The sequence below is a fragment of the Cryptomeria japonica genome, chromosome 10, assembly GCF_030272615.1.
Source record: "Cryptomeria japonica chromosome 10, Sugi_1.0, whole genome shotgun sequence".
NCBI lineage: Eukaryota > Viridiplantae > Streptophyta > Pinopsida > Cupressales > Cupressaceae > Cryptomeria > Cryptomeria japonica.
The window spans coordinates 55732619-55876797 of record NC_081414.1 but is presented as its reverse complement, the minus strand read 5'-3'; positions in this window follow the sequence as shown (position 1 = coordinate 55876797).

Sequence of the window (144179 nt, the reverse complement as noted above, 5' to 3'; positions counted from 1 at the left end):
GCCATCTATGGAAAAGGATTCCTACTACTTTGTCAGGAAATGCAAGAAATGTCAAGTTCACGGTGACCTGATACATGCACCAGCCCAAGAACTGCAACCAATCACAACACCATGGCCTTTTTGTCAATGGGGCCTTGACCTTGTGGGTAAGATTCATCCATCTTCATCCAACGGCCATAAATTCATTATCACCGCCACTGAATATTTCACAAAGTGGATCGAAGCTGTTCCACTTACCCAAGTCACCGGCAAGCAGATCGCCTCATTCATCCTCAATTACATCATCTGCCGGTATGGTGTACCCATGTCCATTGTCACAGATAACGGTCTTCCTTTCAAAAATCAGGATGTTCGTGAGCTTTGTGAGAAATTTCATATCCAACACCGCTTTTCCACTCCCTATTACCCACAAGGCAATGGTCAGGCCGAAGCATCCAATAAAAACATATTGAGAATCCTAAAGAAGACAGTCAATGATGCCGGCCGTGATTGGCATGTTCAATTGAATCCAGCGCTATGGGCATATCGAACTAGCATTCGGACCCCTACAGGTGCAACTCCTTATTCATTGGTCTATGGTGCCGAAGCTATCTTACCTATTGAGGTCGAGATACCATCCTTATGAGTTTCATTGCACAATCTCATCGATGATGAAGCATACAGAGTATCCCGTCTTCAAGACTTAGAGTTACTAGATGAGAAGCGACAAGCTGCATACAATCACCTCAAAGCCTATCAGCAGCGCATGAGTAGAAGTTACAATCACTGAGTTAGATCTCATACATTTGAGGTAGGTGATCTTGTTCTTCGAGAAAATCCTCGCAACCAAACAAACAGAGAACATCAAGGCAAGTTTGAATCAAACTGGTTGGGCCCATATGTTGTCACTGCTGTATTCGGGTCCGGGGCATATCAGTTGGCTACATCAGACGGAGAACCGCTTGCAGATCCAATCAATAGCATGCACCTCAAACGGTTTTATACCTAAGGTATACAGAGCATCAGGCTCCCCTACATATCAGAAAATATCAAAAACATTCAGAAAATGTCCTAAAGAAAATACAAAAACATTCAAAAAAAGTAAAGAAAAATCATGCATCCAAACGGTGAACAACCACTTCGGTGGCACCTTGGGTAAGTGCGATGGTGAAAACCTGGCAAACAGGCGCCACTCGTAAAGGCTATGGCTCCATTGTCTTTCAAACTTGTTGCGATCACATCTACTTCATACATACATCCATCCATCCGAAAAACCATGACTTGTTATTTGATCTGCAATTAAGAAAGTACTCCATGCGTCTAGCATCCCACCCTTTTCATAGTCAGGTCTAAAAACTGGGGGCAATACCCTTAACCCTAGTGATGGAAGTGGATTCTACATTGTCTTATGTGTCATTACGCTCTTCATTCAGGCAATCATCTCAAAATACCAAAAACATTCAAAAATGTCTCGCAAAATACAAAAACATTCAAAAATGTCTCGCAAAATCCAAAAACATTCAAAAATGACTCACAAAATCCAAAAACATTCAAAAACTATTACACAAAATCCAAAAACATCGAAAAACCATCGAAAATCACCCAAAAAACATGACAACACCTTGTACATATTCATCCGATCAGCTACAAAATACTCACACAAATGACCACTTATCACTCAACCAACACAATCAACATCAACAATCCAAATTGTCTTAAACAAGGATGCATCCTTCCTTATCAAAACAAAGACAAGATGACATTTTCTTTGACAAGAAAATTATGTTAAGCTATCAAATACTTGGTTGATTCGTGAGTAATTCATTTGTTTATCTGTATCGGGATCTTTCAGCATTGTTTTGTATCGTTTGCACATTATTTCCGATGAAGTACTGGGGCATGTACTAATGGTGTCTACGTGGGAAGTTCACCAAGCTACATGATCTTATGCAAAATGCAGTCATAGATCATTACGGCTTGCTGACTACAGCGTATACCTCGACCATATGAGCATGAACCATTACCAAGGATCCATATTCTTTATTCTTTATGTATATATTGTTTGTTTGCAGGTACAATTCTCTTTCTTTGGTTCCTCCTACCTCATCCAAACTGGATAAAGGTTTTATCTCTTATTACGGTATGCACTTGTCTCAGGATATGATCAGCCTAAGATCAAGGAGGACGTTCCAAGTCATGCATGAAAGGAGATAATCCTTATCTGTTTCGCAAGCAATACTCAGGTCAACTTGATCCATTATATCAAGTTGCTTGTATTAACTTGCTATATAAAAATCCATGTAAGAAATACTCTGGTCATCTTGAATCTTTATGTCAAGTTGCTTGTATTTTCTTACAACATTTTAAAGCTCAATGATGAAAAATAAAGCACCATGGATCGTCATTCCATCTCATTTGTGTATACTGCATTTCGTTGCATTCCAACCATCCATACATTCATAATAGCTGCATATCATGCATACATAGTCATAATAATGCATACTCTATTTTCCTCTTCTTCCATAGGAATGAGTCATAAGTCCTCCATATCTTCTATCTAACATCAAATCCCCCCTCACCCTCCCTATCTTGATCATCAACATCATCCTAATCCCTTCATCGTTTCCCATCCTCACTTATCCACAAAATTAAGCCAGTTACTTTGTCTACACAGATACATCGACTCCCACACACCTAGACTATCAACAGATACTCTGATCACGTATCTTCGGGTCTCAACAGGTAATCGATTATGGTAATCCTAGACTACATCAGGCATTTATCATAATGACCTAGTCTCAACGGGGCTGCTATGATTCACCACAATCATCCATCACACGCACACACTATCAATTGATCAACCAATCAAACACAATCCAATGGACAATTACATCAATTGTCTACGTCTCAACAAGTATTTTGCTTCATATACCTTGACTTCATCGGGCAATTACATCAATTGTCTAAGTCACCATCAGGTCACTTTGATTCACTTACTCGGACTTTATCATGTCCAAGCGACCAACTGACATCAACTGTCACGCTTTGACTTGACCGGGGCAATTCAACCGATTGCACCAGATTGTCCAACCAATTTTGATCAATTGTATAGCATCAATCAAAACCCCACACTACATCTGCTATGTATCTCTTGCATGACCTCAGGGTACTCGCTGGCTTGTTGTTTCTTCATATTCACTCCATTTTCTCCCATTCTTTCATCATTAGTTCTAATTTCTTCTATTCTACCTCCCCTCCACTTTTCATTCTTTTTCGAGAGATCACCCGATTTTTAAAAAAACAAAAAAAAACATTCAGCCCATCTCTCAAGGGGGAATACCACCCATTAAATTTACATTTTATGGGGCATTTCTTCACACCTATTTTTCTTTCTTTGAAACGACGCGATAAACCGCACCGTCTCAAAGAGGGGCAAATGTAGTCACATAAATCTGTCCACTTAATTAAATGAATACTTAGTATTTATTTGATTGTTTAACCATCAATTAATAATTAATTAAATTAATATTTAATTAATTCATCTTAACCCTATTCTCCTATTAATTAAATAAATTATTCAATTTATTTGATTTAATTCACTTAACCAAATTCAAACCATTAATTAAATAAATAAATCATATTTATTTAATTAAATCTTCTCTCACATTTAAATAAATTAATATTTATTTAAAACCCCCAAAATCCCACCTCTCACATTTAAATAAATAAATCATTTATTTAAAATCACCTTTATCCTCCACCCACTTGCATTTTCCTACAAATACAAGTTGCACAATTATTTTAAATAAATAATTTATTTAAATCACCTTTATCCTCCACCCACTTGTATTTTCCTACAAAAGCAAGTTGCACAACTATTTTAAATAAATTATTTATTTAAAATCCTATTTATCCTCACCCACTTGAAACCTTTAATGGTTTCCCTTAAAGTATTCAAACTTGATGGCTATAAAGTCTTCAAACTTGATGGCTTCCTTCTATAGTCTTCTTAAGACTTTAATGGTTTTCCTTAAAGTCTTCAAGCCTTTAATGGTTCCCCTCAAAGTCTTCAAGCATTTTAATGCTTTATCTTCCTTTTTCTCATTTAAATAAATTAATATTTATTTGAATATTTATCCAAATACAACTTGCACACATTTATTGAAATAAATGAATTTTTATTTTAATAAAATCCTATTTTCCCTCACCCACCAAATCCACTTGCAAAATCTAATCCCCTTATAGATTCTTCTAACCCCTTCCTAATTAACTTAATCCATCCCCTAATTATTGTCACATTCCTAAGCAAAATAGAGTCACTTCTCAAAGCCTCAAAGTCTTGGATAACCTTTGAAATCTTCCAACCTTCAACCACTAAATGGCTCAAAGTCTTTGATAACCATTGAAAGCTTTCAACCTTCAACCACTTAATCCCCAAAGTCTCCAATAACCATTAATGGTTAATTCAACCCTCCCACATGGTTAAAACATTTGTTTTGACTCAACCTCTACCCAACCCAAAGGTCTCATCAGGCCATTAATGCTTTGACCATGATTATCTCTTAAACATTTGCACAAAGGTTTATCCTTGCATTAACTCCTAATCCAGTGGGTAATCTTAATTTAGACTTGACCCTTACCTTCTAGATAACCATGAGGTCTTCTCAGGCCTTTAATGCCTCCAACCTCTTCTCTCAACCCAATCCTATGTTGACACTTGTCACCATTTTATTGGTGCCAATTGTGCACATGGATCCCCAACTTTCAAACTTGGCCCTTGATTAAACCATTCAATCTTAACCCTTCATTTCCCCATTTCTTCTATAAATAGAACCCTTCTCCTCAAGCAAAAGAGAGAAGCATTTTAGAGTATTGTTGTTATACTGGCATTAGCATAGAGCTTTTTCATAGCATCACTATCTACTCTTGCATAGTATTTGCTTATCATATTCAACCATCTTGAATCTCCATATGGCATCCATGGCTAGTGCTAAAAGCTGAGAGCTACACTCATTTGGGACTTGGAGAGGAGAGAAACAAGGGAGAAGCATCAAAAGGCATCATGGAAGCATCTTAGGGAGGCTCTTCTCCTTTCTTTTATTTTGTTAAACTTCTTTCATGCTTTTTGAAATCTCTCTTGATATGTTTGGAATGGTTTTTAGTTCTTTGTTTTGTTTTTATGGTTGAAACTAACTTATTAACATTGAACTTTGTTGTTGCCTTGTCCCCATTTCCATGACATCAGTTACTACTTATCAAATTGCCATTATTTTTTATATTCAAAGTCATACTCTATATTCTAGTTGGTTAGCACTACCGAATAATGCAGTTGGTATACATAGAGAAGTCAGTATGCACAGTCTAGCCGGTTATAGAAGAAAGTAGTTACAGAACACAGTATACACTGAGCTGTCTACCGAGTATCTTTTTATGGCTACCAAGTAGTAAAGATGATACACCGAGTTGATATTCACTGAGTGAAATGTGTTACCAGATACATTGAACCTGGACATGCATATGAAAACATGTTACAAGATCACGGCACATCTAACCGTTATTACATTGGAAATTGCTCCAGAAGATTGTGTATGATTACAAGGACAATCTAACCAATGAAATATTTTGTTTAGTTATTCATTTGAGGAATCTTGTTTGTAAGATCGAAGCAATGAATTGGATCATCATTTTAAGAGATCTATTTATACAACATAAGTTAAGTGCATGTATGCATGAAGGAAGACTGTTACAGAGACACAGAGGTCACCGAGAAGGTTTTCAGAGAACAGTCAAAGAATAGAGTAAACATAAGGGTTTACCGAGTTACTATATGTGTTACTGAGGTATGCTATAAGCAAGGTAATCTTATTCTGAGCACATAGAATCTGCTATAACATTTCAGATGTAAAGTTGTAGATATTTGTAATGATTTTATTGTAATGTTGTGAAGATTGAAAGAGAAACCTTTAATAGGGTAAAAGACTCTAATCAAGTCTATAAATTGTAAAGCCTCTAACCATGTGCAGCATTCAGAATAAATGTTGTAAAATCCTTTAGCAAGGTAGATCTAATAGATCTTGTTACTCCTAACAAGGTAAGCTATAGGAAATAGCTAAATGTAGCTCTAACCAAGCATTCTTTATTATTGCAGTAATGAAGTTGTGGGTGCCATCTCCACCACAGTTTTTCTCTCTAACCAAGAGTTTCTATGTAACCAAAATATATGTGTTATGTAGTGAATCATGTATGATTGTTATCTATTTGTTTTAACTTTATTTTATGTAACTGCACTATTCTATTTATGCATAACAGTAAGGTTATTATTCAAGAAAAGTTTTGGAGTACTGATTCACCCCTCCCCTCTTAGTACATTAGCTTTACATATTGGGCCTAACACTCAATTCATTTATAGCAGTAACTTTCATTTTGTATGCTGGTGGAAATGCTCTTAAAACTTTAGAAACAATATCATCTTCACTTAAGGTTCCTCCACAACATGTTGGCATATGCACACTCGAATGAGACATTGTATGTGATTGAAGGTTTTGTCATTGATGGCAGCCTTACAATCCTATGGCACCGACAAAGGCATTATATCGTCATCAACAAATCAGACTCTACACTAGCACTCAGGACACCGACACTGGCACAGAAGAAAGGAAGTATACCGGCACAAAGGCCAACAGGATTTTGTTATACTATATTTTGTTTATTATTGTTAAAGTTTGTAAGCCGACTCAGAAAATTGTAAAATGACTGTTATATATAAAAGAGATCATTGTAGACATTTCGTGGAAAAAGTGTAGAAGCAGATAGGAAAATATTAGGCAGACCTATTGTGCGAAACATAGGTCAAGAGGTATATGTAAAGAATAGAGAAGGAACTGGTACTGAATCTGGCATAGAAGATGCTATTTTAAAGTAGTACAAGATATTGGATTTGTATAATCCTTATTGTAAGTTAGTGAGACTTCCCATTGAGCAGTGAGCTCTAGGCAATTGGCCTTCATGCATGTGCAGGCCCCTATTGTAGGTAATATTCTCTTACTGGCCAGTGAGTGAATATTGTGGGTCACAAATCCCACCGATCTTTTTCCCACACCAGGTTTCCTCGTTAAAATCCTATGTTATGGTGTGCTTTTCATGTGGATATTCTTGATTCTGTTTATTACATTATTTCTTGCATACCGATACACTGTTATATTATGTTCTGCATGTTTTAAGTTAAGAAATTCTAATTACCGGTCAGATACTGATTCACCCCCCCCCCTCTTAGTATCTATGGGATCCCTAACAATTGGTATCAGAGCCTGGTCCTCTATTTTCAAAAGCCTAATAGCTTGAGGAAGATCTTGACACAGGTAAAGATGGAAAATCTGATGAAGCAACTAGAAGGATCTCTTACAGACTATGATGCAAAAAAGTTGAAAAATATCAAATTAGAAGATGATTTAAGAGCAGCTCAGGACATCATTCAGGCACTTCAAGAAAATTTTACTGTTGCAAGAAATAAGAGAACAGAACTTTGTGAAAAATTGTAAAATGAGAATGATGAAAAGGAATCACTTAATGATATGATAAACAAGTTGAAACAAGAGATCATGACAACAAAAAATGAAATGTAGGATATGACTATGAGATTTTGCAAAGAGATTGAGGATAGGAAAAAGAATGAAGATGAATTGACCAGAAGACTAAGTAATGCAGCAAATGAGAATACAAGACTTAGCTATGAAAATGACATGTTGAAGACAGATCTGATGCATACTCAGAATGACTCAAATGAACTGATGAGACTAAAAGAAGTCTTTGCAAGAGAACTAGAAACTCCAAATCAACACAAAGAAAAATTCAAGAAAAGCTCAGAGGAACTTGGGACCTTGCTAAAAAATAAAAAACCTAAAGGTGACACTTCTAAAATTGGCTTTGAAGTTGGTGAAAGCTCTGGTACTACAAATACTCAGGATCATAGCAAACTAGTAAGACAACCTAATGCTTATAAATTCAATGGTAAATGTTTTAACTGTAATAAGTATGGTCATATAGCAAATGAATGTAGATCTAGAAATTATTAGAATATCAACACACCCACTGGTCAATGTTCTAAATGCAACAAAGTTGGTCACAACTCTGAAAACTACAGAATGAATGTGAGATGTTATGTTTGTGGAAGATTTGGACATTTATCCAATCAATGCAGAACACAAACCAGCATAGGTTATGAGAAATCTATTCAGAAGAATAATGTAACTTGTTATGCATGTAACAAGATTGGGCATATTGCTAAATTCTGTAGAAGTAAAGGAACACTGATAGACAACAAAATTTCTAGCTTGAAAGTTAAAGAAAAAGTTGAAGAGGTTAAGTAAGAATTCTTAAAACAATGGATTAGAAAAGCTGATCTAAATATTGGGAATACTCCTTCACCGGTAGAACAAACCACTGCTTCACTGGCAGAATAGAGTGATGCTTCACCGGAAGGATAGAGTAGTGCTCCATGGATAGGAAGTTCTTCATCTAATTGAAGAAAATTTCCTTGAGGGTTTGGCAATCTATTGATACATATGCTGTTATTCCCTCGGTTAGAGATAAGAAGTTAAGAAATTCTAATTACTAGTCAGATACTGATTCACCCCCCCCCTCTCGGTATCTGTGGGATCCCTAATAATAACCCCAAGCCTATCAAAGTCTATCAGAAAGATAGAGACAAGGGGAAAGGAAAAGTTGGTGGACCACCTAGTATCAAGGTTAGACACAACTTACCCCCACCTCCTCTGATTACTCCACCAGTAACAACTACTGAAGATCAACTGGCAGCTGAGAGTATGGATGTAGAGGATAATAATCCTAATCCTGAAATCCTATATACTGTGAATAATGATACTCAGAAGATCAACATAGTAGCAGACAAAGATACAACAGAAAAGACAGATATGGCTAGTGAGCGTCTGGTGACTGAGGAAACTGATAAACCGGCAGAAGATAAAGAGCTAAAGGTAGAGATTAAGAAATAGAATGAGGAAATGGAACATACAGAGAAACAAACAAAGCTAAAAGCTCTAGAACAACAACAATCAGAATAAGTACATAAGGAAACAGTGCCACCGACAACTAATGAAGTAGGAAAACCATTGCTTAAAGAAATGCAGACACAAACAAACCTACCAGAGGTCAATACAAGCTTGGTTACTTCCACCGGTACTTAGATTTTTGACTCATCATCAAGCTTCAAATAAACCAATGTGACTAAGGTACTACTTGATTCTATCAAGAAAATAACCGACTGCAGCTCACAGGCATACAAAGCAATTGATGATACCATACCAATTTTGAAGGTAATTGCTCCTAACTGTAATATAGATAACAAAGATTATTTAGGATAATTGGATACACTGTGCAAATATATATTTGAAAACATTGAGAAAATAAAAGAAGAGTTAGTAAAGGATAAAGTAGAAGTTGAAAAATAGAAATTCTTTGATGAGCAAATAAAGAAGTGTAATAGAGATTTTGACACACTTCTACCGAAATTATGTAATTTGTTGAAAGAATACAAAAATCTGTATAAAGATACCTATAAAATAAACTTTTTGATAGTAGATATTGACAAGAAAATGAGCAAGGTACAGGATGAGATCAATAAACTTGCAGATAGTTTTGTCAAACTCACCTGATACACTATCAGTTTTTGAGGAAAAGATAACAAATTTTGAGGAAGAACTACTCAAATTAGAAAGAGAGAAAGAAAGAATAATAAGTAAGGCAAAACATTTGAGATCTAAACTAAGTCCAAGATTGGACTATCTAGCATCTCTGTAGAAGGAAATTTTTGAGGCTCTAATATAGGGCAGCAAAACACTGGCAGAGCATTTGCAGCATCTCATCGGTATAGTGAAGAGAACAAAAACAACAATAAAGGATAACAAGAAGTTTATGGATAGTATAAACTTGATTTTGGGAGATCTTTTTCAAATTATAACTACCCAGCTATAAGGTTGAAACCACAAACTCTACTGACATCTTGACAACCTTTGTCATTGATGCCATAGGGGGAGTAGTGGGATGAGAAAATTCAAATCATAGGATAGGAATCATATGCTCAAGGGGAGCTCTCACATTTTTGGTAACTCACATTTTTGGACTACACATTTTTGGATACTTTTTGAAATTTCTCGTGAGTGTTGCCATCAATGCCAAAGGGGGAGATTGTTGGCATATGCACACTCCAATGAGACATTGTATGTGATTGAAGGTTTTGTCATTGATGGCAACCTTGCAATCCTATGGCACTGACAAAGGCATTATACTGGCATCAGCAGATCACACTCTACATTAGCACTCAGGACACCGATGCCGACACAAAAGAAAGGAAGTATATCAGCATAGAGGCCGACATGATTTTGTTATATTATTATTTGTTTATTATTGTAAAAATTTGTAAGCCGAATTGGCAAATTGTAAAATGACTCTTATATATAAAAGAGATCATTGTAGACATTTTGTGGAAAAAGTGTAGAAGCAGATAGGAAAATATTATGCAGACCTATTATGCGAAATATAGGTCAAGAGGTATATGTAAAGAATAGAGCAGGAACCATTACTGAATCTGGCATAGAAGATGCTATTGTAAAGCAACACAAGATATTGGATTTGTATAATCCTTATTGTAAGTCAGTGAGACTTCCCATTGAGTAGTGAGCTCTAGGCAATTGGCCTTCCTACATGTGCAGGCCCTTATTGTAAGTAATATTCTCTTATTGGCCAGTGAGTGAATATTGTGGGTCACATATCCCACCGAGGTTTTTCCCACACCAGGTTTCCTCATTAAAATCTTGTGTTATGGTGTGCTTTTCATGTGGATATTCTTGATTCTATTTATTGCATTATTTCTTGCATACCGGTACACTGTTATATTATGTTCTGCATGTTTTAAGTTAAGAAATTCTAATTACTGGTCAGATACTGATTCACCCCCCCTCTCAGTATCTATGGGATCCCTAACACAACATTGTATGCCCAAAACAATTTCATTAACTCTTTCCGTAAAAGCAGAAATCCTTTCATCTTCTTCCATTTTTAGATTTTCATACCTGACCCAGAAGCATTCCAGTTTCTCAATTTTGACTGTGGTATCACCTTCATTCAATGTTTCCAACTTGTCCCAAGTAGCTTTAGCAGTAGATCTATCTTATAATCCCATGATTTTTTGATCTGACAATGCACTCAAAAGTGTTTCTCTTGCTTTGCAATCATTTTACTCATCTTTAGCTCAAGTTGGTGGAATAGGTTGACCTAGAGTAGGAACAACATAGCCATTCTTTGTAATATCCCATATGTCCTTCCCAATGCAATTCCAATGTGTTTCCATCTTGATATTCCATATGCCATAGTTGGTTCCATCAAGCTTCAGATCATCCTTCCTGAAATAGTTAGAAGACATTGGATCTCCTCAAGTTGTTAAACTTCTGCAAAAAGAGGACTAAGCTTTGATACCAATTGTTAGGTCCCAGAGGCAACTAAGAGGGGGGGGGGTGAATCAGTTGTCTAATAAATACAATCCAAAATTAACTTAACCAAACTTAATGCTTATTGCTAGTAAACCAAACTTTAATACTGGTAGACAGTTTAATAGATAATTGTAATACTGATAAAGTTTAATGCATGAAACATAAAGACAATAACACCCACAACACTTAACACACATATTTGTATGTGGAAAACCTATAAGGGGAAAGACCATGGTAGGAAACCTTACCCACAATCAGATGATACTACTGTAGATAGTATGTGTGTACAATATGGAGTCTGCACATACAAAAAGGCCAACTTCTTAGAGATCAGTTCTCAATCACAAAATGGGAGTCACACTGACTACAATTAGATGGTTAAATCCAATGATAATGTACTGCTCAAAATAGCATCTTCATATGCTGGATTCAGTACCGGTTAAGCTCTGATTTTCCTTCTTCAAACCTTCCTGGAAACTTGAATGATGTCTGCATGTATAGCTCTACTTATATTCACATAAACCTTATTACAATCCTTTTTCCTTCTTCCACATAATCTCATAAATGAGATCTTACATTTATACCAAAACCTAAGACCATATGTGTAGATCAGCTCACTAAAAGATATTACAATAAAATCAATTACAAATGAATCAATATACGATGCATGGTGTCGGCTCAATGCATTTACAATAATAATAAATCAACTACATGACATGTCATGCTGATCTAGAATAGATATGATTGTCGGTCCATAACCTAGACCTATTTGCCGGTAACAACAAATATGCAAACCCGATTAGACAAATAAATAAATCACCAAAACCAAGTGTCCAAACAATGTCTTCGACATAACCAAGTAATCTCCAAGTCATTCCAAGTGCCGGTGAACAATATAATCTGTCGATGAACCAGATACTAGTGACTATGCATAAGTCACTAAACATGTCGGTGAACATAACCAAAGATTTGCAAGTGCTGATAAGTGTTGACAAGTGTTGACATCAATGACAAAACCATATCAACATAACCAAAATACCAACAAAATTACCCACTGGTCAATGTTCCAAATGCAATAAAAATGGTCATAACTCAAACAATTATAGAATGGATGTGAAATGCTATGTTTGTGGTAGATTTGGACATTTATCTAATTAATGCAGAACTCAATCCAGTCAAGGTTATGGAAAGGCTATTCAGAGAAACAATGTAACTTGTTATGCATGTAACAAGATTTGGCATATTGTAAAATTTTGTAAAAGTAACACTGTATTGGCAAACAATAAAGCATCCAATAAAAAAGGCAAAGAGAAGGTGACTGAAAACAAGCAAGAATTTTCTAAACAATGGATTAGGAAGAGAGATAAGAGGAATGATGAATCTGTCTCTGTATCGGCACAACAGGGTAATTCTGCACAGGTAGGAGATTCTTCATCTAACTAAGGAATAATCCTTAGGGGTAAGGGAACAAATTGAAAATCATGCATTTACCCTCTGTTGGTGGTAAGAAGTTATATTTCTTCTTTATCAGTGGATATGTGGAGTTTTCACTTCACCGATTAGCATTTATTGTAGTTGTAAGTTAATTTTTGGTTATAAAGGTTTAGTAACTTCTCATTTCAATTCACCAAGCATCCAAGCAATCAAACAGAGCAAAATTGAGCAAAGGCATTCTAAAGGAGAAGCAACAAAGGTCTTTTAGAGAATTCAAGGATTTCTCAGTTAAAAGTTATTTATCTTTCACAATGGCACCTTCATCTTTTGTTCCCAAATTCATAGCAAACCCTACCATTGTGGAGAACATAAAATGACCTAGACCCATTTTCAAGATCATTCCTAAGATAGCAAAACTGAATGACCTTATTGGTGCATTTTCTAGAATCTTGAAGGGAGTCGCATTTGTTGAAGACCCTAGGGCATACATACATTGTTACATAGAAATTTTAGGGTCCTAAGATTTGATGAACATGTACATGAATATAATCGCTAACAAGAATGGGGTAATGAAACCGAAACACAAGGTACTTGAGGATTTAAATTTCATTGATATCCTCCATATGCCATAATTCTTAGATGAAGTCATCTGCTATGTCCTTAGCAGGGTTCACGATGAATTTATGTGGTTGGACTCTACATTTTAGATTACCAAGGAATCTATTAGGGTTTTTACTGGTTTACCCTCCACCAGTTGTAGACCTGACAAGAAGAAGAAAATCCCTAACAAAGAGGTTATGAGTGTTAGGACCCAGAGGCAACTGAGAGGGGGGGGTGTGAATCAGTTGACTAATTTCAACCTAAATATAACTTAACCAAAAAAATGATACTACTGCAGATAGTATGTGTGTACAAATGGGGTTTGCACATGCAGAAAGGCCAATTGCTTAGAGCTCACAACTCAATCACAAAATGGGAGTCACACTAAGTACAATTGGATGGTTAAATCCAATGATAATGTACTACTCAAAATAACATCTTCATATGTTGGATTCAGTATCGGTTAAGCTCTGATTTGCCTTCTTCAAAACCTCCTTGAATCTTTAATGATGTATGTATGTATAGCTCTTCTTATATTAACATATACCTTATTATATTCCTCTTCCACACTCACACTAATCTCACAAATAAGATCTTACATATATACCAAAACCTAAGACCAAATGTGTAGGTCGGCTCACTAAGATATTACAATAAGATCAATTACAAATGAATCAATATGTGATGCATAATGTTGGCTCAATGCATTCACAATAATAACCAATCAATAAAACATCTCCATAATGTGTCATGCTGATCTGGAATAGATAATGCTTGTCGGTCCATAACCTAGACCTATTTGTCAGTAACAGCAAAAATACAAACTTGCTTGTACCAATAATCAAATCATCAAAACCAAGTGTCCAAACAATGTCTTTAACATAACCAAGTAATCTCCAGATGATAACAGATCATCCTCAGCGTCGGTGAACAATATAACCTGTCGGTGTATCAGATACCCGTGACTGTGCATAAGTCTCTCAACATGCTGGTCAACATAACCAAGAATCTCCAAGTGTTGATAAGTGTTGAGAAGTGTTGACATCAATGACCAAACCAATGCAACACATCCATAATACCAACAATCTCCCCCTTTGGCATTGATGGCAACACAAGATGGAAAAACCATCTAAGTGCCAAAGCAAAAATGCCAAAAACCAAAAACCAACAATCTCCAAAAGAGATCATTAACCAAAAATCAAAATATAGATATAGAGAGTAACAATCTCTCCCCCAGTGAATAATATCTCCTAAAAAGATAATGTGTTTTTCCATAGATATCTCTGCCCCTTTGAGATGAAATGCCAAAACAATACAAAAACCAAATACAGTCAGTTCATAGAACTTATTACAAATACCAATTGCTATAACCAAATTTATTAAATCTACTCCCCCTGAGAATTAGCTCTCCTTCATCAAAGCCAAAAAAAGGTTTCTCTATTGATTATGTCAATCTAATGCCATTCTCCAACTGTCTAAGTATCTACCAGTGAGGGTATAACTCCAAGCTTCTCTCTTAGATATTCAAAAGTTTCCTTAGGAAAAGGTTTAGTAAAGATATCTGCAATTTTCTCTTTAGTATTCACATAAACCAATTTCACTTCTTTTGCTTCAATATTCTCTTTCAAAAAATTGAATTTGATAGAAACATGTTTAGTTTTACAGTGAAATACCGGATCAATTGCTGCCTTATTATCAGAATAAATGATTATAGGTTCTTTGCATTTTACCTTTATGTCTTTCAACATTTTCTTAATCCATAATACATGTGTACAATTAGTTGTTGTTGCAACATATTCTGATTCTGCTGTTGATAAAGATGTGCAACTCCATTTCTTGCTCAACTAAGAAATTAATCTGCTACCAAGAAAGAATACTCTACTGGTGGTACTCTTTCTATCATCTACATATCCTGCCCAATTTGCATCTATGTATGTGCATAAATCAAAATTTTCATCTATAGGATACCATAAACCAAGATTTGTTGTGCCTTTTAGGTATCGGAAAATACCTTTTACTATTGATTCATGATTTTATTTAGGATTACTCTAAAATCTTGAAACAATACATACTGCATTCATAATATCAGGTCTTGTTTGTGTCAAATACAGTAAACCTCCTATCATAGACTTGTATCTTGTTGGATTAACAAGTGTTGATTCATCCTTCAATGATAGTTTATCAGTTGTAGTCATAGGTGTACTTACTAGTTTAGAGTTTTCAATGCCAAATTTCTTAACTAATTCCTTAAAGTACTTTGATTGATTTATGAATATACCTTTATCAGTCTATGAAATATGTAATCCTAAAAAGAATTTTATCTCCCCAATCATAGACATTTCAAATTCTTCCTGCATCTTGTTAGAAAAGTCTTTACATAATCCATCTTCTCCTCCAAAAATAATGTCATCAACAAAAATTTCTATAACTAAGATGTCATCATTAGTCACTTTGTAATATAAGTTGTTGTCAGCATTACCTTTGGTGTAACCAAGCTTCAAAATATATTTGTCCAATCTAGCATACCAAGCTTTAGGAGCTTGCTTCAATCCATATAAAGCTTCCTTAAACTGCTAACCATATCTTTGTCATCTATCAAAGAAAATCCATCAAGTTGTTCAATATAAACTTCCTCTTCAAGATCACCATTTTAGAAATGCACATTTAACATCCATTCGATATACTTTATAGTTCTTGTGTTCTTCAAAAGCTAAGAATAATCTGACTACCTCAACTCTAGCTATCGGTGCAAAGGTTTCATTATAATCAATTCCATCTTTCTATGAATATCCCTTACACAGTAATCTTTCTTTGTTTCTGATTACCTTACCATCTTCATTGAGTTTATTTCTGAATACCATTTAGTTCCAATTACATTTTTTTTTTAGGTTGGGGAACCAATATCCATGTGTTATTCTTTTCAGTTTGTTCTAATTCATCTTCCATAGCTTTAATCCAATTTTTATCTTCACATGCCTCGTTAATAGTTTCTAGTTCAATTTGAGAAATTAAACATACCTCTTCATTTGCTAGTCTTCCTCTTGTCATATTTCCTTGCTACTTATTCCCAAATATCTGACTTTTAGAGTGATTCAATCTTACATACCTGAGCGTATTCACTTGTTGTTGTTCTTCACTCACTGTGGAATCCTTATATGATACCAGTGTGACTGGATCAACATTTTATACTACTGTACTTATTGTAGGTTCATTTGTGATTATCTCAACTACCAGTTTAGAATCCATAGACCTTCTAAACTGTTCATCAATCTTCACATTTGCACTTTCAATGATTTTTTGCAATCTCTTATTAAAACATCTATATGCCTTGCTCTTAGATGAATAACCAAGAAATATTCCTTCATCACTTCTAGGATCAAATTTACCAATATATTTATCTCTCCTAATATAATATTTGCTTCCAAATATTCTAAAATATTTAAGAGTAGGAGTATTACAAAACCATAGTTCATGAGGGGCCTTACCAGTTTTACCTTTTATGTGAACTCTGTTGAATGTATAAACAGTTGTATTGACTGCTTTTCTCCAATACACATGAGGTAGGTTTGCTTCTGATATCATGCTTCTAGCTGCATCGAGAATAGTTATATTCTTCCTTTCCACAACTCAATTTTACTGGGGTGTCTGAGGTGTTGATAATTGTCTTTTGATTCCATTCACTTCACAGAATGTATTAAAGTCCTTAGATGTGAATTCACCTCCTTGATCTAATCTCAAACATTTAATTTTCTTACCGATTTCATTCTCTACCATCACTTTGAATAGTTTGAATTTCCCAAAAGCTTCTAATTTCTCCCTAAGAAAAGTAACCCAACACATTCTAGAATAATCATCAATGATTAGCATAAAATATCTATCTCCTTGTAACTTCTAGTTCTTGCTAGACCACATAAATCTATATGAATTAAGTCAAGAACATTATTGGATTTTTCTGGAATACTCTTAAAAGTTTCTCTAACTTGCTTTCCAAATTGACATTCCTTACATACCGGATTCTGAGGTTTAACAATATTAGGTAAATCCCTTACTGCCTTAGTTGTACTGATTTTCACAATGCAAGCAAATTTACATGACAAAGTCTCTTATTGCATTACCAACTTTCATCAATATGTGCAATCAAGCATGTCTTCTCATTGTTATTCAAATGAAAGATATTACATCTAGTCTGATTACCAGTTGCAATTTCCAAACCAGTTTTATTCATGATTTTGCATTTACCATTCTTAAATTGTAATTGAAATCCTTTTTCAACTAATTGACCAACACTCAAAAGATTATGCTTCTAACCTTCAACATAATAAACATTATTAGTGTTGTGCTTACCATCAAAAGATATAGTACCTTTTCCTCTGATCAAACAAGCTTTGTCATCTCCAAAATCATACTAGACATCCATTGTATTCCTAAAAGGGTAAGAATTTACTCTTGTCACCAATCATATGATGTGAACATCCAGAATAAATGATCCATTCATCCTTTTCTTCAATTTTCACTGCCAGGGCCTTTTCTATCGGTTGACCAGTGGGTGTCAGTTGATCTTCTGTGATTGCAACAAAATCCCATCCATTATCTGTAGGTTCTTCATCAGAATCATTAGTAACTCCTTCATCAGCATAGTAACATGATTTGTCTCTATTCTTCTTAAATTTGTATCTCTGATATTCAGGGTTAGGCTTATATATTCTTTTAGCTTCCTCTTTCAATCTTACATCTCTATCAAGACACCTAGATGCCATATGACCAATTTTATTGTAGTTAAAACATTTAAATGGTGCTTTATCTTCATACTTACTTCCAACTGGACCTTTAGGCATTTTCCTTGCAAATAGTGCTTCAAGTTCTTCCAATTCTTCATTCTCCCTTCTAATTTTGTCAAGTTCTCTAGCATAGAGTGCTTTCCAATCAGATTTCTCAGATGATAATGATGATGCTGCAGATGATGACGATGCCTTAAAATATAAATCTATCGTAATTGTAGCAACATGACCAAATTCCTCAAGTTCAAAAGCTGAAAGTTTTCCAACCAAAGTGTCTCTAGATACTAAAACATTAGGCATTGTTATCAATTCATTAATAGCAGTTACTTTCATTTTATATGCCAGTGGCAATGTTCTTAAAAATTTAGAAATAATTTCATCTTCACTTAAGGATCCTCCACAATATTGTATACCTAAAACAATTTCATTTACTCTTTCCATAAAAGCAGAAATCCTTTCATATTCTTCCATTTTCATATTTTCATACCTGACCCAGAAGCATTCCAATTTTGCAATTTTGACTATGGTATCACCTTCATTCAATGTCTCCAATTTGTCCCAAATAGCTTTAGTAGTAGATCGATCTGATAATCTCATGATTTGCTGATCTAACAATGCGCTCAAAAGTGCTTCTCTTGCTTTGCAATCATTATCTTGATCTTTAGACAACGTTGGTGGATTAGGTTGACTTTATGTAGGACCAACATAGACATTCTTTGTAACATCCCATATGTCTTTTGTTAGGCCCAATATGGAAAGCTAATGTACTAAGAGGGGAGGGGTGAATCAGTACTTCAAAACTTTTCTTCAACAATAACTTTACTATTATGCATAAACCGAATAGTAAAAAAACATAATATAAAGCTAGAACAAATAGATAACAATCATACATGATTCACTCCATAACACGTGTATTTTGGTTACGCAGAAACTCTTGGTTAGAGAGAAAAACTGCGGTGGGGATGGCACCCACAACTTAACTACTGCAATAACAAAGAGTGCTTGGTTAGAGCTAAATGTTTAGCTACTTTTGATAGCTTACCCTGTTAGGAGTATCAAGATCTATTAGATCTACCTTCCTAAAGGATTTTACAACACTTAAACTAATTGTTGCACCTGGTTAGAGGCTTTACAATTTATAGACTTGATTAGAGTCTTTTACCTTGTTAAAGGTTTCTCTTACAACTTCAAAATATTACAATAAAATTATTACAAATATCTGCAACTTTACATCTAGAATGTTATATCAGATTCTATGTGCTCAGAATAAGATTACCTTGCTTATAGCATACCTCAGTAATCCATATAGTAACTCAGTAAACCCTTCTGTTTGCTCTATACTTTGACATCTCTCTGAAAACCTTCTTGGTGACCTTTGTGTCTTTGTAACAGTCTTCTTGCACTCATCCACACACCTCTTTAACTCTTAACTCATGCTATATAAATAGATCTCTTATGACAGTGATCCTTTCATTACTTTGATCTTACAAACATGATTTATTGAATGAATAACCATGCCAATTATTTCATTGGTTAGATGACCTCAAAATCATACACAATCTTTAAGTGCAATTTCCAATGTGATAATGGTTAGATGTGCCTTGATCTTGTAACACGTTTTCATATGTATGTCCAGGTTCAATGAATTTGGTAACATGTTTCACTCAGTGTATATCAACTCGGTGTGTCATCTTTGTTGCTTGGTAGATATGTAAAGATACTCGGTAGACAACTCGGTGTATACTACGTTTTGAGACTGCTTTCTTCTGTAATCGACTAGACTGTGCATACCGACTGAATATCCCAGTAATAGATAACCGACTAAAGTATATAGTATAAATTTGACATAAAACTAATGGCAACTTCATAAGTAGTAACAATCTCCCATTTTGACATTAGTTGAGATGTTTGAGAAAAACTACTTTCAAAGTTATAACTCAAAAATCTATATACTTGCAAAATTTCACTATACTGACAGTATATACAATAGTTAATAATATAATATATCAGATATACTTCCCTTATCAATATATTGTATAAAACTCTGATTTTGCATGCTCGGTGATCTGCTCTGTGTGCTTTGCTTATAGTTCTGTACATTGCATGGTTTACTGCTCTTGGGTACTCTGCTTACTCTGCTTGGTATACTTCCCCTGTATACTATACTCCAAATACTATACCATTCTCTCAATACTGTATCACTCTGTATTACTCCCCCCAGACTGTATCATATTACTCCCCCTTTTTGACAAACATCAAAAACTTAATTACCATTTAGGGGTGGTAACTAATCAAAAATGGATTTGTACTTGGTCTGGGCAGTGGTGAGAGCAAAAGAGAGTGCATCCTTTACACTATCCATTAAAGAATTTTGCACTTGAATATCAGCCAATAATGATATTAAGCCATCTAGAGTGCTTCCCTCTTGAGTAGTAGATAAGTATGTGGCTCGGTTGATCTGTTCTTGGATGGATGAAAGATGAGTAAGGAATAATGTCTGAAGGGTCATTATGTCCATCCCGATCTTGTGTTCTTCATTTCTTAAGTCCAATTGTTGAGCCATGAGCTGTTGTAACCTTGTATAAAAATTTTGAACTGAATTTGGCTCTGTGGTCAACTTGCTTGAGAGATGGGTGATCTCTTTCTCAATTGCCTCTATTTTATTCTTAATGTCTTTAATGAATAGAGAAAATGTGCAGAGTTTCTGAAATAATAAAGAATGTGCTTGAGTTGAGGGGTCAACTCAGGAATAAATTTGACAGGTTTAACTTTGCCAATAGCTATATCTTTTTGGACCTCTTCTATCATTTTTGCAGTGAGCTCTTTGTCTTTCAGCTTGCTCAAATACTCCGATGCATCTACTCCAGATGTCTCTATCTTTGTTAGGCGTTCATCCAGTTGAATGTGGATGGTTGCATTAGTTGATACTATAGCTTCAGGTAGCATATCTATTAGGAGTGCTTTTACCTTCTGAAGTACTTTATTTTTCTTTTGAATGGCCATTTGCTTCTCTTGTTCATCCTTTGCTTTGCACAGTTCACCAAAATCAATGAGTGCTTGCCCTTTCAATTTTGATATGTCTACATTGGGCAACACTATTGGTTTTGACAAATCAACTTTAAAACCATTCTTTTTCATCTTCTTTTCTTTACCTTTCACTGATGGAACTAAGACAAGGGCTTGTGAGGCTTGATGACCCTCAATAGGTTGCTCGGTAGAGGTAGCACTTTGATCGGTTTCTTTAGCCTCTGTAGAGTCCTTTGGTGTCTCGGTACTTGGTGTTTCAGTTGCAACAGTCTCAGTGTTAGAAGGTGCTTGAGATGTCTGCTCTTGAGTAGTACCTTCTCCTGCTGTAGACTTGTGACCATTAGTCCCTTGATTTGTATCCTGAGGAGTTTTGATTGAGACAGGTTGCTTGACTGATGGATAAGGCTGAACTTGTTCCAAGACTGATTCACTAGATACAAGTTTTGCATATGCAGTGTCATCTATCATTTCCTATTTGGGTGCCTCTGAATCCATGACATCTTCAACTATTTGAATGGCATCAGTAGGGTCTTGTTTGGTAGCATCAGGACCTTGCTTGGTGACATCAAGATCATGCTCGGTGACATCAATGATTTCAACTATAGCTTGCTCACTAGCATCCTTGATTTTGATGATTTCCTACCACTTTGCTTTATTCTCCTTTTCAACTTCAATATATAGCCCATTCATCAGTTTTAAGGCTCTCTATTTGACAAGAAACTTTGAGTTGTAGGTTGTCATATGGTCCTTTATTTCTGTGATTGACATGTCAGGAAATAAATGAACCAGACTTCTCTCTCTAATTTGTTTCTCTGAGTCCATTGCATACTTCCACCTATTATCAATATGCAGATATAGGTCATTTGGAAGTGACTTAGCTAGTTCCAATGGAGCTAATCAGAACTTTAGAAGTGTGCAGATGATAGCTTCTTCAATTTGTCTCTTTTCATCATTGTTCCTGGTTTCATACTTGACATATCTAAACCCTCCAAATCCACCATATTCTTTTAGATTAGCATAGAAGTTTTCAACACTATGTATATTTACCTTCTTGCTCTTGACAATCTAGAATTTGCTTACATCCTCTGATTCAGTATCACTAGACTCTTTTGCCAAAATGAGTCTCTGAGTATATTTCTTGTATGTCTTTGTTACCTTGGGAGTAGTAACACTTTTTGTTTTCTTACTCGGTGAGGTTGTAGATGCTCTTGTGTTAGGTTGCTTTACTGGAGGTTGAGTCGGTGAGGCCTTTGATGTGTCTTGTTTCTTTCTCTTCAATACTTTTCCCTTAGGCAATTCAGTGCTCAGTGTTATAGCTACCTCTTGGCCTTCAAATTCCTCTTCGGTAATGGAAATGGTTCCTTTGATAGGTATAGAGGAAGTGTCTTCTCCGAATTTCTCTGACAATGCCTTTATCTTTTTTTTTGCCTTTCTTGTAGCTTTGGGTACTACAATGTTCATCTTTACCTTTTCCTTTACTTCCTCATAGGTACCATAGCTCATCTCGGTAGCATGTCTAGGCAATGTAAGAAATGCATCAATTTTCTATTTTGTGATGTCAAAATCAATCTCGTAACCCATTGGTGACAAAGATTGAGTCCTTGGTTCCACAACATTCACATAATAGTAATTAGTGTCAACTTCAAAACATATAACATTTTTGTATTTCTCTACTAGCTGGAGTGGAATCCTATATCTGTTATGCATTTTCTCTTGAAATTTACTGAAGTAATCATCCATAATATCATTGAAATTGTCTCCTAACTTCTTAATGAAGTCATTAATCTGATGGGTGATTGGTCAGTGTAACTCCCAAACAACTTTACCGACTGATGGAAAGAATTTTTCAAAATAGAAAAACATGCATACCAGTACTGATCCAAACTTTAGAGTATTAGCCGAGATTTTCTTCTTCGGCTTCTGATGGTGTTTAGATTTTCAAATAGGTTCTTCAGCAACACCTCACATAGATCAATTTTCATTCCCTTTTTTACAATTTTGTAGGCCAGGTCTACTGCTGCACAGGGAACACTATTTTCCCTTGCCAATTGGAAGAAACAGTAACCCATTACTCTAATGGAAAATTTTAATTCTTCATCTGTGACATTGTTTAGTTTCAATCCTCTGCAATCAGATTCTACTCTGGTTAAACTAATCAATTCCTTCTATGATATCATCTTCTAGGCTCGGGCATGATCGTAGATAGGGTAACCGGTAATCAGATGAATGATTTCCCTAGTAATCTTAAATGGTTGCTCTTCTAGCCACATGAAATCATCGTGAACTTTTATCAGAACAAACTTGACCCACTAGGGTTTGAACACATGGGGATAGGTTAGGGCTTCAGTTAATCCTTTGATCTTGATGTGTTCACACTTGATGTTCAATTTACCATCAGTACACAACTCATCATAAGTGTCTTTGATTTCAACATGACCGAGTTCTTCAACACGACATTTGGTGAAGAATCTCACATCCTCAACTAGTAACACTCTGTCCGGGATGAGTGAAAAGGCGGTTTTGTCATCTGGTTCAGAAGCGACTTTGGGAGTCAAAGAGTATTTTATTGAGGGCTTTTCTACATTCTTGACAACTATGGGATCTTGGATCTTGGGCGCCATTGAAGATTTCAGATAAAAACTAGCAAAGAGTCCATAGGGTTTCAGGATTTCAAATGATAGACACTTTATACTTAGCAGATAATGGCAAGAAGATAAGATCGGTAAACCAGCTTAGCGATGTATTGAGATTGATGTAAATACCTTGAATTTGCTTTGTAGGAGGTTTGATCGCCTTAGATTTGCTTGCTTTGATTTCTCAAAAACTTGGTAAGCGAAAATGACTGTGAAAATGCTTTGAAGTACACAAAATACCTTATCAGGCTCCATGCGGGTTAGGTCATAAACATTAAATGCACTTGGTTCCTCTTTAACCAATTTACTCACCTTTTTCCATTTTGACCGAGTAACCAAACTTCCTTCATTCCCCGACTAGATAGGTTTCCTATATAGTGCTTCAAAAGACTTTGATATAATTTCAAACCTACTAATACATCTTAATTATGCAGATTTTGAATTAAGTACATAAATAGAATAGGAACTGTTAAGATTTTAAACTTCAGAGAATGCAGTCCCTTCATACCTTTACCGATTAATTTAGATTAGGTGCAGCTAACTCGGTAGGTAAGGTGCTTTCTTCATTTGACAAAATTTCCTTCCTTTTCCAAATCATCTTTAATTTTTCTTTTATTTCTTTAGTGTCTTTTCTAGGTTGATGTCTGCAATCTCCAGCTAAGTGTCCAACTTTATGACAATGAAAACATGCCATACTAAGATTTCTCCATGATCTTTGGTTGTACATCCCAAACCTTATAAAACAGTTGGCACTTATATGTCCATATCTTCCACAACATTCACACCATATCCTTGTATTGTAATCCCATGGTACTGCAGAATACTATCAGTAAGGATCTGTGTGAGTTGGGTAACCTCTAGCATTTGCTCGGTGTGCATACCACATATAGTTCTTTTCCTTAAGCCAGCACTTCTCAGTACTATGTCCACATCTATTGCAATTTTTAGAAAAACCTTTGAATTTTTCCTTCTCATAATTGTTAATAGACTTTGTCCTACATTGATTAGATGTTTGACCATATTTATTGCAACTATAACAATAACCATTGGACTTAGTGACATTCGGTTGCTTACCTTTTTTGATTTGGCATATGTTGGCAGTGTGACCTTGATTTCCATAGTAGTTGCAAATAGGCTTCTTGCTTTGGATGTTATTCTTGTTCCTAGCTTGCTTTGATGATTCTCCTCTCTCGGTAGTATGAATTCCTTTCCCAGTAGAGTCTTTTCTTTTGTATCTGAGTCTTGCATCTTTGTTGGGTCATCTTGTATTCAGTTGTTCATCTAACATTTTTGATGCTTCATAACTCTTCTTCAGTGTTTCTCTGGATTTCTTCTCTATTTCAAGTTCATCAGTTAACCTTGATACTTCAAGTTTCAATGCTTGATTCTCATCATTCTTTAGAATTGCTTCATGATGTGCATAACCTAGTTGATCTGATAGGTTTTGTTGAATTCCAGTTAACTATGTGATTTCATCATTCTTATCAGATACTAAGACTTCAAGTTGTTGTTTCTCTCTTTGTAGATCTCTTGCTTTATCCTCAGCTGTCCTCAATGCATCAAGATTTTCAGTCATCTATGTGCTGAAATGTTCATGTTCTCTTTTCATTGCTTTCAGTTGATCAGCTAGTGCTTTGTTCTTTTCTTTCAATACTCCAATCATTTCTTTAGTTTCTTCAGATATACTGTTCTTAGATGATGTCTCAATTTGTTCCACTAACTCTTGAGAGTCCTGCAAATCATCAGATAATCTTCTTCTCACTTTCAGAGTTTTTTGCATTTTCCTTTGCATGTCTACAATCACTTGATTAGCATGATCTAGCTCTTCTTGTAGATACACAATCCTCTGAGATTGTTTATAGCCTTCCATTGATAAGATCTTTCTCTTTAGGTAGTTAAACCCTTTTCCAAGATTCAAGCTCTGATACCAATTGTTATGCCCAATATGGAAAGCTAATATATAGAGAGGGGAGGAGTGAATCAGTACTTCAAAACTTTTCTTCAACATTAACTTTACTATTATGCATAAACCGAATAGTACAAAAACATAATATAAACCTAGAACAAATAGATTAAAATCATACATGATTCACTCCATAACAAATATATTTTGGTTATGCAGAAACTCTTGGTTAGAGAGAAAAACTGCGGTGGGGATGACACCCACAACTTCATTGCTGCAATAATAAAGAGTGCTCGGTTAGAGCTACATGTTTAGCTATTTCTGATAGTGTACCCTATTAGGAGTATCAAGATCTATTAGATCTACCCTGCTAAAGGATTTTACAACACTTAAACTAAATGTTGCACCTGGTTAGAGGTTTTACAATTTATAGACTTGATTAGAGTCTTTTACCCTGTTAAAGGTTTCTCTTACAACTTTAAAATATTACAATAAAATTATTACAAATATCTGCAACTTTACATCTAGAATGTCATAGCAGATTCTATGTGCTCAGAATAAGATTACCTTGCTTATAGAATACCTCGGTAACCCATATAGTAACTCGGTAAACCCTTTTGTTTACTCTATTCTTTGACTATTCTTTGAAAACCTTCTCGGTGACCTCTGTGTCTTTGTAACAGTCTTCTTACACTCATGCACACACCTCTTTAACTCTTAACTCATGTTGTATAAATACATCTCTTATGACGGTGATCCTTTCATTGCTTCAATCTTACAAACATGATTTATTGAATGAATAACCATGCAAATTATTTCATTGGTTAGATGACCTCAAAATCATACACAATCTTTAAGTGCAATTTCCAATGTGATAATAGTTAGATGTGCCTTGATCTTGTAACACATTTTCATATGCATGTCCAGGTTCAATGAATCTGGTAACACGTTTCACTTGGTGTATATCAACTCGGTGTCTCATCTTTGTTGCTCGGTAGACATGTAAAGATACTCGATAGATAGCTCAGTGTATACTACGTTTTGAGATTGCTTTCTTCTATAACCGACTACACTGTGCATACTGACTAAATTTTTCAATAATAAATAACTGAATAGAGTATATAGTATAACTTTGACATAAAACTAATGGCAACTTGATAAGTAGTAACATCTTTTCCAATGCAATTCAGATGAGTCTTCATTTTGATCTTCCATATACAATAGTTAGTTCCATCAAGCTTCAGACTGTCCTTCCTGAAATAGTTAGTTGCCATAGATTCTCCTCAAGCTGTTAAACTTAGTGCATAATACCGGTAAACCAAAATTAATGTCGGTAGATAGTTTTACAATTAATAATAGTACCGATAAAGTTTAATGCATGAAACAAAAAGACAAATAACATAGACAACACATAACATACTTATTTGTACGTGGAAACCCTGTAAGGGGAAAAACCATAGAGGGAAACCTTACCCATAATCAGATGATACTACTGCAGATAGTATGTGTGTACAAATGGGGTCTGCACATATAGAAAGGCCAACTGCCTAGAGCTCATTGCTCAATCACAAAATGGGAGTCACACTGACTACAATTGGATGGTTAAATCCAATGATAATGTACTACTCAAAATAAGATCTTCATATGTTGGATTCAGTACTGGTTAAGCTCTGATTTGCCTTCTTCAAAACCTCCTTGAATCTTGAATGATGTCTGCATGTATAGCTCTTCTTATATTCGCATATACCTTGTTATATTCCTCTTTCACACTCACACTAATATCACAAATGAGATCTTACATATATACCAAAACCTAAGATCAAATGTGTAGGTTGGGTCACTAAGATATTACAATAATATCAATTACAAATGAATCAATATGTGATGCATAATGTTGGCTCAATGCATTCACAATAATAATCAATCAATAAAACATCTCCATAATGTGTCATTCTGATCTGGAATAGATAATGCTTGCTGGTCCATAACCTAGACCTATTTGCTGGTAACAACAAATATGCAAACATGATTTTACCAATAATCAAATCATCAAAACCAAGTGTCCAAAAAATGTCTTCGACATAACCAAGAAATCTCCAGATTATAACAGATCATCCTTAGTGTCAGTGAATAATATAACCTACTGGTGAAGCAGATACCGATGACTATGGATAAGTCACTGTACATGCTGGTGAACATAACCAAGAATCTCCAAGTGTTGATAAGTGTTGACAAGTGTTGACATCAATTTCAAAACCAATGCAACACATCCATAATACCAACAATGAGCTTAACTGGAGCTACATTTGATAACCGGTCACTTAGGGTCAATTATATAAAGGATAAAAATGTTAAATTTGCTAGCATGGTCATTGGCTATAAAGTTGGTCATACTAATAGGTTGAATTTTGTATCTATTTCATGCATTCATAGTGCTCATGAGATGATATTAAATAATGCTAAAATTGATATTTACGAATGGTTAAAGGATGAGTTGTTAGAGAATTTGCACAAAATCAAAGGTGATAGGAAAGGAACTTTCAAATTTGGAAGTCTCATAGTGTGTTTAATGCTTTACTTTTCAAAAGAGATCCCCAGTATAGGACACAAGGATTTTGCCTATGATACTTCAACTGGAAAATAGATAAAGGAGGCAATTACCAGTATGAGATCTAATGGTGATAAGTTGGTGAAAGACTATTTCAATAATTTCCAAGATAAAATGAGACAAAGGGAAAATATTCCACAAAGCATTATGGATAAATATGATAAACAGATATGCTTTGTACTAAAAAGAGATGAAATATGGATGGAGGCAGTTAGACCCAGAACTATCTGGATTACTGAAATGGGATATGAGATGGATTCTCACATCTTAGATTTATATGCTAAAATACTCCTAAATTCTCCACTAGAACCAACAAAGGAGATATTTGGTAATGCTGAAACCTTTGAAAGTGGTGTTCCTATGATGAAGTAGAGGAAGAAAAGAGATAAATTTATGACAAATGCTTCTAGATTAGTAAAGGATGTTATAGAAGGTTTGATGAATCTTGGTGGTATTGTTGCTAGTGTGAATGTAAGTCAACCAGAGCAGAAACTAGTAGCTCACAATTCCCCTATGGCTACTTCATCTGATTCTAACAGTGTCAAGGCAGCTGAATTCAAGAGAGTGGACAGGAAGAAAAGAAAACCCTCACCGGCACTTGCTCCATCTCCCAAGAAGTCAAGGACATAGAGAAAGAAATAATAGGTTGTAGGAGAGCCCAATGGCTTGAAGAAGAAAGTGACTCCAAAGAAGAAACCTAAACCTAAGCCACGAGATACTCTTACACCGGAAGAGTTGATCAATGAAATCACAAAAGATGATAACCTTACTAATGTAAATAAATTCTATCATTCTTTCAAGGATTCGGATAAGGATACTATAGAAGAAAGTATTATTTAATATCTTGATATCTATAAGAAAGTTCTTATTGAAGTTGTAGATGATATACCAAATGATTTATACTTAAGGTTAGAAGCTAATAGAATGTCTGTAATGGAGTTAGACAAGAAATTAAAGGTAGAAGCTCTACTTGTTGTGCATCCTATTAATTCCAAGAAGGAAATTGATGATTTAATATCAAAGGAAAATAGAACTATTTTTGTGAGTGGTCACTGGGAAGTTAGTCTTATGGCCGGCAAAGCTAAGGAAATTGTAGATGAGACATCGGATAAATGGGATATATTTTTTGTTGAGAGAGAGAAAAAAGAAGAGAAGGATAGACAAAAAATGGAAAAGTCATTTACCAAAGTATATCAGAAAGATAAAGGTAAAGGGAAAATTGGAAGTGTACTTGATATCACTATCAAGGATAACCTTCCTCCATCAGCACAGAGCATCCCATCAATAACTACAGAGGCACTAATGCAAACAGATAGTTAGCCTAAAGAAGAGAAGGCAAAGGAAATGAAAAAAGATGACACTAATCCAGAGTCTAATATTCTTTTTACTATGAAAGTGGACATTTGGGACTTTAATATTGTATTGGATAAGGAAACTACAGAGCTAAATAAAGTTGAAACTACAAATATTGAGATCTCTAAGTCACCGGTCAACACTATTGACTGTCAGCAGAATATTGAGATACCAGTTGAAGTTAAGAAATCTGATTCCATCCTTGATGATAATTAGCTTAGCACTTAAATACCAGCAGAAGCACAAGCAGAAGTAGTAGCAGAAAAGGGACAAGAACAGAGTGTAACTGAACCAATAATCAGAAAGGTAGATAGTAACAATGAAAACCAAGTTGAAAAATAGAGTGAGCATAAGGAAGGAACAATGAATAAAGAAGAGGTTAAAAATGGAAACAAGATAATGGAAGTAGTTAAGGAATCTGGAGATGAGAAGAAACCACCTATAGAGCCTCACACTCCACCTAGCACTTCCACCATGGATTACAGACCTACTAATGTGACAAATGTACTTTTAGATTCCATAAAGAAGATGACTGAATGCAACGCCTTAGCATTTAAGGCCATTGATGATACTTTACCTATTTTAAAATTGATTGCACTAGATTGTAAGATAGATCATATTTTTGGATCTTTAGGTAAATTGGACACATTGTCCAAATTCATTGCTTCAAATATTATAACTATAAATAAAATTAATGAAGAGACTGTTAAGGAAACGATGAATAAGGAGAAAGGTGAATTCTTTGATAAGACTATTAAGGACTATACAGAGCATATTGATTCTTTATTACCGATACTTAATTCCACTATTTTGGAATATAAAGAATTGTATAAGGAAGCATGCAAGTATCACCATCTAATAAAGGATATTGATGAGGAGATAAGGAAAACACAAAAGGAGATTGACGATATATGTTGTGCACAAACTTTTGGGTAGAAACGGGACAACAAATTTTTTTTTTTGAACACATAAACTCATAACATATCCTACTTCATAATGAATTCAATAGAGTTTTGGCTTGACTAGGATGTAAATAATTGTTTTTTCTAAGGTTGGATTAATTAACTAAATCAAGTAAGCGACATTAATTAATGGAGATTAACTATTCTCAAGAGGGTTGTCGCATTTTAATTAGTTAGATTAATTTTCTTAAAATAAGTTGCCGTTAAATAAAGTCACGGAATATTTAAATACCTAAATTGCCTTGAAATCATTTCCGACCAAACAAAGATAATGTAATCTTAAATTTTAAATTAGTTGATTGAATGCACACCAATTTCACTATTTAAATCTTACCGTTAAAGGCTCAAATTTCACAATGTCATTAGTCAAATAAATCCAATTTTATGCTATAGTAAATTTTAATATTTCCCTAACCCTTTTATTTTGATGATATAATTCATCTGGCCAACATTGGTCTCAAGGGCTTATAATTCATAAAAATAATTATCAATTTCCCTTTATAATATTTTTTTTTCCAATTTAAAATATAACTTAACGTCCACAATTAATCAAAGATATCAAATAACTATATAATTTCCCTAATTAATTAAATTAAATTGATTAAGTGAATAATGTATCCCACTAACATTAATCTCCATTTTAAACCCTTTAAAATAACTATATTAAAATTTAATTCTCTTAATAAAAAAAGAAATGTAACAATTCAACTATTAAATAACCCTAAATTTTAGCTATAATTTGAAGGCTTAATTCAAATTTACACTCCCCAAATCCACCTACGAACCCTAAATTTTAAAAATAAACCATTTTTAATAAGGACTAAAAATGCTCTTATTATTATTATGCTAACCCTAACCCGAAATTGGGTTAGGGTTGCATTTCCCCGTTTCTTTTTTTTAATTTAAAAACCCTTTCCTCTTTTCTTTGCTTTTTCTATTTTCTCATACCCTAACCCGAAAAGGGTTAGGGTTTATTATATTGTTTTTTTTTTCTTATTTTCGTGGTGTGTGTGTTTGACTGTGCAGGTACGGGGTCAGGCACAATGGCCATTTGAGGGGAGGAGCGGTGAGTTTGAAGAAGGGGGGAGGGGGAAGAGCGACGGTGTTCATGTGGGAACCCATCGGGGGAGCCCATGGTGGCGGCCCTGATACCGCCCACTGTGGACACCCATAGTGGTGGTACTGATGCCGCCCACTATGGTTGCCCATAGTGGCAGAATCAACTCTACCCATTGTGGGTTTCCACAGTGACGGTGTAGCCCGCGACACCTCCCGTAAGGATGGTGCGGGTAGGGTTTCGGCACCCCCCCACAAAACATTAATATTTTTCTTTTATTTAAATTTTTTTAAAAATATATTAATATATATATATATACACATAGTTTGCTCAAATGGGGTTTGTTTTAAAATGTGTGTCTGCATTTATATTTAAGTTTATATATTTAAAATATATATATATATATATATATTTATATTTATATATATATATTTATATATATATATTTATATATCAGACTCGGAAGGGTTAAAGATTCCTTTTTTTTGTTTACAACATTGTATTTTCTGTTACCAGTTATACTAACAACAATCTAATAATCAATAAATAATGTTTTATTTTTATTTCTCTTGCTTATAGATTAATATTCTGCAATGAACAAACATAAATAGAAAATTGATAGAAGTAAAAAAATAACAGAATTAATTATGTCTGCAGGGCATTTTCAACTTCATTTAGATACCTATAGTAAGGGTAAACTTCATGGTTCTGCTTTAGTTTCTTGTTTATTTTATTTTATTCTGTGTAAGCTAAAATGACCACAACAATAACATTTTATATTGTAGGAAAATACTTAGAATACATTTCATTTCTCCTTTTTTTTTTAAACATATACCAAAGACTTTATTAATAGGTTTAGCTACAACAATACATATTCTTCCTTTGATAGTCATACTCATAACAAGCTACAGATTATAAATCAGCTTTATCTCTTTTTTTTTGTTCAAATAAATATAAAAGGATAGTAAGCAAGCAACAAGTAAATGGTGCAGCAAATACCTAGATACACATTGCATTTCTTTTCTATATTTCTTTACTAAAATTTCAGGGATGCAAAATGACAAACTTCATTTTAAGACAGAATTAAACAAAATTAACAACAGACTAATAGATTACAGAACTTAGATACTTTTGTCATATGATATTTCAAATGCTATAGTCAACTTTTACAAATGGGGAAAAATAACCCAACTGGTCTCTCATTCCAATAATGAGGACTTATATACAATAATACATCTCTCCACACATAAAATAAAACAACATGCAACTCCTTATTTACATTTCTACAACAAAACATAGAATTATATTTTCCTTTTCTGCAACTGAAATAAAATCTACAACCAAACAAATCTGCAACTCCTAGATTCCTTTCTAAGCAACCTACATACAAAATTATAAGGTTGTGACCATGGGGTGCTCACCTCCCAGCCTAGGCTTACTAGAAGCCACCCTCAAGCTTGGAGAACCAAGACATAGATGGGGTTACCATCAAGCAACACAACAAGCAAAGGGGAAAAACAACACAAAAAACACATCCCTTCCCAAGCTGAAACTTCATCACAAAATGTGATGTCTTACTAGGGTGGAAGTGGACCAAGTACCCTAGGGGAGATCTGCTACATAGAAACTCACAGCCAACTCATGGCATCCAAGAAATCATATTCCACTCATTCTTAACCACTACATCCTTATGACCCCCAAAATAGAAAACATGCCATATTTGCTCCCCTTATGACCCCCAAGTGAAATAACACACAAAAAAAAATGCAGCAAGGGTCACATGGACAGACCCTTGAGATCACTCTCATAATGAGAGCCTCTCACCCTAAGGCTGTCAAACTCCTTCCACCCCTAAGACCAATCTACCCTCCCAAGGAAAAGATGGTCTTGGACACTTCCCAAAGCACAACAATGCATAAAACATAAATAAGCAACAAATCACATAAGTTTTCACAAGTACAACACAAATAAAAGTACAACATTTTCCATTCAAGCATTCTAGAACATATTCACATTTACATAAGAAGGAAAAGATAACACAAACATTGAACCACCAAGGGAAATCTAGGGAAAAGCTTGATGAAGAGCAGCCCAATCCTCAATCTTTTCTGCAACACTTAGCCAAATTTTCTATCCCCCAAAAACTGGTTTTCCTCCAAAAAAATTTCTCCAAAAATCTCCAAGGATGGAGAGTGGGTGATTAGCTCGCTAAGCTTCCATCCCTAGCCTAAGAAGCCCTCACTCACTCCTTCCAACCTCTTGGATCGAGTGAGGGATCCCCCATTGGTTGGTCTTCCCTAGGTCTTACACACTCCCTAACCAAGCCACCTAGAGAAGGGAAATGAAATGGGGAAGAGGGATTACACCTATCAAGAAAGTTATCCTACCAAGGATGGCACTCCTATAGATGGAATTCGTCCATCTTGGGAAAACCACTTTTTTGGGTGGTTAAACAAGCCCTAAGGGAAAGACACATGGCCAATTTTGGCCTTCGCCCATAGGTACCCCATGAGGCCTAATAAAAATGCTCTAAAATTGACTCTAGGAGTTGATTTGACCCTTAGAAAGTCCACCTAAAGTTAACCTATGGGTCAACTCTGAGTTGACCTTCCTTGTGGCTCACTAACCTAGATTTCTTGGTTCCTTCAAGGATAATTAGGAGATATAACAATTAACAAAAAAATAAAACTCTCCAAAAAGGTGACATGACAAATTGCCAACACAACATACAACATAGGTGTCAAGTGACACTACAAAATAATTCCACATCATAAATACACACATGGAAATTGTCCCTTAAATGATTTAAACAATTCAATAAATACAATTTACACTCATGTATCATTTTACATTTATGAATAAAATACAATACATATGGGGTGTTGCCTCTCCAAATAGACAACCCCTAGTTTTACAAACGCACTTAGGCCTAGGCTTGATTCTCCATAATATTTCCATGGTCACATGGATAATTTCCTGCGCATCTCAATTTAAACATTAGTACTTCCCAATAGCCTCATATAATATAAAACACATAATTACAATACAATATAATCATTCTGCATAGAATTGACATTATACAATACGATTGTCACATATCAAAGCAATTCACATAAGCAATTCATCATAATCCTCATAATTTGATCCATTTACAAGATATGCAAACATATTTCTAGCATTATAAACAAATCCTGCAATTCAGATAATAGCATACATCATCTCAATGTTACCCTATTCTAGTATCATATAAAATTCTATAACCACAAGGCATAGAAATGAAGCATCAATATATATCAATATTACCAAATTCGTGGGACCATATAAAGTTCTATATCTAGAATGTGTCAAAATAAGCATCCATAATAGTTCCAATATGAATATAACTAAAGAGATAGGATGGGTCAGTGTAGGGCCTCACACCCTCCCCCTCTAGGCATGAACATCCTCCTAGAGTTCAAAAAAAAGATGAGGGTACTGTAATCTCATACATGCTGCATCCTCCCATGAAGCTGTAACCTCATCATAGCAATCCCACTAGACCCTAACCTGGTCCAGCTCTTGACCTCAAAGGGCCAATGTCCGGCAAGCCAAAATGTGAATGGGCTCCAAAGCTAGCTGCATGTCCGACTCCACCTACAAGGAATCCCAATCTAAAATATGAGACTTATCATAGATATACTTCCTCAAAAACTAATACATGAAACACATCATGGATGCGTGAAAGGCTAGGTGGCAAAGCTAGGCGATAAGCAACTGGTCCTATCCTCTCAAGGATATCAAAAGGTTCAACAAAGCGAGGTGCAAGCTTAGAACCCTTTCCATAATAGATTGGACTCTTATGCGGTCGCACTCTTAGGAAAACGCTGTCCCCTACCATGTAACTCTGGTCTATCCTCTTTGCATTTGTATATTTCTTCTACCTATCCTGTGCCTCTCTAAGGTGTTGTCTAATCAAAATTACCTGCTGCTCCATATCACAAACCATCTCAAGGCCTATGGCCACTATATCCTCAATACGGTCTCAACTCAAAGGTGTCTTGCATGGTCTATCATACAATGCCTGAAAAGGTGGCATCCCCAAGGAAGTGTGATGCCCGTTATTATAGTCAAATTCTACTAAATGAAGGTACTCCTCCCACCGGGTCTGATGATCCATGACGTACATGTGGAGCATATCCTCTAACACTTGGTTAACCTGCTCTGTCTATCCATCCATTTCTGGATGATAGGCTATGCTGAAATTGAGCTTGGTGCCCAAAGCCACCTATAATGCCTTCCAAAAGGAAGAAGTGAAGAGGGAATCCCTATCAAAAATAATCTTGCTTGGAACACCATGAAGCCTGACAATGTCTTGCAAGAACACTTGTGCCACTGCTAGAGTTGTGAAGGTAGTCCGAACTGGTGAGAAGTGGGCCACTTTGATCAACTTGTCAATTGTCACCAAGATAGCATCATGGTGACAAGATGACATGGGAAGACCAATGATGAAGTCCATGGATATAGTATCCCACTTCCACTCTGGTATAACATGGGACTTGAGTAACCCACCTAGATGGCAGTGCTCCATCTTGACTCTCTGACACTCAAGGCATCGGGCTACTAACTCGGTGATAAGCTGCCGCATTCCTGGCCAATGATATAACTGCCTCAAGTCAACATGCATCTTCTTAACCCCAGGATGCACTACATAAGGAGCTCTATGAGCCTCCATGATAATGAAATCTTGCAATCCCCCAAGAGAGGGTACATAGATACACCCTCTATGGCATAATAAACCATCAAACTCTAAAGAGTAATCCACAAACTTCCCCTCCAGGGCCTCCTGAGATCGGATCCTTTGACAAACCTCTAGATACCATCCATCCTCTGGCAATCACTACAAAATATGGTCTCTCAAATCTATGCTCATAGATATGGTGTAAACCTCATGTAGTCTCCTCCTTAGGGCATCTGCGACTACATTATCCTTCCCTTTAATGTACTGGACATCAAAATCATACTCACAAAGGAACTCCATCCATCTCCTCTGATGTGCATTAAGGTTAGGCTAGGTGAAGATGTACTACAAACTCTGATGGTCTGATTGAAGCTTGAAGTGATGACCTAAAAGGAAGTGTCTCCACCTCACAAGTGCATGTACAACTACTGCAAGCTCTAGGTCGTGCGTAGGGTAGTTGAGCTCATGAGTCTTAAGTTTCCTAGACTCGTATGCTATAAATCTACCCTCCTGGATAAGAACTGCTCCCAATCCATCTAAGGAAGCATCTGTGCATACCATGAAGTCAGCCGTGGGGTCTGGCACAATAAGAATAGGTGCACTAGTAAGTGCCCTTTTCAAATCCTAAAAAGCCCTCTCACACTTCTTTTTCCACTCAAATTTCTTCCCTTTTCGCTAGAGGGATGTGATAGGGTGCAACTCTTGAAAATCCCTCAACAAAGCATCTATAGTATCCTACTAAACCCATGAATCTCCTGACCTCTATCACACTGGTAGGCGTTGGCCAATCCATAATAGCTCTAATCTTTGATGGGTCAACTGAGATCCTGTCACCGGATATAACATGCCCTAGGTACTTGACATCTAATATAAAGAAAGCACACTTCGACAAACTACCAAACAACTAGTTGTCCCTCAAACACTGCAAAAACTGCCTCAAATGCTCCTCATACTCCTCATTCTAGGAATAAATCAATATGTCATTGAGGAACACAATCATAAATTGGTTGAGGAAGGTGCGGCATACCCCATTCATGAGACTCATGAATACAGCTGGAGCATTTGTAAGACCGAATGGGACCACAGTGAACTCATAGTGGCCATATCTAGTGCACAACCTAGTCTTGTGGATATCACTTTCCACAATCCTCAACTGATGATATCCTAACTTCAGATATATTTTGGAAAACACTTTAGCACCCTGAAGTTGATCAAACAAGTCATCGATCCTGCGCAAGGGATAGCAGTTCTTGATGGTTACTTTATTCAGTTGCCTGTAATCCATGCATAACTGAAGGGACCCATCCTTCTTCTTCATGAAGATGACTGGTGCGCCCCAAGGGGAGATGCTAGGATGAATGTGACCCTTCTCTAAGAGTTCCTCTAGCCGCATCTTGAGCTCATTAAGCTTATGAGTGGTCATCCTATAAGGTGCTCTTGAAACTGGCTCATCTCCCGGTACCAAATCTATGTGGAAGTTAATCTCTTTGCTAGGTGGCATACTAGGTAGCTCAGTTGGAAACACATATGTAAATGCCTCAAGGATGGGATGATCATCTATGGAAGGCTCATTCTCATTTTCTTCCTTTCTGTCACTGATAGTGATAGCAAACAATTGGCATCCCTTCCACATGCTCCACTTAAGCTATATAGCAGATATCATACGAAGAGACATGGGTCTTTGAATCCTAGTGATTACTATGGGAGCACCATGATCATCCTCACACGGTCTTTTTCAAGTGACAATCCATCTTGGCTCTTTGGGCATAAAGCCAATCCATGCCAAGTACGATGTCGTAAGATCTAAGTGGCATAACTCTAAGGTCTACTAAGGTAGTGGTATTACCAATCTGGAGTGGACATCCCCTAACCTCTGAATCCACTAGCACTCTAGCCCCTGAAGCTAACTCCACTTCCTAGTTGACACCTTGCTTAACTGCCACTAGCCCACAATGCTCCACAGCCAATGGAGATATAAAGGAGTTAGTCTCTCCTGAGATAAATAATATAGAAATACCGCTACCTCTGATCTTACCTGTAGCCTTGATTATTGTGGCTTGGTGCTCTACCTGATAGTTGTCAACCACTACGAAGACTCTATGGGACTTGCCCATATCCCCAACTGTAGGCTCTGATGTTGCCATCCTCTAATTTCCTATCATCTGACCTTGCAAACACTCTCTCGCCATGTGCCCCATGGCTCCACACGTGAAGCAAGCACCATGTGTCTGGAAATGTGTGCCCTGAGGCCTAGAGAAAGGATGCGTACCTGTTCAACTAGAACCACTGTATCCACCCCTGGAGGGCTGTTGAGTCCATGCCGGGGGTGTGTATGTACCCTGTGCTCTTTGGTCATGCCTAGGACCCTGTGACTACCACTTCTTGGGCCTGGAACCCTGCTGTCATTGAGGGGGTCTCTATCTCTGACTCTACTATGACTGCTATAGAGGAGGGGGTTTATAGGACCCTGAAACATTTCTATGGTTGCCTTTCCAATGGGGTTTCTGAAACCCGAAGACTAGGGTGCTAGGTTTCGGTTCTGGAACCAATCCCTCATGTCCTGTGGCCTGATCTGGATCTCCTCAGCTATCAGGGCCTTCTCCACGGCAACCCAAAGGCTTCGTGGAGTGGCCATCCTCACCGATCTTGCTATCCTGACATTAAGTCCCCTGATAAATCAGTTCACGAGTAGCTTCTTATCCTTTAGGTAATCTACATAAGGTAGGAGCTCAATAAACTTGCTCTTGTACTAGGTCACTGAGAGACCCTTCTGCTGGAGGTCGTGGAACTCATCGATCCTATGCTGCCTAAAGTGCTCTAATAGGTACCTCTCTCTGAACCTTTTTATGAAGATTTCCCATGTGAGGGTGTCTGCAGTGAGTCCACACTTGAATTCCTCCTATTTCCACCATGTGGAGGCCGTCGATCTCAGAAAGTGGACTACAATTGGTGCCTTTAGATTGCTTTCATAAGATTGCAATGTTAAGCACCGATCCAAGCTCAAAAGCCATGCCTCAGCCTATACCCTATCAGTATATCCCCCAAAAGATGGTGGCTGGAGGTGCAAAACCTCTCTAATCATATCTCCTGGTTCCCAATGTGCTCTCTCAAAGTACACAGGTGCTGCTACTGGAGGGGGTCTGGGTAGGTGAACGGACTCAAGCTCATGCTCTACCTCACCCTCTACTGGATTAGGAGGTGGACTCCTACTCCGTTCCCTATCTACTGACCTATGGCTCCCTGAGTTTTGATTATCTGCATGACGGTCAACTACTGGAAGCCTATCCTACACTATCCCAATCAAGTTTTGAAGTGCTAGCAAGATGTCTCGGTTAGGGTCAACTGGTGGTTTGGGAGGGGCTTCCAGGTTCCCTTTTAGAACCGGTTCCTCCCTATCAACATCCTCGTGTGCCATACATGTATGCTTAGGACCCCTTCCGCGCTTGCGAGCTTGTCGTGTAGTCGGAGGCATCCTAATGAGAGAATTAAAAAAAAATAGAATAAATAAATAAATAGTTTTTGGGGAAAATTTAATTAATTTAGATAATTGAAGTGAAACATAATGGAGAAAGGTTCCTAGTATTGGATGTTAGGTCCCGGACACAACTGAGAGGGGGCGGGTGAATTAGTTGTCTAATAAATTCAAACCAAAAACCAATTAACCAACTTGATGCTTAATACCAGTAAACTAGTTAAGTATGCCGATAGACAGTGTTAACAGTAAATTGTTATACTGGTAAAGATTAATGCATAAAACATAAACATAAAGTCATCCACAACACATGACACCAATATTTGTACGTGGAAACCCTGCAAGGGGAAAAACCACGGTGGGAAACCTTACCCACAATCAGATGATACTACTGCAGTTAGTAAGTGTACATAAATGAGGTTTGCACATGTAGAAAGGCCAACAACCTAGAGCTCACTGATCAATCACAAAATGGGAGTCACATTGACTATAGTTGGATGGTTAAATCCAATAAGAATGTACTACACAAAATAGCATCTTCATATGCTGGATTTAGTACCGGTGTAATGCTAATATGCTTATACAAAAACCTGGCTTCACCTTCAAATGATGTCTTCATGTATACCTCTACTTAATCTCGCATATACCTTCACTCAATTCTTTTTCGCATTCCACAATTGATCTTACAAATAAGATCTTACATTTATACCATACCCTAAGACCAATTTTCGTAGGTTGGCTCTACAAGATATTACAATAAAAACATTGTACATACAATATAATATTTGATGCAATTAACCGATTAAACATTTCGACTTAATGAATTTACATCAATAATAAATCATCTCCATAGCGTGCCATGCTGATCTAGAAAAGATAAACCTACCGGTGTAACCCTAGATAACCCTGGACCTATTTGTCGGTAAAAACAAATATGAAAATATGAATATACCAATGATAAATACTTCAAAACAAAGTGTCTACATGATGTCTTCAATATTACCAAGTGTCTTCCATATCATTCCAAATACTGATGAACATTATATCCTGTCGGTGAACCATATACCAGTAACTATGCAATAGTTACTTGCTTGTTGGTGAATGTTGCTGGATCTCCAAAGTGCTTGTTTTCAGTAGGTGTTGACATCAATGACAAAACCATACCAAAACACCAACAATCTCCCCCTTTGGCATTGATGGCAACACAAGATGGAAAAACCATCAAAGTGTCAAAATAGAAATGCCAAATACCAAAAACCAACAATCTTAATTTCTCCCCCTGGGAGCAACATGAGTTTATCCAAAGATTTATTTTCAATACCAATCTCTCCTCAAAAAGATAATGTGTTTTTCCATAGATATCTCTCCCCCTTTGACATCAAATGCCAAAGTTACAAAAATACCAACATTGGAAACTTGGCTCTAATACCAAAATGTCGTGCCCAAACTTTTGGGCAGAAACGGGACAACAGTTTTTTTTTTTTTGAACACATAAACTCATAACATACCCTACTTCATAATGAATTCAATAGAGTTTTGTCTTGACTAGGATATAAATAAAATTGTTTTCTAAGGTTGGATTAATTAACTAAATCAAGTAAGCGACATTAATTAATGGAGATTAACTATTCTCAAGAGGGTTGTCGCATTTAATTAGTTAGATTAATTTTCTTAAAATAAGCTGTCGTTAAAAAAAGTCGCGGAATATTTAAATACCTAAATCGCCTTGAAATCATTTTCGACCAAAAAAAGATAATGCAATCTTAAATTAGTTGATTGAATGCACGCCAATTTTACTATTTAAATCTAACCGTTAAAGGCTCAAATTTCACAATGTCATTAGTCAAATAAATCCAATTTTATGCTATAGTAAATTTTAATATTTCCCTAACCCTTTTATTTTGATGATATAATTCATCTGCCCAACGTTGGTCTCAAGGGCTTATAATTCATAAAAATAATTATCAATTTCCCTTTATAATTTTTTTTTTTTTCCAATTTAAAATATAACTTAACGTTAACAATTAATCAAAGATATAATATAACTATATAATTTCCCTAATTAATTAAATTAAATTGATTAAGTGAATAATGTATCCCACTAACATTAATCTCCATTTTAAACCCTTTAAAATAACTATATTAAGATTTAATTCTCTTAATAAAAAAAGAAATGTAACAATTCAACTATTAAATAACCCTAAATATTAGCTATAATTTGAAGGCTTAATTCAAATTCCCCCCCCCCAAATTCACCTGTGAACCCTAAATTTTTAAAATAAACCATTTTTAATAAGGACTAAAAATGATCTTATTATTATTATGCTAACCCTAACCCGGAATTGGGTTAGGGTTGCATTTCCCCCTTTTTTTTAAAAATTTAAAAACCCTTTCCTCTTTTCTTTGCTTTTTCTATTTTCTCATACCCTAACCCGAAAAGGGTTAGGGTTTATTATATTGTTGTTTTTTTTGTTTTCGTGTTCTGTGTGTTTGACTATACAGGTACGGGGTTAGGCACACTGGCCATGGGAGGGGAAGAGCGGCAAGTTTGAAGAAGGGGGGAGGGGGAAGAGCGACGGTGTTCATGGGGGAACCCACTGGGGGAGCCCACGGTGGCAGCCCCGATGCCACCCACTATGGACACCCATAGTGGTGGTGCCAACGCCGCCCACTGTGGTTGCCTACAGTGGTGGAATTGACTCCGCCCATTGTGGGTTTCCATAGTGGCAGCACCAATGGCACCCACTATGGTTTCCCACAGTGACAGAATCAGCTCCGCCCACTGTGGGTTTCCACAGTGGCGGTGTAGCCCGCGACATCTCTCGTAAGGATGGCGGGGGTAGGGTTTTGGCACCCCCCCACAAAACATTAATATTTTTCTTTTATTTAAATTTTTTTTGAAATATATTAATATATATATACACATAGTTTGCTCAAATGGGGTTTGTTTTAAAATGTGTGTTTGCATTTATATTTAAGTTTATATATTTAAAACTATATCTATATATATATATATTTATGTATCAGACTAAGAAGGGTTAAAGGCTCCTTTTTTTTGTTTACAACATTGTATTTTCTCTTAGCAGTTATACTAACAGCAATCAAATAATCAATAAATAATGTTTTATTTTTATTTCTCTTGCTTATAGATTAATATTCTGCAATGAACAAACAAAAATAGAAAATTGGCAGAAGTAAAAAAATAACATAATTAATTATGTTTGCAGGGCGTTTAAAACTTCATTTAGATACCTATAGTAAGGGTAAACTTCATGGTTCTGCTTTAGTTTCTGGTTTATTTTATTATATTCTGTGTAAGCTAAAATGACGACAACAACAACATTTTATATTGCAAGAAAATACTTAGAATACATTTCATTTCTCCTTTTTTTTTTAAAACATATAGCAAAGACTTTATTAACAGGTTTAGCTACAGCAATACATATTCTTCCTTTGACAGTCATACTCACAACAAGGTATAGATTATAAATCAGCTTCATCTCTTTTTTTTTGTTCTAAATAAATATAAAAAGACAGCAAGCAAGCAACATGTAAATTGTGCAGGAAATACCTAGATACACATTGCATTTCTTTTCTATATTTCTTTACTAAAATTTCAGGGATGCAAAATGACAAACTTCATTTTAAGACAGAATTAAACAAAATTAACAGCAGACTAATAGATTACAGAACTTAGATACTTTTGTCATATGATATTTCAAATGCTATAGTCAACTTTTACAAATGGGGAAAAATAACCCAACTGGTCTCTCATTCCAATAATGAGGACTTATATACAATAATACATCTCTCCACACATAAAATAAAACAACATGCAACTCCTTATTTACATTTCTGCAACAAAACATAGAATTATATTTTCCTTTTCTGCAACTGAAATAAAATCTACAACCAAACAAATCTGCAACTCCTAGATTCCTTTCTAAGCAACCTGCATACAAAATTATAAGGTTGTGACCATGGGGTGCTCACCTCCCAGCCTAGGCTTACTAGAAGCCACCCTCAAGCTTGGAGAACCAAGACATAGATGGGGTTACCATCAAGCAACACAACAAGCAAAGGCGAAAAACAACACAAAAAACACATCCCTTCCCAAGTTGAAACTTCATCACATAATTGTTACTACTTATCAGATTGCCATTAGTTTTATGTCAAAGTTATACTATATACTCTAGTCGGTATGTATAGTTTAGTCAGTTACAGAAGAAAGCAGTCACAAAACACAATATACACTGAGCTGTCTACCGAGGTGTGTGCATGAGTGTAAGAAGACTGTTATAGAGACACATAGGTCACCGAGAAGGTTTTCAGAGAACACTCAAAGAATAGAGTAAACAGAAGGGTTTACCAAGTTACTATATGGGTTGCCGAGGTATGCTATAAGAAAGGTAATCTATTGCAAGAACATAGAATCTGCTATAACATTCCAGATGTAAAGTTGCAGATATTTGTAATGATTTTATTGCAATATTTTGAAGTTGTAAGAGAATCCTTTAATAGGGTAAAAGACTCTAATCAAGTGTATAAATTGTAAAGCCCCTAACCAGGTGCAACATTTAGATGAAGTGTTGTAAAATCCTTTAGAAAGGTATATCTAATAGATCTTGTTACTCCTAACAGGGTAAGCTATCAGAAATAGCTAAACATGTATCTCTAATCAAGCACTCTTTATTATTGCAGTAGTGAAGTTGTGGGTGCCATCCCCGCTGTAGTTTTTCTCTCTAACCAAGAGTTTTTGTGTAATCAAAATATATGTGTTATGGAGTGAATCATGTATGATTGCTTTCTATTTGTTTTAGTTTTATATTATGTTACTATAGTATTCGGTTTATGTATAACAATAAAGATATTGTTGAAGAAATGTTTTGAAGTACTGATTCACCCCTCCCCTCTCAGTACATTAGCTTTCCATATTGTGCCTAACAATTCGTATCAAAGCTTAAATCTTGGAAAAGGGTTTAACTACCTAAAGAGAAACATCTTATCAATGAAAGGCTATAAACAATCTCAAAGGATTGTGTATTTGCAAGAAGAGCTAGATCATGCTAATCAAGTGATTGCAGACATGCAAAGGCAAATGCAAAAATCTTTGAAAGTGAGAAGAAGATTATTTGATGATTTGTAGGACTCTCAAGAGTTAGTGGAACAAATTGAGACATCATCTGAGAATAGTACATCTGAAGAGACTGAAGAAATGACTAGAGTATTGAAAGAAAAGAATAAAGCACTGGCTGATCAACTGAAAGCAATGAAAAGAGAACATGAACATTTCAACACACAGATGACTGAAAATCTAGATGCATTGAGAATGGGTGAGGATAAAGTAAGAGATCTAGAAAGACAGAAACAACACCTTGAAGTCTTAGTATTTGATAAGAAAGATGAAATCACAAGGTTAACTGGAATTCAACAAAACCTATCAGATCAACTAGGTTATGCACATCATGAAGCAATTCTGAAGAATGATGAGAATCAAGCATTGAAACCTGAAGTATCAAGGTTGACCGATGAACTTGAAATAGAGAAGAAATCCAAAGAAACACTGAAGAAGAGCTATGAAGAATCAAAGATGTTGGATGAGCAACTGAATACAAGAAGACCCAACAAAGATGCAGGACTCAGTTACAAAGGAAAAGACTCTACTGAGAAAGGAATTCATACTACCGAGAGAGGAGAATCATCAAAGCAAGCTGGAAACAAGAATAACATCAAAAGAAAGAAGCCTATTTGCAACTACTGTGGAAATCAAGGTCACACTACTAACATATGCCAAATCAGAAAAGGTAAGCAACCAAATGCCACTGAGTCCAATGGTTATTGTTACAATTGTAATAAATATGGTCACACATCTAATCAATGTAGGACAAAGTTTGTTAACAATTATTAGAAGACAAAATTCAAAGGGTTTTGTGAAAACTGCAATAGATATGGACATACTACCGAGAAGTGCTGGTTTAAGCAAAAGAACTATATGTGGTATGCACACCGAGCAAATGCTAGAGGTTACTGAACTCACATAGATCCTTACCGACATTATTCTATAGTACCATGGGATTACAATAAAAGGATATGGTTTGAATGTTGTGGAAGATATGGACATATAGGTGCTAATAGTTTTATAAGGTTTGGGATGTACAACCGAAGATCATGGAGAAATCCTGGTATGGCATGTTTTCATTGTTACAAAGCTGGAGATTGCAGAGATCAACCTAGAAAAGACACTAAAGAAATAAAATAAAAATTAAAGATGATTTGGAAAAAGAAGGAAATTGTGTCAAATGAAGAAAGCACCTTACCTACCGAGTTAGGTGCACCTGTTCCAAATTAATTGGTAAAGGTATGAAGGGACTGCATTCTCTGAAGGTTAAAATCTTAACAGTTCCTATTCTATTATGTACTTAATTCAAAATCTGCATAGTTAAGATGTAATAGTAAGTTTGAAATTCTATCAAAGTCTTTTGAAGCACTTTATAGGAAACTTGTCAAGTTGGTGAATACAGGAAGCCTGTCAAGTCAGTAAATGAAGGAAGTTTGGTTACTTAGTTAAAAAGAAAAGGAGACTAAATCAGTTAAAGAAAAACCGAGTGCATTTGATGTTTTTGACCTAATCCGCACGGAGCCTGATAAGGTATTTTCTGCACTTAAAAGCATTTTTCAGTCATTTACACTTACCAAGTTTTCAAGAAAGCAGAGCAAGCGATTCAAAGGCGATCAAAACCTCTGACAAAGAAAATTCAAGGTATTTAAATCAAATCTCAACACATTGTTAAGCTGGTTTACTGAGTGTATCTAGTTGCCATTATCTGTTAAGTATAAAGCGTCTATCGTTTGAAATCCTGAAACCCTAGGGACTCTTTGTTAGTTTTTATCTAAAATCTTCAATGGCACCCAAGATCCAAGATCCCATAGTTGTCAACAATGTAGAGAAGCCCTTATTGAAATACTCTTTGACTCCCAAAGTTGCTTCTGAACTGGATGACAAAACCACCTTTTCACTCATCCCAGACAAAGTGTTGTTAATCGAAGATGTGAGATTCTTCACCAAATGTTGTGTTGAAGAACTCGGTCATGTGGAAATCAGAGACACCTATGATGAGCTATGTACTGATGGTATATTGAACAGCAAGTATGAGCACATCAAAGTCAAGGGATTAACTGAAACCCTAACCTATCCCATGTATTCAAACCCCAGTGGGTCAAGTTTGTTCTGAGCAGAGTTCACAATGATTTCATGTGGCTAAAAGAGCAACCCTTTAAGATTACCAAGGAAATTATTCATCTGATTACCAGTTACCCTATCTATGATCATGCCCGAGCCTAGAAGATGATATCATAGAAGGAATTGATTAGTTTAATCGGAGTAGAATCTGATTGTAGAGGATTAAAACTGAATAATGTCATAGATGAAGAACTAAAATTCTCCATTAGAGTAATGGGCTACTGTTTCTTCCAATCGGCAAGGGAAAATAGTGTTCCCTATGCAGCAGTAGACTTAGCTTACAAAATTGTGAAAAAGGGAATGAAAATTGACCTATGCGAAGTATTGTTGAAGAACCTATTTGAAAATTTGAACACCATCAGGAAGCCGAAGAAGAACAACTCGGCTAATACTCTAAAGTTTGGATCACTATTGGTATGCATGTTTTTCTACTTTGAAAAATTATTTCCATCAGTCGGTAAAGTTGTTTGGGAGATACACTGACCTATCACCCATCAGATTAATGACTTCATTTAGAAGTTGGGTGATAATTTCAATGATATCATGGATGATTACTTTAGTAAATTTCAAGAGAAAATGCATAACAGATATAGGATACCACCCCAGCTAGTAGAGAAATACAAAAATGATATATGTTTTGAAGTTGACACTGATTATTGTTATGTGAATGTTGTGGAACCGAGGACTCAATCTTTGTCACCAATGGGTTATGAGATTGATTTTGACATCACAAAACAACAAATTGATGCATTTCTTACATTGCCCAGACATGCTACCAGGTTGAGGTATGGTACCTATGAGGAAGTAAAGGAAAAGGTAAATATGAATATTGTAGTACCCAAAGCTACAAGAAAGGCAACAAAGATGATTAATGCATTGTCAAAAAAATTCGGAGAAGACTCTTCCTCTATACCTGTCAAAGGCACCATTGCCATTACCAAAGAGGAATCTGAAGCCCAAGAGGCAGGTATAACACTGAGCACTGAATTGCCTAAGGGCAAAGTGTTAAAGAGAAAGAAAAAGGACACATCAAAAGTCTCACCGACTCCACCTCCAGTAAAGCGACTTAACACTAGAGCATCTGCAGATTCACCGAGTAAGAAGACAAAGAGTGTTACTGTTCCCAAGGTAACAAAGACATACAAGAAATCTACTCGAAGACTCATTTTGGCAAAAGAGTCTAGTGATACCAAATCAGAAGATGTAAGCAAATTCCAGATTATCAAGAGCAAGAAGGTAAATATACATAGTGTTGAAAACTTCTGTGCTAATCTGAAAGAATATGGTGGATTTGGAGGATTTAGATATGTCAAGTATGAAACCAGGAATAATGATGAAAAGAGACAAATTGAAGAAGCTATCATCTACACACTTCTAAAGTTTTGGCTAGCTCCATTAGATCTAGCTAAGTCACTTCCAAATGAATTGTATCTGCATATTGATAATAGGTGGAAGTATGCAATGGACTCAAAGAAAGAAGTCTAGTCCATCTCTTTCCTGATATGTCAGTAGCTGAAATAAAGTAACATCTGACAACCTACAATTTAAAGTTTCTTGTCAAACAAAGATCCTTAAAACTGATGAATGGGCTATATATTGAAGTAGAAAATGAGACAAAAACAAAGTGGTGGGAAATATTTGAAATCAAGGATGTCGGTGAGCAAGCTACAGTTGAATTTGTTGATGTCACTAAGAACGATCCTGATGTCACTGAGCAAGGTCTTGATGGTACTGAACAAGACCCTACTGACACCATTCAAATAGATGTAGATGTCATGGATACAGAGGCACCAGAACAAGAAATGATAGAAGGCACTACATATGCAAAACTTGTATCTAGTGAATCTATTTTGGAACAAGTTCAGCCTTATCCACCGGTCAAGCAATCTGTCTCAACCGAAACTCCTCAGGATACAGATCAAGGCACTGAAGGTCACAAGTATGCAACAAGAGAAGGTACTACTCAAGAATAGGCATCTCAAGCACCTTCTGGCATTGAAAATGTTGCAACTGAGACACCAAGTACCAAGACACTGAAGGACTCTATAGAGGCTAAAGGAACCGATCAAAGTGTTGCCTCTACCAAGCAACCTACCGAGGGTCATCAAGCCTCACAAGCCATTGTCTTAGTTCCATCAGTGAAAGGTAAAGAAAAGAAAGTGAAGAAGCATAGTTTTAAACTTTATTTGTCAAAACCCATAGTGTTTCCCAATGTAGACATAGCAAAATTAAAGGGGCAAGCACTCATTGATTTCAGTGAATTGTGCAAAGCAAAGGCCGAACAAGAGAAGCAAATGGCCATTCAAAAGAAAAATAAAGTACTTCAAAAGGTAAAAGCACTTTTAATAGATATGCTACCTAAAGCTATAGTATCAATAGATGTAGCCATCCACATTCAACTGGATGAACTCCTAACAAAGATAGAGACATCTAGAGTAGATGCATCAGAGTATTTGAGCAAGATGAAAGACAAAGAGCTCATTGCCAAGATGATAGAAGGGGTACAAAAAGCTATAGCTATTGGCAAAGTTAAACTTGTCAAATTTATTGCTGAGTTGACTCCGCAACTCAAGCACATTCATTATTTATTTCTGAAACTCTGCACATTTTCATTATTCATTAAAGACATTAAGAATAAAACAGAGGCAATTGAGAAAGAGATCACCGATCTCTCAAATAAGTTGACCACCGAGCCAAATTCAGTTCAGAATTTTTATACAAAGCTTCAACATCTCATGGCTCAACAATTGGACTTAAGAAATGGCAAACACAAGATCCGGTTGGACATAATGACCCTTCAGACATTATTCCTTCCTCATCTTTCATTAATCCAAGAACAGATCAACCGAGCCACATACTTATCTACTTCTCAAGAGGGAAGCACTCTAGATGGATTAATATCACTATTGGCTGATATTCAAGCACATAATTATTTAATGGATAGTGTAAAGGATGCACTCTCTGTCGCTCTCACTGACATTCTAACCAAGTACAAATCCATTTTTGATCAGTTACCACCCCCGAATGGAAATTAAGTTTTTGATGTTTGTCAAAAAGGGGGAGTGATACTATATTTGTGGAGTAATATGTTACAATACTAGGGGAGTGATACAATATTAATACAATTTTGGGAGAATGGTATAGTTTTTAGAGTATAGTATATATGGGGAGTATACTGAGTACAGTAAGTAGAGTATCCAAGAGAAGTGAACAGAGCAGTATACAAAATAGTAAGCAAAGCACAAGAACAGATCACCAAGCATGCAAAAATCAGAGTTATGTACAGTATATTGATAAGGGGAGTATATCTGATATATTATTTTATTGACTATTGTATATATTGTTAGCATAGCCAGCTTTTGCAAGTATATAGATTATTGAGTTATAACTTTGAAAGTAGTTTTTGTCAAACATCTCAACTAATGTCAAAAGGGGATATTGTTATTACTTATCAGATTGCCATTAATTTTATGTCAAAGTTATACTATATACTCTAGTCGGTTATCTATTATCGAAATATTCAGTCGGTATGTACAGTCTAGTCAGTTACAAAATAAAGCAGTCACTGAACTTAGTATACATCGAGCTGTCTACCGAGTAGCAAAGATGACACACAGAGTTGATTTACACCAAGTGAAACGTGTTACCAGATTCATTGAACCTCGACATGCATATGAAAATGTGTTACAAGATCAAGACACATATAACCATTATCACATTGGAAATCGCACTTAAAGATTGTGTATGATTTTGAGGTTATCTAACCAATGAAATATTTTGCATGGTTATTCAATCAATAAATCATGTTTGTAAGATCGAAGCAATGAATTGGATCATGGTCATAAGAGATCTATTTGTACAACATGAGTTTAAAGAGTTAAAGGTGTGTGCATGAGTGTAAGAAGACTGTTATAGAGACATAGAGGTCACCAAGAAGGTTTCAGAGAATAGTCGAATAACAGAGTAAATAGAAGGGTTTACCGAGTTACTATATGGGTTACCAAGGTATGTTATAAGCAAGGTAATCTATTTTGAGCACATAGAATCTGCTATAACATTCCAGATGTAAAGTTGCAAATATTTTTAATGATTTTATTGTAATATTTTGAAGTTGTAAGAGAAACCTTTAACAAGGTAAAAGACTCTAATCAAGTCTATAAATTGTAAAGCCTCTAACCAGGTGCAACATTTAGATGAAGTGTTGTAAAATCCTTTAGCAAGGTAGATCTAACAGATCTTGTTACTCCTAATAGGGTAAGCTATCAAAAATAGCTAAACATGTAGCTCTAATCGAGAACTCTTTATTATTGCAGTAGTGAAGTTGTGGGTGCCATCCCCACCGCAATTTTTCTCTCTAACCAAGAGTTTCTGCATAATCAAAATATATGTGTTATGGAGTGAATCATTTATGATTGCTACCTATTTGTTTTAGTTTTATATTATGTTACTGCACTATTTGGTTTATGCATAGCAGTAAAGATATTGTTGAAGAAATGTTTTGAAGTATTGATTCACCACTCCCCTTTCAGTACATTAGCTTTCCATATTGGGCCTAACAAAAATGTGATGTCTTACTAGGGTGCAAGTGCACCAAGTACCCTAGGGGAGAGCTGCTACATAGAAACTCACAGCCAACTCATGCATCCAAGAAATCATGTTCCACTCATTCTTAACCCCTACATCCTTATGACTCCAAAAATGGCAAAACATGCCATATTTTCTCCCCTTATGACCCCCAAGTGAAATAACACAAAAAAAAATGCAGCAAGGGTCACATGGACAGACCCTTGAGATCACTCTCATAATGAGAGCCTCTCACCCTAAGGCTATCAAACTCCTTCCACCCCTAAGACCAATCTACCCTCCCAAGGAAAAGATGGTCTTGGACACTCCCCAAAGCACAACAATGCATAAAACAGAAATAAGCAAGAAATCACATAAGTTCTCACAAGTACAACACAAATAAAAATACAACATTTTCCATTCAAGCATTCTAGAACATATTCACATTTACATAAGAAGGAAAAGATAATACCAACCTTGAATTGCCAAGGGAAATCTAGGGAAAAGCTTGATGAAGAGCAACCCAATCCTCAATATTTTCTGCAACACTTAGCCAAATTATCTATCCACCCAAAACTAGTTTTCCTCCAAAAAATTTCTCCAAAAATCTACAAGGATGGAGAGTGGGTGATTAGCTCACTAAGCTTCCATCCCTAACCTAAGAAGGCCTCTCTCACTCCTTCCAACCTCTTGGATAGAGTGAGGGATCCCCCATTGGTTGGTCTTCCCTAGGTCTTACACACTCCCTAACCAAGCCACCTAGAGAAGGGAAATGAAATGGGGAAGAGGGATTACACCTATCAAGAAGGTTATCCTACCAAGGACGACATTCCTATAGATGGAATTCGTCCATCTTAGGAAAACCACTTTTTTGGGTGGTTAAAAAAGCCCTAAGGGAAAGACACATGGCCAATTTTGGCCTTCACCCATAGGTACCCCATGAGGCCTAATAAAAATGCTCTAAAATTGACTCTAGGAGTTGATTTGACACTTAGAAAGTCCACCTAAAGTTAACCTACGGGTCAACTCTAAGTTGACCCTCCTTGTGGCTCACTAATCTAGATTTCTTGGTTCCTTCAAGGATAATTAGGAGATATAACAATTAACAGAAAAATAAAACTCTCTAAAAAGGTGACATTACAAATTGCCAACACAACATACAACATAGGTGGCAAGTGATGCTACAAAATAATTCCACATCATAAATACACACATGGAAATTGTCCCTGAAATGATTTAAACAATTCAATAAACACTATTTACACTCATGCAACATTTTACATTTATGAATAAAATACAATACATACGGGGTGTTGCCTCTCCAAATAAACAACCCCTGGTTTTATGAACGCAGATAGGCCTAGGCTTGATTCTCGATAATATTTCCATGATCACATGGATAATTTCCTATGCATCTCAATTTAAACATTAGTACTTCCCAATAGCCTCATATAATATAAAACACATAATTAGAAAACAATACAATCATTCTGCACAGAATTGACATTATACAATACGATTGTCACATATCAAAGCAATTCACATAAGCAATTCATCATAATCCTCATAATTTGATCCATTTACAAGATATGCAAACATATTTCTAGCATTATAAACAAATCCTGCAATTCTGATAATAACATACGTCATCTCAATGTTACCCTATTCTAGGATCATATAAAATTCTATAACCACAAGGCATAGAAATGAAGCATCAATATATATCAATATTACTAAAGTCGTGGGACCATATAAAGTTCTATATCCATAATAGTTCCAATATGAAAATAATTGAAGAGATAGGATGGGTCAGGGTAGGGCCTCACAATATAGCAGATCACATGATAGGTTCTTCAGAACTTACTTTAGTTTTGGATCAAGAAATGGCAGTTTTTGAAGAAAAGATTGAAAAATTAGAAAAGGAAAAAGAAAGGATAAGAATGAAGGCCCAAGAGCTAAAAAATAAACTTGGTCCTAGATTGGACAACCTTCTAACAAAATGGATTGAGTAGTCTAAAGAAACCTTTCAAGGAGAAAGATCACCAGAGAAACAGATGCACTATTTGAATGGGATGATCAGACAGACTGAAATCATTATTTCTGACAACACTAAATTTATGCAAAGTCTTAATCTAATTTTAGCCGATATCTTTTGGATTGTACATAACCGGTTACAGGCTTTGAGGTATAATTTTGAATTCTTTGATTCTTTTTGACATCCTTTTTCATTGATGTCAAAGGGAGAGTAGTGTGGGATAAAAATGCAAAGAAGGGATCATTTTCTAAGGGGGAGCACTCTTATTCTTGGATCTGTTTTGGACTTCATTTTTGGATATCAACCTTTGGATTTTTCTCATGAGTGTTGCCATAAATGCCAAAGGGGGAGATTGTTGGCATTATAAACTCAAATGAGAATAGTTGATGTCGTCATTGATGGCAACCAACTAGTAACATGGTTCATAGGTTACGTCGGCAATAGATATCATCTACTGGCACCGATAAGCATTACAAGTCTATTCTCATCGGCATCCAACCGACACTGTCAGAAGAGATTACTAACACTCCTAGCCGACATGGAAATTATATTGTTTTTTATTGTAATATTATTTGTATATCGGACATGATGTATTGTAAAGACTCATACATGTATGAGATCTTGTAGGTCATTTTGATATGTAATTAGGTAATGAATTCAAGCAGTATATTAGAGCAAATAGTTGTATATGCATTATGATTTAATTATTTTATGAGAAAATAAGAGCAGAGAAGAGCGAAGCAAGATTTATGGAAGAGGTATCTAACAGAGCTTAAATTGGTACTGAATCCAGCATTGCAGATGCTATTTTGAGCAGTACATTGTCATTGGATTTAACCATCCAATTGTAGTAAGTGGGACTTCATTTTTGTTGTTGAGAAGTGAGCTCTAGGTTGTTGGCCTTCCTGCATGTGCATGCCCCTATTATATAAGTAATATTTATTCATATTGGCCAGTGAGTAAATATTGTGGGTCACAAATCCCACCAAGGTTTTTCCCCTACCGGGTTTCCTCGCCAAAAATATTTGTGTTATGGTGTGCATTGATGGTTATACTTTTATTTCTCTTTACTGCATTATTATTTGCTTATTGGTATATTAATTTGGGTTATAAAGTTGCAAACAATTTTAAATCTTTTGCTTCCCAGTTAGAAACTGATTCACCCCACCCTCTTAGTGTCTTTGGGACTAATCAAGTATCTAACAAATGCCTTACTCTAACCAAGTTGTGCCTACATGCTTGAAATTAATCTGCAAAATGAAACATGTGTAAGAAGATAATGTTGCCATATGATGAAGTGGTGACAATGTATGTTGTCATTGATGTCAATAAAGTGCTCAAGCAGGTACACCGGTATGAAGATTGGAAGTGGTTTTGGTCAACCAGGATGGACTGGACCGGTGTCGGGGTTAATTAAGCGTGACTACTGGTTGGTAGTCCCTATTCAGCTCTAGGGTTTCCGGTGTGGCTTGTGAGGTGCAACCAATGATTTTTTGAGTTCTTGAAGGATAAAGATCAGGATTCCATGTCATTTGTGTGCGCATGAAGGATTTCCTTGAGGGTTTTGCATGCGGAGATCGAATGCAATGAATGCCTACCTCGGGAATGCACAATTTTTTGAGCGATGTATGAAGAGAACGTGATGGGTTACCATTTTCAAGATGTAGTGAAGATCAGACAATGCAGAGTGACTTGTGATCTATTTAGATCATTTCATTCTATGTAATGTGTTTGGACAGTCAGATTTGGACTGCTTGAAATTGTAAACCTAAAATACTTAGGGTTTAGGGTTTATGTTACCGACCTAATTTTTGTCTATAAGGTCAATGAGTTTTGATATTGTTAGTGTTGGCAAATATTGTGTTTGTGTCTACATGTTGAGATACTTGCCAAACTAGAGTGTGGAATCTGTAGAGTGTGATTGCAAAGGAGAGGAGCTGAAAAGGATCTACCTTAGCAAGTAGTGTTGTTATCAGATCAAGCTTTACCTGTTGACTTCTAACCATTTCAACAAAACAAAAATCCCTTGACCGGGTACCTTTAATAGGATTTTTGCAAATCCTCTAACTAGGTGACTCAAGTTCATTGAGTTTTTTAAATCCTCTAGTGAGGTAACCTTTAACAGGTTTTATAGCCATCCCTTAACCAGGTGATCCCTAATAGGATCGGTTCCTAACAGAACATTATTGTAAAGTCTTTAACCGGACTAGGCTCCTAATAGAGTGGACTTCAAAAGAGTTCAAAACAAGCTTGTGAGTATTCATCCCCACCGTGGTTTTTCCCATTTGGGTTTCCACATGAAAAATCTTTATGTTATGGGTTGTGAGTTTTTCATGTGATGATTTTGTGTTTTTGATTAATATAGATATGCATGTAGTGTTAAACGGTTGTGGTATTGATGATACAACTCATGCATGATTGTATTGGTGAATTAGTCATCAAGACTTGAGGTCTATTGAATGAGGTCTTAAGTTCTTTTGTTTAACCAGTTTAGCTATCCAAAGTATTTGTGCTTAACCGGTATGGCTATGGTTAAGTTCAATGGTGAAGACAATCGGTCAACTAGGTTTTAATAAGTTAAAGTGTTCAAGAGTGTTTGTGTGTAATGATTCACCCCCCCCCCCCTCTCAGTAATGGTTAGAACCTTAGTTGCTCATTATTATTCATCAATTGGTATCAGAGTGACTCCAGGCCCTCGGTGATATAATCTTTACCACTTGAGGCAAAAGATCCTGCTTTAATGATGAAGAGGAAAGGTCCTAAGTTCAATAAGGATAACTTCAAAATATGGAAGGAAAAAATGAAGATTTATATCAAGAGTTTGGGTACTCAACACTAGAGCTATGTTGAGAATGCCTATGTAATCCCCACTGGCACTCTAATGGGTGATTAGAAAAGAAAGATTCAAGAAAATGGGCAAGTCGTGGAAGCCCTTATTAGCAGCCTATCTGATATTAAGTTCATTGATGTACATAATAAGGACACTCCTAAGGATATATGGGACACACTGAAAACCATTTATGGCGGTGATGAGCATGTCAAGTAGGCCAAGGAAGAAAGTCTTAGAGGAAAATTTGAAACATGAGGATGGTTGAAGGTGAGACCATTCAACAATATGGAATAAGGATCATGAATATGGTTGGAGATATCAAGAGCACTAGTTGAATAATTGATGATGCCATCATTATTAGTAAAGTTCTGAGATCATTGTTACCAATCTATGCAATCAGGGTTGTTGCTATTCAGGAGTTAAGGTCTATGGAAAAGACAAAGGTGTCTCTAGACTCTATCATTGCAAAGTTGACTGCATATGAATTGAATAGCTATGATGGTAGTGTTCAAAAGATAGAGACAACCTTTAGAGTGTCTATTTCCTCTGTACAAACTAGAAAAGGAAAAGAAGTTAGCACCAGTTATGAATATAGGCCAAATAGAGACATGGATGATGAGGAGACTCTTCTTGCCAAGAGACTTCCAAAAGGCACCAAAAAATACAGAGATAAGCTTCCTCTAAAATGTTTTTCTTGCAATAAGATAGGACATATAGCTATTAACTATCCTAACAATGAAAATAAGGATAAACCAAAAAGGTTTAGAAAGTATAAAGGAGGAGGTAGGAGAAATTATCTTGTTGTAGTAGATGAAGGTGTTACCGATGAAGAATCTAAGGATAAAGAGAATGAGGACATAGTGTTTGTAGTTGTAAAGGAAGACATGTCTGATCAGAAAGCCCTTGTCCCTCACATTTACAACTCTAATGAGTGTATCATTGATAGCAGGTGTTCTCACCACATGACTAGTGACTAGAGAAATTTTGTGTCTCTGGAAGAATATGATGGAGGTGTTGTCAGGTTTGGCAATGATGCACCTTGCATGGTGAAAGGAAAAGGATCTATCTCACTGAATGGAAAAAGCAGTGTGGATGATGTCTACTGGGTGGAAGGCCTTGAGCACAACCTTTTGAGTGTTGCTTAGCTGAATGACAAAGGACTCATTCTGGAGTTCAAAGGTGGACTCTACAGAATAATTGGAAAGAGTGATAAACTTATTGCTACCGGTAAGAAGACCAGAGGAAACCTGTTTCAGCTGAATGCCAAGATTAGTCAGTGCCTGATGGCAAATTCTGATGATAGTTGGATATGGCATAGGAGACTTTGTCATATGAAATTTGATAATATTGTAAAGGCAAGTAAGATCAAGGCAGTAAGAGGATTAGCTTTGCTAAACAAATCGGAGAATACTTTATGCAGAGAATGCCAACTTGGGAAGATGTCTTCCTCAACATTCAAAGGTAACTCTTTTTCAGTAGAGAACTTACTTGATCTTGTGCACACCAATCTGTGTGGTCTGACGAAAACAAGGAGTATTCAGGGAGATTGGTATTTCATGATTCTTACCGATGACTAATCAGGAATGACATGGGTCACATTCTTGAAAGACAAGTCTAAGGCATTTGGAAAGTTCAAAGCCTTTAGAGAATTGGTTGAGAAGGAGAGTGGCATAAGAATAAAATGTCTTAGAACCGATCAAGGAGGTGAATTCACTTCTAATGATTTCAACAAGTACTATGAAGAGAACCAAATCAAGAGGCAGGTGTTTGCCCCAAGGACACCATAGCAAAACGACATAGTAGAGAGGAAAAAAAGGACTATAGTGGAAGCAGCCAGAACTATGTTGATCCAAGGAAAGGTAGCTCACACTTTTTGGAGAGAAGTGGTGAGCACTGTAGTCTATACTATGAACCGGGTACTCATCAAGAAAGGTAAAGACAAAACCCCTTATGAGTACTAGAATGAGAGAACTCCTAATGTGAGTTATTTTAAAGTGTTTGGTAGTAAGTGCTATATCAGGAAAGGTGAGCATCTGAGAAAGTTTGATGCTAAATTTGATGAAGGAATATTTATGGGATATTCCACTAAAAGTAAAGCTCTCAAATGCTACAACAATAGGACTTAGAAAATTGTTGAGAGTATCAATGTCAGGGTTGATGAATCCCCTGAGGACCCTGAGGAAACCTAAAGCAAGCAAGTGGAAGATCAACCAGGTGTAGCCTTCTGGGAATCGGTTAAGAAGGAAACAAGTTGTAAACACCAGAAAGACCTCAGTGTTCCTATACTAGTAGAAGTTTCAATAGGTGAAGAAGAAGATGAAGTGGAAGAAGAAGAGGAAAAGAAAGAAGAACCAGCTAGGGTCATTCCCAGGTATGTGAAACTACATCATGATCCGAAGTAGATTGTGGGAGATAAAGATGTAGGGATACTCACATGGAGAAAGGTGAAAGAAAAGTCTTGCATGATTTCTGAATTTGAGCCTAAAACCACTAGAGAGGCACTTACCGATGAAGACTAGATAAAGGCAAGGGAAGAGGAGCTGGACCAGATAGAAAAGTAGATAACATGGTCCTTGGTACCCAAACCGAAACATAAGAATGTAATAGGTACCAAATGGGTCTTCAAGAATAAGATGAATGAAGAAGGCACAGTGGTAAGGAACAAGGCAAGACCTGTATGCAAAGGATATGCATAGGAAGAGGGAGAAGAATATGGAGAAACCTTTTCTCTAGTGGCTAGACTGGAAGGTGTCTGAATGCTACTTGTATTTGCATAATTCAAGGTATTTAAGGTATACTAGATGGATGTAAAATCTGCCTTCTTGAATGGAATCCTGGAAGAAGAATTGTATATTGAGAAACTAGATGGGTTTTCTTTGTCAAAAGATAGTAACCTAGTGTGTAGATTACACAAGGCTCTATATGGATTGAAATAGGCACCAAGGGCATGGTATGAACGGTTACACTCTCATCTTGTGAAAATAGGATTTTAGAGAACAAGTGAGGACGACAACATATACCTGAAATATGAAGGTGACCATACACTGATCTGTGAAGTATTTGTAGATGACATAATCTTCAAAGAAGATGATGAAATGAAGAGAGAGTTTGAGACCTCTCTCATTGGAGAGATAAATTTCTTCATTGGTCTACAGATTTAGTAGATGAAAGAAGCAATCTTCATTACCCAGTCCAAGTATATCAAAGAGGTATTGAAGACATTTGGCATGGAGGAAAGAAAACTAGTTGTAACACTAATGGTGACTGACTACAAACTGACTGAGGATGACTCAACGTTGGTGAATGAAAAGGAGTAGTGGTCAATGATCGGTAAGATGCACTATGTGGTGCACAACATACTGGATATTGCTCATGTAGTGAGCATAGTAGCTCATTTTTAGAAGAGTCCAAGAGAACCCCACTTAGTACTGGTAAAGAGGATTCTTACATACCTGAAAGGGATAGTTGACTATGGATTGTGGTATCCATACAATGGTGACTTTAATCTCAAAGTGTTTACTGATGCAGACTGGGTAGGTAATGTGGACGACCGAAAGAACACAACCGATGGAGTGTTCTTCCTTGGTGGAAGACTAGACTCTTGGAAAAGAAAGAAGCAGAGCTATATTTCCCAGTCTACAGCTGAAGAAGAATATGTGGCACCATTTATGAACTGTACTCAGGCATTTTGGATGAAGCATGTATGGAATGGCTTCAAAGTGCCTATATCTGAATCGATGAGTATTTTCTGTGATAATACTAGTGCAATCAATATTTCCAAAAATTTGGTATTGCATGATAGGACAAAGAACATTGAGCTCAAGTATTACTTCTTGAGAGAAAAGGTTCAGAATAAAGAGGTTGCATTAGAACATGTTTCTAGTAAGGAGCAACTAGCAGACATATTCACTAAGACCTTACCGAAGACTACATTTACCTATTTGAGAGGTGAATTAGGGGTTCTGCCCCTTTCTGAAGTAAACTAAAGTTTTGTGTTCCACATCAGTCATGTACTACCATCTCAGATCTTGCAGGATTGATGTGTTGAAGGATGCTACACCACAGGGGGAGCAGCATAGTGGAGCTCGAAATCTTGTGCCTCCACTTTGGTATTGTTGTCAAAGGGGGAGAAGATATCTGATGAAGGGGATATATTGTTTGGGGAGAAGATATTGAGAATGTACACACTGACCAGTCCAGATGGTGGTGAAAGTGATCATTTGACATTGAATGAGTATATCTTACCGAGCAATGCTACACTAAGTATTTCCATCAATGCCAAAGGGAGAGATTGTTGGCATTTGATGAAGTGATGACAATGTATGTTGTCATTGATGTCAATAAAGTTCTCAAGTAGGTACACCGGTATGAAGATTGAAGTGGTTTTGGTCAATTGGGATGGTGTGGACTAGTGTCAGGGTTCACTAAGCATAACTACCAGTTGGTATTTCCTGTTTAGCTGTAGGGCTTTCGGTGTGGCTTGTGCAGTGCAACTGATGGTGTTTTGGGTTCTTTAAGGATAAGGATCAAGATGTGATGTCATCTATTTGCATGTAAAATATTTCCTTGAGGATTTTGTGCATGGAGATCAAATGCAATGAATGCCTACCTCAAGAATGTGCAATTTTCTGAGCAGTGTATGAAGAGTGCATGATGGGTTACCATTTTCAAGATGCGGTGAAGATCAGAAGATGTAGAGTGACTTGAGATCTGTTTAGATTGTTTCATTCTATGCAATGTGCTTGGATGGTCAGATTTGGACCGCTTGAAATTGTAAACCTAAAATACTTAGGGTTTAGGGTTTATGTTACCGACTTAATTTTTGTCTATAAGGTCAATGAGTTTTGATATTATTACTATTGGAAAGTGTTGTGTTTGTGTCTGCATGTTGAGATACTTGCCAAACCAGAGTGTGGAATCTGTAGAGTGTGATTGCAAAGGAGAGGAGCTGAAAAGGATCTGCCTTAGCAAGTAGTGTTGTTATTGTTAGGGGTCCCATAGATACTAAGAGGGGGGGTGAATCAGTATCTAACTGGTAGTAAAAATTTCTTAACTTAAAACATGCAGAACATAATATAACAGTGTACCGGTATGCAAGAAAAAATACAATAAATAGAATCAAGAATATCCACATGAAAAGTACACCATAACACAAGATGTTTAACGAGGAAACCCGGTGTGGGAAAAACCTCGGTGGGATTTGTGACCCATAATATTCGCTCACTGGCCAATAAGAGAATATTACTTACAATAGGAGCCTGCACATGCAGGAAGGCCAACTGCCTAGAGCTCACTGCTCAATGGGAAGTCACATTGACTTACAATAAGGATTATACTAATCCAATGACTTGTACTGCTTTACAATAGCATCTCCAATACCAGATTCAGTACCGATTCTTGCTCTATTCTTTACATATACCCTTGACCTATAATTCGCACATTAGGTCTGCCTAATAATTTTCTTTTTTCCCTTACATCACTTTTTCAAATGTCTATAATGATCTCCTTTATATACAAGAGTCATTTTACAATTTGCCAATTCGGCTTACAATAATAAACAAAATATTACATAACAAAAATCCTATCAGCCTCTATGTCAGTATACATATTTTCTTATGTGTCGGTGCTGGTGTAGAGTGATCTGTTGATGCTGGTGCACTGTCTTGCCTGTGTAATGCTTTGCTGGTATAATGTCTTGCCGGTGCCATAGGATTGAAAGGTTTCCATCAATGACAAAACCTTCAATCACATACAATGTCTCATTAGAGTGTCCATATGCCAACAATCTCCCCTTTGGCATTGATGGCAACACTCATGAGAAATTTCAGAAAGTATCCAAAATGTGTAGTCCAAAAAAGTTACCAAAAATGTTTGCCAAAAATTTGAGAGCTCCCCCTAAGTATATGATTCCTGTGTTTTGAACTTTCTCATCCCACTACTCCCCCTTTGGCATCAATGACAAAGGTTGTCAAGATGTCAATAGAGTTTGTAGTTTCATCTATCCATATCCTCAACCTTGTAGCTGGGTAGTTATTATCTGAAAAAGATGTCCCAAAATTAAGTTTATACTATCCATAAACTTTTTACTATCTTTTATTGTTGTTTCAGTCCTCTTTAGTGTATCGGTGAGATGCTGCAAATGCTCTGCCGGTGTTTTTCTGCCTTGTGTTAGTGCCTCTAAAATTTCCTTCCGCAAAGATGCTAAATAGTCCAATCTTGGACTCAGTTTAGATCTCAAATGCTTTGCCTTGTTTATTATTCTCTCTTTTTCTCTTTCCAGTTTGAGCAATTCTTCCTCAATATTTGCTATCTTCTCTTCAAAAACTGATAATGAATCCGGTGAGTTGACAAAATTGTCTGCAAGCTTATTTATCTCATCCTGTGTCTTGCTTATTTTCTTGTCAATATCTACAGTCAGAAAGTTTGTTTTACATGTATCTTTATACAGATTTTTGTATTCTTTCAACAAACTACATAGTTCTGGTAGAAGTGTGTCAAAATTTCTGTTACACTTCTTTATTTCCTCATCAAAGAATTTTTGTTTCTCTTTTTCTACCTTGTCCTTTACTGATTCTTCCTTTATTTTCTCAATGTTTTCAAAAATATATTTACACAATGTATCCAATTGTCCTAAAGAATCTTTATTATCTATATTACAGTTTGGATCTATTGCCTTCAAAATTGGTATTGAATCATCTATTTCTTTATAAGCCTGTGAACTGCAGTCAGTTATTTTCTTAATGGAGTCTAATAATACCTCAGTCACATTTGTTGACTTGAATGTTGATGATGAACCAGCAATCTAAGTGCCGGTGGAAGTAACCATGCTTTTATTGACCTCTGGCAGGTCAGTTTGTGTCTGCATTTCTTTTAGCACTGGTTTTCCCACTTCACTACTTACCAGTGGCACTATTTCCTTATGAACATGTTTCAGAGCCTTTAGCTCTATTGGTTTCTTTGTATGTTGTGTTGTTTCTGTCTATGCCTTAGATTCTACCTTTTTCTCTATATCTTGTGCCGGTTTCTCTATTTCCCCTGCTACCGGAGGCTCTTTAGCCATATCTGACTTGTCAGTTGTATCTTTATCAACTATTATGTTGATCTTTTGGGTATCAATATTTACAGTATACAAAACTTGAGTATTAGGATTGCTATCTTCGGCATCCATACTTTCTGCTACCAGTTGATCTTCAGTAGTTGTAATTTTCACCGGTGGGGGTAGGTTGTCTTTAACCTTTATGCTTGGTGGTGCACCAATTTTGCCTTTCCCCTTGTCTCTGTCCTTCTGATATACCTTTATAGGTTTAGGGTTCCTTTATTCTTCTTGTTTCTCTTTGTCAACTAGGAATATGTTCCAACCATCTTCTGTTTCCTCTATGACTTCATTGACTCTTCCTGCCATCAGTGAAATGTGTTGGTGTGCAGTAGAGAATACTGACCGGTTTGCCTGAGCAATCAAATCATCAATTTCCTTGGGAGAGTTTACTAGATATACAACAAGTAGTTTCTCTATTTTTATTTTCTTATCTAATTCAATCACTGCTTCCCTTCTAGCTTCTAACCTTTTGAACAAATCATTAGGAATTTCATTTGCTACTTCCATCAAAAATTCCTTATACATGTCCATAAATTTTCTCTATGTTTTTTAGTTTTCCTTCCTCTGTGACTTCATTTAACAATATATCAAGAGGTGTAAAGTCACTGTTTGTCCTTTTCTTTTTCTTTGGTGTCAACTTTTTCTTGGGTGTGGCCTTTCTAACTGGATATCTCACTGCTTGTTTCTTTTGCCTTGTCCTTCTAGGTGAAGGAGTGATTGCCGGTGAGGGATCTCTTTTTCTAACAACTCTTTTAAAAGTTGCTAGCGTGTCACCTTCCGAAGAAGTACCTACTGGTGATAGGTGAGTTTCAAGTTGTGGGGCTGCCAACTCATCCTCTATTATGCCGGTTTTTTGTAGTACATCTTCTTTAATGGCCTTTGCTTGCCTAGATCCTTTCCTCACAAATGCCTCAACCTTCTTTACTCTTTTCTTTGATTATATTTGGCTTTCTATGGTCTCAACACTACTAAATACTTCTTCCTTAGGTTCATTTGGGGCTTCCAGAAGTGCTTTAGCATAAGTTTCAACTATGTGATCATTTGTCTCATAGCCCATTTCGGTTACCCAAATTGTCCTTGGGATGACTGCTTCCATCCAGATTTCATCTTTCTTAATAACAAAGCATATATCATCTTTGTATTTGTCTACTATTTTCTGGGATAACCTTATTCTTTGCTTCATTTTGGTCTTCAATGCTTGGAAAAAGTCATGAATATTGTTCTCCTTGTTTTCACCCATGGTATTGAACAGTTCTGTCAGTTGCTTTCCTACTAGTATGTCATATCCAAGTTCTTTATAACCTATACTGGGAACCTATTTTGTTATCTGTAGCATTAGACATACTAACAGATTTCCAAATTTGAAAGTTCCTTTCTTGTCCTTTTTTATCTTTCCAAGGTTGTCTATTAGTTCATCTTTTAACCATTCACAGATGTCAATTTTTGCATTGTCTTTTACCATATCATAAGCACTCTTAATGCATAAACTTCAAACTAAGTTAAGTCTGTTAGCATGAGTGGCTTTGTAACCTAATATCATACTTATGAATCTCACATTCATATCTTTTACATCATTAACCCTTAGAGATCTCTTATCGAATGTTGCACCTATTAGTTTTGTAACTAGGTCATTTGGAATCTTCTTGGTTTTGTCTGGTCTCTTACCGGTGGTCGGTAACCCTATGATAGCTTTCACAGCTTCCTTGGTGATCTTATGGATTGCATCTAGCCAAAAAAATTCTCCATGAACTCTACTTAACACTATCCTAATCACATCCTTTGGAAATTCAAGAATGCTAAGGATTTCTATGAATCCTAGGGTTTCAATAACCTTGTGTTCAGCTTTAACATTGTCGGTATCATCACATATTACGGTTTTATACATGGTTTTTATTTCCTCATCTCCTAACTCTTCAATGTTCTAGTGGATGTACATTCTAGGGTCTTCAACATATACACCACCTTTAGGGATTTGAGAAAAAGCACCTAAGGTATCATCCTTCTTTGCTATCTCGGGGACTAACTGAAATACGGGCCTAGGTCTTTTAATTACTTCAACAATAGTAGGGTTTTCTATGTATTCAATTGCAGAGGTGGATGCCATAATTAAATACCTTTTTATGCCTTCGATGGATGATTGCTTGGAGTGTGCTTGCTTCTTGCTCGAAGTGCCTTAGCTCAGAATCTACTGGTGTACCTTTACTTCTACAAAATTTAGCAATATGCCCAATCTTATTACATGCATAACAAGTTACATTATTCTTCTGAATAGCTTTCCCATAACCTATGTCAGTTTGTGTTCTGCATTGATTTGATAAATGTCCAAATCTTCCACAAACATAACATCTCACATTCATTCTGTAGTTTTCAGAGTTATGACCAACTTTGTTGAATTTTGAACATTGACTGGTGGGTGTATTGATATTCTGATAATTCCTAGATCTACATTCATTTGCTCTATGACCATACTTATTATAGTTAAAGCATTTTCCATTGAATTTATAAGCATTAGGTTGTCTTACTGGTTTGTTGTGATCTTGAGTATTTGCAGTACTGGAGCTTTCACCAGCTTCAAAGCCAATTCCAGAAGTGTCATTTTTAGGTTTTTGATTCTTTAGCAAGGTACCAAGTTCCTCTAAGCTTTTCTTGAATTTTTCTTTGTGTTGATTTGTAGTTTCTAGTTCCCTTTCCAAGATTTCTTTTTGTCTCATCAGTTCATTTGAGTCATTCTGAGTATGCATCAGATCTGTCTTCAACATGTCATTTTCATAGGTAAGTCTTGTGTTCCCATTTGTTACATCACTTAGTCTTCTGGTTAATTCTTCTTAATTCTTCTTTCTATCCTCAATCTCTTTGCAAAATCTCATAGTCATATCCTGCATTTCATTTTTTGTTGTCATGAGCTCTTGTTTCAACTTGCTTATCATATCATTAAGTGATTCCTTTTCATCATTCTCATTTTGCAGTTTTTCATAGAGTTCTCCTCTCTTATTTCTTGCAACAGTAAAATTTTCTTGAAGTGCCTGAATGATATCCTAAGCTTCTCTTAAATCATCTTCTAATTTTATATTTTTCAATTTCTTTGCATCAAAGTCTGTAAGAGCTCCTTCAAGTTGCTTCATCAAATTTTCCATCTTTACTGGTGTCAAGATGTTCCTCATGTAGTTAGGATTCTGAAAATAGAGGACCAAGCTCTAATACCAATTGTTAGGGGTCCCACAGATACTGAGAGGGGGTGGTGAATCAGTATCTAATTAGTAGTAAGAATTTCTTAAGTTAAAACATGCAGAACATAATATAATAGTGTATCGGTATGCAAGAAATAATGCAATAAATAGAATCAAGAATATCCACATGAAAAGTACACCATAACACAAGATGTTTAATGAGGAAACCCAGTGTGGGAAAAACCTTGGTGGGATTTGTGACCCACAATATTCACTCACTGGCCAATAAGAGAATATTACTTATAATAGGGGCCTGCACATGCAGGAAGGCCAACTGCCTAGAGGTCACTGCTCAATGGGAAGTCACATTGACTTACAATAAGGATTATACTAATCCAATGACTTGTACTACTTTACAATAGCATCTCCAATGCCAGATTCAATACTGGTTCTTTCTCTGTTCTTTACATATACCCTTGACCTATAATTCGCACATTAGGTCTACCTAATAATTTTCTTTTTGCCCTTACATCACTTTTTCAAATGTCTATAATGATATCCTTTATATACAAGAGTCATTTTACAATTTGCCAAGTTGGCTTACAATAATAAAAAAAATATTACATAACAAAAATCATGTCGGCCTCTATGCTGGTATACATATTTTCTTTTGTGATAGTGCCGGTGTAGAGTGATCTGTTGATGTCGGTGCACTGTCTTGCCTGTGTAATGCTTTGCCAATATAATGTCTTTCCTGTGCCATAGGATTGCAAGGTTTCCATGAATGACAAAACCTTCAATCACATACAATGTGTCATTGGAGTGTCCATATGCCAATAGTTATCAGATCAAAGCTTTACTTGTTGACTTCTAACCATTTCAACAAAACAAAAATCCCTTGACCGGGTAGCTTTAACAGGCTTGTTGCAAATCCTCTAACCAGGTGACTCAAGTTCATTGAGTTCTTTAAATCCTCTAGTGAGGTAACCTTCAACATAGTTTCAACCTTTAATAGGGCTTATAGCCATCCCTTAACCGGGTGATCCCTAACATAATCAGTTCCTAACAGAACCTTATTGTAAAGTCTTTAACCGGACTAGGCTCCTAAAAGAGAAGACTTCAAAAGAGTTCAAAAAAAGTCTATGGGTATTCATCCCCACCGTGGTCTTTCCCATTTGGGTTTCCGTGTGAAAAATCTTTGTGTTATGGGTTGTGAGTTTTTCATGTGATGATTGTGTGTTTCTAATTAAGTTAGATATGCATGCAGTATTAAATGGTTGTGGTATTGATGATACAACTCATGCATGATTTTATTGGTGAAGTAGTCATCAAGACTTGAGATTTGTTGAATGAGATCTTAAGTTCTTCTGTTTAACCGGTTTATCTGTCTGAAGTATTTGTGCTTAACCGATATAGCTATGGTTAAGTTCAATGGTTAAAACAACTAGTCAATTGGGTTTTAATAAGGTAAAGTGTTTAGTAGTATTTGTGTGTACTGATTTACCCCACCCCCCTCTCAGTACAGGTTATAACCTTACTTTCTCATCATTATTCATTAGATAATTAGGAAGGGGAATAATTTAATGTAATTGATGCTATCTCCTCATCCATAGTGATGTCTTCACTACTAAACAAGATCTCCTCCTCACTCACTGAACAACCTTTATTAGATATACCATCTATTAATCTCTTAGCCTCTCGGTAGAAATGCTCTAAATTGTATTCCTTAAAATTCTCCAATATTTTCCAAGCCTCTTGAAGAAGGTACAAAATTCTTCAATTTGGAGTGTCATAATTTTTTAGTATTGCTACAATTTTTATTGAATCCTCTTTCAATAATCAAATTGTTAGCCTCTAACTTGATTGTCATACATAAACTAAATGATATAATTTTGTGGTTTTTATTACTCTAGCTTCCAAGACTAAGCCCTTGGGATATCTCAAAACATAGCTAAGACTAGAAGTTCCTGGATTTGCTTTCACTACATAGTCAAAGTTAAGTTTCCAATGATGTTTGTTTAGAGGTTCCCATTTGATGTCTTTTGTACTCTACTTACAAACTGAATTATTGAGGAGGATTCCCTTGAAAGGAATCATAATCTAGCCCAAATCTTGAGAAAAATATCATACTAAGAAGTAAATCAAGAATTCATACTTTTATGTCTAATAGTGTACACATACACCACCTTTGATACTTAATTTTCTATACTTTGGATGACCATTCCAACTATACTCCTTTCATTTTTTAAAATTATCCTATTTCTTTCTCAACGGATGTTCCAAATTAAAATGGTTAGTGCTACCTCCCATAAGACCACAAAAAAAGATTCATTAAAGAGCTTTGGCCAAGCTTCAAACATGAATACTAGGTTATATTGAGGAGTATTCCAATACCTTTTACTACATAACCAAGACCAATATTCATATGCAAATTCATAATGGAGAAGCAAGTAGTTTGTGTCTTCCACCTCTTTGTCACATAAAACACAATTAAAAGTTGGAGCAATAACTAAGAAAGAAGTCTTTCACTAGTAATAATTTTCCCTTTAAGGGATAGCAAAGAAAAGGCTCCTACCTTTGGGAGACCTATATCAGAGCAACAAAAAGAAAAATCCCTCTCTTTAGGATTGGTAGATGTTTTCCTATTAAGCATCTCATAACTTATTAGACACAATGCACCACTGATAGGGGGTGAATTAGTGGTTCCCAAACTTTACCCTTTAACTATCCTATGTGAGTATACCGGTTAACAGATCTAACTGAATGCAGATGTACCAGTAAGATGGGATACTAACAAAAATGCACTCACACATAAAGGGGACATCTCATAACACCAACATATACGAGAAAAACCCAAGATGGGAAAAACCTCAAAAATAATGCTGCTAGAGTCTATTGCTCCAATCCAGCCTCACAATGAATCTCTTATTACAATATTTAGGGAACCAACCCAAGGATCACCAACCCCTAATTTAGGGCACCAACCAAAGGTGCTACAACCCCTATACCGAGCTCCAACTCAGTGCTCTACAATAAGTATATTCAAATACAAAAGAAATAGACTTGTTACAAATGGATTTTTTAAATCTTCTGTGAATCTCTCTCCTGGATCTTCTATCTAGGTCACTACCAGTTCTCTGCTAACCTTCACACTGCTACAACCATACTCTCTACTACACTCTTGCCGATTCTTCTCTTTTTTGGTTCTGCACTTTATTGGTTCTCTCTTCTCTTTGCTACACCACTTCTCTCCACCAGTACTAGACTCTATTAGTTCTATGTCTGCCTTCTCTATGGCCTTCTGCACTTCTTCTCTATCAGTATGGCCACTACCAGTTATACACTTCTATTGTCAGTTGACAACTTAAACCCTATTCTTCCTCACACCAAGTCTCTTCTTCTTCTTTTTCTTGGTGAGCACTTGACTGATTTCTTCTTACATGCAACAACACTCTCTGATTCAGCAGTTGCCTTCATCGATTTCGTCTTGCATATTTATAGACTCATTTTCCTACCAAGAACCAATTCAAACTTTAGGTGGTTAGGGTTTCTTCATCAGCCTCAAGGCAAACCAAATGCAATCAGATCTCCTTCAAAAGATTAACCTCCTACAATGGATCAATCAGCTCCACTAATCATGCGACTTCCAATACACATTTGCTAGGTTTATCAAACATGGCTCCTTCTTTAGTCTGCACTTGTCAGACATCTATGAAGAGATCAAGCATATAGCTTAACCTCCTCTGATCAGCACCTAGACACTCGACCTCAATCATGAAGTCATCCAAACAGATCTTTGTCATCTGATTAGTCTCGAGCTGCAGTCTTTGGCACCTCGACCCATGAAACATGTTATCAACATAAATGTCAACTTGTCACCATCTACCTCACCAACAACACATTCACCAACCTATGTATGCATGCCACATCACCTCCACCTGGCCCCTTTGTCGACATCCACCTTTGCTAGGTCATTAGTGTCAATATGGATGGGATCACCATTCAACTTCATTACCGAGTTCTTTTGCTAGTTCTTTAACCCTATCGGTATCTTACACTTTGGCGATTATCTATCACGTCTACACTTTGTAGCTTTGTTAGTGGGACATCTTAACTAGTCATGAGACATGCCTATCCATAGCATTATCATCTTCATCAGGTGGGAGCACATCAATTAGCCTCTTTTCTTTTTTATGGGTTTTCATACTTACCGGTAAACACCTTGATGACACCTTGTCATCAACCTTCAACAAACTCCATTTTTAATCTTGAAATGTCCTCTATCTACAGTTGTTCTACTTTTCCTTCTTCATCATGAGCCCAAGCATCATCTCAATCAGTTTGTCAATGTGACAAACCTATCACTTCTTCACATGTCCTGGTGGAATAACATGCCATCTCTTTCTGATCTAGTGTGCATCTCTAATTTCATGCACTTGAGGCATCTTTGTGATTCACTGATAGATCTGGTGTGAGCCTTAAAGCTCCTGCCTTTAACTCTTTTGTCTTATCTCACAGAACTATGATGCACACTTTTCATAATAGGAGATAAGCTACACTTACTAGTGGGAGTGGATCCTTGTCATCTGCATCTTGCCATGCACCAATGTGGCTTCCCTATTTGAGGAGCACACCTCTAAACAAGCACATGTGATCTGGTTGGGGCACATTCACTATCATTCATGTCTTCAAATGGTGACTACAACATTATCTGGTGGGAGTCTTGTTGTTTTGCATCCACACAACATATTGGTGACCTTTGAATCCTTCTCCTCAAGTGTTGATGTGATTTAGATAATATTTTGCCTCTTCATCATAATCAACAGCTCAAGCACCTTGCTCGTCTTGCTTGTGCATTGGTCATAATATTTTCAGTTGGCAACTACTCATGTTCCCAACACAACTCTTAACAATTGACTGGACCATAAAAATATCATTGGTACCAAATGGGTCTTCAGAAATAAGCTAAATGAGGATGGCACAATGATTAGAAATAAAGCCAGATTAGTATGCAAAGGATATGCTCAAGAAGAAGGAGAAGACTATGGACAAACCTTTGCTCCTGTAGCTAGATTGAAAGGAGTTTGTATGCTTCTTGCATATGCAACTTTTAAAGGCTTCAAAGTATATCAAATGGATGTTAAATCTACATTCCTAAATGGTGTACTTGTAGAGGATGTGTATATAGAGCAACCAGATGGGTTTGCCCTATCTGAAGATAGTGACATGGTATGTAGGTTACATAAAGCCTTATATGGGCTAAAAATAGCACCTAGAGCATGGTATGAATGCCTGCATTCCCATCTTGTAAAGATTGGATTTGAGAGAACAAGTGAAGATAGCAATATCTACTTGAAGTTTGAAGGAGGTCAGATCTTGACCTGTGAGGTATTTGTTCATTACATTATCTTTGGTGGAGATGACAAGATGAGTCATGAATTTGTAGATGAGATGAAGAAAGAGTTTGAGATGTCACTCATAGGGGAGATTAAGTTCTTCATTGGATTACAGATCCAGTAGATGAAGGATGGAATCTTTATCACTCAATCCAAGTATGTCAAAGAGGTGTTGAATACCTTTGGCATGGAAGATAGAAAACCGGTTGGTACACTGATGGTGACTGGTTGTAAACTATCCAAAGATGATGACTCTGCATTAGTTGATGAGAAGGAATACTGATCAATGATTGGTAAGTTGCATTATGTAGTGCATAGCAGACCAGATATTGTACATGCATTTGGCATTACTGCAAGATTCCATAAAAGCCCAAGACAATCCCACTTTGTTGCAGTGAAGTGGATTCTTAGGTATCTGAAAGGAACTATTGACAATGGGTTATGGTATCCATACAATAATGATTTTAACCTGAAAGTGTTCACAGATGTTGACTGGGCTGGTAATGTAGATGACCTGAAGAGCACAACCAGTGGTGCATTCTTCCTTGGTGGTAGACTTGTCTCATGGATGAGTAAAAAGCAGAGTTGTATCTCTTAGTCTACAACAGAAGTGGAGTATGTTGCAGCTTTCATGAACTGCACTTAGACAATTTGGATGAAGCTTGTATTGAATGGCTTCAAAGTTCTTGTATCTGAACCGGTAAGTATATTTTGTGACAACACTAATGCAATTAATATCTCCAAGATTCTAGTTTTACATTCTAGAACCAAGCACTTTGAGCTTATGTATAATTTCTTGAGGGAAAAGGTTTAGAACAAAGAGATTGCACTAGAGCATGTTTCTAGTAAGAAGCAGTTAGCAAATATATTCACCAAGCCTCTCCTAAAGACTACATTCATATACTTAAGAGGTGAATTAGGGGTACTACCCCTTTAGGAGGTGAACTAAAAGCATATGCTCCACATCAGTCAGGTATTGCATAGTCAAATTTATTTTGGATTGATGTGTTGAAGGATGCTACTCCTCACGGGGAGCAGCATAATGGAATAGGGTAGCTTGTGCCTCCACTTTGGCATTGTTGTCAAAGGGGGAGAAGATGTGAAGAGGAGAAGATATCTACAGAAATTGGGGGAGAAGATGTGAAGCAGAGAGATATCTTTGTATATTTCCATCAATGCTAAAGGGGGAGATTGTTGGCATTATGTGAACTAGTATGGGGACATAATGACATTGTATGTTTTCATTGATGTCAATATGATGAAGAGGTGTGAACCAGCATATGTGAGAACTGGTATAACACTATGAACTAGCAATTGTGCCAAAGTGAAGCAGTGTGCTTATTCATGATGAACTGGAATATAGTTATGGGAACCGGCATATAGAAGTATTGTATGATTACCGGTTGGTAGTCTCAACTTTAGGGTTTCTAGTTGATGTGCTTCAAGCCTATGTGGCTCAACTGATGATATTGTGCGATGAGTTAGAATTGTAAAGAAGAAGAGATCATGTTTCCACACAAGCCTATGTGCATGAAGGATTTTGCATGAGGGAGATTGTTCCTATCTACCTCAGGAATGTCCGAAGTCTACAAAAAGGTGATAACATGTGATGGGTTATCAGCTGCCATAAAATTGGTGGAAATGGATGATGGAGAATATCTTGAGTTTGGATCAAGATCTATAGCATTTAATGTAGTGTGCTCAATGGTCAGGATTGAACCATTTGAATTCCTTAACCTAATAGTTTTAGGGTTTAGGTTTTATGCTACCGACCTATCTATTTTCCTATAAGGTCGATGTTGTGTCTCTTTCTAAGGTTGTTGGTAAAAGTTGTGTGTGTGTGTGTATCCAAGAGAAGGGATACGTGATTCTTGCCAGACCAAAAGGAGAGAAGTGATACCTGTAGAGTGTAAGTGTAGAAGGTGAAGAGGAGCTTAAGTGGATCTACATTGACATTGAGTGCTGTTATCAGATCATTGTAATACTTATTGATCTCTAACCACCTCAACAGTTGGAAACTCCCGTAACAGGGTAGCCTTAACCGACTTGCTAAAAATCCTTTAACAGGGTAACTCAAAGCTACTGAGTTTAGAATTCTTTAGCTATTGAGTTGTTGAAATCTTCTAACAAGGTAACCTTTAACAGGGTTTAACCCTTAACTGGGTATTGTGGCCATCCTTTAACTGAGTGATCTCTAATAGGATTAGTTCCTAGCATAACCTTTTGTAATGTCTCTAGCCAAACAAGGCTCCTAATAGAGCGGACTTCTAAAGAGTTCAAAAATAGCTTGTGGGTATTCATCCCGACTGTGGTTTTTCCCAGTTGGGTTTCCACGTGAAAAATATGTGTGTCATGTGAGATGCTTTTATCTTGTGATGCTTTTCTATTGTCTGTCAAGCATATGATGGTTTTGTGTTTTATGCCTATCAATAAAACATGTTGAACTAGCTGTTATTATGATCTGATGATAGATTACCTATTTATGCATAAGGGTGAAATGGTAGTGTAGTCTCAAGTTGAGTGAAAAACTAAGTGAGTAATCGATTAATGCTTGTCTTAGACATTCTTAGCTTTACCTATTGCACTCTGTTTCAAACCGGTATCACTGTTTGCCAGTCATTTGAAGTGTCTGTTGTCAAACTAGTTTTGGACTATATTTTTGTCTGTACTGATTCACCCCCCCCTCTCAGTACCAGTTTGGTACTATTCACTCATCATTAAGTTATCAATTGGTATTAGAGCATTCTCTAGGTCCTTTGTGCTATAAGCTTAACCACTTGAGGTAAAGATCCCAATCTGATGATGAAGAGGGAACGGCCAAAGTTTAACAGAGAAAATTTTAGTATATGGGAAGATAGAATGAAGATATTCATCAAAAGCATGGGTGCTCAACACTGGAGCTATGTTGAGACTTTCTATGTTGCTTCTACCGATACCCTTACCGATGACCAAAAGAGAGAGATGCATGAGAATGGGCAAGTCATGGAAGCCCTAATCAGTAGTTTATCTAACATTGAGTTTATTGATGTTCAGGATAAGGTAAAACCCAAAGAGGTATGGGATACTCTTGAAAATATCTATGGCAGTGATAAGCATGTAAAACAGGCTAAGGAAGAAAGCCTTAGAGGGAAGTTTGAAGATATGTGGATAGTTGAAGGTGAGACCATTCAATAGTATGGAATAAGGATCCAAACCATTGTTGGAGATATCATGAGTGCAAGTGGTAAAATAGAAGATGCCACTATGGTAAGCAAAGTCCTGAGATCCCTATTGTTGGTCTATGCAATAAGGGTTGTTGCTATTCAGGAGGTGAGATCAATAGATGAGACTAAGGTATGCTTAGACTCCATCATAGTAAAGTTCATAGCCTATGAGCTAAATAGTTTTGATGGTAGTGTTCAAAAGACTGAATCAACTTTTAAAGCTTCTGCTATACCATCCAGAAAAGGAAAAGAAGCCAGCACTAGTGGTGAACCAAGACAGAGCAGAGAAATGGATGATGAGGAGATTTTGATGGCATTTGAAGCTCTCCTTGCCAGGAAGCTTCCTAAAGGAACCAATGAATACAAAGGTAAGCTACCTTTGAAATGCTTTTCTTGCAACCGGATAGGACATATTCCTATAAATTGTCCTAATGGCGACAACAAGGACAAACCGGAAAGGTTCAAGAAATTCAAAGGAGGAAACTGGAGAAATTGTTTTGTGGCAATTGATGAAGGTGTCATAGATGAAGAATCAGAGGATGAAGAAAATGAAGATATTGTGTTTGTTGCTATCAAGGAAGATGTGTCAAACAAGAAGGCTCTTGTCTCCCAGTTTGATAATTACAATGAGTGGATCATTGACAGTGGCTTTTCTCACCATATGATTGGTGATCGAAGCAAGTTTCCATCCTTGGAGGAGTATGATGGTGGTGTGGTTTTCTTTGGCAATGATGCACCATGCATGGTCAAAGGTAGAGGGTCCATCTCTCTGAATGGAAAGAGTAGTGCTAACAATATGTATTGGGCTGATGGTCTTAGACACAACCTTCTGAGTGTTACCCAGTTGAATGACAGTGGCCTCACTCTGAAATTCAAGAATGGAATTAATAGAATCAAAGGAAAGAATGGTGAATTGGTGGCCACTAGCATGCAAACCAAAGGTAACCTATTTAATCTGAATGCAAATATAAGTACATGTATTATGGCAAAATTTGATGATAGTTGGATATGACATAGGAGACTCTACCATGTAAACTTTGATAACATTGTGAAAGCTAGTAAGATCAAGGAAGTTAGAGGGTTGTCGATGCTAAGAAAACCAAATAATACCTTGTGTAGAGAGTGTCAATTGGGGAAAATGTCTTCATCAGCCTTGAAAGGTAAATCTTTCACTATTGACAACTTGCTTGATCTTGTGCATATTGATTAGTGTGGTCCTATGAAAACTAGAAATGTGTAGGGTGATAGGTACTTCATGATTCTCACTGATGATTGCTCAAGAATGATGTGGGTCACATTCTTGAAAGACAAGTTTGAAGCCTTTGTAAAGTTAAAAGCTTTCAGAGCTTTAGTGGAGAAGGAAAGCAGTAAAAGGATCAAGTGCCTGAGAATTGATCAAGGAGGTGAATTCACTTCTGGTGAATTCAATAAGTACTGTGAAGAACATGGCATCAAGAGGCAATTGTCTGCCCCCTGGACTCCATAGCAGAATGGCCTAGCAGAAAGGAATTACCAAACTGTGGTTGAAGCAGCTAGAACCATGTTGATTCAAGGAAAGGTAGCTCACACCTTTTGGAGAGAAGCGGTGAGCACTGCAGTGTACACAATGAACCAGGTACTCATCAAGAAAGGTAAGGATAAAACTCCTTATGAGTATTGGACTGGTAAGACACCTGTGGTTAGCTACTTTAGAGTGTTTGTTAGCAAATGTTACATCAAGAGGAGTGAACACCAGAGAAAATTTGATGTGAAATGTGATGAGGGAATATTCCTTGGTTATTCCACCAAGAGCAAAGCTCTCAAGTGTTTCAATAATAGGACTTAGAGAATTATGGAAAGCATCAATGTAAGAGTTGATAAAAGCTTTAAGAAAACTGATGAAACCGACAGTGAGCAAGTAGTAAACGAACTAGTTGCAACCTTCTGGGAACCAATTGTCAGTCAACCAAGTACCAATAACAGTGTTCCTACCCTGGAAAATGTAGATGCTGATACTGATGGAGACGAGGATGAAGAAGAAAAGCAAGAGGAATCCATCAAGACCATTCCTCAATATGTCAAGTTGAATCATGATCATAATCAGATCATAGGAGATAAGGATGCAGGAATCCTTACAAGAAGAAAGGTCAAGGAAAACTCATGTATGATCTCTGAATTTGAGCCTAAATCATTTAAAGAAGCACATAAAGATGAAGACTGGATCAAGGAAATGGAAGAGGAACTTGACTAGATAGAGAAAAATGGTACATGATCTTTGGTACCCAGACCAGAGCATAAAAATGTCATTGGTACCAAATGGGTCTTCAAAAATAAGTTGAATGAGGATGGCATAGTGATTAGAAACAAAGCCAGATTGGTATGCAAAGGATATGCTCAAGAAGAAGGAGAAGACTATGGAGAAACCTTTTCTCCTATAGCTAGATTGGAAGGAGTTCGTATGCTTCTTGCATATGCAACTTTTAAAGGCTTCAAATTATATCGAATGGATGTTAAATCTACATTCCTAAATGGTGTACTTGTAGAGGAGGTGTATATAGAGTAACCAAATGGGTTTGCCATATTTGAAGATAGTGACATGGTATGTAGGCTACATAAAGCCTTATATGGGCTAAAGAAGGCACCTAGAGCATGGTATGAATGCCTGCATTCCCATCTTGTGAAGATTGGATTTGAGCGAACAAGTGAAGATAGCAATATCTACTTGAAGTCTAAAGGAGATCAGATCCTGACCTGTGAGGTATTTGTTGATGACATTATCTTTGGTGGAGATGACAAGATGAGTCATGAATTTGTAGATGAGATGAAGAAAGAGTTTGAGATGTCACTCATAGGGGAGATTAAGTTCTTCATTGGACTACAGATCTAGTAGATGAAGGATGGAATCTTTATCACTCAGTCCAAGTATGTCAAAGAGGTGTTGAAGACCTTTGGTATGGAAGATAGTAAACCAGTTGGTACACCGATGGTGACTAGTTGTAAACTATCAAAAGAGGATGACTCTGCATTGGTTGATGAGAAGGAATACCGATCAATGATTGGTAAGTTGCATTATGTAGTGCATAGCAGACCAGATATTGCACATGCAGTTGGCATTACTGCAAGATTCTAGAAAATTCCAAGAGGATCTCACTTGGTTGCAGTCAAGCGGATTCTCAGGTATCTGAAAGGAACTATTGACTATTGGTTATGGTATCCATACAATAATTATTTTAAGCTAAAATTATTCACAGATGTTGATTGGGTTGGTAATGTAGATGACTGAAAGAGCATAACTAGTGGTGCATTCTTCCTTGGTGGTAGATTGGTCTCATGGATGAGTAAAAAGTAGAGTTGTATCTCTCAGTCTATAGCGGAAGCGGAGTATGTTGCAGCTTTCATGAACTGCACTAAGACAATTTGGATGAAGCATGTATTGAATTGCTTCAAAGTTCCTATATCTGAACTAGTAAGAATATTTTGTGACAACACTAGTGTAATTAATATCTCCAAGAATCTGGTTTTACATTCTAGAACCAAGCCCTTTGAGCTTAAGTATCATTTCTTGAGGGAAAAGGTTTAGAACAAAGAGATTGCACTGGAGCATGTTTCTAGTAAGGAGCAGTTAGTAGACATATTCACCAAGCCTCTCCCAAAGACTACATTCATATACTTAAGAGGTTAATTAGGAGTACTGCCCCTTTAGCAGGTGAACTAAAAGCATATGCTCCACATCAGTCAGGTATTGCATAGTGAAATTTATTTTGGATTGATGTGTTGAAGGATGCTACTCCTCAGGGGGAGCAACATAATGGAATAGGGTAGCTTGTGCCTCCACTTTCGCATTGTTGTCAAAGGGGGAGAAGATATAAAGTAGAGAAGATATCTACAGAAATTGGGGGAGAAGATTTGAAGCAAAGAGATATCTTTGTATATTGCCATCAATGCCAAAGGGGGAGATTTTTGGCATTATGTGAACAGGTATGAGGACATAATGACATTGTATGTTGTCATTGATGTCAATATGATGAGGAGGTGTGAACCAGCATATGTGAGAACTAGTATAACACTATGAATGGGCATTTGTGCCAAAGTGAAGTGGTGTTCTTATTCATGATGAACTGGCATATAGTTATGGGAACTGACATATGGAAGTATTGTATGACTACCGGTTGTTAGTCTCAATTTTAGGGTTTCTGGTTGATGTGCTTCAAGCCTGTGTGGCTCAACTGATGATATTGTGTGATGAGTTAGAGTTATAAAGTAGAACAGATCATGTTTCCATGCAAGCCTATGTGCATGAAGGATTTTGCATGAGGGAGATTGTTCCTATCTACCTCGAGAATGTACAAAGTCTATAAAATGGTGATAACATGTGATGGGTTATCAGCCGCCATAAAATTGGTGGAAATGGATGATGGAGAATGTCTTGAGTTTGGATCAAGATCTGTTGCATTTAATGCAGTGTTCTCAATGGTCAATATTGAACCATTTGAATTCCTTAACCTAATAGGTTTAGGGTTTAGGGTTTATGCTACTGACCTATCTATTTTCCTATAAGGTCGAAGTTATGTCTCTTTCTTAAGGTTGTTGGCAAAAGTTGTGTGTGTGTATCTAAGAGAAGGGATATGTGATTCTCGCCAGACCAAAAGGAGAGAAGTGATACCTGTAGAGTGTAAGTGTAGAAGGTGAAGAGGAGCTTAAGCGGATCTGCATTGGCATTGAGTGTTCTTACCAGATCATTGTAATACCTGTTGATCTCTAGCCACCTCAACATTTGGAAAATCCCTTAACAGGGTAGCCTTAACCAGCTTGCTAAAAATCCTTTAACAGGGTAACTCAAAGCTACTGAGTTTGGAATCCTTTAGCTATTGAGTTCTTGAAATCCTCTAACAAGGTAACCTTTAACAGGGTTTAACCCTTAACCGAGTATTGTAGCCATCCCTTAACCAGGTGATCTCTAATAGGATCAGTTCCTAGCATAACCTTTTGTAATGTCTCTAACCGGACAATGCTCCTAACAGAGCGGACTTCTAAAGAGTTCAAAAACAACTTGTGGGTATTCATCCCCACCGTGGTTTTTCCTAGTTGGGTGTCCACATGAAAAATATGTGTGTCATGTATGATGCTTTTATCTTGTGATGCTTTGCTATTGTCTGTCAAGCATATGATGGTTCTATGGTTTATGCCTATCAATAAAACATGTTGAACTAGCTGTTATTATGATCTGATGATAGATTACCTATTTATGCATAAGGGTGAAATGGTAGTGTAGTCTTGAGTTGAGTGAAAAGGTAAGTGAGTAACCGGTTAATGCTTGTCTCAGACATTCTTAGCTTTACCGATTGCACTCTGTTTCAAACTGGTATCACTGTCTGCCAGTCATTTGAAGTGTCTATTATCAAACCGGTTTTGGACTATATTTTTGTCTGTACTAATTCAACCCCCCCTCTCAGTACCGGTTTGCTACTATTCACTCATCATTAGGTTATCAGCATGCATGATCAACAAATAGGCCAACATATGTCTTTCAGGTCTCCATCAACACCACCTAAGACATAAACTCCTTATTCCATGTTATCAAGGCTAATGCAATGATCTCTAGCCTCATTACCTTACATAACCTATAAGTACTTGTCAACATTCATACGAATAATATCATGTACATACTGGTTTCCTGTACCAGTCCATCGTCACTACCAGAGCACCTTCCTATAGCTCCTAACATTCTGTGTCACTTTGCATCTTATTCCAATTGTTAATCTCCATCCATTGACACATGTAGTAGTGATCCAACTCTGATCTATAGGTGTGTATCCAAGGCCACCACTACATACACTTATCATCTCATTTTCTTCCTTCATACTGATAGCAGCTTGTTCTTGCATATGTCCTTCTTCATTGAGGGGGTTCTTGATAAATTTAGAGTACTACTCCCCCTAACGTACTACATCTCCTTTAATCCTTAGGATATATGTCATGTACATTGAATGCATAGTGTCGGTCCATGGTTGTGATAGTTCTGATACTTAATGTTAAGTACAGATGTCAAACTAAAAAGATGAGAGGGGGGGTGAATCATGCTAAACATGCAAAATCAAAAGCATATAAACATCATAACACTCATAACACCAGATTTAACATGGAAACCCAAATAAGAAAAAACCACTATGGGATTTCGGATCGACTAAGAAATATACTCTTCTAGAGTATGCTCAGTTAAAAGCAAATCCTATTGAAGATTACAAATACATTGCTAGATGTGACCTGGTTAAGGGATTTCCCTCAGATCTGATAGGATCTTCACCTTGTTAGAAGTGACCTTGTTAAAGGATTTCAAACACTCAATCAGAATGTCACCTTTCTAGAGGGTTTTACAAATAAGACTGTTAAGTCCACTTGGTTAAGATATTTTCTATCACTTTACAAAATAACAATAATAAAAATCTATCTGCAACTTCACATCTAAAATGCTAAAGAAGATTCTTATTTGCTCAATGCAATATAGGACTTATCTTGTCCATCTGTTGGGCTCTATACTCTATTATTCAAACAGGTCTTCAAGCTTCTATACTCAGTAATCACTATGTAGCATCCCTGTGCATACACTTGCCTGCATGCATTGTTTATCAACAGTTCCTTATTTATAAACAATTTTCCAACCCCTTAATCTCTTTGATCACATTTCCCATGATCAATCATAGCCATCAAATCTTCAAACTTTGACCAGGTTCAATGCATCCTTCGATCTGAAAACATTTTACCCCACCTTGGAACTTGCATACATTTATTGGAACTTGTGCTAGGGTATTACGGTTCAATCCAAGTTGTAGATCTTCCTACCGGTTTTCCTTTGCCATAGATTCTTTAACAAACTTCATTCACGGCATACCAATCATTTAATCATAGCTAGCTCATCAGCTTCCTTCATTAAATAATGCTTTTATTCATTCAATGCATTTTGTTATTACTCGGTTGTAACTCGGTAAATACTAAACTTCACTTGGTAGACATTCTGCCTTCATTAACCAATAGTGATAACCTTAGGGTTTACCGATTAGGTTCCTTAGGGTTTTACCGACTAGGTTCTTTGCTCAGTAACATAGTATAGTATTAACCTTACAATCAATAACATATCTATGATGTCCAAACAATCTAAACATCATGATCTTATCATTGTCTAACTCGGTAATAGTTTCCCATTGAATAACTTATTTCTCCCCTTATTCATCATATTCTTTCTGTGTCTTTTACTGACATCTTTATCCTCATCAAATCATACGTCTCAAGATATGGCAACATCATACTGAATTAGAAAATCAATTTCTTGACATCAATGACAAAATAATAATATTAAGATAGTAAACATCCTTGATCAGTTATATCCATAATCATCAATGAAGGTCTCTAACTTCCATATGCTCTGCATCCATTTCTATGTTGAGAATATAGCTGCTATACCAGCTTCCATGTGACAAAAAGTTCTTCTTCCTACATTCATAACTTTTATGGCCAATTCCATTGCAGTTATAACAAGCATTATTTTCATAACTAGGAGAGGGGATATGCATGTATCTGTTCCTTGACACATTTTTCTCATTTGTGTGAAATCTATGAGATCCTAGATTAATCCTTCTAGATCCCTTTCTACATTCTTCTACCCTATGGCCAAAACTATTATATGCAAAGTAGTAACCGAAGAAGGAAGACTTAAAACTTACAAACTTATTTTGCCATGCATGGGGAGATCTTACTGGTTTAGAATATCCATTTTTGCTTCTCTAGGATGGATCCTAGATTGTCCATGCTCTGTAGTTCTTCCATCTATTCTCTTCTTTTCCCACACTTGCTTTGTCCTATCGGAGGTATCATTTCCTTGTCCTCTACTAGTAGGAGGTCTTCTTTGCTATCTTCTCATGTTCCTACTTTTGGTGAAGCTATCTTCTCCCATATTCCCTTTTCCTTTAGGATATGCATTGTTCCTCCTTCTTGCAGCACCGATATTCATTCTTGTCTGCATGTCCTCACCGGTTGTGGTTAGATCCACCTTCTTCTAGGGAGTACTTGGGGCAGTGAAGGTGTACCCCTTGTTTTCTCGATTTGAGGAGACAAACATAATGTTATTATGGGGGACATTCTTGCTGGTGGAGCATTCGCCAACACCACTTCCTAATCCTTTAGTGTCCTTGGCATGATTTTTCTTTTCCAACATTTTGTTTAAGGCATCACTGGAACCATCAAACTAGACTCTTACCTTGAGCTCATCTTGACATTTCTCAAGGTCATTTAAGAGAATCTCCATTTCTCCAACTAGCTGTTGATATTCTTTATCTTTTACTTCTAGCTCAGATGCTAGTTCATTACACTAGCACACCTTAGTGGTTTCTTGTTGAGTTTTCAACTCTGTGACACACTTCTCAGTTTCTTCAAGGCATTTGATCAATCAGTTCTACTCCACTATAGCAGCATTCATGAATAAATTGTATTCATTTCTTACTCTATTGATTTCTTCAAGAGCATTTACAAGTTCACCTTCAAGATCAAATTTTGATTCATCTTCTTCTTCTCCTTCACTATCACTACCAAACACATCTTGTCTGTAGGAGTGATCCGCATGATCATTCTTAGATGTGTGCTTCTCATCTTTTGATTACTAAGCTATGAAGAGGTGGGTTCTTTCTTCTTCATTGATGTAGTTGCTAGCAGATCTACCTTCATCATCTGCACATACATGAGATGCATTACTCATCCTATCTTCATAGATTAGTTCTATAGTGGTAGGATCATTTCCATAGAGCTTCTTCAATATATCTCATAAGCTTTTTGCTGATCTCCTTTTGTCCACCTGTGAGGAGATATCATTTGATAACCCACAAAGTATAGCCTTCATTGCTGCATCTTAATCGGTGGGAGGATTGAAGTTACTAGGGCATCCATTTAAAATAGACATCCACACATCAAACCCTAGGGAGGACAAGTAGACTTCCATTTTGCAACTCCAAATGAAATAGTTTGAACCATCAAATACCAGAGTAGGGATTGACACTAAACAAATCATTGTGTCCTTAAGAAAGAATCTACCCAAGCTAGAGAAATCTTGTCTAATTGGGAACCTAGGCTCTGATACCAATTGTTAGACACAATGCACCACTGAGAGGGGGGTGAATCAGTGGCTCTCAAACTTTTCCCTTTAACTATCCTATGTGAGTATACCGGTTAACAAATCTAACTTAATGTAGACTTACCAATTAGATGGGAGACTAACACAAATGTAATCACACATAAAGGGGACATCTCATAACACCAACATCTATGAGGAAAAATTAAGATGGGAAAAACCTCAGTGAGAAATGATGTTGGAGTATAGTGCTCAAATATATCCTCACAATGAATCTGTGATTACCATGTTTAGGGCGACAATCCCTTATTTAGGGCACCAACCCAAGGAGCTACAACCCCTGCACCAAGCTCCAACTCAGTGGTCTATAGTAAGTATAGTCAAATACAAAATTAATAGTCTTGTTTCAAATGGATTTTGTAACTCTTGTATGAATCTCTCTACTGGATCTTCTATCCAGTTCATTGTTGGTTCTCTGCTAACCCCCACACTGTTGCAACCTTACTTTCTACTGCACTCTTATTGGTTCAGCCTCTTCTCCTTCTCTATTAGTTCTTCTCTCTATTGGTTCTGCACTTTATTGGTTCTCTCTTCTCTCTGCTACACCATTGCTCTCCTCCAGTACTACACTGTCGATTCTATTATTGCCTTCTCTATGCAGTATTCTGCACTTCTTCTCTACTAGTATGGTCACTGTCGGTTCTACACTTCTATTGTTAGTTCAAGCCTCAACCCTATTGTTCCTCACACCTAGTCTCTTCTTCTTCTTCTTCCTAGTGAGCACCTGACTGATTTCTTCTTACATGCAGCACCACTCTCTCATTCAGCGACAACCTTCCTCAATTTTGGCTTGCATATTTGTAGACTAGTTTTCTTGCCAAGAACTGATTAAAGCTTTAGGTGGTTAGGGTTTCTTCGTCAAACTTAAGGAAAACCAAATTCAATTAGATCTCCTTACAAAGATCGACCTCTTGCAATGGATCAATCAGCTCCACTAATCGTACAGCTTTCAATACATTTTTGGTAATTTTAAAAAATGGCCTCTTCTTCAGTCTACACTTGTCAGACACCTATGAATCGATCAAGCAGATAGCTTCACCTCCCCTGATTAGCACTTGGACACTTGACCTAGATCATGAAGTCATCCAATCATATCTGTATCATCTGAGCAGTCTCAAGCTACACTTTTCTGCACCTTGATCCATGAAACATGCTATCAACATAAATGTTGAGCTATCACCATCTACCTCACTAATAACACATTTATTGATCTATGCATGCATGCCAAATCCTCTCCACATGACCCCTTCATAGGCATCCACCTTTTCTAGGTCATCAGTGTCAGTATTGATGGGATCACCATTCAACTCCATTATTGGGTTCTTCTGCCAGTTTTGTAACCTTGTCGGTATCATACACTTTGTTGGTTAACCATCATTTATACACTTTGTTTCTCTATTAGAGGAACATCTTAACTAGTCACTAGACAAGCCTATCCATAGCAAGCTCATCTTCATTAGATGGGAGCACATCACTTAGCCTCTTTGCTCTCTTACCATTTTTCATACTTATCAATAAATGATGACACCATGTCATCATCCTTCAACAATCTCCATTTTTAATATGCCAATGTCCCCTATCTATAGTTGTTCCACTTTTCCTTCTTCATCATCAACCCAGACATCATCTCAACCAGATTGTAAAGGTGAAAAACCCATCACTTCTTTACATGTCTTGGTGGAATAGCATGCCAACTCTTTCTGATCTGGTGCACATATCTAATTTCATGGACCTGACACATCTTTGTGATTCACCGGTAGATCTGGTGTGAGCCTTCAAGATCCTTCCTTTAACTCTTTTGTCTTATCTCACAGAACTATGATGCACACTTTATATAATAAGAGATAAGCTCCACTTACTAGTGGGAGCAAATCCTTTTCATCTACATCTTGCGATGCACCAATGTGGCTTCCCTATTTGAGAAGCACGCCTCCAAATAGGCACATGTGATCCAGTTGGGGCACATTCACTGTTAGTCATCTCTTCAAATGGTGACTGCAACATTATCTAGTGGAAGTCCTATTTTTTTGCATCCACACAACATATAGGTGACCTTTACATCCTTCTCCTCCAATGTTGATGTGATTTAGATGACATTCCACGTCTTCATCACAATCAACAACTCAATCACCTTGCTCGTCTTGCTTGTACACTAGTCATAAGCTTGTCGGTTGGTAACTAATCACTGTCAATACAACTCTTACTAGTTGACATCCCTTTCTTACTGGTGATAGACTGTACCGGTAACCTGTCCATTTCATCCATACAAGTCAAACACTAACTTGTGTACTAGTGAATCTAGTGGTCATTCATCTGAATGACATTCTCTTCCTTACCTATGACCTGCAACACTAGTTGACATCAATGACTGCACATCAACAATACTCCCATACTGATTGTCATTCTATACCAGTTGACATCAATGACAACACAATGCCAACATAACCTTCCTTTACCATATACATTGCAGACTATGATTGGGTCTAACTCAACTCTCTAGCATAAATAATTGGTGATCTTGCATTTGAACTTCTAAATGAGTGCAAGTCACTCGATCTTGTAACTATAAAACAATCTACATAGTCTGGAATGTATCAGATTCATGTATCATCCAAAAATATCTAGAAATAGTATAATTACCTTGATTACCTGGTCACATTGTCGAGTTACAACATTGCATAATGATTGTTACATATTTTAACCTAGCATTGAGCCTCTTTGAAGTGAATAACTCTTTTCTTTAGTTGCAATTGTAATCCCAGTTTTTGAATGTTTAGGACTGCTAACATTGAAAAATCCTTCCACTACTCTGAATGGATACTATATGCGATGACAATGGCAAAGTAATCAAACACTATAGAACCCCATTTATTTTTTAGCAATGTCTTTGAGTCTGCTATGTTTTCCAACTTGTCTAGAAGGTGACACCCATTCCATTAGTCCTCCCAAAATAGTATTGTTTTCCTATCACTATTTTTTCATAAAAGGTATGGAAGAAAAATATTTCTACACTTGACCATAAAATTCCACATCTATGATCCAACTTGAAGATCCAAAGCTACGGAAATTATTTTTGGGTCATTTGAGTCAAGCTATTTAGTTGTAATAATGGAAGCCCATTTATATTTTTTTTTTAGCAATTTATTGAGACCACCATGTTTTATAACTTGTCTAGAAGGGGACACCCATTCCATTAGTTCTCCCAAAAAGTGGGTTTTTCCTATCATTAATTATACATGAAAGATATGGAAGAAGAACCTTTCTACACTTGACCATAAAATTCCACATTTATGATCTAGCTTGAAGATCCAAGGCCCTACAAATTCTTTCTGGGTCATTTGAGTCAATCTATTTAGCTAAAATAATGGAAGCCCATTTATATTTGTTATTGGACAATAATTTCCAGACTAGTTTTTCCTCAAGAGCCATATTTCTTAGTTCAAGGTTATGAATTTTTGTTTTTTCAATCTGCTTAGGATGCACCCTTTGTCCCCATGATAATAGGTGTTTTTTCTCCTTAGTCTCCTTATTTTCTTTCCAAAGAAATTTTTTAAGCTTAGAATCTACTGAGGATAAGACACCTTTTGGAATAGGAAAAATTGACATGATGCAATTGGGAATTCTTTCCAATTTTATTTTAATCAAAACAATAGTCCCTGTAAGGCATGCTATAATTCATTCTTCAAATAAACAAAGCTATCAATCAGAAGCACAAGGGAAATCATGAATCCCTATCTAATCGGCAAATCTAACAAACTATACAATGAAATGATACAATCAAAGCAATAGGAATTATGAATGAAATTAATTAAAGCTCCCTATTCTGTGACTACGCATTACTTCCATTGCTCTTCTCCTCTTTGTGGTATGATGGCTCTCAGATATTGCGCTAGTAACCTGCAAGTGACACAAAGATTCAAAGTTCATGATTCATGAAAAATGGAGATTGGATGCTCAATTTATAGAAAATTGGAGAAGATTGATTGAAAGGTGGAACAGAATGATCAAGAGGTGTGAACTCGAGTGAGCTCAAATGCAAGTTGATAGTTGAACTGCTGATTATAGGAGTGAAACTCAATAGATTGAATATATTAATGGAGTCAACTGATTGAGAAAAAGTTGTCTGAAGGAAAAAAAGGATGATTGGTTGAAATAAAGAATATGACAAAGAAAGCTTAATTTAGAAAAAGCTAACTTGAAGATGAAAATAGAAGTTGAAGAGATAAATGATTTAATTAATTGATTGATTGAATTAATTAAACACATGCTTGCATTTTGGTTTAGATTTTCAATTTAATCTTTGCATGAGATATTATTCAAATAATTAAATTTATTAATTCAATTTAGCATTTAAATATATTTAGAACTTGACTTTGATTTTCAATTTGGTTTTTGAAATCATGCATATGTAATTGAATTTGGAAGAAATTAGAAGAATAAGAAATTGAATGAAATTATAATTTGGAGATTTGGAAATGGAAGAATTAATTAGCTAATTAAATAATTTAAAGAAACTATTTAATTATTTAGAAATGGAATTTAATTAAATAATAAAGATTATTTAAATTAAACGATTAAATCACAATTAATTAAATAATTAATATTTAATTAATATTTAGAAGAGGGTTGAATGATTAGATGATTAGAGATAGAAATTGAATAATTAGTAATTTATTTAAATAATAAAGATTATTTAAATTGGGAAATTAATCATAATTAATTAAATAATAAATATTTAATTAATATTTATAAAATGATTAAAATGGTTAAATGATGAAAGAATAAGAAATAGAATAATTTGTTTATTTAAATAATAAAGATTATTTAAATTGGGGAATTAATCAGAATTAATTAAATAATAAATATTTAATTAATATTTAGGAAATGATGAAAGAATAAGAAATAGAATAATTAGTTTATTTAAATAATAAAGATTATTTAAATTGGGAAATTAATCATAATTAATTAAATAATAAATATTTATTTAATATTAGAAAATGATTAAAATGATTAAATGATGAAAGAATAAGAAATAGAATAATTAGTTTATTTAAATAATAAAGATTATTTAAATTGGGGAATTAATCAGAATTAATTAAATAATAAATATTTATTTAATATTAGAAAATGATTAAAATGATTAAATGATTAAAGAATAAGAAACATAGAATAATTAATAAGATGATGAGGAAATATGAAATTAGAAGAAATAGATTAATTAAATGAATTAAATAATAAAGATTATTTAATCAATTAGAGCAATAATTAGTACATGATCAATGAGACATTTTTAGGTGTCTACATTTGCCCCTCTTTGAGACATTGTCAAAATGATGTTGTTTCAAAGAAAACAAAAAATTGCCCCAGTATGCCCCAATGACACTTAGGGTGTAATGCCCCCTAGAGAGATTGTTTTTACATGAAAGACATGAATGATCTCTCAAAAAAAAGAAGAAGAATGTGAGATTAAAGATAGAAGAATGCTCAGTTGATTAGAGATATAGATTGGTGATGTGAAGATGATATTGAGATAGAATATGAGAGAATGAACCTTAGAATGAAATAGAATAATGTTAGATGAGAATTAGAAGCAATTGAAGATGATAGAAAATGATTTAGAAAGAGATGATGAGAGAAGAATGTTTAGAAAGAATATACGATTTAGAGAGAAGATGGGAAATCCACAGACTATCAAGAAATAGATGAGATGAGAATGAAATTGAATAAATCATGAACCTTTGTCACATATTTTATTGCATCAATATATATTCATCACTGAGCCTTATTATGAACAATGGAGCTTAGCACATCAGGGTATAAGGAACGAAGATGCAAAGATATCTCAATGTAGAAACAAACACGTAGCAGACAAGCAACAAACAAAGAAAAAGATAATACCCATCATGGCTCCTCTAGTCACTTGTGGACATCCTTGAGTAGCATAGCAACAATATTTGTCACCAAATGATAAAAGATAAAGACTAACCCAAACAAAATTCAGCAGCTATACTAACCTTGTGCCTTCGTTCTCAGTTGTTTGATGTTATGGCTGATAATGTCTGATCTCAGAAAGTTGCAAACCTTGTTTAAGACTAACCTATCTGATTTTGAGTGTATCCTCTTCTGTTTAAGAGAACATAATGATCACATTGATATGGATATGATACGATTGATAAGATAGTTTGATCAGTTGATTGCAGATGTTTGACTGGATAGTCGTATTCTTTGTTAACTTCGTGTGAAGTGTTTGCTGGATATCTACTAGGGTATTTGTTTCTCAGAAGACATCTTATTGCAAGTGCTTTGACTAATTGATTTTTGATTTTTAGTTCTTTTCCAAGAGCTTTTTCGATGTTTTTGGATTTTGTAGTTCGATATTTGAATGTTTTTGTTTGATTTTCAGGATCGTATTTGAATGTTTTTGGTTGATCTTTTCAGGATTGTATTTGAATGTTTTTGGTTGATCTTTTTCAGGATCGTATTTGAATGTTTTTGGTTGATTTTTTTAGGACATTATATGGATGTTTTTGTTATTTTATGATTTTACTGTTTTTGAATTTTGTGTTTTTCATTGTTTTTGGATTTTGAGTTTTTCAATGTTTTTTGGATTTTTTCAAGACTTTTATCTGATTTTTTTGTATTTTTTTAGGACTTTATCTATTTTTTTGGATTTTTTCAGTTATGCCCCTAGTGTGCAGACCTGTATGACATGATGATCTGTAGAATGCATATGGAGACAAATGAATTTTTGACATGACCTATGTGAATGCAACATGCAGGATGAAGATGCATTTCCTATTCAAACAAGGTTGATTGTGTTTTATTTTTGCATTTGTAATACACCAATAGAAACAAAGGTGCAAAAAATTTCATAGATAAGCAGTCAATCAATCTCTAAGACCCTTCGGAACATTCATCTCAACACACTTGGTGACTAGGATTTACAAATGGAGACACAGAAAACTTCCCCATTGGTTCTTCAAACTTTGATCTTCTTTTGCTCATGTGTGTGCAGATGAGTTAATTCCCACTCTTGTGTTCACTAAACATCCTTAGCATCCTATACGACTAGCTACATGGATTATTCTAACTTCAAAAGCATCCTGAATAGAGCCTCGCTGCCAACAAGCCTTGAGAGCTTCGACAAGGTTATAGACTATAATTTCTCAAATATTGCTCCATTGCCAGTAGGCGTTCATAGCCCTAATGGAGTTACTTGCATGTTCCCATAGTCAAGCTTTTTATTTCATTTGTATACATGATATTTTAGTTATATATCATTGCTCTTTTTGCCTTTAGATGGATATTTGGCATAGCTCTTTTTATTTTTATTCTTTTTCCTTGACTTGTAAGTAATGAAACCTACTTGGGTGTGACAATTACAGTGGCGCTGAAGTAGAATTTTAGATTTTTCACTAGTCATATGATCAACTAGGTGTCTAGAATGAATTAGAGATTTATCATGTTTGAGGTATAGCAATTGATAGATTGTAGGTTAACAAGTCTCAAATAGTGACACCACTACCTAGCCATAAGTAAAGCGTCATCACAGGGTAATGTTGAAAATGAATAACCTTAGGACCTCAAAGACTTCATGTCTAAATATCTAAGAAAGGAAATGACCCTTGTTTTCCTTAGATGCAAACGAATGATAAACTCGGATAGTTGCCTTGTTTTATTGATGCTTCTATATGAAAATGTGGAAAGTAAAACATAAACTAACCCAACCTTTAGGTATAATATTTGTGTAGGTAGTTCATTGGTCTTTGTTTGAAGAGTCAGATAAAGATATGTTTTCCAATAGGATATAAGGACTCAGCTAAGTGTACACGTTCAACATCTCCAATGTTGATTTCTTTAGTTTTTGGATTTTGTGGATCATCAGAGGGAAATCTATTTCTGGAACCCATGAATTCAGCTATAGCGTTATCATTTTCAAAGATATCCAATTGTGGTAGGTTCTCTTGCCCTCGGTCTTTCAAGTGCAGGTGTATGAGACAAATTGGTTTCAAAGTTATGACATGGGCGGGTGTTATGTCTATTTTTATTGATGCACTTGAATAGGATGATGAAGTCAACTAGGTGTCGATCTCATTAGATGGTGTTATTCTTATGCATGAAGAAAATGATGAAACAATTTGAGTGTTTATTTCATTAGCTGGTGTCATGCTTGTTTCTGTCACCACTTTGGAATTTGATGATGCCACACATACAATTGTCGACAAGTTTCTCTGTGTAGTATGATCTAGATTGGTGATTTGATTTATAAGGGGTTCATGAACAACTTGTGTATAGGGATTGGGATCATGAGGAGAAATGACAAGTTTATTTGAGAGGAAATCTTGTGAAGAACATGGAGGATTACGACATGTAGATGAAGGGATGGAGAGATCTTGATCAGGATTTGGAGAAATAATGGGATCTTGTTTAGGACATGAAGGTAAAGGTATGATTTGATCTTATCTTGGAAAAGGATTATTATGAAGGATGGAAGAGATGTCCTGATCTTGTTTAGGAGGTGGATGTTTGATGGGATTTGAAATGACACTTTGTTCTTGAGATGAAAGGGTTTGATTATGAATGGATTAGAAAAGAGCAAGGGGATCATCATAAGATTCTTGGTCGGTGGGATCTTGATCAAAAATTGGGTAGGATGGAAGTGGTTGTTCTTGATCTTTATTTGTTTCACGATTCATTTCTTCTGATTTTGGATCATCATCTTGACACGGGGAAGGAGTTTGGATATTCATGGGAGATTCTTGGAATGTTTCAACCTTTTGACTTGATGAGAAAGGATTTTAAATGAGACTCTCTAAATCATGACTTGGATTGGATTTGTTTTGTATGATGGATAGCTCTTGGGAGGTTGTGTTATTAGATAGAGATGGAATTGATTGGTCTTGTGTGACTTCAAGGGGTGATGAAATGGTGGATAGATGTGATTGATTTTGGTTGAAAGATGTTTGATTTTGGGTGAAAGTTGTTTGATTTTGGTTAAATGAATTTTGATTTGGATTTTGGTTGAAAGGGGTTTGATTTTGCTTGAAAGAGGTTTGAATGTTGGGTTGGTGTGAATTTTGATTTGGACTTTGGTTGAAAGGGATTTGATTTTGGGTGAAAGATGTTTGATTTTGGGTGAAAGTTGTTTGATTCTGGTTAAATGAATTTTTATTTGGACTTTGGTTGAAGGGGGTTTTATTTTGGTTGAAAAAGGTTTGAATGTTGGTTTGATGTGATTGGTATGATTGATGTAGTGGGTTGAAAGAAAAAGAAGGTTTACATGACTCTAATGTTGGTTGAACTGAAGTAGGAATGATTTTGTTGAAGAATGAAGGTTGGCATGTTTGAATGGTCTCACAAGATTAGGAAGGTTGGTCTAATATTGATCCCCTCATGGCTATCACTTCTCTCATCATGTTTTCTAACCAGCCCCTATGGTTGTCAGGACTAGTCATGTCAGTCACTTGTTGTTGCAAAGTTTTGATTTGTTGAGCTAAGATTTCTATGGATGGCAATGGAATAGGAATGGAAGGGGTGAATCCTCCACCTTCCATATGAAATGAATAATTCCAATCCATGATGTTTGCTGGTTTGGTTTGGACCTAGGATCACAACATGTAAGATATTTTCTCCATTTCTCTGAATGTGACAATGTTTGATTGAACTTGACCAACTTGTTTGAGTTGAGGTTGAGTTTGATTGATCCTCTAATTATGTTTTGGATATTTGGGGTATGACTTTCTAGGATGATTATGCAAATGATGATGAGCTAAGATAGACGTATATGAGGTCTAGATGAAGACGTATATGAGGATGATAATGCGGACTCAAACTTAGGACTATGCAACAACTATGGATGATAATGCAAAAAGACTTAGGATGATAATGAGGACATAAGTGGGACCATGCAAAAGAACTAGGATGATAATGAGGACACAAGTGGGACTTATGCAAAAGACATAGGATGATAATGAGGACATAAGTGGGACTATGCAAGAGACGTAGGATGATAAAGTGGACGTAAGTGGGACTATGAAAAAGACATAGGATGATAATGAGGACGTAAGTGGGACTATGCAAAAGATGTAGGATGATAATGAGGACGTGATTGGGACTATACAAAAGACGTAGGATGATAATGAGGACGTGATTGGGACTATGCAAAAGACTATGGAAGGGACTGCCTATGGTCACAAGTATGTAATGACTTTTGAGGATTAGTTTCAAAATAGACTTTGTTTTTGGTAACTTCATGTGTAGGACAATGTTTTGCACTTTTCCAAATCTGAGAACAATGGTTGGTAGGTATGTATAGCTAACTGACTCAAATTTCATACAATCTCAGAAAATTTGGAGATACATGGGATAGGCCCTGAAATAGCCCAAAGGACTGACTCAATACTGGTCTATCACAATGATACATAAAAAAGCATGGAATACAATCTTAGGCTGGATAGCAGACACCATTCAGAGAGGCCCTTATAATAAAATACCGAAACAAAATGAACAGATAGAGAGTTTGGTAGCATTGGCTCCACTCCACGACACACACTTCTCGGGCATGCTAGTCTCTCTTACCCTGAAGATCTAGGGATCTTTTAGTCAAGGGATTCCTGTATCATAGTGTAAGGTACATGAAGGGTATCTATGGGGCATGATCTGCACTCCCGGAACCACTGAATGTAGGATTTTTGGCAACTAATTTGGTTCTTAGTATTAGGCATTGAGGGGTCTTGATCCAACGATGGATTCTCAGAGAAAGCCACTTAAGGCTTTAGTTGAGCTTATCGGTGCAGGGAAGGCCCCCACATATGTCGAATTCACTCAAAACTCTAGCTGCCTGACCAGTATATTTATATAGCGGCTCAAAAAACCCGCTTGAGAGTACGTTGGGAGAGATGATATCCCCAACGCATCCCAATTCAAAGTAGCTTTGTGGGGTGATGAAAACCCCAATCAAAGATACCCCTCACTATGTAGAATAAAAGAAAATTTGGATGTTGTTGTCACCTTCCATCTTTCTCCCTTAGGCCCAATGGTGGGTAGAAAGTCAGTTAGTGCAATAGTAGGTCCACCCCAGACACAATGAAAAGTTATTTTCCCTTAAGAAAATAAAAAATGATTTAATCTAATGCAGCCTGATTCACGTTCTTTTTATATCTCAAATTTAGGTGTTAGATCCACATGTGCATGTCAATTTTAAACACCAAATCCAAGAATGAAGGCATACATGTCAATTTTAACCATTTGTTTGATTTTTAAGCACCAAAAACCAAGTGTGAGATACACGCATGCCAATTTTAGCCCATGTTCATTTTAAGCACCAAAAACCAAGTGTGAGATACACGCATGTCAATTTTAGCCCATGTTCATTTTAAGCACCAACAACGAAGTGTGAGATTATCCATGCATGTCAATTTTAACTGTTGTTGATTTTAAGCACTAAAAATTGAAGTGTGAGATTATCCATGCATGTCAATTTTAACTGTTGTGAGATGTGCATGCAAAATTACTAATCTAATCCTCTCTACGAATCTGCCATAGGTTGTAAATAGAAGATTAGTAGCCAAAATAAACCAACAGAAAACAGAAACTAAGAACTTGACTAAGGCGATTGCGTAATACTACCTGAGCGATTGCGTGATACTTACTGAGCGAATGCATGAATCTAACAGAGCGAATGCGTAAATCAGATAGAGTGAATGCATGACTTTATCTACTTGATTGCGTAGCACTAATAGGTCAATTACGTGACAGAATGTAGACAACAAAAAAATTAGAAAAATATAAGAAAACTAAACTCGATCAGGAACCTGCGAAACCAATTGTGAAGCCCTAGCCAAATCCCTCATCATCCATTCAATATTGATTTGATCATATTTAACTGTATAAGAAAGAACTAGGCTATTATATCTGTCTAAGGCTAGTTGTTCTTCTAAATCCTGTATCAATTTTTCTGCTTGGAGAAATTTTTGATATCGTTTAGCTTCCCTCTATTTTTTCATCCTTCTCGCACTTGAAATTTTGAACTAAACTTTTCTTGCCATAAACTTTGTTAATCAAATCCTGAAGTAAAAAGAAATTTTGATCCTAGATTAACCAAATTTAGGATAAAATTATACAGAATTAATAACAGACAGAAGAAAAATAAAACAACAATTAACCCTGCGGATGCGTGACCCAGAAAGGGCAATTGCGTGATCCAGACAGGGTGATTGCATGACACTGTCTGGATGATTGCGTGACCCTGAAGGGTCAAATGCATGATTTTGTCTATGTGATTGTGTGATTATGTAAGCTTGATTACATGATGGAAAATCTTTTCTCAAAATTTGTGCAACGTACAAAAAAAACAAAACCGCACAATATGCAAAAATCACACAAAACACAGAAAAAGGTTAAATTGATGTTAGTTCACGTCGGATTCACCAAAATGTAAGGCATGCTAGAATTCATTCTTCAAATAAACAAAGCTATCAATCAAAAGCACAAGGGAAATCACAAATCCCTATCTAATCGACAAATCTAATAAACTAGACAATGAAATGATACAATCAAAGCAATAGGAATTATGAATGAAATTAATTAAAGCTCCCTATTCTATGACTGCATATTGCTTCCATTGCTCTTCTCCTCTTCATGGTATGATGGCTCTTAGATATTGTGCTAGTAACCTACAAGTGACACAAAGATTCAAAGTTCGTGATTGATGAAAAATGGAGATTGGATGCTCAATTTATAGAAGATTGGAGAAGATTGATTGAAAGGTGGAACAGAATGATCAAGAGGTGTGAACTCAGGTGAGCTCAAATGCAAGTTGATAGTTGAACTACTGATTGTAGGAGTGAAACTCAATAGATTGAATAGATTAATGGAGTCAATTGATTAAGAAAAAGCTATCTGAAGGAAGAAAAAGGATGATTGGTTGAAATAAAAAAGATGACAAAGAAAGCTTAATTTAGAAAAAGCTAACTTGAAGATGAAAATAGAAGTTGAAGAGATAAATGATTTAATTAATTGATTGATTGAATTAATTAAGCATGTGCTTGCATTTTGGTTTAGAGTTTCAATTTAATCTTTGCATGAGATATTATTCAAATAATTGAATTTATTAATTTAATTTAGCATTTAAATATATTTAGAACTTGACTTTGATTTTCAATTTGGTTTTTGAAATCGTGCATATGTAATTGAATTTGGAAGAAATTAGAAGAATATGAAATTGAATGAAATTAGAATTTGGGGATTTGGAAATGGAAGAATTAATTAGCTAATTAAATAATTTAAAGAAACTATTTAATTATTTAGAAATGGAATTTAATTAAATAATAAAGATTATTTAAATTTAAGGATTAAATCACAATTAATTAAATAATAAATATTTAATTAATATTTAGAAGAGGGTTGAATGATTAGATGATTAGAGATAGAAATTGAATAATTAGTAATTTATTTAAATAATAAAGATTATTTAAATTGGGAAATTAATCATAATTAATTAAATAATAAATATTTAATTAATATTTAGAAAATGATTAAAATGATTAAATGATGAAAGAATAAGAAATAGAATAATTAGTTTATTTAAATAATAAAGATTATTTAAATTGGGGAATTAATCATAATTAATTAAATAATAAATATTTAATTAGTTTATTTAAATAATAAAGATTATTTAAATTGAGAAATTAATCATAATTAATTAAATAATAAATATTTAATTAATATTAGAAAATGATTAAATGATGAAAGAATAAGAAATAGAATAATTAGTTTATTTAAATAATAAAAATTATTTAAATTGGTGAATTAATTATAATTAATTAAATAATAAATATTTAATTAATATTAGAAAATGATTAAAATGATTAAATGATGAAAGAATAAGAAAAATAGAATAATTAATAGGATGATGAGGAAAAATGAAATTAGAAGAAATAGATTAATTAAATTAATTAAATAATAAAGATTATTTAATCAATTAAAGGAATAATTAGTACATGATCAATGAGACATTTTTAGGTCTCTACAGTCCCCACTTAGGAGAACCAAGAATTATTCCAAGAAGAAAGTCTATTATGTATAGAGGATGTAATGCTTGACCAAAAATTACTTTTATTTCTTTCAACAAACAAAGGAATACCTAGATACTTGCAAGGAAGGCCATCTTTCTTAAAGCCAAGAAAATTTGCGAGACTAGTTGAAAGAATCGAGGAATAATTGAAGAATAATACCTTTGACTTTGATGCATTAGCGTTCTTCATTAATATGCCACAATATTTATCTAAAAGACCCTTTATAACCTTGACCTCTCTCATTGAAGCTTCCCCAAAAAACATAGTATCATTTGTAAATAGAATGTGAGTAATTTCTATTTGTGCTTGGGGAAATTTTAATACTTATAAAGGGTTACTATGGTGGTGTGTAGTAATAAACCTTCTAAGGGCCTCTTCCATGGTAATAAACAGAAATAGAGATAATCTCCTTGTATCACCCCCTAGGAAGAAGAAAATAAATTGCATGGAATTCCATTTGCAAGAACTAAAAACTTAGCTCCTACAATACCTGAGATAATCCAATTACTTTAGTTCCTTGAGAACCCAAAGCATAATCCATTTCTAGCTCACTCTATCATAGAATTCCATGTATAAATTAAAAATAATGGCTTCTGATTTATGATGGCTTAGACAATGAAAAAACTCATATGTTATTAGACCCTCCTCTACAGTCTCCTTACCTAGAACAAAGCCACCTTGTTCCTTTGAAATGAATTCAAAGATCAATTTGGCCAGTCTCAGTGAGATGACTTTGGTGAAAATTTTGTACACAATATTACATAAGGAAATAGGTTTAAAATTAACAAAGAATTTGGAGAGGCTTATTTAGGAATAAGAGCAATAAATGTGGTGTTAAATTGCCTAGGGATGTTACCATTACATTTTGACTCCTGCATTGGTTTTGAAATATCCAATCCAACAAAATACCAATATTTATGAAATAACAAGGTAGTGAAGCCATTTAGTCTTGGAGATTTATACGAAGACATATAAAAGACTACAATTATGAGTTCCTCCAATGAAATTGGCTTGAGAAGTTCTTGATTGTCTACATGGGTGATATTTTGTGAAATTATATCAATAAGTTCCTAGAGGTCCTCTAAGTTATCTTGAAAAGGGGTCAAAAAGAGCTTTGAGAAAAATGGACTAGCTTATAATTGAATCTCATCTTTATCATCGAGAACTTCCCTAGTAGAATTTTTGATTTGGAATATTTAGTTACTAACAATTTTCATTTTCGCTGAGTAATGGAAAAATTTTGTATTTGGATTTTGTTACCTGAGCCAAAGCTTCCTAGATTTCTGCCACCAAAAGATCTTTTTTGTCTTTAATATTTCCTCAATATGATTTTTTAACTATTTCCACTGATGTTAAGAGGTGGAATTGATACCATTTTGAATTGTGTCCCCATTCACTATACTAATTTGAGCATCAATCCATTTATCTTGTCTCTTCTACTAGTAGTAATGAAGGAGGATTCGTTAAATGGTATGATTATCTTGGAGTTTTTTCAAGATAACATAGATGAGTTTCTTTGGCATTGGAGAGAGTTTGCAATGGTGCCACCAACCTCTCTCCCTCACTACTTTCACAGAGGTATTGAAAAGTGCATTGTTTTGGGAGAGTATTTGTGTTTTATCAGGGAAAATATAAAATTATAGAAGGAGTTGCATATATAATATAAAGGAAGGTCTTTGACAATGCCTACTTGAATGTATAGAGAGATACCATTATAGAATTATGTCATTTCAAACTAAACTTAAGGTGGGAGGGTGGGAGTCAATTTTTTGGAGCAGTTTTTATTAATTTTTTATAATTTATTTTTCCATTGATTTTAATTATTTTTAATTGAAAACGTTATAGATTATTATAATTAGAAAATATTGTAATATAATTTTTCAATAAATTGTTATTAATATATAAATACTTGAGATATATGTAATCATAATTTTTTGAATTTTTTATACAATATACATATACATATACAAATGTTGGCAAGAGACATTGTATCGAAAGAGATAAATGCTTGAGGAGTGTTTGGGTGTTGTCATTTACGACAACTTAGATCAGAAGCTTTATTTGGAATATGCAGAATCATCCTACTAGAAGTTCGAAGTCTACTTTGGTTAAGTGTGGAAGGTGGAACATAGTGTTTGTTAGAGTAAGACTACATTGAGTAGAACTCAATTTTGGGTGCAAATTTTTCTTTGCGGTGGAAAAGGTAGTCAATTGGATGATTGGAATAGCTTATTCCATAATCCTAGCCTTTGTTATTGATTCTCATGCAAGATTGAAGATTTAGCATCTGACATTTTAGGAAGAAAGGGGTTATTTCAGTGATTAGTGGTGTAGTGTGTTATGCAGAATCTTTGGGATGATTTTGTTGATTGGTTCTGATTTTGTTGATTGGTATTGATTAGTGGTGTAGTGTGTTATGCAGAATCAATTTTTTTTGGCTCACATGTGCTTTTGTAATAGGATTTAGCTGACTTATTTTTACACATTTCATGTTTTACAAATGTTTTTGGAGCCAACATGTTGGTGACCTAAAACAAGTGATGGCAATATATAAGACTGATCTATATGATCATTTTGGTGATTGATGTCGGTGTGCAAAGATTGTATGAACATTTGTGTGCGGTTTCACATGTGCTATCTTTGTATTTATGCTCCAGTGTATGACATAACAACATAACAAATCAGTGTGCCAGAACAGTGGATGTAAACATTTTTAGGATAGTGAGTCCTTCGAGGGTTGTAACCCTCTCTTGTATATGAGCAATTAGCTCTAGGCAGTGTGCTTGAATGCATGTGCATCCCCCTTGTAATATTATTATACTGTTGATCATAGTATTTTAATATTGTGGGTCTCAATCCCACCATGGTTTTTCCCTTTCCGGGTTTCCACGTAAATATTTTGGTGTTATGGTTTTGTGCTTGTGTGTATTGAGTTTCTGCACTTTACTTTTATTCATTTGCATTGAGTGGTTTACAAATCAGTTCAAGAAAGTTAAAAATGGAGAACACTGATTCATCACCCCCTCTCAATGTTTATTGATTCCAACAACATATACATATACATATACATGTATACATATACATATACATATACATATACATATACATATACATATACATGTATACATATACATATACATATACATATACATACTAGAGTAAATATTTTTTTAGATTGATATTCTCTTAATGAAATCAATTATGGGAAGAGTTAATTAAGCATATAAAATAATAATAATATTTTTTTTGGTTACTTTATTTTTCATTGCAAGAACTCGATTTTAAGGGAAAAATAGATATTTATTTGTTAACATCTTTATTTTAAACTTATAGATAGTGAAAGTGCTCTCACTGATTTAATTTATTGTGGCAAAATAAAATGTTTTTTCTTAATGAGAGATTTTAAAAGTTAATTGTGGTCTTTCACTTCTTTTTTTTTTGTGAATTTGATTTAATGTGTTTGAATTTTTTATTTATTTTTAATATGTGTTTAGAATGGAGAAATTTAATTAAGATTAAAAAATGTTATGATATTTTCTAATATTATACTATCATTATTCATATTATTCTACTAAAATGATGTTTATAATTTATATTATATAAATATAATTATTAATTATATAAATTTAAAACAATAATAAGTAAAGCTTAGATTTGAAGTTAGGTTTATTATTATGGTTATAAATATGTAGACTTTTTTAATTAAGTTATATAGATTATTTTAATTATATAATAATTTAAAATATGTATATGTTGAGGACACTACTTACTTTATTACATAATATAAATTTAATGATATTGAAGTATGGTTTTTCAATATTTTCATTCATGTTTTATCACTTGTCTTGGTAGAAGTTGTATCTATGGTAAATTGATATTTTTCAAGTGTTATGTCTATTGGCAATTAACACTCAATTGGCTGGTTTCATTATGTTGACATTGATGACAACATGATATTGTGTTCCGGCTTCATGTTTTGGTTCAGTTGTGTACTAGTAGGCACATCACAGATACTACACCAGCACTAACACCGACAAAACAAAAGGATTTCTTTGGTTATTGGCAATGCAGGCTGACATGGTTTGCTAAAGGTCACCGATATTGGAGGCAGAAATCTCTTGGATTCGACATCGACAATTGGTTTTCATATTTATGCATTTATGTTATCTAGCTAACATGTAATTTGATATTGTATATATCTTTGTAAGTCGACATAAGGCATGATAATTTGTATAAGGTATATAGGTTAGTTTGATAGATCATTTTGATATAGATATGACATAGGAGATTATGGATATGAGAATGTAATATGATGAGAAATATATCAGAGAGATTATGTATGTGAGGAAATTCATGTAAGGGTTAGTCTGGTAAAAGGGTTTAAGGTTTCAAACTGGAACAAATAGAGCTTAAACCGGAACTGTCTTTTGGCATAAAAGTGTTACTACTTATCAAGTTGCCATTAGTTTTATGTTCAAAGTTATTCTATATACTCTAGTCGGTTATCGCTTCCAAAATATTCAATCGCTATGCACAGTCTAGTCGGTTATAGAAGAAAGTAGTCTCAGAGTGTAGTATACATAGAGTTGTCTACCGAGTATCATTCCATGTCTACCGAGCAGCAAAGATGACACACCGAGTTGATATACATCGAGTGAAATGTGTTACCAGATTCATTGAACCTGGACATACATATGGAAATGTGTTACAAGATTGAGGCATATAGAACTGTTATCACATTGGAAATTGTACTTAAAGATTGTGTATGATTTTGAGGTCATCTAACCAATGAAATATTTTGCATGGTTATTCATTCGATAAAACATGTTTGTAAGATCGAAGCAATGAATGGATCACCGACATAAGAGATCTATTTATACAACATGGACTAAGATCAGATATATACATGTAGCATGACAGAAAGGAAGATATAGAAATATATGAAGCAAGACATGTGAAAGCACTAAGTGTTAGGACTATTAAAGAGACACAGAGGTCACCGAAAAGGATTTCAGAGAACAGTCAAAGAACATAGTAAACAAAAGGGTTTATCGAGTTACTATATGGGTTACCGAGGTATGCTATAAGCAAGGTAATCTTATTCTGAGCACATAGAATCTGCTATAACATTCTAGATGTAAAGTTGTAGATATTTGTAATGATTTTATTGTAATATTTTAAAGTTGTAAGAGAAACCTTTAACAGGGTAAAAGACTCTAATCAAGTCTATAAATTGTAAAGCCTCTAACCAGGTGCATCATTTAGTTTAAATGTTGTAAAATCCTTTAGCAAGGTAGATCTAATAGATCTTGATACTCCTAATAGGGTAAGCTATCAGAAATAGAGAAACATGTAGCTCTAACCGAGAAACCTTTATTATTGCAGTAGTGAAGTTGTGGGTGCCATCCCCACTGCATTTTTTCTCTCTAACCAAGAGTTTCTGCATAACCAAAATATATGTGTTATGGAGTGAATCATGTATGATTATTATCTATTTGTTTTAGCTTTATATTGTGTTACTGCACTATTCAGTTTATATATATAATAGTAAAGTTATTGCTGAAGAAACATTTTGAAGTACTGATTCACCCCTCCCCTCTCAGTACATTAGCTTTCCATATTGGGCCTAACAATTGGTATCAAAGCTTCAATCTTGGAAAAGGGTTTAACTGACTAAAGAGAAAGATCTTATCAATGGAAGGCTATAAACAATCTCAAAGGATTGTGTATCTGCAAGAAGAGCTGGATCATGCTAATCAAGTGATTGAAAACATGCAAAGGCAAATGCAAAAATATCTGAAAGTGAGAAGAAGATTATCTAATGATTTGCAAGACTCTCAAGAGTTAGTGGAACAAATTGAGACATCATCTGAGAACAGTATATCTGAAGAGACTGAAGAAATGATTGGAGTATTGAAAGAAAAGAACAAAGCACTAGTTGATCAACTAAAAGCAATGAAAAGAGAACATGAACATTTCAATGCACAGATGACTGAAAATATTGATGCATTGAGAACAGCTGAGGATAAAGTAAGAAATATAGAAAGAAAGAAACAACTTGAATTCTTAGTATCTGATAAGGATAATGAAATCACAAGGATGACTAGAATTCAACAAATCTTGTCAGATCAACTAGGTTATGCACATCATGAAGCAAATCTAAAAAATGATGAGAATCAAGCATTGAAACTTGACGTATCAAGGTTGACCGATGAACTTGAAACAAAGAAGAAATCCAAAGAAACACTGAAGAAGAGTTATGAAGCATCAAAGATGTTGGATGAGAAACTGAATACAAGATGACCCAACAAAGATGCAAGACTCAGTTACAAAGGAAAAGTCTCTACCAAGAAGGGAATTAATACTACCGAGAGAGGAGAATCATCGAAGCAAGTTGGAATCAAGAAGAACATCAAAAGAAAGAAGCCTATTTGCAACTACTATGGAAATCAAGGTCACACTGCCAACATGTGCCAAATCAGTAAAGGTAAGCAACCGAATGTCACTAAGTCCAAAGGTTATTGTTACAAGTGCAATAAATATGGTCACACATCTAATCAATGTAGGAAAAATTCTGTTAACAATTATCAGAAGGCAAAATTCAAAGGGTTTTGTAAAAACTGCAATAGATATGGACATAGTACCAAGAAGTGTTGGTTTAAGCAAAATACTTATATGTGGTCTGCACACCGAGCAAAAGATAGAGGTTACCGAACTCACACAAATCCTCATTGACAGTATTCTTTAGTACCATGGGATTACAATACAAGGATATGGTGTGAATGTTGTGGAAGATATGGACATATAAATACCAATTGTTTTATAAGGTTTGGGATGAACAACCGAAGATCATGGAGAAATCCTGGTATGGCATGTTTTCATTGTCACAAAGTTGGACACTTGGCTGGAGATTGCATAGATCAACCTAGAAAAGACACTGAAGAAATAAAAGACAAATTAAAGATGATTTGGAAAAAGAAGGAAATTGTGTCGAATGAAGAAAGCACCTTACCTACTGAGTTAGGTGCTGCTATTCCAAATTAATCAGTAAGGTATGAAGGGACTGCATTCTCTCAAGATTAAATCTTAATAGTTCCTATTTTATTATGTACTTAATTCCAAATTTGCATAGTTAAGATATAGTAGTAAGTTTGAAATTCTATCAAGTTGGTAAATGAAGGAAGTTTGGTTACTCGGTTAAAGCACAAAAGGAAAGAAATTTAGTGGAACCGAGTGCATTTAATGTTTTTGACCTAACCTGCACAGAGCCCGATAAGGTATATTATGTACTTAAAGCATTTACGTGGTCATTTTTACTTACCAAGTTTTTGAGAGAGCTGAGCAAAGAAAATCTAAGGTGATCAAACCTCCTACAAAGAAAATTCAAGGTATTTACATCAATCTCAACGCATTGTTAAGTTGGTTTACCGATCTTATCAAGTTGCTATTATCTGCTAAGTGTAAAATGTCTATCATTTTAAAATCCTCAAACCCTAAGGATATTTTGTTAATCTACAAATGGCACCTAAGATCCAAGATCCCATCATTGTTAAGAATGTTAAGAAGCACTCACTAAAATACTCTTTGACTCCCAAAGTTGCATCTGAACCAGATGACAAAACTGCTTTTTCACTCATCCCAAATAGAGTGTTATTAGTCGAGGATGTGAGATTATTCACCAAATGTCATGTTGAAGAACTTGGTCATATTGAAATCAAAGACACCTATGATGAATTGTGCACCGATGGTAAATTGAATAGCAAGTATGAGCACATTAAGATCAAGGGATTAACTAAAGCCCTAACCTATCCCCATGTGTTCAAACCCCAGTGGGTCAAGTTTGTTTTGAGCAAATTTCACGATGATTTCATGTGGTTAGAGGAGCAACCGTTCAACATTACCAAGGAAATCATTCATCTGATTATCGGTTACCCTATTTATGATCATGCCCGAGCCCAAAGGATGATATCACAGAAGGAATTGATCAGTTTAACCGGAGTGGAATCAGATTGTAGAGGATTGAAATTGAACAATGTCACAGATGAAGAACTAAAATTTGCCATTAGAGTAATAGGTTACTGTTTCTTCCAATCGACAAGGGAAAATAGTGTACCCTGTGCAGCAGTACACCTAGCATATAAAATTGTGAAAAAGGGAATGAAAATTGATCTTTGTAAGGAGTTGCTAAAAAACCTGTTTGGGAATTTGAACACCATCAGGAAGCCGAAGAAGAACAACTCGGCTAATACACTAAAGTTTGGATCACTACTTGTATGCATCTTTTTCTATTTTGAAAAATTCTTTCCATCAGTCGGTAAAATTGTTTGGGAACGACACCGACCAATCACCCATTAGATTAATGACTTCATCAAGAAGTTAGGTGATAATTTTAATTATATTATGGATGATTAGTTCAGCAAATTTCAAGAGAAAATGCACAACAGGTAGAGAATTCCACCCCAGCTAGTGGAGAAATACAAAAATGACATATGTTTTGAAGTAGACACTGATTACTGTTATGTGAATGTTGTGGAACCAAGAACTCAATCTTTGTTATGAGTTTGATTTTGATATCACACCACAGAAAATTGATGCATTTCTTACATTACCAAGACATGCTACCGAGCTGAGGTATGGAACCTATGAAGAAGTAAAGGAAAAGGTAAAAATGAGCATTGTAGTAACCAAAGCTACAAGAAAGGCAACAAAGATGATCAAGGCATTATCGGAGAAATTCGGAGAAGACTCTTGCTCCATAGTTGTTAAAGGCACTTTAGCCATTACCGAAGAGGAATCTAAAGCCCAAGAGGCAGCTATAACACTGAGCACCGAATTGCCTAAGGGAAAAGTGTTGAAAAGTAAGGAACAAGATTCATCAAAAGCCACACTGACTCCTCCAGTAAAGCGACCTAACTCTAGAGCATCTGCAACTTCACTGAGTAAGAAAACAAAGAGTGTTACTATTCCCAAGGTAACAAAAACCTACAAGAAATCTACTCGGAGACTCATTTTGGCAAAATAGTCCAGTGACACCGAATCTGAAGATGCAAGCAAATTTCAGATTGTCAAGAGCAAGAAGGTAAATGTACATAGTATTGAAAATTTCTGTGCTAATCTAAAAGAATATGGTGGATTTGGAGGATTTAGATATGTTAAGTATGAAACCAAAAATAATGATGAAAAGAGACAAATTGAAGAAGTTGTCATCTGCACACTTCTAAAATTCTGATTGGCTCCATTGGAACTATCTAAGTCACTTCCAAATGAATTATATTTACATATTGACAATAGATGGAAGTATGCAATGGACTCAAAGAAACATATCAGAAAAAGAACTCTGGTACATCTCTTTCCTGACATGTCAGTAGCTGAAATAAAAGAACATCTGACTACCTACAACTCAAAGTTTCTTGTCAAACAAAGAACCTTAAAACTGATGAATGGGTTGTATATTGAAGTTGAAAATGAGACAAAAGCAAAGTGGTAGGAAATCTTTAAAATCAAGGATGCTGGTGAGCAAGCTATAGTTGAAATTGTTGATGTCATCGAGCAAGATCCTTATGTTACCAAGCAAGACCCTGCTGACACCATTCAAATAGATGAAGATATCATGGATACAGAGGCACCAAAATAGGAAATGATAGAAGGCAATGCATATGCAAAACTTATATCCAGTGAATCAGTCTTGGAACAAGTTCAGCCTTATCCACTGGTTAATCAACCTATCTCAACCAAAACCCGTCAGGATATGGATCAAGGTGTTGAAATGTGGCGAATGATTAGCAAAGTACTGTACACTTAGCACGTATCCTCACCGAGGTCTGGGTTTTTTTGTTGATGAAAACTGACATTGTAATAAAACCCTAAAAAAGGCCAACTTTGTTTGTTGCCCTAAAAATGCATGTTATAAGCGGCTGGGATGCTTAAGGCATTGGAAGGTTGATGTACTATTTTCGCTGGATAATAAGAAAGATTGGACGGCTGTGTATGGTGGACATAACCCATTCTGGGTGAACCACGTTAAATCTCTATGTTATCTGTGTCCTATTTTATTTCTTTATCTTTTGTATTTAAATCTGCATATAATTGTTAGTTCATATTTGCTTCGGATCTGCTTGAAACCCTAACAATTGGTATCAGAGTGAGGTTTTCTGTAAATTGGCAGGACTTTCAGATTTGAGTGGGAGCAATGGAGGATTCCAAATTCAAGGTCGAAAAGTTTAACGGCCAGAATTATCAGTTATGGAAAATGCAGATGGAGGATTACCTATATCAAAAGGATTTGTGGTGGCCATTGGAAGGAAAGGCAAAGAAACTGACCACAATATCAGATGAAGAGTGGGACATTTTAGATAGAAAGGCACTGGGATCCATTCGATTGTGCCTTGTGGCGTCTGTAGCATTCAATATAACAGAAGCAAAAATGACTGTAGATTTGATGGCAACATTGGCTAAGCTGTATGAGAAACCCTCGGCTTCGAATAAGGTATTTCTTATGAAGCATTTGTTTAATTTGAGAATGAGTGAGGAAGGATCTGTAGCGGAGCACTTAAATGAATTTAATACAATTACCAGTCAATTGTCTTCGGTAAAAATTACCTTTGCAGAAGAGGTTAGGGCTCTCTTGATTTTATGTTCTTTGCCAGAAAGCTGGAATAGCTTGGTTATGGCTGTAAGTAACTCTGTCTCTGGTAAAAAAATTTTGGTATTTGATGATATTGTTGGTGTTATCCTAAGTGAGGAAATGCGAAGGAAAAGCAGAGGTGAGACTCCAACATCATCGGGTAGTGTTTTGAATGTGGAGAATAGAGGAAGATCAAAGGAAAGAGGAAAAGGCCCTAGGAATGAGAAGTCACGAGGGAAGTCAAAGAAAGGACGCTCTCAATCTAGAGGAAAGAAAGATTGTTGGTACTGCGGAAAGCCTGGTCATCTAAAGAAAGATTGTTGGTCTCGAAAAAACAAAGAAGGAGATAAAAATGAAAATGATAGTAAGGAAGCTAATATTGGCAGTAATACTTTACAAGATGCTTTAATCTTATGTTTGGATAATGTTAATGATTCTTGGGTAATAGATTCTGGGGCTTCATTTCATTCTACACCCCATAGAAAATATTTTCTAGATTATGTTCAAGGTGATTTTGGACAAGTATATTTGGGTGATGATGAGCCCTGTCAAATTGTTGGAAAAGAAAAGATAAAGATCAAGTTGCAGAATGGTAATGACTAGTTTCTGCAGGAGGTAAGACATGTTCCTAATTTAAGAAGAAATTTAATTTCTGCAAGGCAACTAGGTAGTGAAGGTTGCATAGTTACCTTCTCAGACAGTATGTGGAAGGTCACTAAAGGATCATTAGTAGTATCTAAAGGTGCAAAGGTAGGCACATTATATCTGTGTACTGGTAACACTTACTCTACCTTAGCTGCTACAGATAAAGTTACTGCAGAGACAACAACAATAAATGTTGCAAGAACAAATTCAATAATGTGGCACCATAGGCTTGGGCACATGAGTGAGAAAGGGATGAAAATCCTTCACTCCAAAAATCTATTGCCAGGACTAAAGAAGATTGATTTAGAGTTCTGTGAAAACTGTGTTTATGGTAAATAGAAAAGAGTCAGATTTCTCAACGTTGGGAAAGAGAAGAAGAGTGAGAAGTTAGAGCTTGTACATTCAGATGTATGGGGACCGGCTCAGGTATCATCTCTTGGTGGCTCTTGTTATTATGTTATTTTTATTGATGACTCAACTAGAAAAACATGGGTATATTTCCTAAAACAAAAATTAGATGTTTTTGAAACTTTTAAGAAATGGAAAGCTTTGGTTGAGAATGAGACAGGGAAAAAGTTGAAGTGTCTCAGATCGGATAATGGAGGTGAGTATTGCAGCAAAGCATTTAAAAATTACTATTCCTTAAATGGGATTCGAAAGAAGAAGATAGTTCCAGGAACTCCACAGGAAAATGGTGTGTCAGAGAGAATGAATAGGACCATCATGGAACGTGCGAGGAGCATGAGATTGCATGCTGGATTGCCCTTACATTTTTGGGCAGATGTTGTACATACTGCTGTCTATTTGATAAATAGAGGACCTTCAACCCCTTTGGATGGTGGTATTCCAGAGGAGGCATGGACTGGTAAAAAGGTAAATTATTCTTTTCTAAAAACTTTTGGTTGCGAAGCTTTTGTCCATGTTGATAAAGAAAATAGAACCAAGCTTGATGCTAAATCTCAGAAATGTACCTTCATTGGATATGGGATAGATGAATATGGCTATCGGTTATGGGATTTTGAAAATAAGAAAATAATTAGAAGTAGAGATGTTATATTCAATGAGAAGGTTATGTATAAAGAATAGATGTAGGAAAAAAAGCATGAACAGGACAAACAAAAATATGTGGTCTTGGATGAGATTCCTGAAAATGAAATGCCATAGGTACCTGATGCTCAGCAACAACATATTGTCCCACAAACTCCTGCAAGTGTTGAATGTTCTACGAGGACAAGTAGACCCCCTAAAATATTTTCTCCTTCTTTGTATTCTATTTTATTAACAGATTCTGGTGAACCAGAAGAATATGAAGAAGCAATGCAGGTGGATGCCAAACAACAGTGGCAGCTAGGCATGAAAGAGGAGATGGACTCCCTAATGAAAAATAAGACTTGGGACTTAGTTCCTTTACTTGCAGGAAAAAGAGCCTTGCCTAACAAACGGGTTTATTGACTAAAGGAGGAGGAAGGAGGTCAGAAAAGATATAAGGCCAGACTTGTGGTAAAAGGTTTTGCACAGAAAAAGGGTATAGATTATGATGAAATATTTTCTCCAATTGTAAAAATGACTTCAATTAGAACTGTACTTAGTCTTGTGGCTGCAGATGATTTACATCTTGAACAATTAGATGTCAAAATAGCTTTTCTCCATGGAGATTTGGAGGAGGAAATTTACATGTTGCAACCACAGGGATATGAGGTCAAAGGTAAGGAGAACTTGGTGTGTAGGTTGAAGAAAAGTTTGTATGGCCTAAAGCAAGTACCTCGACAATGGTATTTAAAATTTGATAGTTTCATGGCTGAACACGGTTATCATAGATGTCATTCTGATCATTGTGTATATTTTAAGAGATTTGATAATGGCAGTTATATTATCCTGTTGCTTTATGTTGATAACATGCTTGTTGCTGGGTCTAACATGCAACATATAAATGATCTTAAACAGAAATTAGCCAGGTCATTTGCTATGAAGGATTTGGGTGCAGCTAAGCAAATTCTCGGAATGAGGATTACATGGGATAGGAAAAAAAGAACCTTGAATTTGTCCCAAAGTGAGTATATAAAGAAGGTGTTGAAAAGATTTAACATGCAGGATGCAAAAGCAGTTAGTACACCTTTGGCTAGTCATTTCAAATTGACTAAGGAGATGTGCCCAAAGGCACATGAAGAGGTTAATAAAATGTCTAACATCTCATATTCATCAGCTGTTGGCAGTCTGATGTATGCAAAGGTATGCACAAGGCCAGATATTGCACATGCAGTGGGAGTTGTGAGCAGGTTTATGAGTAATCCGGGTATGGAGCATTGGAATGCTGTGAAATGGATTTTTCGGTATTTGAAAGGAACTACTATGAAGGCATTATGTTTCAAAGGATCTAATGCTGCTCTAAGTGGATTTGTTGACTCTGATCTGGTAGGTGATATTGATTCATGGAGGAGTACTACAAGGTATGTTTTTACTATAGGGGGAACTGCAGTCAGTTGGATTTCTAGGCTGCAAAAGGTTGTTGCACTTTCAACCACTGAAGCTGAGTATGTTGCTGCTACAGAAGCCAACAAAGAGATGATTTGGTTGCAATGTTTTCTGAAGGAATTGGGTCAGACACAAGAAGATAGCCCATTGTATACTGATAGCCAGAGTGCCATTCATCTTGTGAAGAACTCTGCTTTTCATTCAAGGACAAAGCACATTCAGCTCAGGTACCACTTCATCCAGACTATTTTGGAGGAGGGTCAGTTACGGCTTGAGAAGATTCACACAAGTGAGAATCCTGCCGATATGTTCACAAAGGCAGTTCCATAGGAGAAGCTGATTTCTTCATTAGTTTCTATTGGTCTTCTTGATTGATAATTGTGGAATTTATACCAGTCAAGTCCTAGTGTTTTATCCAGTGGATGTTGCAACTACAGTGGTGTCGTGGAGTATTAGTCTCCAAGTGGGAGATTATTTGGTGTGGAGCCTGATTAGTCTCCAAGTGGGAGATTGTTGAAATGTGGTGACTGATCAGCAAAGTACTGTACACTCAGTATGTATCCTCGCCGGGGTCCGGGGCCGGGCCGGGCCCTGGGTAGGGGTTCGGGGATGGCAGCCCCCGAGAAAAATTTTTTGCCATTTTTTTGTTGATGAAAACCGACATTGTAATAAAACCCTAAAAAAGGCCGACTTTGTTTGTTGCCCTAAAAATGCATGTTATAAGCGGCTGGGATGCTTAAGGCATTGGAAGGTTGATGTACTATTTTTGCTGGATAATAAGAAAGATTGGACGGTTGTGTATGGTGGACGTAAGCCATTCTGGGTGAACCATGTTAAATCTCTGTGTTATCTATGTCCTATTTTATTTCTTTATCTTTTGTATTTAAATCTGCATATAATTGTTAGTTCATATTTGCTTCAGATCTGCTTGAAACCCTAACACAAGGCACCAAAGGTCACAAGTCTATAGCAGGAGAAGGTACTAATCAAGAACAGACATCTCAAGCACCTTCTAGCACTGAAAATGTTGTAACTAAGACATTGAGTACCGAGACACCAAAGGACTCTACAGAGGCTAAAGAAATTGACCAAAGTGTTGCCTCTACCGAGAAACCCACCAGGGTTCATCAAGCCTCACAAGCCATTATCTTAGTGCCATCGGTGAAAGGTAAAGAAAAGAAGATGAAAAAGCATAGTTTTAAAGTTGATTTGTCAAAACCAATAGTGTTGCCCAATGTAGACATATCAAAATTAAAGGGGCAAGCACTCATTGATTTCGGTGAACTATGCAAAGCAAAGGCTGAACAAGAGAAGCAAATGGTGATTCAAAAGAAAAATAAAGTACTTCAGAAGGTGAAAGCACTTTGAATAGATATGCTACCTAAAGCTACAGTGTCAACAGATGCAACCATCCACATTCAACTAAATGAACTCCTAACAAAGATAGAGACATCTGGACTAGATGCATCAGAATATTTGAGCAAGCTAAAAGACAAAGAGCTCACTGCAAAAATGATAGAAGAGGTACATAAAGCTATAGCTATTGGCAAAGTTAAACTTGTTAAATTTATTGCTGAGTTGACTCCTCTACTCAAGTACATTCTTTATTTATTTCAGAAACTCTATACATTTTCTTTATTCATTAAAGACATCAAAAATAAAATAGAAGCAATTGAGAAAGAGATCACTAATCTCTTAAATAACTTGACCACAGAGCCCAATTCAATTCAAAATTTCTATACAAAGTTACAATATCTCATGGCTCAACAATTGGACCTAAGAAATGAAGAACACAAGATCAGGATGGACATCATGACACTTCAGACATTATTCCTTCCTCATCTTTCATCCATCCAAGAACAGATCAACCGAGCACATACCTATCTACTACAGAAGAGGGAAGCACTTTAGATGACTTAATATCATTATTGGCTGATATTCAAGTGCTGAATTCTTTAATGGATAGTTTAAAGAATGCCCTCTCTGTCGCTCTCACCGACGCCCAGACAAAGTATAAATCCATTTTTGACTAGTTGCCACCACCGAATGGTAATTAAGTTTTGATGTTTGTCAAAAAGGGGGAGTGATAGAGTATTAGGGGAGTGATATAGTATTCAAACCATCAAAGTATAGCATCAAATAGTATCAAGCAAAAGGAGTGTAGTATACAAGGGGAGTATACCAAGCAGAGTAAGCAGAGTACCCAAGACCAGTGAACAGAACAACAAGCAAAGCACAAGTGTAGCACACAGAACATTGATCATCGAGCATGCAAAATCAGAGTTTTGTATAGTATATTGATAAGGGGAGTATATCTAGATTTACTATTTCATTGACTAATGTATATACTATCAGTATAGTCAAATTTTGCAAGTATATAGATTATTGAGTTATAACTTTGAAAGTAGTTTTTGTCAAACATCTCAACTAATGTCAAAAGGGGAGATTGTTACTACTTATCAAGTTGCCATTAGTTTTATGTTCAAAGTTATTCTATATACTCTAGTTGGTTATCTCTACAAAAATATTCAGTCGGTATGCACAGTCTAGTCGGTTATAGAAGAAAGTAGTCTCAGAGTGTAGTATACATAGAGTTGTCTACCGATTATCATTCCATGTCTACCGAGTAGCAAAGATGACACACCGAGTGAAACGTGTTACCAAATTCATTGAGCTTGGACATACATATGGAAATGTGTTACAAGATTGAGGCATATAGAACTGTTATCACATTGGAAATTGTACTTAAAGATTGTGTATGATTTTGAGGTCATCTAACCAATGAAATATTTTGCATGGTTATTCATTCGATAAAACATGTTTGTAAGATCGAACCAATGAATGGATCACCGACATAAGAGATCTATTTATACAACATGGATTAAGATCAGATATATACATGTAGCATGATAGAAAGGAAGATATAGAAATATATGAAGCAAGACATGTGAAAGCACTAAGTGTTAGGACTGTTAAAGAGACACAGAGGTCACCGAAAAGGATTTCAAAGAACAGTCAAAGAACTGAGTAAACAAAAGGGTTTACCGAGTTACTATATGGGTTACCGAGGTATGCTATAAGCAAGGTAATCTTATTCCAAGCACATATAATCTACTATAACATTCTAGATGTAAAGTTGTAGATATTTGTAATGATTTTATTGTAATATTTTGAAGTTGTAAGAGAAACCTTTAACAGGGTAAAAGACTCTAATCAAGTTTATAAATTGTAAAGCCTCTAACCAGGTGCCACATTTAGTTTAAATGTTGTAAAATCCTTTAGCAAGGTAGATCTAACAGATCTTGATACTCCGAAAAGGGTAAGCTATCAAAAATAGCTAAACATGTAGCTCTAACCGAGCAACCTTTATTATTGGAGTAGTGAAGTTGTGGGTGCCATCCCCACCACAGTTTTTCTCTCTAACCAAGAGTTTCTACATAACCAAAATATATGTGCTATGGAGTGAATCATGTATGATTGTTATCTATTTGTTTTAGCTTTATATTGTGTTACTGCACTATTTAGTTTATATATAATAGTAAAGTTATTGTTGAAGAAAATTTTTGATGTACTGATTTACCCCTCCCCTCTCAGTACATTAGCTTTCCATATTGGGCTTAACAAAAAGATGCTATCTTAGCATTTCAACACTTCTCCAGGTTGTAGTCTAGATTCTTATGTAGTAAGTGAGGCTCCTTTTATGATTGACCGATATGCTCTAGGTTGTAAGCCTTCCTGCAAGTGCAGGCCCCTCATATTTTGTAATATCTCTTCGTATGGCTAGTGGATTGATATTGTGGGTCACATATCCCACCATGATTTTTCCTCTTTGAGGTTTTCCACATAAAATTTTGTGTGTTATGGTTCTCATACATATGTTTGGCTTATTGGTTGCTTTACTTCTTTCAATTCTGTATGTACCGGTATACCGGTTGGTGTATGCATGTTTTACTAAGGCTAAAATTAATCATTTTGGTATAACACTGATTCACCCCCCTCTCAGTGTTATTGGATTCCAACAATTTGTATTAGAGCCTTGTGCCTCAGAGGAAGTTTAATAGCTTGAGGAAGATCCTGATTGTGAAATCCATGGATATGGCTTTGGAGAAGCAACTTGAGATGGCACTTGAAGATTATGATGCTAATGTTGGCATTCTATACTCTAATGAGAATTGATGGTGTTGTCATTGATGGCAACCTTCAGGCAACCATTTGGCATTCATTTGGTAAACCACCAGTAGGCACTTCATTGGCAACGACAACAATGCATACTGACACTCTAGTCAAGAGGGAATAAACTTTTGTTTATTGTATTTTATTGTAATTATCTTTTGTAAGAGCTCACATGGTATATTGTAATAGACTCATATATGTATGAGATCTTGTAAATCATTTTGTAATGAATAAGGTAATAGGAACAAGAGAAGGAATGAGCGAATAGGAAGGAAGATATATACGAATGCATGAGGCAGATTTTGCATAAGGTTATGGTTATATTAGGAGCTTAAATCGGTACTGAACCTAGCATAGTTGATGCTGATTTGAAGTAGGACATTGTATTGGATTTTAATAAATCCATTTTGTAAGTCAGTGAGACTTCTATCTTGTAGATTGAGCAGTGAGCTCTAGGCAGTTGTCCTTCCTACATGTGTAGGCCCCTCATTGTAAGTAATATTTATTCATTGGCCAGTGAGCGAATATTGTGGGTCACAAATCCCACCGAGGTTTTTCCCACACCTAGTTTCTTCATTAAACATCTTGTGTTATGGTGTGTTTTCCATGTTGTCTTTATTGTTCCTTTTTACTGCATTAATTCTTATTTACCGGTACACTATTTTGGAATACAAAATAGTTAATAAGGTTAAATATTCTGCTAACTGGTTAAATATTGATTCACCCCCCCTCTCAGTATGTTTGGGACTATCATTAATCCTAACAATTAGTATTAGAGCTTGGTCATCTATTTTCAAAAGCTTAACAACTTGAGGAAGATTCTAACACTAGTACAGATGGAGAACTTAAGAAAACAATTGGAAACAGCTCTTGTAGATTAAAGAGAATCTTACTATAGCTCAAAATAAAAGAAAATAACTTCATGAGAAGATGCAGAATTATAATGATGAAAAAGAAACTCTTGATGAGCTTGTGAACAAGTTGAGACAAGAAAATAGTAATATGAAGAATGAGATGCAAGATATGACTATGAGGTTTTGTAAAGACATTGAAGACAGGAAGAAGAATGAAGATGACTTGACTAGGAGACTCAAGGATGCAGGAAATGAAAATCTAGAAGACTTAGTCATGCAAATGATATGTTGAAGACAGATCTGATTCACATGCAACATGATAAAATTGAACTTATGAGACAAAAAGGAATTTTGGAAAATGAGTTGGCTACTACAAATCAACATAAAGAGAAATTCAAGAATAGTTCAGAGGAACTTGATGATATGCTAAAACGTCAGAAACCTAATGGAGATACTAATGGACTTGGATTTGAAGTTGGAGAAAGTTTCGGTACTACAAACAATCATGATCATAGTAAACTGGTAAGACAACTTAATACTTACAAATATAATGCGAAATGCTTTAACTGTAACAAGTATGGTCATAAAGAAAATCAGTGTAGATCTAGAAACAATCAGAACATTAATGCACCCACCGGTCAATGTTCCAAATGCAACAAAGTTGGTCATAATTCAGAAAACTATAGAATGAATGTGAGATGTTATGTTTGTGGAAGATTTGGGCACTTATATAATCAATGTAGAACACAAACCGGCCTAGGATATGGAAAGGCTATTCAAAAGAATAATGTGACTTGTTATGCTTGTAACAAGATTGGACATATTGCAAAATTTTGTAGAAGCAAGACTTCACCAGCAAATAATAAAGGACCCAGTTTGAAAGGCAAAGAGAAGGTAGATGAGGTAAATCAAGAATTTTGAAAATAATGGATTAGAAAGAAAGATCAAAATGTTGATGAGACTATTCCTTCGCTGGTAGAATAGAGTATTAGTCCACCGGTAAGAGATTCTTCATCTAATAGAGAAGTAACCCTTTGGGGGTATTGCAACAAATTGAATATCATGTAGATTACCCTTGGTTGATGGTGAGAAGATAGATTTCTTCTTTACTGGCAGATGTGTTAAGTTTTCACTTAACCGATGAGCATTTAATGCTGTGTTAAAAGAAATTTCATTATAAATCATCGGTTTTCCCTCTTTCTTGACTCACCAAGCATTCAAATTGGCAGAGAGTGTGACATCTGAGCGAAGGCATTCAAGGCAAAGAAGTGAAGAGATTTCTTTCAAGCATTCAGACATTATTAGGTAGCTTAAGGTATTTTTCAAATGTCTTCTTCTCCTACTCCCAAATTTATTGCAAACCCTACTATCGTGGAAAACATAAAATGCCCTAGGCCCGTATTCAAAATTATTCCTGAGATAGCTAAGCAAGATGATTCCATAGGCGCATTTTCAAAGACTCCTAAAGGTGTAGCTTATGCTGAAGACCCTAGGATATATATTCACTATAATATTGAAGAATTAGGTTCTGAGGAGTTGTTTAAGATGTTTAGAACCATAATTTGTGATGAAAATGGCATTGTTAAACCCGAGCACAAGATTATTGAGACTTTAGGTTTTGTGGAAATCTTGAACATCCCTGAATTTCTGGAAGTAGTAAGAATTGTCCTAAGTAGGGCACATGGAGAATTTATTTGGTTGGAATGTGTCTGCAAATTCACCTAGCAAGAAATTAGGGCAGTAACAGGTTTACCCTCAACCGACAGAAGACCAGACAAAACAAAGAAGGTTCCTAACAAAAAAGTCATGACCTTAACTGGAGCAACATCTGATAATAGATCTCTGAGAGTAAATGGCATCAAGGACATCAATGTGATATTCATAAGTATGATTTTAGGTTACAAGACTACACATGCAAATAGACTTAATTTAGTTTGTAGTCTTTGCAATAATAGTGCTTATGAAATGGTCAACAATAATGCAATGATTGATGTGTGTGAATGGCTGAAGGATGAACTAATAGATAATTTGAAATAGATAAAAGGAGACAAGAAAGGAACATTTCATTTTGGTAATCTCTTAGTATGCTTAATGTTGTATTTCACAAAGGACATTCTGGGTATAGGACATTAAGATTTTGGATATGACATACTGGTAGGCAAACAATTACGAGAAGCTTTCACTATCATGGGTACTGCAAAGGATAGCAACATCTCTAAATACTTTAAAACTTTTCAAGCCAGGATGAAAACTAGAGATAGACTACCACAAAGTGTAGTAGATAAATTGTTAGGCCCAATATGGAAAGCTAATGTACTAAGAGGGGAGGGGTGAATCAGTACTTCAAAACATTTCTTCAACAATATCTTTACTGTTATGTATAAACCGAATAGTGCAGTAACATAATATAAAACTAAAACAAATAGATAACAATCATACATGATTCACTCCATAACACATATATTTTGGTTATGCAGAAACTCTTGGTTAGAGAGAAAAACAGCGGTGGGGATAGCACCCACAACTTCACTACTGCAATAATAAAGGGTGCTCGATTCTAGCTACATGTTTAGCTATTTCTGATAGCTTACCCTGTTAGGAGTAACAAGATCTGTTAGATCTACCTTGCTAAAGGATTTTACTACACTTCATCTAAATGTTGCACCTAGTTAGACGCTTTACAATTTATAGACTTGATTAGAGTCTTTTACCCTGTTAAAGGTTTCTCTTTCAATTTCACAATATTACAATAAAATCATTACAAATATTTGCAACTTTACATCTGAAATGTTATAGCAGATTCTATGTGCTTAGAATAGATTACCTTGCTTATAGCATACCTCGGTAACCCATATAGTAACTCGGTAAACCCTTCTATTTACTCTGTTCTTCGACTATTCTCTAAAAACCTTCTCGGTGACCTTTGTGTCTCTGTAACAGTCTTCTTACACTCATGCACACACCTTTAACTCTTAACTCATGTTGTATAAATAGATCTCTTATGACGGTGATCCAATTCTTCGCTTCGATCTTACAAACATGATTTATTGAATGAATAATCATGTGAAATATTTCATTGGTTAGATAACCTCAAAATCATAAACAATCTTTAAGTGCAATTTCCAATGTGATAACGGTTAAATGTGCCTCGATCTTGTAACACGTTTTCATATGCATGTCTAGGTTCAATGAATCTGGTAACACATTTCACTCGATGTAAATAAAATCAGTGTGTCATCTTTGCTGCTCGGTAGACATGAAATGATACTCGGTAGACAGCTCGGTGTATAGTGCGTTCTATAACTGCTTTCTTCTATAACCATCTAGATTGTACATACCGACTAAATATTTTGGTAATAGATAACCAACTAGAGTATATAGTATAATTTTGACATAAAACTAATGGCAATTTGATAAGTAGTAACAATCTCCCCTTTTGACATTAGTTGAGATGTTTAACAAAAACTACTTTCAAAGTTATAACTCAAAGATCTATATACTTTGCCAAATTACTATACTAATAGTATATACAATAGTCAATAGAATAATATATCAGATTTACTCCCCTTGTTGATATACTGTACATAACTCTGATTTTGCATGCTTGGTGATCGGTTTTTGTACTTTGCTTGCTATTTTGTATACTGCTCTTTGGATACTCTACTTGCTCTGCTCGGTATACTCCCCCTGTATACTATACTCGAATACTATATCATTCTCTCAATACTGTATCAAAACTATATCACTTCCCAAATATATTGTATTGCTCCCCCAAGACTATCATATTACTCCCCCTTTTTGACAAACATCAAAACTTAATTTCCATCCGGGGGCGGTAGCTGGTCAAAAATAGATTTGTACTTGGTCTGGGCATCAATGAGAGCGACAGAGAGTGCATCCTTTACACTATCCATTAAAAAATTATGTGCTTGAATATCAACCAATAGTGATATTAAGCCATCTAGAGTGCTTCCCTCTTGAGTAGTAGATAGGTATGTGGTTCGGTTGATCAGTTCTTGGACTGATGAAAGATGTGGAAGTAATAATGTCTAAAGTGTCATTATGTCCATCCTGATCTTGTGTTCTTCATTTCTTAAGTCCAATTGTTGAGCCATGAGCTGTTGAAGCTTTGTATAAAAATTTTGAATTGAATTTAGCTTTGTGGTCAACTTGCTTGAGAGATAGGTGATCTCTTTCTCAATTGCCTCTGTTTTATTCTTAATGTCTTTAATGAATAAAGAAAATGTGTAGAGTTTCTGAAATAAATAATGAATGTGCATGAGTTGAAGAGTCAACTTAGCAATAAATTTGACAAGTTTAACTTTGCCAATAGCGATAGCTTTTTGTACCTCTTCTATCATTTTGGCAGTGAGCTCTTTGTCTTTTAGCTTGCTCAAATACTCCGATCCATCTACTCCAGATGTTCCTATCTTTGTTAGGAGTTCATCCAGTTGAATGTGGATGGCTGCATCTGTTGATACTATAGCTTCAGGTAGCATATCTATTAGGAGTGCTTTTACCTTCTGAAGTACTTTATTCTTCTTTTGAATGGCCATTTGCTTCTCTTGTTCGGCCTTTGCTTTGCATAGTTCACCAAAATCAATGAGTGCTTGCCCTTTCAATTTTGATATATCAACATTGGGCAACATTATTGGTTTGGACAAATCAAATTTAAAACTTTGCTTCTTCACTTTCTTTTCTTTACCTTTCACCAATGGAATTAAGACAATTGCTTGTGAGGCATGATTACCCTCGGTAGGCTACTTGGTAGAGGCAACACTTTGATCGGTTCTTTTAGTCTCTATAGAATCCTTCGGTGTCTTGGTACTTGGTGTCTTATTTGCAACATTCGCAGTGCCAGAAGGTGCTTGAGATGTCTTCTCTTGAGTAGTACCTTCTCTTGTTGCAGATTTGTGACCTTCAGTGCCTTGATCTGTATCCTGAGGAGTTTTGGTTGAGATAGGTTGCTTGACTGGTGGATAAGGCTAAACTTGTTCCAAGACGGATTCACTAGATACAAATTTTGCATATGTAGTGCCTTCCATCATTTCCTATTCTGGGGCCTCTGTATCCATGACATCTTCATCTATTTGAATGGTGTCAGTAGGGTCTTGTTTGGTAGCATCAGGACCTTACTCGGTGACATCAGGATCATGCTCGGTGACATCAATGATTTCAACTATAGCTAGCTCATCGGCATCATTGATTTTGAAGATTTCCCGCCACTTTGCTTTTGTCTCATTTTCTACGTCAATATATAGCCCATTCATTAGTTTTAAGGCTCTTTGTTTGACAATAAATTTTGAATTGTAGGTTGTCAGATGTTCCTTTATTTTAGCTACTGACATATCAGAGATGGACTAGACTTCTTTCTCTAATTTGTTTCTTTGAGTCCATTGCATACTTCCACCTATTATCAATATGTAGATATAGTTCATTTGGAAGTGACTTAGCTAGTTCCAATGGAGCTAACTGGAACTTTAGAAGTGTGTAGATGACAGCTTCTTCAAATTGTCTCTTTTCATCATTGTTCCTAGTTTCATACTTAACATATCTAAATCCTCCAAATCCACCATATTCTTTCAGATTAGCGCAAAAGTTTTCAACACTATGTATATTTACCTTCTTGCTCTTGACAATCTAGAATTCGCTTGCATCCTCTGATTCAGTATTACTAGACTCTTTTGCCAAAATGAGTCTCTAAGTAGATTTCTTGTATGTCTTTGTTACCTTGGGAACAATAACACTCTTTGTCTTCTTACTCGGTGAGGCTGCAGATGCTCTAGTGTTAGGTCGCTTTACTGGAGGTGGAGTCGGTGAGACTTTTTTTGTGTCTTGTTTCTTTCTCTTTAACACTTTACCCTTAGGAAATTCAGTGCTCAGTGTTATAGCTACCTCTTTGGCTTTAGATTCCTCTTTAGTAATGGCAGTGGTGCCTTTGACAGGTGTAGAGGAAGATTCTTCTCTGAATTACTCAGACAATGCCTTAATCATCTTTGTTGCCTTTCTTGTAGCTTCTGGTACTAAAATATTCATCTTTACCTTTTCCTTTACTTCCTCATAGGTACCATACCTTAGCTCGGTAGCATGTCTGGGCAATGTAAGAAATGCATCAATTTGTTGTTTTGTGATGTCAAAATCAATCTCGTAACCCATTGGTCACAAAGATTGAGTCCTCGGTTCCACAACATTCACATAACAGTAATCGGTGTCAACTTCAAAACATATATCATTTTTGTATTTCTCTACTAGCTAGGGTGGTATCCTATATTTGTTATGCATTTTTTGTTACTACTTATCAAAGTGCCATTAGTTTTTATATTCAAAGTCATACTATATATTCTAGTCGGTTAGCACTACCGAATCATACAGTTGGTACACATAGAGAAGTCGGTATGCACAGTCTAGTTAGTTATAGAGGAAAGAAGTCACAGAACGCAGTATACACCGAGCTGTCTACCAAGTATCTTTTTGAGACTACTGAGTAGTAAAGATGACACACTGAGTTGACATACACTGAGTGAAACGTGTTACCAGATACATTGAACTTGGACATACATATGAAAATGTGTTACAAGATCGAGGCACATCTAACCGTTATTACATTGGAAATTGCACTAGAAGATTGTGTATGATTTTAAGATCAATCTAACCAATGAAATATTTTGTTTAGTTATTCATTCAAGGAATCTTGTTTGTAAGATTGAAACAATGAATTGGATCACCGTTTTAAGAGATCTATTTATACAACATTAGTGAAGTGTATGTATGCATGAAAGAAGACTGTTACATAGACATAGAGGTCACCGAGAAGATTTTCAGAGAATAGTCAAAGAACTGAGTAAACATAAGGGTTTACCAAGTTACTATATGGGTTACTGAGGTATGCTGTAAGCAAGGTAATCTATTCTAAGCACATAGAATCTACTATAACATTTCCGATGTAAAGTTGCAGATATTTGTAATGATTTTACTGTAATATTGTGAAGTTAAAAGAGAAACCTTTAACAAGGTAAAAAACTCTAATCAAGTATATAAATTGTAAATCCTCTAACCAGGTGCAGCATTAAGAATAAATGTTGTAAAATCCTTTAGCAAGGTAGATCTAATAGATCTTGTTACTCCTAATAGGGTAAGCTACCAGAAATAGCTAAAATGTAGCTCTAACCAAGCATTCTTTGTTATTGCAGTAGTGAAGTTGTGGGTGCCATCCCCACCGTAGTTTTTCTCTCTAACCAAGAGTTTCTACGTAATCAAAATATATGCGTTATGGAGTGAATCATGTATGATTGTTATCTATTTGTTTTAACTTTGTTTTATGTTACTGCACTATTCTGTTTATGCATAATAGTAAAGTTATTATTCAAGAAAAGTTTTGGAGTACTGATTCACCCCTCCCCTCTCAGTACATTAGATTTCCATATTGGGCCTAACATTTTCTCTTGAAATTTACTGAAGTAATCATCCATGATATCATTGAAATTATCTCCTAACTTCTTAATCAAGTAATTAATCTGATGGGTGATTGGTCGGTGTAGCTCCCAAACATCTTTATCGACTAATGGAAAGAATTTTTCAAAGTAGAAAAACATGCATACCAGTAGTGATCCAAACTTTAGAGTATTAGCCGAGTTATTCTTCTTTGGTTTCTTGATGGTGTTCAGATTTTCAAATAGGTTCTTTAGCAATACCTTGCATAGGTCAATTTTCATTCCCTTTTTCACAATTTTGTATGCCAAGTCTACTGCTGCACAGGGAACACTGTTTTCCCTTGCCGATTGGAAGAAACAATAGCCCATTACTCTAATGGTGAATTTTAATTCTTCATCAATGACATTATTAAGTTTCAATCCTCTACAATTAGATTCCACTCTGGTTAAACTAATCAATTCCTTTTGTGATATCATCTTCTGGGCTCGAGCATGATCGTAGATAGGGTAACCGGTAATCAGATGAATGATTTCCTTGGTAATCTTGAATGGTTTCTCTTCTAGCCACATGAAATCATCGTGAACTCTGCTCAAAACAAACTTGACCCACTAGGGCATGAATACATGAGGATAGGTTAGGGCTTCAGTTAATCCATTGACTTTGATGTGCTCATACTTGTTGTTCAATATACCATTAGTACATAGCTCCTGATAGGTGTCTCTGATTTCAACATGACATTTGGTGAGGAATCTCGCATCTTCGACTAACAACACTCTATCCGGGATGATTGAAAAGGTGGTTTTGTCATCCAGTTCAGAAGCGACTTTGGGAATCAAAGAGTATTTCAGTGAGGGCTTCTCTACATTCTTGACAACTATGGGATCTTGGATCTTGGGTGCCATTTGAAGATTTCAGAAAAAAAAAACTAACAAAGAGTCCTTAGGGTTTCAGGATTTCAAATGACAGATGCTTTATACTTAGCAGATAATGGCAACTAGATATGCTCGGTAAACCAGCGTAACAATGTGTTGAGATTTGATGTAAATACCTTGAATTTTCTTTGTAGGAGGTTTGATCACCTTTGAATTGCTTGCTCTGCTTTCTCAAAAACTTGGTAAGTGTAAATGACCATGAAAATGCTTTTAAGTACACAAAATACCTTATCGGGCTCCGTGCAGGTTAGGTCAAAAACATTAAATGCACTCGGTTCACCTTTAACCAATTTACTCTCCTTTTTCCATTTTAACCAAGTAACCAAACTTCCTTCATTTACCGACTTGACAGACTTCCTGTATTCACCGACTTTACAGGTTTCCTATAAAGTGCTTCAAAGACTTTGATAAAATTTCAAACTTACTATTACATCTTAACCATGCAGATTTTAAATTTAGTACATAATAGAATAGGAACTGTTAAGATTTTAACCTTTAGAGAATGCAGTCCCTTCATACCTTTACTAATTAATTTTGAATAGGATCACCTAACTCGGTAGGTAAGGTGTTTTCTTCATTTGACACAATTTCCTTCTTTTTCCAAATCATCTTTAATTTTTTTTTTTGTTCCTTGGTGTCTTTTCTAGGTTGATATCTGCAATCTCCAACTAAGTGTCCCACATTGTGACAATGAAAACATGCCATACCAGGATTTCTCCATGATCTTCGATTGTTCATTCCAAACCTTATAAAGCAGTTAGCACTAATATGTCCATATCTTCCACAACATTCACACCATATAATTGTATTGTAATCCCATGGTACTACAGAATACTATCGGTAAGGATCTGTGTGAGTTCAATAACCTCTAGCATTTGCTCAGTGTGCATACCACATAAAGTTCTTTTGCTTAAACAAGCACTTCTCGGTACTATGTCCATATCTATTGCATTTTTTACAAAACCCTTGAATTTTGCCTTCTGATAATTGCTAATAGACTTTGTCCTACATTGATTAGATGTGTGAGCATATTTATTACAATTGTAACAATAATCATTGGACTTGGTGGCATTCGGTTGCTTACCTTTTCTGATTTGACATATGTTGACAGTGTGACCTTGATTTCCACAGTAGTTGCAAATAGGCTTCTTTCCTTTGATGTTATTCCTATTTCCAGCTTGCTTTGATGATTCTCCTCTCTTGGTAGTATGAATTTCATTCTTGGTAGAGTCTTTTCCTTTGTAACTGAGTCATGCATCTTTGTTGGGTCATCTTGTGTTCAGTTGCTCATCCAACATCTTTGATGCTTCATAACTCTTCTTCATTGTTTCTTTGGATTTCTTCTCTATTTCAAGTTCATCGGTTAACTTTGATACTTCAAGTTTCAATGCTTGATTCTCATCATTCTTTAGAATTGCTTCATGATGTGCATAACCTAGTTGATCTGATAAGTTTTGTTGAATTCTAGTCAACCTTGTGATTTCATCATTCTTATCAGATACTAAGACTTCAAGTTGTTGTTTCTCTCTTTCTAGATCTCTTACTCTATCCTCAGCTATTCTCAATGCATCTAGATTTTCAGTCATCTGTGTGCTGAAATGTTCATGTTCTCTTTTCATTGCTTTTAGTTGATCAGCTAGTGCTTTGTTCTTTTCTTTCAGTACTCCAATCATTTCCCAAGTTTCTTCAGATATACTATTTTTAGATGATGTCTCAATTTGTTCCACTAGATCTTGAGAGTCCTACAAATCATTAGATAATCTTCTTCTCACTTTCAAAGATTTTTGCATTTGCCTTTGCATGTCTGCAATCACTTGATTAGCATGATCCAACTCTTCTTGCAGATACACAATCCTTTGAGATTGTTTATAGCCTTCCATTGATAAGATCTTTCTCTTTAAGCAGTTAAACCCTTTTTCAAGATATGAGCTCTAATACCAATTGTTAGGCCCAATATGGAGAGCTAATGTACTGAGAGGGGAGGGATGAATCAGTACTTCAAAACATTTCTTCAACAATATCTTTACTGTTATGTATAAGCCAAATAGAGTAGTAAGATAATATAAAACTAAAACAAATACATAACAATCATACATGATTCACTCCATAACACATATATTTTGGTTACGCAGAAACTCTTGGTTACAGAGAAAAACTGTGGTGGGTATGGCACCCACAACTTCACTAGTGCAATAATAAAGGGTGCTCCATTAGAGCTACATGTTTAGCTATTTCTGATAGCTTACCCTGTTAGGAGTAACAAGATTTGTTAGATCTACCTTCCTAAAGGATTTTTCAACACTTCATCTAAATGTTGCACCTGGTTAGAGGCTTTAAAATTTATAGACTTGATTAGAGTCTTTTACCTTGTTAAAGGTTTCTCTTTCAATTTCACAATATTACAATAAAATCATTACAAATATCTACAACTTTTCATCTGAAATGTTATAGTAGATTCTATGTGCTCATAATAGATTACATTGCTTATAGCATACCTCGGTAACCCATATAGTAACTCGGTAAACCCTTCTGTTTACTCTGTTCTTTGACTGTTCTCTAAAAACCTTCTCAGTGACCTCTGTGTCTCTGTAACAGTCTTCTTGCACACATGCACACACCTTTAACTCTTAACTCATGCTGTATAAATAGATCTCTTATGATGGTGATCCAATTCATTCCTTTGATCTTACAAACATGATTTATTGAATTAATAATCATGTAAAATATTTCATTGGTTAGATAACCTCAAAATCATACACAATCTTTAAGTGCAATTTCCAATGTGATAACAGTTAGATGTGCCTTGATCTTGTAACACATTTTCATATGCATGTCCAGGTTGAATGAATCTGGTAACACATTTCACTTGGTGTAAATCAACTCGGTGTGTCATCTTTGCTGCTCAGTAGACATGAAATGATACTCGATAGATAGCTCAGTGTATACTACGTTCTATGACAAGTTTCTTCTATAACTGACTAGACTGTACATACCGACTGAATATTTTGGTAATTGATAACCAACTAGAGTATATAGTATAACTTTGACATAAAACTAATGGCAATCTGATAAGTAGTAACATAAATATGACAAGGAAATATGTTTTGTAATTGAGAAAGATGAAACATGGATGGAAGTTGTACTTCCTAGAACTCTATGGGTAACAGAAATGGGTTATGAGGTAGATCTGAACATTATTAAGACTTATGCAAAAGCTTTGTTAGATGCACCTAGAGAACCAACAGAAGAAGTTTTTGGTAGTACAAAAATAATTGAAAGTGGTGTACAAACAATGAAACAAAGGAAGAAAAGAGAAAAGTATATAAGAGATGCATTGAAATAGGTAAAGGAATTAAAAGAAAATGTTATGAACATTACTGGTATAAAGGACTATGAGCTGGAAGGATTGCAACTAGAGGCACACATTTCACCGGTTGGAACATCATCTGATAGTGAGATACCTACTGAATTCAAGAGAGTTGATAGGAAGAGAAAACCCTCACTAGTACCCTCTCCTTCACCCAATAAAACAAGAACCTTGAGAAAGAAACAACATGCAATAAGGCAACCGACAAAGAAACTAACTCCTAAGAAGAAACAAAAACATGTTATTCCTCCATTGGATAATTTGCTGAATGAAATAACTGATGATGGTAATTTGGCTAATGTGGGAAAATTTTATAACACATTCACTGATTTAGAAAAGTAAAGTATTGAAAACAGTTTAATCTTACATATGGACATATACAAGAAAGTTTTAATTGAAGTTTTGGATGACCTGCCAAATGAACTATATAGGAGATTATATGCAAAGAGGATTGCAGTAATGGAATTGGACAAGAAAATTAAACTAGAAAAACTTCTAGCTATACATCTAGTTAACTCTAAAGAGGAAATTGATGATCTAATTTGTGAAGCTAACAGATCAGTTTTTGCTAGTGGTCACCGGCAAGTGAGTTTGATGGTTGGGAGAGTTAATGAGATTGCAGAGGAAACTGCTGATAAATGGGATATCTTTTTTGTGGAAAAGGAAAAACAAGAAGAATTGAACAAGCCAAATAAAAAATTTAAGGTATATCAGAAGGATAAAGACAAAGGGAAAGCTAAAGTTGGTGGAATACTGAATATCAAGATAACTGACAACTTACCACCACCCTTGGACACTGCACCGATACATACTGATGATACACTAGCTACTAACAGTGAAGGTATAACACATGATGATACCAATCCTGAATCAGAATCTATTAACCATGAATGTTGATAATCAGGAAGTGAACATTATTGTGGATAAGGACAATACAAAGGTAAAGAATGATATTGCTGACAGGGGAAACATTGTTGAGCAACTGACAGAGAATGTTGAGGTTGAGATTCAAATAGAGAAAACAAAGAAAACAGAGCTACTGGAATGAATACTAGTAGTATAGATGTTGGCATTGAAAAGCCTACTGAGATAGAGATACTGACAACTAAGCACATAGAGAAACCAACAGAGGCTGAGGTACATATTGAGATAGTGAAACCGGTAATCACTGACAAACCCAAACCATTGCTAGTTGAAATGCAAAATTAGATTGATCAACCAGAGGATAATACAAGCAAAATAATTACTAATGTTGGAAGCACAAAGGTAATTAAGGCAGTTGGTTAGACATCTGGTACTTTAGTAAGTGAATTCAGGCCTACTAATGTAACTAAGGTACTCCTGGACTCTATCAAGAAGATAACTGATTGTAATGCATTGGCCTATAAGGAAATTGATGATACAATACCTATTCTTAAGATGACTGCACCAAAATGTAATATAGATCATGTAAAGGATTCTTTAGGTCAGTTGGACACATTGTCTAAATTTATTGCTAGAAATTTAATAACGATTGATAAGGTGAATGAGGACACCTTCAAAGAGAAAATTGAAAAGGAAAAGGAAAAATTCTTTGAGGAAATAATAAAGAAGTGCACAAAACACATTAACACACTTTTACCGGCACTGAATACTACAATTTTGGAATATAAGGAGCTGTACAGAGAAACATGCAAACCACATCTATTGAAAAAGGACATTGAAAAGGAAATAAGAAGAGTATAGAAGGAGATAGATGATACAACTGATAACATAATTGGTCCATCTGAACCTATATCAGTTATGGAGCAAGAAATAGAAGGATTTGAGGAGTAATTGGAGAAATTTGAGAAATAAAAAGCAAGGATCAAGGCAAATGCTAGAGAGATTAAGTATAAACTTAGTCCTAAATTGGATAATCTTATCTCTTTGAGAAATGATATATCTAAGGCATTAATTCAAGGAGAAAGATCATTGGAAGAGCACATGCATCATCTCACTGACACGATCCAATAGATTGAGGCAACCCTGAATGACAACAATAGATTCATGCAAAGTTTAAATTTGGTTTTGGCAGACATATTTTAGATTGTAACCAATCGGTTACAAACTTTGAGGTTAAAATTTTGCACTCGTTTGACAATTTTTGACAACTTTTATCATTGATGTTGAAGGGGGAGTAGTAGATAGAGAAAAATGATTAATCAAAGGAAATCATACGCTCAAGGGGAGCACATCATTTTGGTAAATTTTTGGACTTCACTTTTTGGAAATAGTTTTTGGATTTTTCTCATGAGTGTTTCCATCAATGCCAAGGGGGAGATTAGTAGATAGAGAAAAAATATTAATTAGAGGAGATCATATGCTCAAGGGGAGATTTTTGGACTTCACTTTTTGGAAATAGTTTTTGGATTTTTCTCATGAGTGTTTCCATCAATGCCAAAGGGGGAGATTGTTGGCATTCTACACTCTAATGAGAATTGATGGTGTTGTCATTGATGGAAAACTTCAAGCAAACTTGTGGCAACTTTCTGACATTCATCTAGTAAACCATCGGCAAGTACTGACACTGGCATAGACATCTACATACATCGACAGACACTTCACCAACAACGGCAACAATGCATGCCAGCACCCCAGGCAATAGGGAATTATCTTTTTTTTATTGTATTTAATTGTAATTATCTTTTGTAAAAGCCGACATGGTATATTGTAATAGAATCATATATGTATGAGATCTTGTAAATCATTTTGTAATGAATAAGGTAATAGGAATAAGAGAAGGAATGAGCGAATATGAAGGAAGATATATGTGAATGCATCAGGTAGATTTTGTATAAGGTTATGGTTATAGTATGAGCTTAAACTAGTACAACCTGGCATGGTTGATGCTGATTTGAAGTAGTACATTGTATTGGATTTTAATAAATCTATTTTGTAATTCAATGAGAAGTTTATCTTGTAGATTGAGCAGTGAGCTCTAGGCAGTTGTCCTTCTTGCATGTGTAGGCCCCTCATTGTAAGTAATATTTATTCATTGGCTAGTGAATGAATATTGTGGGTCACAAATTCCATCGAGGTTTTTCTCAAACTGGGTTTCCACGTTAAACATCTTGTGTTATGGTGTGTTTTCTATGTTGTCTTTATTGTTCCTATTTACTGCATTAATTCTTATTTTATCGGTACATTGTTTTGGAATGCAAAATACTTAATAAGGATAAATATTTTGCTAACTAGTTAGATACTAATTCACCCCCCCGCCCCCTCTCAGTATCTTTGGGACTATCATTAATCTCAACAACTATAAGGTTGAAGAACTTAAAGGTACAAGATGAATTGAATTCTGCTAAGGAATTCATTCTTGTCCTACAAGAGAGGATATCATCTATTCAAGCTAGGAGGAAGGAACTTTTGCAAAATCCGAATGATGAAGAGAAAGATGCACTTAAGGAACAATGTTAGAAATTGAGTCAGGAGAATATGGTTATAAAAAATGAAATTCAAGTTATAACTATGAGAATGTCTAAGGAGATTGAGGACAAATATAAAAAAGAAAGAAAATCTTGTTGTATCCTTGAAGAAAAAATTTGAAGAATGTGGCAGGTTGGTTCATGAGATTGATATGTTGAGAACTGATTTAGTACAGTCCGAGAGTAATCAACAAGAGCTTGAGAGACAAATAATAATTCATAGAGATGATCTAACTACTACAAGTGAGTATAAAGAAAAATTCAATATTAGCACACCACAACTATATGAGTTATTGAAGAGACAAAGGCAGATTGGAGATTCCACTAGACTTGGATTTGAGCAAGGATAGAGTTATGGTGTTGCTAATGAAGATCAAAACCATAAGGGACCGGTAAGGAAATTTAATGCTTATAAATTTAATGGTAGATGTTTTTTTTGCAATAGATTTGGTCACATGGCTCTAGACAATGTAGAAACAGATCAAATTAGAACCCTAATTCTGCTCCCGGTAAATATTCTAAATTCAATAAGTATGGTCATAAAACATAAGATTACATAATGAATGTTCAATGCTATGTATGTGGAAAATTTGGAGATATTGCTAATCAGTGCAGGTCAAGCAATTTAGCTAGTTTTAGCGAAATTGCTTGACCTGCACTGATTAGTTAGCGAAGCGATTCGAAAGAACAATTTTACATATTATGCATGTAATGAGGTTGAACATATTGCTAATTTTGTAGAAGCAAAAATCCACCGGTTGGTAATAGAGGATCAAATGAGAAAGGAAAAGAGAAGGTTAGTGAGTTCCAAAAAGATCATACATAGAGATGGGTTAGGAAGACTGAAGAACAATCATGCGATGGAAATGCATCGGTTACTTATCTGGTAGAGGAGGTTGCTCCTGTACCGATAGGTAGCTCATCTGGTAACTAGGGAAGATGCTGCATATACCCCGGGAAGAGGTTTTGGAAGATGTTCCAGATATTGAAGATGATTATCTGGCATGGATATATTCTGTGTGAGATCCGATATCTTTCACCGGAAGTCATTTATGTCAATGGATGATTAGGGTTTTCCTCGAAGGTTAAAAGGTCAAATTCACTTTATTATTGATCACCTTGCATTCAAAGCGATTTCAAAGTGATTAAGAGCAATCAAAGGCATTACAGAGCAATCAGATTTCTTCTTGAGCAATAATTTGTTGAAGGTTTTCACCGAGAGCGATCAAATGGTATTTATCTTTAAACATGGAAGTGGGATCATCATCTATTCCTATTTTTGTTGCAAACATAACTGTAGTAGAGGTCAAGGACTGCCCTAGGCCAATTTTCAAGTGGTATCTACATGTGCCTACCCTAGAAGATTTGGTTGTAGTATTTTCTTGTGTTCCTGAGGGATTTCTCTATGTAGAAGATGTTAGGGCATATATTCACTATCACATTAAGGACTTGGGAACTTCTGAAAATAAGGGCATGTATATGAGCGAGCTTATGGGAGAATCTGGAAAGATCAAACTGGCATACAAACACATTAAAGACTTAGCGTTTATCAACATTCTAGATATTTAGGAATTTGAAGATGAGATAATCAGATATGTTTTGAGCAGAGTACATGGGGAATTTATATGGTTAGACAAACCTTACAAAATCATCAAGGAAGTCATCCAGGCAATCACTAGTTTACCATCAGTTGGGTAACATCCAGATAAAAAGGTTTCAAATTATTTTGTGAACAAAATCACCGGTACAACATCCAACAAAAGATCTATGAGAGTGAGCACTATTACCGACACGAACATCAGATTAGATAGCATGATCATTGGGTATAAGGTAACTCAGTCAAGCTGATTGAATTCTATTTCTAGTTCATGTATTTTAGCTGCATACAAAATGATGAGAGAGGATGTGAAATTGGATCTATGCGGTTGGATGCTGGATGAGTTGTTAATAAACTTAGGAAAGATTAAGGGAGATAAGAAGGGTACATTCCAGTATGACAACTTGATAGTTTGCTTAATGTTATATTTCATGAATGATACACCTAGTTTTGGTAAAAGATAGTGGACATTTGACATCCTGGTAGGTAGACAATTGAAACGGCCAATTATTGCTTTAGGAAGTCAGAGAGATGATAAGGTGTGGGGATATTTCAAAGAATTCCATAAATCTATGAGGTCTAGGGTAAGAGTACCTGAGCATATTGTAGAAAAATATTCAACTGGCATATGCTTCATGGTGAAGAAGGATGAAACACTTATGGAAGCAGTTAAGCTCCAAAATATTTGGATTGAGGAAATGGGCTATAAGGTAGATGCACAAATTCTTGATGCCTATGCAAAAATGTTGATTGATGCACCTATTAATGAGGCAAAGAAGCCCCGTGGTACTACACAATAGAAAACACATGAGGTTGAAATAGAGTTCAACCAGAAGAAAAAAGAGAGAAGAAGGAAGGAAACAAGTAAATTTGATGAGAAGGTCTCACAGAACATTAAGGCATTAATTGATGTTGTCCTAGAGAAAGACAGGAAGAGGAAGAATCTAGAAGTACACATTGAGCCTATTACTGCAAAGTCTGAATCTGAGGATGACACACCATTGGAATTCAAGAGGGTTGTTAGGAAGAAAATAGAAGAAACAAAGGTTGAAGCTAAAAAGCAACCGGTTAGGAAGGTTACATTAAAAATACCGGTACAAAAGCAAGAACCAAAAGTAACCACTTTAGCTGCATCTGGTACTGCAAAGAGGAAGAAGAAGAATGACACTGATACAACTATTCAATCTAGTAAGGTTCCACCTAAAACTTGTGTAGAATTAGTAGATGAAATCACTAAGGATGGCATGTTAAAGAATGCATAGTTTTACTATGATCATTTAGAAGAGGATGAACAAAGAGAGGTAGAGGAAGTAGTCTTATTATACTTGGATATTTATAAGAAAGCCTTAATAGAAATAGAAAATCAAATATTGGATGAGTTGTATAATATGCTATATGCTAGAGGACTGTCTACTATGCAAGAAGATAAGCATATTAAAATTCAAGAGATATTATCCATTTGTGTTACTATTGCTCCAGATAAAATGGAAAAGACACTTGAGGTGGTAGATAGAAAGGTCTTTAATAGCAAACATAGAATAACTAGTCTGATGCTAGAAAGGGTAAATGAAATAATAAAGGAGACTCAAAAAGAATGGGTTAAATTTCTTGGAGAGAATAGATGATTATTTACTTCACTAGAAACCAAGATAGACACTATAGACACCCTGGTTGAAGGAAAAGGAAAGGGGATTATGGGTACTTCACCCTCAGTTTCTAAAAACATTAAGATAGTGGAAATCCAACCCTTGATAGATACATATGTATAGACAAATATTGAGATACCCGTTAATACAGAGAGTGAAAAAATTAATATTGTACATGATACTAATATTGAGGATAATAGTCCTCTAGATACAAATGTATAGGTTGAGGTTATAGCTCCTATAGAGGAACTGACAGTTACACAAACTGCACCAAGTGGTGAAGCCACCAGTGCAAGTGAGGAGGTTATAAAGGATAAATCTTCAAAAGAGAATAAAGGAGAATCCGACAGGCAACAAGTAGTTGGTCCATCATTGTTGTCAATTGACACCTCATAGGTTGAAAAGAAAAACATAATAGATATGAGTCCTACTGAACTCATGATGATGGCAACACAAAAACTGGTGAAGGAGGGATCTACATATAAAGGTATTAATTATCAATCAATCATTGTTTTACATAGACTAGTCCTAGAGTCAAAGATTGAAAATGAAGCGAGCCCATCCAGAAAGCTTAAGATAATTACTGAGCATATTTCAAAGGATTTTCAATCCTTACAACATATTTCAAACCGACAAGAATTGTAGAAGTTTACTCAGGCTACAAGAGTTGCATTTGATCAGGTAATTGAATCAAAGAAGAAAAAGATTGATGAGAAGCTAAAACTGATAAAAAAATTTGTAAAGAAGTGCACAAATATTTATAGGGTATGTTGTAACACTAAAATACTTATAGCTAATGTGGATAAAATGATAAAAAAACTTCAGGAGAAAATTGCAAATATAGCTAATTCTTTTGATGAATTAATTTAATTGACTACATCCATTGATGGTCATATTTTGATTTTAGAAAACCAAATTTCTGTTGTTGAGAAGGAAAGAGATAAAATAATAAGAAGATCCAGAAGTATGAGAGGCTTGGTGAGTCCCTGATTGGATTCATTTAGTGTACATAAGAAAGAATGCATGGATATGGTGGGAAAGCAGACACCAGTAGAGGTAAATGGAAAAGAGTCATTTGCACATATATTGAGTGGACTTGTATCTATTTCCAACACATTCAAAATAGGTTGGGATACTTATCTTGAGCTATTGGAGAAGGCTTATCTATAAATTTTGAAATTTGTCAAGCTCCAGTAAGACATTTTGGGATATTCAATGTACAATGTTTTTTTTTGTTTCTTTGACATTCTTTTTACACTTTTTGATGGCATTAATGTCAAAGGGGGGATGATATAGATGTGAAAAATAATAGAAGAAATTGTATACATTAGGGGGAGTTATGAAGATATGGGAGTTATAGATATGGAGATGTGGAATGGATATTCAGCTCAAGGGGAGCAGGGTAGGGTGAAACCGACAAATGAAACCTTGATAGTTATTGACATGAGTGTTGCCATATGCCAAAGGGGGATATTGTTGGCAATTGACACTCAATTGGTTGGTTTCACTATGTTGTCAGTGATCGCAACATGATATGGTGTTCTAGTTGTTGAGCTTTTGAATTGGAATCAAGGTTGGACTACTAATTCAGCAACCCTTGATGAACTAGAAGCTACATTTAATTATCAACCCAGGGATGTGAACTTGAAATGAGACAATATTACATATGCACTATGAAAGCCTTCTAAGCTATTGTATTATTTGTTCATAGAAAATACTCAGAATAATAAACTGAATTGAAAACATGACAATGTTGGAAATAAAACTAACTACGCAGCAGTAGCTACAGGAAGACTAGTTATTTGCAACAACAGTGGCTGTAGGATGACTAGTTATTTGCAACATCAGTAGCTATAGGATGATTGGTTATTTGCAACAACAATGGTTGTAGGATGATTGTATTAAAACTAATGAAATCAAATATGCTGAAAACAAAACCTATCATAACCAACACACTAATTAAAATAAATCATAATGAATAAAAATCTAAACTTTGATGAAATCACAATTCCTCAAGTGACCCTTGCTTGAGTTGTTTCAATATGTTGTTAGCATTCCATCTTCAATAGACAAGATTCAATACTCAAATAATCTTCTTATTCCAAATAAAATATTACATGGACATGTATCAGACTTGTTGATTAAATATGGACACTACTAACAAGTCTCAATGCTAACTGGATATTCTCTAAACTACTATCAACACTACTTTCAACACTACTTACTTACAACTCACCAAAATCTTAGATTTATGCTTGAGGCTTGAGAGTTGAAGTAATTACAAACTCAACAGCTTATTATAAATGTCATTTCTCCTATGATAGAAAGGAGATGACTTATTCTACTCATGACTGATAATAAAGATTAAACTAACAAGAGTTGAGAGTTCTAATCCTCTTCGAACTCTACAACCCTTAAATGCGCTCTTGGTTGAACATGTGTACAAAAAATGTTATAATTATTTATGAATCATCAAATATTGTTTCTACAATCTTCTCCAATTTTTATTCACTTTAATAACTCCAAATACATGAACTCATGAAGAGGTAGAAGAGTCCAAGTTGAATTAGAACTCAATCCTTAGCTGCTGGTGAATTCTGCTCATTAACTATTGTGAATTAGATCAAATAGTTTAAAACCATTTTAGATCTCCTTTTAATATTTATAGATCATTTTGAAAATATTAATTTTTTTAAGACACAAGTGAGATATGCCTATTTTACTAAAACTAGTCTTTTGACTTTTTCTGTACTTTTAGTCAACTGCTAGATCTATCAATTGCCAACTTGCTCCTCCTTTCTTCTAGATGTATGAATGACTTAAAACACTCAAAAAAAAAATGTTAATCATTCCAGATTAATTTACATTAAACAATAACCATTTATTATAATATTTTATCATCATTTAGCATCAACTAGCTAGACACACATATGCATATCAAACACCATTAATCCTAGTTAATGCTTCACAAAACCAATGTAATGTTTTGAAATTACTTGGAAGGACATTATAAACATGACGTAAAACATTAAATAATAAGGTCAATTTATAGGCTCATCATTGCCCCCAATTGATGTCTTGCTTGTCCTCAAGCAAGGAGTAGACATTGGTTATGCATGAAATTATTTTACTATCATATCCTTTGTTGTTTTCAAGATTGTAATTTCCTTTTCTTCTCTTTGTATTTGCTACTATAGAGGTCTAACAATATTATGTTTCCTCCCAGCTGAAAGTCATTTATCCTCAAATGAAAATTAATGGATGAGGGTGTCAAAATAAATCAGTTATGGAGCATGTAACTAGAAAAATGACAATTGACAAACACATTGTAATGCATAGATAGCCAATTAAATAAAAATGATAAATATTTAAAATAAATGGAAATCATAAATGTAAGTACCTTTGGATCTTTGGAAAGCTGCAAATGGTGAAAATATAGGTCCCTAGGTAGCTAAGTTTACAAGTCCTTTTAAGAATGCTACATATTTTACATTAAAAGTTTTTGTAGACTTCTTGGAATATTGTGTAGGTTGACTATTTAGTCACACTACAACTAGTGCAAGTAACTTAAAAAGGCTACAAAATTTTTGAACAATTGTTGCACCCCTATCCAATGACTTTAATACAACTTTGAAAGAGTCATTTAACTAAGGAGAATTTCGGGAAATAACTTCACTAGACAACACCTAACTAACTAAGAATGAACAAATGAAGAAAAAGACATCTAAGATATTGTGCAAGAGCACTTATTGAATGAAAAACCTACACTAACTAGCAAATAAGACTTAATAAAAAATAACCATTCACTGGTTCTATGAAATATCTGCCCTTTCTCAGCAACTTACAATGCTTCACATGCTTATGTGCAACCAAAAAGAGTTGCAATATCAATAGAAACTTAACAAATAGTTGCAATGACTTTTCAAATAAATTAACAAACTCTCTTACAACTTCACATTGACCACACATACTACTATTTTGAAGTGGATAAGAGAGCTGAAACCATTCTTCTTCAGCTGCAACGAAAAATTTAATTTCATCTTCAACTGCAACTTCATGCTTGGATGGAATAAGTTGTGATTCTTTTCTTGCGTCCTTCTTAGCTAGATGTCTGATAAGACATCCTCATGAAAGCACAAATTTAGAACCCTCCTTGGTAATTTTGTGTTGATGGGTTGCCTCGTTATCCTCTTCTTGATTTGTAACTCCATTTTGTGTGACTTATTTGACAAAAGCATAGAAATTTTTGCACTTTTCTCTTGTTGCTCATGATTTTTCTCTATAAAAGATACTTGTCTAGCATCCAAATTTAAGCAAAAATTCTCTAAGCCATACCAAAACATGTCTTCATCAATATCTTCTTTACTTTTTAGCATTAGAGGATTGGATTTAGCTTGATGGCATCTCTCTTCTTCAAGTAAGAGTTCTGATTTGACATCACGTTCAACAACCTTGTGTATGGTAACTTCTTCATTTTGCAAAACAAGGTTGTCTTCCTTTACCTTCTCACAAACCACCACCTTGTCATCAATAGCTGAACAAAATTCCTATATGATCTTAGAGAACATGTCTTCATTGATTTCCAAACTTGTTGTAAATGATATTGGCTCTTGGTTATTGTGCTTCATGGATCCAAAATCCATTTTTTCTGGATCTTGCAAATACTATCAAATTGTAGACATTCTAAAACAACTTAGAGATTCTGATAGCTTGACTCATCCCCGACAATAGCACCAAAAATGTTAAGATTTTTAATTCCAATCAATGCTGGAATACTAATTCAACAACCCTTCATGAACTAGAAGCTACATTTAATTATCAACCCAGGGACATGAACTTGAAATGAGACAACACTATATATGCACTTTGGAAGCCTTCTAAGCCATTGTATTAGTTGTGTATATAAAATAAACTCAAAATAATAAACTGAATTGAAAAAATGACAATGTTGGAAATAAAACTAACTACATAGCAGTGGATGTAGGAAGATTGGTTATTTTCAAGAAAAGTGGCTACAAGATGACTAGTTATTTAAAACAACAGAGGCTACAAGATGACTAGTTATTTGCAACAGCAGTGGCTGCAAGATGACTATTCTAAAACTAGTGAAATCAAATATGCTGAAAACAAAACATATCATAACCAACGGAGTAATTAAAGTAAAGCATAATGAATAAAAATCTAAACTATGATGAAATCATAGTTCCTCAAGTGGCCCTTGCTTCAGTTGCTTCAATCTATTGTTAGCATTCCATCTTCAATAGACAAGCTTCAATGCTCAAATAATATTCTTATTGCAAATTAAATATTACATGGACATGTATCAAACTTTCTAATTATATATGGACACTACTAACAAGTCTCAACACTATTGGAATATTCTCTAAACTACTTTCAACACTACTTACTTACAACTCAACAAAATCTCATATTTATGCTTAAGGCTTGAGAGTTGAAGTAATTGCAAACTCAACAACTTATTACAAATGTCATTTCTCCTATCAAAGAAAGGAGATGACCTATTCTACTCATGACTGATAATAAAGATTAACTAATAAGAGTTGAGAGAGTTATAATCATCTTCGAACTCTACAACCATTAAATGCACTCATGATTGAACATGTGTACAAAAAATGTTATAATTATTTATGAATAATCAAATATTGCTTCCACAATCTTCTCCAATTTTTCTTCACTTTAATAACTCCAAATACACGAACTCATAAAAGAGGTAGAAGAGTCCAAGTTGAATTAGAACTCAATCCTTAACTACTGTCTGAAAATCTGCTAGTTTGTCTGAGTCAACTTATGGTGAACGTTGCTCATTTACTATTGCAAATCAGATCAAATGGTTTAAACCCATTTTATATATACTTTTACTATTTCTAGATAATTTTAAAAATATTAATTTCATTAAAAAAAGAGTGAGATATGGCTATTTTACTAAAACTGGTCTTTTGACTTTTTCTACAATTTTAGTCAACTGCTAGATCTATCAATTGCGAACTTGCTCCTCCTTACTTCCAGTTGTATGAATGACTCAAACCACTCAAAAACAACATGTTAATAATTCCAAATTAATTTACAATAAGCAATAACAATTTATTATAATATTTTATCATCATTTAGCATCAACTAGCTAGACACATATATGCATATCAAACACCATTAATCCTAGTTAGTGCTTCACAGAAACAAGGTAATATTTGGAAATTGCTTCAAAGGAAATTATAAAGATGAGGTAAAACATTAAATAATATGGTCAATTTATAGGCTCATCACCAGCTTCATGTTTTCATTCAGTTGTGTACTGGTAGGCACTTCACAGATACTACACCGACACCAACAATGATAGGACAAAAGGATTTCTTTGGTTACAGACAATGCAGGCCGATGTGGTTTAGTAAAGGTCATCAGTATTGGAGGTCAACATCTCTTGGATCTAGCATTGGCAATTGGTTTTAATATTTATGCATTTACATTATCTGGCCTTCATGTAATTTGATATTGTATATATCTTTGTAAGCTGACATAAGGCATGATAATTTGTATAGGGTATATAGATCAGTTTGATAGATCATTTTGATATAGATATGAGATAGGAGACTATGGATATCTAAATGTAATATGATGTGAAATATATCAGAGAGATTATGTATGTGAGGAAATTCATGTAAGGGTTATTCTAGTAAAGGGTTTAGGGTTTCAGACCAGAACAGACAAAGCTTAAATTGGAATTGTATTCTGGCATAGAAGACGCTATCTTAGCAGTTCAACACTTCTCCGGATTGTAGTTTGGATTCTTATAAAGTCATTGAGGCTCCTTTTGTGATTGAGCAGTGTTCTCTAGGCTATAAGTCTTCTTGCAAGTGTAGGCCCCTCATATTTTGTAATATCTCTTCATATGGCTTGTGGATTGATATTGTGGGTCACAAATCCTACCATGGTTTTTCCTCTTTCAGGTTTTTCACATATAATAATGTGTGTTATGGTTCTCATTTATGTGATTGGTTTATTGGTTGCTTTACTTCTTTCAATTCTGTATGTACCGATATACCGGTTGGTGTATGCATGTTTTAATAAGGCTAAAATTAATCATTCTGGTATAACACTGATTCATCCCCCCCCCCCTCTCAGTGTTATTGGATTCCAACAATGTCTAAGGTTCAATGATGAAATTTGGGAAAATTGAGTGGTTAGCTAATGCAAATTACAGATGAATTAGAAAAATTGAGTGGTTAGCTAATGCAAATTACAAATGAATTTAATAATCACTCCTTTTAATTTTTTCTCCTATCTATAATTGTGCTATCCTTTGAATCTTTTGGTTTTCTACCATGTTATGGGATTTGATAATTATATGCTTTTAGGTGGTGTCATCAAGATTTAATTGGCTATTCACCCTTCCAATTAATACAATAAAGACATTTGGTCATGTTAGTTTTGGTGTAGAATAAATATTTATTTGCTAATCAAAGTGGTTTATGTTGTAGTTCAATAAAATATTTATCTTTTTCCTTTCATGTACAATCTTAAGTTCCTAATTTTCCATGTCAAAATTTTGTTAGATGTCTTGAATAGTAATGAAAAGAATAATAACAACCTCCAACTAGTTCATATTTTCAACTATTATTATCTTCCTTATTTTCGTTGTTGGTTAGAAGTAAAAAATTTTTATTTTTTTTTGTTGTTCCTCGTTTCTTGCCCCTTATTTTTCATTTCCCTTTTCAATTAATTTTAAGGTGTTATCTCTACAAGTGAAATTATATTTATTTCTTCATCTTGATAATGAAGAACTTAGTAATGCCAAACTTCGATGCTAAGACATCCTTCATGCATGATGACCATTAAATATGGTTTCATCATTTTGTCACGTCTCATTCATTTCGATGTAATTTTTATTAAATCTTATTGCACACTTTCAAATACAATTTTTTTAGTTTCAAATAATTATTAAATTTGATAATGCATTTAATCCAAGGGCCTTAACAACTCCTAAGGTAGACATACTTCCCTACCTTGACTATGTGATATGATGGTCCATTATGAATGGATATAGTTTTAGTTACCATTTTAATTTAAAATTTTGCTAAATAGGTTGAAGTTCATTTTTTGTCACAATAGGTCCTTAGCTATATTTTACTAAAAAGATTTTAATTGCACTCATTTACAGTGACCTTTGTGAAGAATTGATCTTTTAGGA